The sequence below is a fragment of the Microcaecilia unicolor genome, chromosome 3 (assembly GCF_901765095.1).
Source record: "Microcaecilia unicolor chromosome 3, aMicUni1.1, whole genome shotgun sequence".
Classification (NCBI taxonomy): Eukaryota; Metazoa; Chordata; class Amphibia; order Gymnophiona; family Siphonopidae; genus Microcaecilia; species Microcaecilia unicolor.
Window position 1 is genome coordinate 34,191,299 of NC_044033.1, and position 144,179 is coordinate 34,335,477.

The following is a 144,179-nucleotide window of genomic DNA, read 5'->3' on the forward strand; positions in this document are numbered from 1 at the left end:
ATAACTACATAAGTATTGCCACACTGGGACAGACCAATGGTCCATCAAGCCCATCCTGTTCCAACAGTCATAGGAGCCGACTTTTTAAAATGATTGGAGGTGCTCAATTTTTTTTTTTTTTAGAGGTGATATTCCCCCCCTCCCCCCCTCAGTACCAGGGCCAACCCCGCCCTCGTCCATCCCTCCCTCCGAGTTCCAGAGCCCCCCGTGTTCGCCCTTCCATCCCTCCCTCCCTCCCTCCCTCCGTCCAAATTTTAAAATCCATCTTCTTACCTCGTCGGGGTGTTAAGGTGCCAGCTGCACGTAGTGAAAAGCGTGCATGCTTGCGCTTCAGCCTTCCTTCGTCTGTCTCTGAGCTCTGGTCCCACCCAAGCGGAAACAGGAAATGAGGGCGGGACCAGAGCTCAGAGACAGACGAAGGAATGCTGAAGCACGAGTATGCACGTTTTTCACTATATGCAGCTGGCGCCTTAACACCCGAGGAGGTAAGAAGATGGATTTTAAAATTTGGACAGACGGAGGGAGGGTGAACGCAGGGGGAGCTCTGGAACTCGGAGGGAGGGAGGGAGGGATGGACAGACGGGCAGGGGAGCCCTGGAACTCGGAGGGAGGGACTTTTGGAACCTCCAGTCAGCGAAATATTGGGGGTGCTCGAGCACCCACAGCACCCACGGAGTCAGCGCCTATGCCAACAGTGGTCAATCCAGGTCATAAATACCTGGCAAAATCCCAAAAAGTTCAATACATTCTATGCTGCTTATCCTAGAAATAAGCAGTGGATGTTCCCCACGTCAATTCAATAATGGTCTATGGATTTTTCCTTTAGGAAGCCATCCAGACCTTTTTAAACCCCGCCAAGCTAACCAGCTTTACCACATTCTCTGGCAACGAATTCCAGAGTTTAATTACAAGTGGATTGAAGAATATTTTCTCCAATTTGTTTTAAATTTACTACTTTGTAGCTTTATTGCATGCCCCCTAGTCCTAGTATTTTTGGAGAGTAAACAAACAATTCACTTCTACCCGTTCCATTCCACTCATTATTTTATAGACCTCTATCATATCCCCTCAGCCGTCTTTTCTTCAAGCTGAAGAGCCCTAGACACTTCAGCCTTTCCTCATAGGGAAGTCGTCCCATCCCCTTTATCATTTCGTTACCCTTCTCTGTACCTTTTCTAATTTCACTATATATCTTTTTGAGATGCCGAGACCAGAATTGAACACGATATTCGAGATGCGGTCGTACCATGCACCGATAGAAAGGCATTTTTAGTGCAGCAGTAAATGGCTGCCTCGGCATATGTTTTTGTAATGGCCACGGGCTAATTTCCCCATTAGCGTGTGGCCATTACTTCGAGAGCTCTTACTGCTACCTATCTAGGAGGCGGTAAGGGCTCCCACACTACTCCCATACTAATCAGGTAGCACGCAGTAATATGCCCGTGCCGGCTGATTAGCACAGGCGTGCCTACGCTCTGCGCATTTGGTACGCCTCCCACACTGGAAAGTAAAAAATAGTCTGCATTATCCGGTTACTAATCATTACACTCTAGCTAGATAATGTGGGTTTGCCCACTCGCTACTGTATGAAAACAAGAAGGCAATCAGTCCACTAGATCCAACGAGGAACAGAAGAAAGAAGCAGACCTTATGAAGAAAAACACTCTTTTTATTGATTGTCCACAGCTCCCAGGCCTCACAAACCAATGCCCATGGTTTTTCTTCATAAGCTCTGCTTCCTTCTTCTGCCGTTGTATCGCTCCGTGGTGCGACCGCACCTTGAGTATTGTGTTCAATTTTGGTCGCCGCATCTCAAGAAAGAACTGGAAAAGGTGCAGCGAAGGGCGACAAAAACGATAGACTAAGGAGGCTAGAGCTTTTCAGCTTGGAGAAGACGGCTGAGGGGAGACATGATAGAGTGGAGTGGAACAGGTGGATGTGAAGCATCTGTTCACGCTTTCCAAAAATACTAGGACTAGGGGGCATGCGATGAACTACAGTGTAGTAAATTTAAAACAAATCGGAGAAAATATTTCTTCACCCAACGCATAATTAACTCTGGAATTCGTTGCTGGAGAACATAGTGAAGGCGGTTAGTTTGGCAGAGTTTAAAAAGGGGTTGGACGGTTTCCTAAAGGACAAGTCCACAGACTGCTACTAAATGGACTTGGGAAAAAATCCACAATTTTGGGAATAACGTCTAAAATGTTTGTAAGATTGGGTAGCTTGCCAGGTGCCCTTGACCTGGATTGGCCGCTGTTGGGAACAGGATGCTGGGCTCGATGGACCTTTGGTCTTTTTCCAGTATGGCATTACTTATGTACTTATGTACTTTTGTTCCACTTGCTACTGTGTCCAAATAGGCAAAATACTGCAAATGCTTTAATGAGTTTAGTGGTAAGACTTTTCTCTCATGTTAACCACACGTTAGGCCTTAATGCCCTTTAGTAAAAGAGCCCCTAAGTTCACATTCGTCCTACTCACAGAAGGATAAAACAAATACAATCTTTTGCTTTTGGAAAATAATTCTCTATAATCCATAATGGTAGGACACGTAAGCATGAATCAATCTGCTGTGCCATGGGGTGGGGGGGGGGGGGGGTGGGGAATTTTGGAAACATTCTTGATTTTTGTTTATTGTTTTCCAATTTATCTCACATATTTAGTTTAATTAAAATTTTTGAATGTGCATTTGAGCTTCTTAATGCATGCAAATCATTGTAATGCACTAATTCATAGGTTAATGTACTGTAAATCAATTGTGTACAAGCAAAGAGGCCCTTTTGCTAAGCTAGGCTTCGCAGTCATTTAGCATGGGCGGACAGTGGGCGTGGAAGGCATTTGGCAGTTAACGTGCTGCATTTTCTGCACACTAACGCTCTAATTCTGTAAAAGTCACCAAACATTGCATGTGCTCAATTTGCATGCACAATTTAACTAAATGCCAAGCTAATTAGGACCAATAATTGGCTTTCTAACAAGCAATTATTGGCACTAATTAAATTGAATTTGAATTTTACACGCGATCTGAAAAAGGGGGTGCGGAAATGGGAAGGCCATCGTCGGAATGGGGGTGTTCCTAAAATTGACATTCATAGTTATAGAATAATGGGGATACACGCCTAATGTAGGCGTGTACGTTTTTCAGTTGGTGCAAATGGCTGTGCCTAAACCAGTGGCTAGCTACGTGGGGCCAGGGGGGCCTGGGCCCCCGTAGATTTGGCCCTGGACCCCCCTGCCGATGACCCTCTCGACCCCCCTCTCGCCTCCAACCCGCCGTCGCCGTCGCCTGCCTTTGCTGGCGGGGGACCCGAACCCCGCCAGCCGAGGTCCTCTTCTTCTCGCAAAAGGCTTCCTTCTGTTTCTGACGTCCTGCACGTTGTACGTGAAACAGAAGGAAGCCTTTTGCGGGAAGAAGAGGACCTCGGCTGGCAGGGGTTGGGGTCCCCCAGCAAAGGCAGGCGACGGTGGGTTGGCGGCGGGAGGGGGGGTCGAGAGGGTCGTCGGCAGGAGGGGGCAAAGTTGGTGGTGGCAGGGTTGGCGGGGTCGGCAATGGCGGGGATGGGTGTTGGCAATAGCGGGGGGGGGGGGGGGGGGGTCGGGCACCAGGGGCTAAAATGTGCCCCCTCACCTCAGGTTCTGGACCCTGGAACTTTGGTACGATTCCTGGGGGAAGTGCTATTCTATAAACTGCACCATCGCAGCTTATAGAATAGCGTTATTTTCAGTGCCGATTTTTGGGGGCGCCATATGTATCTCCCTGTTTACATAGCCATGCTATCAGCTGCTGGAACGGTAATGCTGACACAGCCCTTTCACTTACTGCCTCCAAAATTAGGAGAAGTTAAGTGATTTAATGTTAACTGAGAGCAGGTAATGTGAGTTAATGTTAATATTAATCCATGACCTGCAATAGAAAATACTGGGAACTCCCCCAATATGTGCCACATTAAATTTGCAGCTATTGGATGGTAAAGTGCTGTAGAAACTCCAAATTTTACTGCGGTTTAGTAAATAGGCCCCCAAATTCTTATATATGTGCTAATGAATGCACATGCCTAATGTTTAATATGCTAGTCGCAGGGCATAGCCAGACTTCAGCGGGAGGGGGGTCCAGAGCCCGAGGTGAAGGGGCACGTTTTAGCCCCCCCCTGACGCCGCCGACCCCCCCGCCATTGCCGACCCCCCCCCCCTGCCATTGCTGCTGCCGCCGCCACCGCCAACTTTCCTCCCCCCTGCCGACGACCCTCTCGACCCCCTCCCGCCGCCAACCCACCGTCGCCTACCTTTGCTGGTGGGGGACCCCAACCCCCGCCAGCTGAGGTCCTCTTCTTCCCACAAAAGGCTTCCTTCTGTTTCTGACGTCCTGCACATTGTAGGCGCAGGACGTCAGAAACAGAAGGAAGCCTTTTGCGGGAAGAAGAGGACCTCAGCTGGCGGGGGTTGGGGTCCCCGCCAGCAAAGGCAGGTGACGGCGGGAGGGGGGGTCGAGAGGGTCATCGGCAGGGGGGTTCAGGGCCAAATCTACGGGGGCCCAGGCCCCCCTGGCCCCACGTAGCTACGCCACTGGATAGTCGGCACTGATTTCAGCACTGATTTTTTCATAGTAACATAGTACATAGTAGATGACGGCAGAAAAAGACCTGCACGGTCCATCCAGTCTGCCCAACAAGATAAATTCATAGTGCTACTTTTGTGTATACCCTACTTTGATTTGTACTGTGCTCTTCAGGGCACAGACCGTATAAGTCTGCCCAGCACTATCCCTGCCTCCCAACCACCGGCTCTGGCACAGACCGTATAAGTTTGCCCAGCATTAGCCCCGCCTCCCAACCACCGGCTCTGGCACAGACCGTATAAGTTTGCCCAGCACTAGCCCCGCCTCCCAACCCCCTCTGGCACAGACGTATAAGTTTGCCCAGCACTAGCCCCCCCTCCCAACCACCGGCTCTGGCACAGACCGTATAAGTCTGCCCAGCACTATCCCCGCCTCCCACCACCGGCTCTGGCACAGACCGTATAAGTCTGCCCAGCACTAGCCCCGCCTCCCAACCACCGGCTCTGGCACAGACCGTATAAGTTTGCCCAGCACTAGCCCCGCCTCCCAACCACCGGCTCTGGCACAGACCGTATAAGTTTGCCCAGCACTAGCCCCGCCTCCCAACCACCGGCTCTGGCACAGACCGTATAAGTCTGCCCAGCACTATCCCCGCCTCCCACCACCGGCTCTGGCACAGATAAGTCTGCCCAGCCTAGCCCCCCCCCAACCACCGGCTCTGGCATAGACCGTATAAGTCTGCCCGCACTATCCCCCCTCCCACCACCGGCTCTGGCACAGACCGTATAAGTTTGCCCAGCACTAGCCCCGCCTCCCAACCACCTCTGGCACAGACCGTATAAGTCTGCCCAGCACTATCCCCGCCTCCCACCCCGGCTCTGGCACAGACCGTATAATCTGCCCACGCTAGCCCCGCCTCCCACCACCGGCTCTGGCACAGACCGTATAAGTGCCCCACTATCCCCGCCTCCCAACCACCGGCTCTGGCATAGACCGTAAATCTGCCCAGCGCTAGCCCCGCCTCCCAACCACCGCTCTGGCACAGACCGTATAAGTTGCCCAGCACTATCCCGCCTCCCAACCACCGGCTCTGGCACAGACCGTATAAGTCTGCCCAGCGCTATCCCTGCCTCCCAACCTCCAGTCCCGCCATATATAGAATCTCCCCCAGACCGGGTATATTCGCAAGCACATAGATTTTAGAAATGCTCACTGTCTGCCCATGGCCATGCCCACTTTTCAACAATGCACCTTAGAATTAAAGCGCACCATGTTCCAGAATACACTTAGCGAGTTGTGTGCATAAATCTTAATTCCTGCCCATTAGTGCTGATAATTGCTTGTTAACATCCAATTAACAGTGCTGATTAACTAATTAACCAATTAAGTTACATGCACTTATAGAATACACTTTGATTTCCACGCAGAAATTAAGATAGGATGTATAGAATCCTGGGGTAAGGGCTTAATGTCCTTTAGTAAAAGGCCCCTTAATCTTCTTGGAAATCATGTTGCCGTCAAGTCCTTGCATTATCTTGAAGGACCTCTGTTTTGGTTTTAATGGTTTAGTCAAATTCATTCAAAACAGTTGAGGTACTCAAAATGCTTTTTTCTAATCTGTAAATTTTGTGAACTTTGTACTGAACGCTACCTGACATCGAGATTACTCAGGCACTGAAATTATAATTTATTGAACATTTCATGACAACCTCTTAAGATTATGCTGTTATTGCCGGGATTCCAAAGAGCCTTCTACAGAGCATTTCAGATAAAAGGGCATTTGGTGATAGTGTGTTTAGCTTCCTGTTATGGATTGCTAAATAAATACATCTCTTACAAGCACATTTTCTTTGTAGGTAAGGCATTCATATAATTTTAATATCCTAAGTAATTTTTGTGTTTTATATTTAAACATAAAAACAAAACCTTATCAGTGAAACAGCAACAATAATGAGCAAACCTGAAGCCAAAGCAAATCTATCCGTGACTGGGTTAACAATTGCTGGCCATGCTTCTAGAAATGGACCCAGACTGAACATTTTCAATGCAACCCGAGAGATCATCTCCCTTTTAACATTTCATGAAAACTCAGGCTGCTATTTTTTTCTGGAGACAATGGAATTAGTTAAAAATGGGTAAAACCGAATCTAGAATACTGCCAAGTCAAGCAGGATACTTTTACCACTGCTGACATTTGATCACGATAGGGATTCTATATTTGTCCTTGATCCTGACCTAATTATTCGTCTGAATATCTTTTTGAAAGGTCATAAATTGTAATCAGGGTTGCCTATTCTTATAATTATTACTCAGTCTCATGGAACAATTTTTTCAGTATTAATACTGAAAGGTAATGAGCCAAATTCCATATATTGTGCCTGAAAAATTGGCGCCGAAAAACCATGTTATTATTCTATAAACTACGCCTAAAGTTAGACACACATTATAGAATATGTGCAAGTGCCGTTCTTGTGACTTAAATTTGGTGCACCCATTTAGGCCACGTAAAACCAGGCCTAAATACCTGCACCTAACTTAGGCACAGATCGGGTCTATTCCATAATACTAAGGCGTGTAGGTGCCTATGCATGTACAATGCGTGTCAGATTAGAACTACGTCTGGCTACCGCGTGCCCTGGGCGGTAATTCTAATTTTTATGCATGTCCGATATGCACATCAGAAAATATTTTTTATTTTCTACCGCATGGCATTAACCAGGCATAATCATAGTAACATAGTGAATGACGGCAGAGAAAGACCAGTACGGTCCATCCAGTCTGCCCAACAAGATAAACTCATATGTGCTACTTTATGTGTATACCTGACCTTGATTTGTATCTGCCATTTTCAGGGCACAGACCGTAGAAGTCTGCCCAGCACAAGCCCCGCCTCCCACCACCTGCTCTGCCACCCAATCTCCGCTAAGCTTCTGAGGATCCATTCCTTCTGAACAGGATTCCTTTATGTTTATCCCACGCATTTTTGAATTTGAATAATCGGCAGTGTATGCGCGCTGACAATTACCGCCTGGGTAATGCATGAGACCTTACTGCTGTCAATGGGTGGCGGTAAGGTATCAGGCTCAAAATGGATGTGCCAATTTTTTTTTGATGCATATCCATTTTCGCCCCCCAAAAGGCCTTTTTTGCAGGCATGCTGAAAAATGGACCTGTGTGAATCCAATACATGTGCCTACACCAGTACAGGCCATTTTTCGGCGTGCCTTAGTAAAAGGGTCCCATAGTTTTTAGGAATGCCCACAACCTGCTCATCTACGCCTATGGCCACGACCCCTTTTCAGCTGTGTGCATTAGAATTTACACGCACCATGTTATAGAATACACCTAGAAAGTCGTGCATATAAATTCTAATTAAATCCAATTGGTGCCGCTAATTGCTTGCTAAGTACCAAGTATCATCGCTGATTGGCTTGCTAATCAATTAAGTTGTGTGTGCAACTTTAGGCACCATATACAGAATTTAGGGGAATGTGAGTAGAAATGATGATAATTGAATGTTGAGCATTTGTTACCCTGTACATATGGTATACAAATTAATTGCGTCAGTCAGACACCAAAAGACCTAGAACTTAAGATACACAAATATCTTCAAACAAATCCGTCAAAGGAAGTGCATTACTATTACCACCAGAAAATGGGAAATCCAAAATGATGTACAAAGTGGCAGATCTTGATAAAATGAAATCTTGAAATTTATTAACTAACTAACTAACTAACTAAACTAACTAACTAACTAACTAACTACTAATCTATCATCTATCATATCTATCTATCTATCATCTATCTATCATAACATGGTGATTGGAAAAAAGGGAGCCCCCTACATTTTGTCAACTAATTTTGTTGTTTAACAACATAAAATTTAAGTAAAATTGGGTAATTCGTACCAAAGTAAATGTTGAGCAACATTTTGCATAATTGGCTGCCAGAACTCACTGCTTACTAACTTCTTTCTATAGCAAAAGTGCCCCTATCCATGCTTTCCTAAGGCCCTAAGAGAAGACCTTGAGGAGCTGAGCGTTTGCTGAGGGATTTTGGGACCTACTGTACCTTTTTTTCTTTTGAAGATTATCTTATGAAGACTGTACCTTTTTTTTGAAGACTATATATTACGAGGGCTGTACCTTTTGTTTTGAAGAATTATGATTTTGGTATGAAATTGCCTTGATAATAAAATACTTGGCCCTGAGTCCCAGTATCAGCAGCATTCTGTCCTGGAACCCTGAGAGCCCCACAGGCTTGCTGGCTCCACCCCAGAGGAGGAAACGGACCCCTCCCCCTTTTACACATTGCTTCACAGAAGTGATCTATGTGCATGCCAATACAGGAATTTTTTTTATTCTTTATTTACAAGCTTTTTATTATTACTGTACCACTTGGTTTCCAGTAGAAAGTTCTTGCCTCTTAATGTAACATTCTTGGGTTTAGACCTGTTAAAAAGTATAAAAGTCTTGAAAATTTAGGACCTGATATTCAGCCGTTGGCAATTTGCTGACCATCACTGGCGTTATTCCCGATACTCAATACCAGGCTATGTCCAGGCATGGGCACTGAATTTATGGTTTTGCAGGGGCCTGAACTCTTCTACAAGAAAAGAATCCATAGAAAAGCTCTCTTTCAAGTGTTTTATTGCTCTTTCAAAGTCAATCTGCAAGGCTCCCCTTTTACTGAGGGGGAATAATCATAACATCTATTATTTTGTCCAACATCCCTCTCTGAAGCCTTCCCCAGTAACAGGGCATAGCTCTGTTACCCTCCTTGCACCACCTGGAGAATACCACTTGACAAACAGGATTCACAGGATATGCAAATTAACCACTCAGAAGGCAAATCTTCTCTCAGGAGCTATACTCTTAATTACTCTGAAGGGGTAGTCTTCTTGCACCAAACACTTTAGCAAGCACTCTTGAACTGACCTAGTGATTTGGATTATTCTTCCCCATGTGCATCACTATTGTGATAAAGTCAAATCCAGGATAGTTGGGTTAAGGCAGTTTCAGTCTGAAATACAAGTCCCAGAAGGCATTGCAGGCAAGCCAGAGGGGGAGATGAAGAACCCGGACTGGACTCCTAGCTGCACTCAGGGAAGACATGGGTGTAAGCTGGCAGGTTGTGTAGAGTGGCTGCCACTAGGCGGAAAGAGAGTTAGGAAACCCTGTGTGCAGGAGCTCATCATTGGTCTCATTAGTCTAATGCTTAACTCAGCTGGTTTGGTGTGAGGAAGCTAATGGAAGGAGAATGATTGGTGGTGGTAGCTGAAGCCAGGGATTGATTAGGCAGGTGGGAAGGAGTCCCAGCAGTGGAGTTCAGTTCAGGAGAGAGAAGCAGAAGGAGAAGGAGTTGCAAGCTGAAAATCCTTGGGCAAGGAGGTCCCTAAAGTACTGGCAGTTACAGGCTGAAAATCCTTGGGCAGGGAGGTCCCTAAAGTACTGAAGCGGGCTGAAATTCCTTGGGTGAGAGGAAGTCCCAAAAGTATTGAATTCACTGTGAAGCTGATGCAGGGGAAAACCCTTGGGTAGAAGAAGTCCCTAAAATATTGAACTCTCCTGAAGGTAAAGAGGATAGAAGGTAGAAACTGCTGCTTGGTGACTGAACTGTAAGAACTGTTTGTCTTGGGAATTGAATTACTGTTTATTGTGCACTGGATAAAGAGCCCAGACTTGAGCCCGTAAGCCTGTATTGAATCCTGGTATGTGCTATGCTGCTGTTGGAACTGTGTACTAGAAACCTGCATGGAATAAAAGTCCTTAAGATTGAAGTTACTGGTGGACATCTATTTCTTCATTGTACCGGGAGCCTGTGGCTGGAGGAGATTGTTCTATCCTTGGCTGCACCAGAGAGGTACCTGGTTACACTATGCATTTGTCCACATTAAATTTCATCTGTCATCTTCTATAGATAGCACGTAAATGCAAGGTGGCATACATATGCAAAGAGGAGCACAGGCATATCTCCAAGTTACACGTGTAACTTATAGAATATTGTCAGTTATGCACATGGCATGGAACACTACGGCATGTAATTTTACCAAAAGGATGGTGGAGGAGTGGCCTAGTGGTTAGGGTGGTGGACTCTGGTCCTGGGGAACTGAGTTCAATTCCCACTTCAATTCCCACTTCTGGGCAAGTCACTTAACCCCCATCCCAGGTACAAATAAGTACCTGTATATAATATGTAAGCTGCATTGAGCCTGCCATGAGTGGGAAAGCGCGGGGTACAAATGTAACAAAAACAAACTTTAGGTGCGCCAAATACTGACTTACACTAGTATTCTCTAACAGCATCTTGGTGCTAAGTGAGCATCAATGGCGTAACTAACTGGAGGCACACAGTTATAGATTTGCCTCCTTAGTTCAGTGCCGTAGCGAGGGCTAATGGCACCCGGAGTGGGTCGCCGCTGCGCACCCCCCCCCGGGTACAGCATGGCGCCACCCCCCCCTGCGGCGCACCCCCCCGGACCGCAACCCCCCCCCGGACCGCATTCTTACCTGCGGGAGGGCGATCCGCCCGAGTGCACGTCACTCGGAGCTGCGTCGGCCCCGCTGGTTCCCTGCTCTCTCTGCCCTGGAACAGGAAGTAACCTGTTCCGGGGCAGAGAGAGCAGGGAAACAGCGGGGCGGGACCCCCCGAGCGCGTGCACCCTCCCGCCCCTCCCACCCCCCTTCCTACGCCACTGCCTTAGTTTCTGAGAAAATAAATACTTTTTCTCTGTGCACTTCTTTAATGTGGTTTACATTGTTTATAGGTTGTGAGATGATCATCAATAGATCAATGTGTAGTGTGTGAGACTTCTGGATCTGTACAAGACAGCGTATAGATATTTGATGGACCACATCAATGAGGATCTTGCACCAGTCTTTTGGGAAATATCCATAGTAAGGTCATTTGCCACAATAATATGAAGCAGGCGTTTTTGCTGAAACATGAAGAGAAACGGGAGAGAGAAAAAAAAAACATTCTACAGAAGACAAGACAGCAAAGAGCAGAGATGGCCAAGGGGATAATGATGTCACTAGAGCTTCACTTGGGTTAATAATGAAACATGGCCATGTAAGGAATTCAGGTTTAACTTTGCACCAGCCTTTCTAATTTTTTAGTTTTATTTTCAATTACTGTTCATTATTGATAACTGTGGGTATTTGTTGTTTGAATTATTTTTTATTAGGGGCCTCACGTACTAACACATGCTTGAAGTTCACAGGTTGGTACCCGGTTTTTCAAAACTTTTTCAAACTTTTTGCTCATTTACATCCCTTAGTTAAACTTAATGCAAACATTATGCATTGCCACAGCCAGAAACCTTGGGGATCCAGAATGACTGCTGGCCCAATGTGGCCACCCGTGGTAGTTCTGGATGGAGCGTGCGCTATTTGCGGCGCTCTGGAAATTTTCTTTTTTTCTGTAGTGCGGCGCTAACCTGGTGGTAATCGGGCATCACTTAAGGGTTATCTTACAGCATGGCAAATTTTGGGGGGCATTTTACCCACTGCGGTAAAAAGGACCCTAGCGCGCAGGCACAACAGTCCCCGTGCTACTGCAGGGCCCTTTTCCCCATAGCTTAGTAAAAGGACACCTTAGTGCATTCCTGGCAGTGGCAGCTTATGAGAAATTTATAAAAATATCTTCTCGCTTCACGTGACAGAATTAAAGGGCCCAAATCCGAGGCTTCCTTGGGGTGGCCTCACATCACTGGAGAGCCAGTGGATCCCATACTCCCCTCACCCCCACAGCACTGACATGGGGCATCAATGAATTAAGAAATGGTCTCCTCAGACCTCATCCCTCAGATAGGACCTCCAATCCTTGGTACCTATTCTGTCCCTCAAACCCCAATATGGGGCACCAATGAATTTGTAAAAAGTGGATCTGCATCCCCAAACTGCAGGGAATCTCTGACCCCTGGTTCTAATGTGTCCTCCCAGCCCCGGTGCTGGACATAAATATCTGTAGAACTCTTAACCCCAAGAAGCTCCACCCGGTAAATAAAATAAGCAGAGGGCCAGCCCTGCCCCTCTTCCCCATACACACTGAAATGTGGTGTTTTTGTTAGTCTCCAAGTATTTTGCGCTATATTTCACACAAAGTACACTTTTGCAAAATCATTTCACATTTTAGTGCTTGAGGCCCTTGGATTGAAAACTGGTTCCAGATTGCCTCAACGGTTTCTTCAGTGCTGGATACATCTTACTCCGAATCGGAGAAAAAGTTTCTTCACTCAACGTGTAATTAAACTCTGGAATTCGTTGCCAGAGAATGTGGTAAAGGCGGTTAGCTTAGCGGAGTTTAAAAAAGGTTTGGCCGGCTTCCTAAAGGAAAAGTCCATAGACCGTTATTAAATGAACTTGGGGAAAATCCACTATTTCTGGGATAAGCAGTATAGAATGTTTTGTACATTTTTGGGATCTTGCCAGGTATTTGTGACCTGGATTGGCCACTGTTGGAAACAAGATGCTGGGCTCGATGGACCTTTGGTCTTTCCCAGTATGGCAATGCTTATGTACTTATTTGTACTTATGTACAAGAAGGGACTTATCTTGTTTTTCTTAGAGAATGTAAGAGGAAAATCCAAAACGACAAATCCCTGCATGCTGTGAGTAAATCCAGGACTGGATCAGCCCTTATGAGAAAATCTGGAGCCAGTAGGACTATCCTTCGTTTTAACATGTATTTGAGTAATATGTATTAGCTTGATATTGAAAGACATATACGTAATAGAGAGCCCAGTGAAAATCATTAGAAACAGCCGTGGTACTATCTGCATCATCCCAGTGTGGTACTGGGGCCCAGAATGGACAGAGGCAAAATTTATCCAGCCAGTGCCCAGTGGCTGGCATTTAAATGAAGCACTAGCCATGGAGTTTGAATATTGTTTTCTCTCTCTCTCTCTCTCTGTTTTGCAGTTCTTTTTAAATTTTATACATATTAGGGGCCCTGTTACTAAAGATTTAGCACATATTGAGCTACTACTGAAAAAGATGTGAGCAAAATATCTACTATAATAAAACGCACCCTCAACGTTCTGAGGACACTGACGTCACTGCAGGCACTCACACACCGGTTCGTAACTTCATGGTGGTGAAGCCACAACACTCACCATGTCTGCATGCCCCGCCCTTGCATCACACGTGATGACGTCGAGGGCAGAACACGAAAACAAGGCAAATCAACACACGGGGAGCAGTAGGGAAACACGCGCAGCGTGTTTTCCTACTCCTCCCCTTCCAACACATCCCAGCTGCAAACAACGACGTGCCCATCACCCCGGCCCCTTTCACCACATCGCCCCGCCCCTTTCAAGGTACCGGCCCGCCCCCGGTACCACACTCTTCCCCTCATCACCTTCCCTCCCCCCTGTCACCTCCCATCCCCTTACGCCACTATCTCTGGTGGTCTAGCGGTACCTGTTCGCTTGGGCAGGAATGAAGGAACCCCCGCTTTCATGCCCGGAGCGCTGCTGCTAGCTGCCCGGCTGCATCGTCTCTGAGTCCGGCTCTCGGCGAATCAAAATGGCCGCCGAGAGTTGAAGCTGCCTCGCGAGACTTCAACTCTCGGGCCATTTTGAAACGCCGAGAGCCGGACTCCCACACGATGCAGCAAGGAAGCTAGCAGCACCGCTACAGGCAGGAAAGAGGGGCTTCTTTCTTTCCTGCCCCGACCGAACAGGTACCTCTAGACCACCAGGGAGACAAGCGTAAGGGGGGGAAGGGAGTCCGGTGCCGGCTAGGGCCCGTTTCATCAGCGACAGAAACGGGCCTTTTTTACCAGTAAATAAATATTTATGCTAAGTAAATAAATATGCTAAGAAGCCATTTTTTTAAAGTATGGTATTCTTAGCATTTAGTGCGTGTTAATTCCATTAGCACATACTAAGCTTTAGTAAAAAGACGCCATTAATTTTAAGAATTTTCCATTATATCAAGATCTTCCACAGTTAAAAAATAAAGCCACAGAACAGCCATATCTTTGACAAGTAATAAGGGGTTAAATCAGTCATTTAGAGAGCTGCATTTTGCTGGATAAAGGGACAAAATATGAGGAATCTCATGCCTGTTAAAATAAATAAATAAATTCATGGCAACATTTCATTTGCAAATGAAAGTACTGATAAAATTATACACTGGCTGGCTATATCCCTGGTGAATAAGTTGCATGTTGTAAATAACAGCAATGTAGACCATCAACCATGTCAAATAGATTTTCTCGTGTTTGGAAGATTTCTAGCTAAATGAAGAAGATCTTATGTAGCAGCCGTCATAAACCTGTCCACCATGGTATCAGCCTTTATAACATTTTATTTTGAAGCAAAAAGTTAGAACGTTTTTATTTTATATTAGAGAATTGGAAAGTTTTATCTAGAATCGCTTGTCTCGCTAACCTGTTGTTCATGATTCCTAGAGCACCCCCCCTCCAGAAAAGCCATTTTGTCTGGTGTTGATGCAGACGGTCCTGGGGTAACCATTGGCAGTCTCGGACAGCTGCTTTGTAGGATGGCCAAAGAGACTTTGTTTGAGGCTGTGAGATCTCTCATTGAGATCATCTCGCCAGAAAGCCTCCTCCCCTGTATCACTGTCGTAAGACCTGTCTTTTCAATTGAGAAGGGGTACCTACGGAATCGGGATCCAGGGGTGATTGCATTGCGACGTCCCAGGCGGGTATTTGTTTTATGGCACTTTGGACAACATCTGCATCGCAGTTTTCTCAACAGCCAGTTTAAAACTTGTTTAATGATAATTGAGATGACATTAAAAAGAGAGTAGATGCAACACACTCCCAGCAGAATGAATATACAGTTTCCAAATCGGTACAGTCCCTGATGCTGGTACACTGCGTTTTTGGCTGCTTACCAGATCTCCAAAACCAATGGTGCTGAAGGTGACAAAACAAAAGTATAAAGAATCAACGTAATTCCATCCTTCCATCGGGGTGTACATAGCTGAGGCACAACAAGAAACTATGATGGCGAAAATACCCAGGATGAGCATCACATGATAAACTGAGGGCTTCCAGCCCACCAGGCTGTCCACTTCGGAGATAGATGACCCTCTTCGAATGGTTGGAGGTAGAAGACCATTTCTTCTCAGCTGTCTCTCATGACAAGCCTTCATGATGAAAGCCAAAAGAGAGATAATGCGCTCCAAGAACAGGTTGAAAAACAGGATGGTACCAGCACACCCCAGACCATAAAAGATGAGGAACACCTTGCCAGCTACTGTTGCAGGTGTGGTCATCCCAAACCTGCAGAAGCACAGAGAAAAATAGGTTGTATTAAGCTCATTATGATGATATACCCATAGCTAGGCATGCCAGGCGCAGTAATTCCTCGTACTACTGACAATTCTCGCTTAACTCTACACAATGTAATCCATAACCAAGTTGTAACAAATTGTATTTCCATCATTTATATCATATTGTAAGCCACACTGAACCCGCAAAAGGTGGGAAAATGTGGGATACAAAGCAATATAATAAATAATTGTTAAAATTGTATCGCATTGAGGTCCTGATTTGCTATGTTTTTCCCATGGACACGGAATAGAAAAAAAAGTCCTTAATGAATGAAGTCCTAAAGATTTTAGTTAGGCAATTTCTCTGTTTATTAGTTCAAGATATATAGAAACAAGATATATCTTGTTTTATGCACTATATGAATCAATAATGTCTGTTTAGTTTCCAGTTTTGTTCATTAAGGGGTACTTTTATTAATGGCGGTGCGCTGAAAAATGGGCTGCGGTAGTGTAGCATGTGTTATGGACACGCGCAGATCCATTTTTCAGCGCACCTGTATAAAAAAAGGCCTTTTAAAAACTTTTGCCCAAATGGACATGCAGCAAAATTAAAAATTGGCGCGCGTCCATTTTGGGTCTGAGACCTCACCGCCATCCATTGACTTAGTGGTAAGGTCTCTTGCATTAACCATGTGGCAATCACCTACGCGCATCAAGTCAGCGTTACCCCGCCCGATTTTCGCCACCACCAGAAAATAAAATATATTTTCTGGCGCATGTAGCGGACGCACGTAAAAGGATGAAATTACCACACGGTCACGCGGTAGCCAGGCGGTAACTCCAAATTGACGTACGTTGGGCACACCTAGGCGCCTACGTGGCTTTGTAAAATGGCCCCTAACTTTGCTATATCGTCTCTCACAGATGGCAGCAGAGTAATGTACAATAATACCATAGATAAAATCAAGAAGTACAACACAAAACCCCACTAGAAACAGGAAAGCAAGAAGTGACAGGAGATATAATAGAGAAAAGCAAAAGAAGAATAGCATGTGGTAAATACCTATCTCACCTGCCAGCTGCGCTCAGGGGTTTCCATACTGTAATCAATGCTGAAAACCAAAGTACAGAAATGTGTTTTAAGATCAGTTCTAATTTTTTTTAGGAATATCCCCCCTAGAGAGGCAGTGGAAGGGAGCTCCAAAGGAAGGATCAAGATACAGGAATGCTGAGCACCTAGGGAATAAAGCAAAATATGGGGTCTTATTGAGGACAGCAAGAGGTTTAGGAGGGGAGAATGAAACCCTACTAAAGGAAGGGGGTTTTCAGAAACAGAAGGAAAAAAAAAAAATCTTTGGTTAAAATGATTGGGAACCAGATTATTCTCTGGCTGTACGTGATCTAGGAGAAAGCAACCATTCCAACTGACATTCTGCTCTGGCAGTAAGCTGCCTTGTGGGCAGAGTTGCCAGAAGGCGGAAAATTTACCAGCCCAATTTGTGGCCAAAAGTAGCCAAAAAACAGCCCAACAGTTTCGATGCCAAAATAGCATCATAATGATAAAAATCATCATAATCATATTATTATTATTTTCAAACTATCTTCATTTCCTTTTTCTTAAAAAGTAGACTTTAAAATTAATTTGTGTAAGCACTTAGCAGTCCAAAACAAGTAAGTCAGAATCAACACAGTTTATACCTAATTGTGCAACCAGCCTTATGTGCATGTAAGGACTGGATAAACAAATTAAAACTAAGTACAAAGCAAATGCTCTTAGGGGTATGTTTGCTAAGGTGCGTTAGCATTTCTAACTTGCCCTTAAATTTAAGGCACATTAAATGCTAATGAGCCTATACATTTCTATGGGTGCGTTGGCATTTAACGAGCATTAAAAATGCTAACGCGCCCATATCGCACCTTAGTAAACATAGGCTTCCTATATAATAAAAAGCACCTCCAACGTTCTGAAGCTGACTCTGTGGCACTGTGGCAGTGTAGGGTTCGTAAGTCTGTAATTCAGCATTTCATTGGCTCTCACTGTCCCCGCCCTCACCAATCAGACAGGACGGAACTTGGAGGAGGGAAGTGGAGTGGATTGAATCTCTAACAAACAATCATATACAGGGAGGTACGAACATCAGTGGAGGCAATGTGCACAGAACGGAAGGGAAGACAAACATTTAATCACTTTGTCACTCACTCACACACATCACACACAGTCAATCACTCTGGTATTTCTCTCTTACACTGTCTGTAAACACACTGTCACTCTCAGTCTCTCACATGGGCAACTGTATGTTGCATTCTCACGAGTAAGGAGCTCTTCTGATGTGATTGTTAAACTGATTGAAGGGCTCTGAACAAGGAAAACTTTTACCCACATTGTAACACAGTTTACACAAAAAATATTGTATATAAAGAAATCTTACACATGTAAACAACAATTACATTCAGAATACAACCGTGGAAACATTAATGGCAGGAACTCATTACATTGCTAGCGCCCGTTTCACTGCGTTAAGAAATGGGCCTTTTTAACAAGTTAATATATAAAACTTGGTAGCAGTATTGATACAGTGATGGAATATTCACACAGCAAGCAGCCTGAACCAACAGATTTTGTTTTCCACTGAACATAAGAAGGAAGCCCTTCCCTCAATTTTTCAATACCTCTGTAAAATAGTAGTAGTAAAAAAAAAAGGTAAATGCATTCTTACAATATACCACTGCATTCTACAAAATAAAAGAGCAAGTTCCCACATGCCATCTTTTTTCTTTTGATGTAGGCACGGGGAATAAAGTGTTAAATGCCTCCCAGGTTTCAACCTAATTAATGTTTTAAAAAAAATTGTACTTGTAAATAGTAAATCTGATTGTTAAGCACCTGGTTCTCATAACATGATGTCTGTTTTGGTGCCCCTTTACTAGGTGAAAACATCTCTACATGAATACAAGGAGTCCCTATAACCACGCCCTCCAAATGACACAATGATTACAATTTAGAACCAATTACTACTGTAACCAATGAAACCAATACTTCCTTTGTGTACATCCGTATGCTGCACAAGCTGGCATGTTTGAAAATATAAGAGAGATCAAATAAAAATGCTACCAACAATAAAGAACAATGGGCTAGTGCAGCTCATAGATTTGCTTGCTTTGTTTTGGGTAATGGGGAAGACGGCAGCTGCGCAGAGGGAAAGGGAGACTAACCTTAGCTTTTTGATGTCACGCTGTTTCCTGTTCTCAATCTAACCTCCTTGTTTGGCTCCTTCCCTCCATCCGTCCCTCCCTCCATCCTCACCCTCCACAGCAAGCATATTTTTTTTTACTTGCAAGCAGTCCCCCTCCCTCTTTCCCTAGGCTGGCGAGCATTTTTTACAGCTCCCCTCATGTCCCTCCACAGCCTGGACCTCCTCCTCTCCCCGCTCTGAACCAGTGGCTCTCTCGGTCCCTCCCTCCCTGCTCCAGTCAGAGCTCCCTCTTATCAAATGGCCATGTGACAGGGAGCCCTTACCACCACCCTAAATGGGCTATAAGCCACTACTGCAGTCCAGTAGGAGAAGTAGCTAGTGGTTAGTGCAGTGGAATTTGATCCTGGGGGAACTGAGTTCAATTCCCACTACAGCTCCTTGTGATTCTGAGCAAGTCACTTAACCCTCCATTGCCCCTGGTACAAAACAAGTACCTGAATATATGTAAACCGCTTTGAATGTAGTTGCAAAAACCTCAGAAAGGAGGTATATCAAGTGCCATTAACAAGATTCCATGCACAATCTCAAAGAGTAGCAACATTCCATGTAGAACCCCAAAGAATAGCAAGATTCCGGAATCCCAGGGAGTGGAAGAGTAGCCTAGTGGTTGCTACTATTTGAGATTCTACATGGAGTACTGCTAGTGGAGGAGTAGCTTAGTGGTTAGTGCAGTGGACTGTGATCCTGGGGAACTGAGTTCAATTCCCACTGCAGCTCCTTGTGACTCTGGGCAAGTCACTTATCCCTCCATTGCCCCTGGTACAAAATAAGTACCTGATATATGTTTCAATAAAATGTATTCATATCTACTACTGATCTGCTTTTCTGTTTCTCATCTTAAAGGTGGAAGATAAAGGATTTTAAAATATATATTTATATCCCACATTATCCCAAGCAAAGTTGGGTTCAATGTGGCTTACATATGAAAATACAGTGCGAATAACAGAATTCAGTTATATCATGGGAGCAAACAGATGGATATGTCTGAAACATTTAACAAAGTTAAGATTAGCATATAACCACAAGTGGGCATTTAAAAGTTCATGTTCTGAAACCATAGCCATAAGTATAAGCAGTTATTCAAAGATTATCACATACACACACCAGAACAGGCATCTATCACATTGCAAAAGTAAGCCACAACTTCTACAGAGTACATCCAAAATTTAATTTTTATTTTCTTATTTCCATCTTCCAAAATTCCAGACAGCAGATGTACAGATCAGCAGAACCCAAAGCAGTCCAAAACAAGTAAAGTCAGAAACAACACAGTTTATGCCTAATTGTTCAACCACCCTTAGGATTCATCTTTGGGTTTAAAAAGCAGAAGCATGTGCATTTAATGTCTGGATAAACAAATTAAAACAATCAAAGTTTAAAGCAAATGCCCATAATATGAAATACATGGTAGCAATAATGAAACAATGATGGAATATGCTATTCCGTTATTATACTTCCTCTGTGCACATCTGTGTACTGCACAAGCCATCATGTTTGAAAATATAAGTGGGATTAAATAAAAATGCTACCAACAATAAAGAACGACAACGTGGATGCAGCGGCTCATAGGTTTGCTTGCTTTGTTTTGAGTGTACAGCGATGACAGCTGTGCAGGGAATGGGAAACAGAGATTAACCTAATTGTCCTCAACGTTTTGATGTCACTTCGTCTCCTGTTTTAACCAACCTCCATGATGGTAACTAAGGCCGTGAAGAAGGGGAAGGAGTTTTCTGAGGAGGGGAATATCAGTGAGTATTTCCTTGGCTCAGGGAGAGAGTTGTGTGAGGTCCGTGATGTTTGGCTTCTGCTGAAACCGTGCAACCAGTTTTGTTCACAGATTCGGTTTCAGCAGAAGGCAAAGATCCTGAGTTTGGTTGGGCTGTACTCATGGCCATGCCCCCTTTGGAGTTGCATTCTATGAAATTTAGGTGCACATGTTATAGAAAAGGGCATAGGGCAGGCCCATGTCTAATTCCTAATTACTGCCAATTAAGTGTTTATTAACATCAATTACTGATTGTTAGCACCTAATTAGCTAATTCGTTTATGCACAGATCTGTGATCCATGCCCAAATTTGCACAGCCAACTTTGGGCAACCTATACAGAATCCAACGGTATGTGTATAAGTGGGAGTCATGTCCATGCTCTGCCCCTGTATCTGCCCCTTTGCAAATATGTGCGATCTAAGGTGTGCATGTATTTACAGAAGAGTGGCTAAGTGTAATATTGACATGTACACCTTGTATGTATTCTAAGCACCAAAGTGGATGGTGCTGTTCCTGCCCAGTCTCTGCCCATTCCCCACCCTGTCAGTTAATGCGTGAATTAGAGCATGCTGTCACACTGCTACATCAACTGTTAGCATGAACCAGTGCTAAGAGCGTAGAAATTCCTGCATTAACTGCTTAACACAGTCTGGCAAAAGGAGCTCATTACTAGTAAGTACTGTTAAGTTCTATTGCATAACCTCAGACCCACAATCAGTAAGGTACATTAATGCATGATGGTGTTCGGTAACATATTAGTGGCTTTTAGTAAATTGTAAAGATTAATTATATAATGGGGACCTAGTTTAATAGGGCAGGAAGGTGCCTATTTCATGAGCATTTTATAAAGACACATAGAGGGGCATAATCGAAAGAGATGCCCACGTTTTGCTGAGGACATCCTCGCAAAACGTCCCGGTGGAGGGGCGGGGGAAACCCGTATTATCGAAACAAATGGATGTCCATCTTTCGTTTCGATAATACGGTCATGGACGCCCAAATCTTGAAATTTAGGTCGTCCTTAGAGATGGTTGTCCCTAGACTTGGTCATTTCTGATTTTCGGTGATAATGGAAACCAGGGACGCCCATCTCAGAAACAACCAAATGCAAGCCATGGGAGGAGCCAGCATTCATAGTGCACTGGTCCCCCTGACATGCCAGGACACCAACTGGGCATCCTAAGGGGCACTGCAGTGGACTTCATAAATTGCTCCCAGGTACATAGCTCCTTTACCTTGTGTGCTGAGCCCCCCAAAACCCACTACCCACAACTGTACACCACTACCATAGCCCTTACGGGTGAAGAGGGTACCTAGATGTGGGTACAGTGGGTTTGTGGTGGGTTTTGGAGGGCTCACATTTAGCACCACAAAGTGTAAAAGGTAGGTGGGGATGGGCCTGGGTCCGCCTGCCTGAAGTGCACTGCACCCACTAAAACTGCTCCAGGGACATGCATACTGCTGTGATGGACCTGAGTATGACATTTGAGGCTGGCATAGAGGCTGGCAAAAAATATTTTTAAAGATGTTTTTTGAGGGTGGGAGGGGGTTAGTGACCACTGGGGGAGTAAGGGGAAGTGATCCCCGATTCTCTCCAGTGGTCATCTGGTCAGTTCGAGCACCTTTTTGTGGCTTGGTCGTAAGAAAAACAGAACCAGGTAAAGTCGTCCAAGTGCTCGTCAGGGACACCCTTTTTTTTCAATTATGGGTCGAGGACGCCCATGTGTTAGGCACGCCCAAGTCCCACCTTCGCAACGCCTCCGACACAGCCCCGGGAACTTTGGTCATCCCCGCGATGGAAACAGTGGCGTTCCTAGGGGGGGCTGACACCCGGGGTGGATCGCCGATGCGCCCCGCCCCCCGGGTTCAGCGCCCCCCCGGGTGCAGCGTGACCCCCCCCCAGTGAAAGAACACCCCCCTGGCGAAAGAAACCCCCCCCAGGTGCACGCCGCTGGGGGGGTGCCGCGTGCCTGTCCCCCTCGTTAGTTTCCATGCTCCCTCTGCCCCGTAACAGGAAGTAACCTGTTCCAGGGCAGAGGGAGCACAGAACGAACGTAGCAGACAGGCGCGTGGCACCCCCCCCAAGCGGCATGCACCCGGGGCGGACCGCACCCACCGCCTCCCCATTGGTACGCCACTGGATGGAAAGCAGTTGGGGATGCCCAAAATCGGCTTTCGATTAGGCCAATTTGGGCGACCCTGTGAGAAGGACGCCCAGCTTCCGATTTGTTTCGAAAGATGGGCGTCCTTCTCTTTCGAAAATGAGCCTGATAGGCGCTCATTTTCGAAGTATATGGGCGTCTCAGAAGGCCAAAAAGGATGTCCATGTGCTTAAAACTTCCAAATCCTGATTTTGCAAAGGCAGAAAAGGGACACTCAACAATACAGTACATCCAAATAGCAAGAGACCTTGTTGTGGGCATGTTTTGGGTGAGATTAGGGAGGGCATGAAATCTGGATATCCAAGAGCAATTACCGAAGGAGAAGAAATGGCCATGTCTAAAAAGTAGGACATCCTTATTTAGATCTGTTTCAGACGTTTCCAGGGTACTAAAATTGAGCAGCCATCCACTGGAGGAATTAAGGCATGACACTTCCTTAATCCCCCAGTGGCTGCTGTCCCCCTTTCTCACTCCCCTGAAAGTGAAACCAAAAGGGGATACCAGGCTCTATGACAGCTTCCGGTATTATGGGCATTCTTAACAAAGTAGGAAGCAAGTCTGAGGACTAGCCTTGTGGTTAGTACAGCCAAGGGACCTTCAGGAACAGCAACGTACCTATTGTACCCAGGGGCATAGCCAGACCTCGGTGGGAGGAGGGTCCAGAGTCCAAGGTGGTGGTGGGGGCACATTTTAGCCCGCCTCCCCCACCGCCGATCCCCCCAGCCGCCGACCCTCCCCCGCCACTTTCGACCCCCGCTGCTGCCAGGTACCTTTGCTGCCTTAGTCTTCTTCAGTGCCGGTCTCCTGTGCGTTCGTTGATTTGTGCTGTGAGTCCTGTATGCACTTCCCCCACCAGCAAAGGTACCTGCGGCAGCGGAAGAGGGTCGGCAGCAGCAGCAGCGGCAGGGGGGGGGGGTCAAAAGTAGAGGGGGCCAGGGCTAAATCTGTGTGGGCCCATGCCCCCGTGGCCCCACCTAGCTACTCCCCTGATTGAACCTAAATATGTAAGCCACCTGCAAGCCTGAAGGCTATTAAGTGGTGTACATTGAGGTACAGTAGGTATTTTTTTTTGTCCCTTGCTTTAAAATCCAATGCACTAACCACTAGGTTACCCTTCTGCTCTGCATGGATGTCTGTGTGGCCATTTTGAAAGAATGCTATGATACAGATGTTCATGTCCCTTGTTTTCCCCGTTCATAGTTTGTAAAATGGATGTTCATGCTGGATATATTTTTGAACAGTAAATCTTGATTTATTCCCTGTTCGAAAATACATGTGAGATTGATTTCCGTTTAGGATGTTCTGTCTTGTGTGTCATTTCAAAAATGCCCCTCTACATGTCTTTATAAAATGCTAGTATAAATTCTGCAGAAATTATGCTTAGATTGCAGATGCAGACATTATGCTTGCTGAAGAGCAGCTGAACATGTATGTATGCGTATACAAATGTGTGCTCGTGCATCTCTTACAAAATACATATGGAAATCGCAACTCTGTCCATGCTCTACGTAAACTCGGCCACTGAGCACTTGGAGAAAAGGCGACTGAGGAGTGATATAATAGAGGTCTATAAAATAGTGAGGAGTTGAACGGGTAGACATGAAGTGTCTGTTTACGCTTTCCAAAAATACTAGGACTAGGGGGCATGCGATGAAGCTACAATGTAGTAAATTTAAAAAGAATCGGAGAAAAGTTTTCTTCACTCAACGTGTAATTAAACTCTGGAATTCGTTGCTAGAGAATGTGGTAAAAGTGGTTAGCTTAGCAGAGTTTTAAAAAAGGTTTGGATGGCTTCCTAAAGGAAAAGTCCATAGACCATTATTAAATTGGACTTGGGGAAAATCCACTATTTCTGGGATAAGCAGTATAAAATGTTTTGTACTTTTTTGGGATCTTGCCAGGTATCTGTGACCTGGATTGGCCACTGTTGGAAATAGGATGCTGGGCTTGATGGACCTTTAGTCTGTCCCAGTATGGCAATACTTATGAACTTAGGCCTACTGTACAAATAAGCACTGACTTTCACCCCACATATTTTAGGAACTTTATGTGCATAAATCAGCATTTTACGCAAGAAAATCATTTATGAAATTACCCCTCCATATGTGCAAATGGCACTCACTAACCCATTAGTGCCCAATGTTCCCAGATTTGTTCCCACATATGGGAACATAATGGATTAATTTTGTCATGTTTTAGAAGACTGGCCTCTCACTGAGCAGGAACCCGCCCTAGATGTCCTGAAATGCCACTTGATAAAATCAGAAAGGAACTGCAATCACACTGTTGCGAAGAAAATACTCATTTTAATTGGAAGGTCATTTCATTTATTGAACACCCGGCTCTGTAACAGCAGATCTGTTGGTACCACACTTCTAAACAAGTACTATAACTGCACTGTGCAGCTGTTTCTAAGGATACAAATTGTCTCTGGGAAACAGCTACCAAGATTTAGTTCTCTGAATAAATATTTTCTCTCTCCAGCTAATGAAACATTAATTCTGAACATGTATTAAATCTATAGAGTTGGCATGGTCACAAAACATTTAAAAGACAATAAGATTCTTTCTTGCAAGAGGTTGTTTTTCTTAGAATGATGCAGAAAGGCTTTAATGATAATGCTTGTCATTTGTAGAATCAATACATGAATGTTGTAGTGTCTAGGAAGGCTTGCTTTGCCAGAAAAACAATAGGAAGGTTCACTGAAAATGAACAGTTTGCTTCATTGTTTACTAAAATAGAATGATATGGCCTTCTATAAAATCACTAATGAATATATAGGAACAGATTCATGATAGGAAGGATGTGTGCTTCAGCTTATAAAGGGACCCTTTTATTAAGCCACATAAGCACCTATGCGTGCCCAAGGTGTGCCAAATTTGAGTTACCACCCAGTTACCGTGTGGCCCGGGTGGTAATTTCATTTTTGATGCATGTCCACTACGCGTATCAGAAAATAATTTTTATTTTCTGGCGCATGGCACTACCGGGCGATAAAAGGAATTTGACGCGCGTAGACCCTTACCACCCAGTTAACGCATGAGACCTTACCGCTAAGTCAATGGGTGGCGGTAAGGTCTCAGACCCAAAATGGATGCGCGCCAATTTTCATTTTGCCGCACATCCATTTTCGGTCAAAATTTTTAAAAAGGCATTTTTACAGGTGCGCTGAAAAACGGATCTGTTCGCGTCCAAAACATGCGCTTACACTAGCATTGTCATGTCCCCTACCTCAATGCAAGCAGCGTCCTCGGGCTGCGCAGGGTCCTGTCAACACGCACACTTGACTGGCACAGCCTTGAGCCATGTGTGTGTAGTTCTTCTCTGGCTGCAGGCTCCTTGATTGCTTTGCTTCCATGCACCTGGCTCTGCTCTCTCTCTCTCTCTCTCTCTGCCTGGCTTCCAGGCTCCTTGATTGCTTTGCTTCCACCCACCTGGGTCTGCTCTTCCTCTGCCTGGCTTCCCTTCTCTCCTATTGGTCTTCCGGTTCCTTCTTCCCCTGCTCTTGTCCTATGGCTGTGCCCCTTCTCCCTGCTGATGTCAGACGCCAGCACTTTATCAGCTGAGCTCTCCCTAGACTCCTTGCTTCGACTTCTACTTTGGTAGGTGTTACTTGCTCAGTATTGTGCTTCTCCTCTATTTTGTTCTTCGTTGCTGACTTAGCCTGTACCTAGATTACTCTCATGTCTGCTGCCTGCCTACTGACTCTGCCTGTACCTGGATTACTCTTGTGTCTGCTGCCTGCCTCCTGACCTTGCCTGTACCTGGATTACTCTCGTGTCTGCTGCCTGCCTCCTGACCTTGCCTGTACCTGGATTACTCTCATGTCTGCTGCCTGCCTACTGACTCTGCATGTACCTGGATTACTCTTGTGTCTGCTGCCTGCCTCCTGACCTTGCCTGTATCTGGATCACTCTCTTGCCTGCTGCCTGTCTGGCCGTCACATTCATCACCCTGCTTCCTGCTCCATCTCGTAAGCCCTGCAGGCCGCCTGCACCTATGGGCTCAACCTCTGGGGAACGACAGTCAGCGCAGGTGAAACCCGGGGTTGTCCGGCCACCAAGCAGAACCTGGTCTGAGTACCAGGCTTGGCAGCGCTCTACTTGGTACAAGAACTCACAGGTCTGACAAGCACAGGCCATTCTTCAGCGCACCTTAGTAAAAGGACCCCAAAAGGATGTACTGTACCGAAGAACATTTGAGTCTTTCTGCTGTGAATACTTACACAAATACTACCCTCATCTAAAAATCAGGTTTGTTTTTAATTTGCCACAAATGATGCAGCATGTAGATTTACGACACTGTCCTGGTATTTATTCTTTCTCTCTCAGACCTCATGATAATCCATTGACCAACTGGGTGAGCTTAACTTCATGAAATGATGGGAGCACGATAATTTGGTCTGCTCATGTGTCACAGTAGGAAGGAAAATGATTATACTATTTATTTATTTATTTATTTATTACATTTGTACCCTGCGCTTTCCCAATCAAAGCAGGTTCAATGCGGCTTACATAGTAATTGGGATTACAAAATATTGATGAAGAGAAATGTCGGGTGTTATCGGAGTAATAAAAGAAATAAGAATGTAGAGATGGAAGGATGAGGGGAGTAGTAGAAGGATGAGCAAGTGAGCAATTGGAGGGTAGATGAGGTGGAAGGGGATGGGCAAGAGTGAAGGGAGTAGGAGAGGTGAGAGCAAGAGTAGGTGAGCATTGGGGACGGGTCGACGAGGCGAAAGGGGATATAGCAAGGGATCTAGAGATAAAGGCTTGGTTTAAGTTACTCGAAGTTTGTTTCAAGCAGCTGTATTACTGAAAATAGGAGTTTCATTCGGTTCTGATGCAAGAGTCATACTGGATTCTGGAGCTTTTTACAGAGGGGCCCTTTTACAGAGAAGCAGTAAGCCCAATGCGGGCATACCGCTTGCTCTTCCAGGTCCAATGCAGCCGCTGGTGGTAGTCCCACCCTGAGCGCGTGCTATTTCCGGGGGGAAAAAGAAAACCCTTGTAAATGGCTTGCGTGGTGATAACCCAGCGGTAATTGGGCTTCGCCACGTGCTGCCTTGTTACCGTCGGGTTAGTTCAGGAAAACTTATCGCCACCTCAATGGGTGACGGTAAGGGCTCCCCGCCACATGGCCATGCGGTAAGAGTTCTCTTACCATGGCCTCGTGTGTCTGGGGGCCTTTTTACCTGCTGCGCTACAAAGGGCACTGGCGCACGGGAAAAATGGTCCCCACCGCTAGTACAGGGCCCTTTTTCCCGCAGCTTGGTAAAATGACCTCAGAATGAACAAAAAGGGCATTGCAGTCCATGTGCCTTTCTTTAGCCTGCTGATTCTGTACTGCCCATGGTGAACTCTTTGCTCCTCTCAACAGAATCTTATGATTGTCTCCACCATCTTTGCCTTGACTATACCAGGCACTCCTGTTTCAGTGTTCTTGCTCCCTCGCTTTGCAATTATCTCCCTCTAGATATTAGAATTGGATCCTACTTCTACTACTACTTATCATTTCTATAGTGCTACTAGACGTACGCAGCACTGTACATTTGAACATGAAAAGCCAATCCCTGTTCAACAGAGCTTACAATCTAATTAGGACAGACAAACAGGTCAAATAAGAGATAAGAGAATTACTAAGGTGGGGATGATAAAGTAAGGATACTGAACAAGTGAGTAAGGGTAAGGGAATCCTCCTTTAAGAAATTCAAGGCCTCGTTTAAGGACTACGTCTTCACTCAGGCTTTTACCCAGGCACAATGCCCTACACCTCCCACCGTTGGTCAGTCCTGCCTTTACTGTCTGCACCTGCATGCCTTGTGTGCTATGCTCTTGATATATTCCTCTTGAGCGCCCATGTTTTTGATGTGATATATATATTCAGTGCCTCTTATTTCTTTCTCTTTGGTTGCTTGATGATACCTAACCCTCTTGAATAGAGTATTTTGTCTTGTCTTTTGTTTTCTTTAAAAGCACATAGATGGAACTTCTTAAAAGCTCACATACTACAGTACAGTGTGTTCTCGCTATTCACGCAGATATGTTCCAAAAAAATTGTGCGAACTGTGAAACTGCGAAAGTCGATACATTGTTCTTGTGGGAAATACAGGGTTAGGTTCCTACTAATCTCTGGTTTCGTGAAAAGTGAAGAGTCGCTTCTGTGAAAAATACAGGGTTAGGTTCCAGCTTGCGTTTTTTGTCAGGCAATTAAAACCCCAAAAAACTGCATACTGAACTAAATAATGTATACTGAATACAAATGATTTATTTGCAGTAACATGAGTGGAGGAGTGGCCTAGTGGTTAGGGTGGTGGACTTTGGTCCTGAGGAACTGAGTTCGATTCCCACTTCAGGCACAGGCAGCTCCTTGTGACTCTGGGCAAGTCACTTAACCCTCCATTGCCCCATGTAAGCCACATAGAGCCTGCCTTGAGTGGGAAAGCACGGGGTACAAATGTAACAAAAATAAAATAGATACTATTGGACATTCTACATGGAATGTTGCTACTATTGGACATTCTACATGGAATGTTGCTATTCCACTAGCAACATTCCATGTAGAAGGCTGCGCAGGCTTCTGTTTCTGTGAGTCTGACGTCCTGCACGTACGTGCAGGACGTCAGACTCACAGAAGCAGAAGCCTGCGTGGCCACATTGGTGATCTGCAAGGGCCGACTTCTACATGGAATGTTGCTAGTGGAATATTCCATGTAGAATCTCAAATAGTAGCAACAGCGGAGGAGTGGCCTAGTGGTTAGGGTGGTGGACTTTGGTCCTGGGGAACTGAGGAACTGAGTTCGATTACCACTTCAGACACAGGCAGCTCCTTGTGACTCTGGGCAAGTCACTTAACCCTCCATTGCCCCATGTAAGCCGCATTGAGCCTGCCATGAGTGGGAAAGCATGGGGTACAAATGTAACTAAAATAAATAAAAATAAATAAAGCAGTTACAGTACTAAAAGAAACATACTCAGAAAATAGTGCACGAAATTAAAACAGCATCATACATCAACAGGGAGGGAGAAGTTTGCACCTCCTGCACAGTAGGAAACAATGAAGACGTTGACACTGGCAGATTGACTCAGGAGAGGTTTGCGCCTCCTGCAAAGTAGGAGATGATGAAGATCGCGAAGCTGGTAGATCAACCTCTGGAGCCTGGCTCTTGCAACTCACTGACTAGAAGAACTGTGTCAGCCTTGCATGCTTGGCTTTCCTCCTCAAGTCCTTAAGCATCTCAATGTGGGGTAAATGCAGAGTTTGCAAGATGCTTAAATTTAGACTGCATTCTAGCATGAGATCACATTCCTTTATATCGCTGAACATTGTATCCAATGTTGATGCCTGCTCCGCAATTTTTGACGCTGTGAGAGGCGCAATTTTTGAAGCATTAGGTTGATCTTCCTCTTCGTCGTCATTATCGATGCCTCTGATGCCTTGTTGCGCAATCTCGTCTAAGTCTTCATTGCTGGGCTCTATTGCAGTTTCAACCAAACTTTCCTCCACATCTTCCTGTGTCATAGTAGATGACGGCAGAAAAAGACCTGCACGGTCCATCCAGTCTGCCCAACAAGATAACTCATATTTGCTGCTTTTTGTGTATACCCTACTTTGATTTGTACCTATGCTCTTCAGGGCACAGACCGTAAAAGTCTGCCCCGCACTATCCCCGCCTCCCAACCACCAGCCCCACCTCCCAACGTGTCATATCTTCAAAGCCCACTCCACTGATTCCTCATGCAAAGTGCATTATGTTTTCCACACCTTCTTTTTTCACATTTTCCGCAACACCCTCACAGACCTCAAAGTTTGTTATGCAGTCAGGCCAAGTTTTTTTCCCCCAACAATTGTTTTTTAGTAGCCTGCATTAAGTTGTCCTAGGCTATGTCAACATAGTCAATTGCGTTGTGTATCGTCACTGTCTTCTAGTAATCAAGCATGATGGTTTCACTGTCAGCATCTAAAGCTTCACAGGTTTTGCTGTAAAGCTTCCACATGCAGCGACACTTAAAATCCTTCATACTTTCCTAATCAAGGGGCTGGATGACAGAAGTAGTGTTTGGGGGCATAAAAAGGATTTCTAAGTCTGGGTGAGCATTTTCAAGAGCTTCGTGACTGTACTGGGGCATTATTCAAAATCAGAAAAACCTTGAAGGCGAACTTTGTGCAGTGAAGATAGCAATCAACTTCTGGGATGAAATAGCCGAACCAATCCCAGAATACTTTGGATGTCATCCAAGCTTTGCGGTTCTTTCTCCAATGGACTGACATGCAGTTCAGGTTCTTTCCTTTAAGAGAACAAGGATTTCGTGCTCTGTAAACCATGAGAGGCTTGCATTTGAAATCGCCCTTGGCGTTGACACACAGTAGAAAGGTGGAGCTGTCTTTGAATGATTTAAAGCCAGGGGCTTTGGCTGCCATTTTCATTATATATGTCTGTTTCCCAGTCTGTTTGTAAAAACAAGCTAGTCTCAGCAACGTTGAAGACCTGTTCCGACTCATAATCCCTTTCTTCTATCATACTTAGCAGGTATTTTTTAAATTCTTTGGCAACTTTGTTGTCAGTGCAACCTGCCTCGCTGGAAAGCTTTATGTTCTTAAGTGCAAATCACCTTTGAAAATGCACAAGCCGGCCAGAACAAGCAGAAAAGAGTTTCATCTTTTACTGGCCCTGTGTGACGTGTTTATACATTTCTCTACCTTTCATTCTCGCAATGCTATCCACTGTGATTTTGTTTGTCCACCATTTGCATATTCTACTAACTTAGCAGCTTTTTCCCGTCATTTCCGTTGACTGATCGTGAACCACAGAGGTTGTTTTAGCACTTTCTGGTGTAGCCTCACGAACAGACTGGCGAATATCCTCATCCTTTAACCGGATGTAGCGGATTGTTGATTCGTTAACATTGAACTTCTTTAACCGGGTGTATTGGATTGTTGATTCGTTAACATTGAACTTATGTCCAACAGCAGTAACAGATGTGCCAGAATGAAGCTTATCTAAAACACGTATTTTATCACTAAGGCACATCACAGATTTCTTGTGTCTATGAATGCTAGCTTGAGACTCACTTGCAGGATGCTTAGGTGCCATTTTCAGTTCTGATACATACGTTCTGATGACCACCTCCTCAGCAAACTAGTTCCACCAGTGACTCCAGTTCTGATAATAAACACCCAGCAAAGTGAAAATGAAAGAAAGAACTTGTTTTTACAATACATATGTAGGTGAATAGCCAGAAATGGTGTGAAAGATGAAAGCAAAAGAACTTGTTTTAAAATGCGCATATTCGTGAATAGCTGGGAACGCAGTGTGGAAGATGATTTGGTGGTTACATATACATGTCCGTGAATGTGCAAAACTGCAATTCTTGAGTGCGTGAATAGTGAGAACGTGCTATATCTTTTTTTTGTTAGTTCTCAGCTGAGATGCTGAAATTCTTTAGCAAATATTCATTAAAACTATATTCCATAATTTCTTAATTTAAATATCATAACCAATTATAGGGGAACGCCCAGGTATAGGTGGGGATCCTTAGAAAACAACTTCAGGCATGAGAATTTGTGTTAACTCAATTGCTTATGTAAATGCTCACACCTAATTGATGGTATTCTATAACCTACATGAGTAAATGCAAATGCTGGGCATACTCCTGACCTGGGTCCAGGCGAAAACAGAAGATAGGGCCCACAACGTCCACAAGAAAAGCAAGCACATAACAACAAGGGTGGAAGTGAGGAGAAAAATCCCAAATGACCAAAGGAAACAAGGCGTAAGAGCGTCCATAAAGTTTATTTGCCAAAGTAGACTAACCCAAAAGACCCTACACGGGCCGTGTTTCGGCACAAAGCCTTCCTCAAGGGTCCATATAGTTCAGGCGAGTCAGCAACGCAGAAAATGTGGAAACCATGAAATACTCGAGCACAGTTCACTAGACTTCATGTTGTGGACAAAAGTCTTCTCTGGCAAATAAACCTTTTTGGACGCTCTTACTCCTTGTTTCCTTTGGTCATTTGGAATTTTTCTCCTCTTCTCCACCCTTGTTTTATACCCCTGACCTGCCCATGTCCCTCCCAGGAGCTCCTCTGTGACTCATGGTGCAGTCATTTTTCAGTGTGTTATGTTTGTGAGGCACCCCCAAGGGGAGAGATTATAGATTTGGCTCAGTGGTCAATCAGGGCAAGTTGCATTTCAGATGTAGTTGTAGTAAACAAAACAAAAAAAGGGGTGGGGAAAATAGGCTCTATTCAAACAATGGGGCAGACGTATAGATTAGATAAAACAATGATTTTTATTGTGAATAGGTGACTCAACACAGTCGTATTTCGGCGCCCTAGCACCTTCCTCAGGAGTCTATAAAAACAAATATAATGACAGATATAATACATAAATACTGCATACAAAATAAATATAGCAGTGTACGTATATACTAAATGAACATCTCAAAACATATATATGAGTTAAAACCAAATGAACATATATAGATGTAAAAAACAGAGCAAAATTATAACCAATTTCAAATCCATAAAAGTAATATTAAAATAACAGTCATGCAATCTCTAAAAGTATTAAATGTGAAAAAATGGTGTAGCAGAATAAATGCATGCATCAGTAATGCAAAAACAAATGCTGTTATTTTAATATTACTTTTAATATTACTTTGTTTTTATAGACTCCTGAGGAAGGCGCTACGGCGCCGAAACACGGCTGTGTTGAGTCACCTATTCACAATGAAAATCATTGTTTTCACTAATCTATACGTCTGCCCCATTGTTTGAATAGAGCCTATTTTCCCCACCCCTTTTTTTGTTTTCGTTTTTTTGTCCTGTGGGGATCAAGTGCACCTCCACACTCCGTGTGGTTTTTCTCTGTAGTAGTAGACAATCCACCCATCTGGACAGCAGCAGTAGAGGACGGTGTTGGCAGCGGAGGATCACATTTTTGTGATAATGGCAACAACACTGGCAGAAAGGCCTGGCAATCTAGTTCCGTATCTTGTCACACAAAAAAAATCAATGAATAGTTAACAACGAAACAAATTGCGATACAGCACTGGAAGATGATTTTCCTCAAGTCAGAAGGCACTCAATGGGCTCTTCACAGTAAAACAACATTTGTGAAGTGGTTGGAACAAAGCCCTTGGGACATTTGATTGCTGATGTAGCTGCACATGAAATGAGAGTTAGAAGCTGCAAAGATGTCTTCAATATTGGGACATGGAACATATAAAGCATGTACCAGGGAAAGCTGGAAGTGGTCAAGAATGAAATGGAATGCATGCAACTGAAATGGACTGGCATCAGACACTTTGAATCTAATGATTACATGGTATACTACAAAGGAAATAAAAGACAAAGAAGAAATAGCTTGGATGTCTTTGAGCCATAATCGAATAGAGCAGGGACGTCCTAAAGAAAAACTTGGAAGTTTTCACCCGGACCTGTTTTTCTTACGACTAAGGCACAAAAAGGTGCCCGAAATGACCACATGGCCACCGGACAGAATCGGGGATGACCTCTCGTTACTCCCCCAGTGGTCACTAACCCCTTCCCACCCTCAAAAAACATCTTTCAAAATATGTTGTGCCAGCCTCAGATGTCATACTCAGGTCCATGACAGCGCATGCAAGACTCAGGAGCAGTTTTAGTGGGTTCTGCAGTGCATTTGTTTTTGTTACATTTGTACCCCGCGCTTTCCCACTCATGGCAGGCTCAATGCGGCTTACATGGGGCAATGGAGGGTTAAGTGACTTGCCCAGAGTCACAAGGAGCTGCCTGTGCCTGAAGTGGGAATCAAACTCAGTTCCTCAGTTCCCCAGGACCAAAGTCCACCACCCTAACCACTAGGCCACTCCTCCACTGTTGCTACTATTTGAGATTCTACATGGAATGTTGCTATTCCACTAGCAACATTCCATGTAGAAGTCGGCCCTTGCAGATCACCAATGTGGCCGCGCAGGCTTCTGCTTCTGTGAGTCTGACGTCCTGCACGTATGTGCAGGACGTCAGACTCACAGAAAAAGAAGCCTGCGCAGCCTTCTACATGGAATGTTGCTAGTGGAATAGCAACATTCCATGTAGAATCTCCAATAGTATCTATTTTATTTTTGTTACATTTGTACCCCGCGCTTTCCCACTCATGGCAGGCTCAATGCGGCTTACATGGGGCAATGGAGGGTTAAGTGACTTGCCCAGAGTCACAAGGAGCTGCCTGTGCCTGAAGTGGGAAGTGAACTCAGTTCCTCAGGACCAAAGTCCACCACCCTAACAACTAGGCCACTCCTCCGCTGTTGCTACTATTTGAGATTCTACATGGAATGTTAACGTTGCTATTCCACTAGCAGCATTCCATGTAGAAGTCGGCCCTTGCAGATCACCAATGTGGCCGCGCAGGCTTCTGCTTCTGTGAGTCTGACGTCCTGCACGTACGTGCAGGACGTCAAACTCACAGAAACAGAAGCCTACGCAGCCTTCTACATGGAATGTTGCTAGTGGAATAGCAACATTCCATGTAGAATCTCCAATAGTAGCAACATTCCATGTAGAATCTCCAATAGTATCTATTTTATTTTTGTTACATTTGTACCCCGCGCTTTCCCACTCATGGCAGGCTCAATGCGGCTTACATGGGGCAATTACTTCCAATGAGGATTCCAGACATGCAGTCAGATTCAAATTTTGTTCTCCAGTCGTTTTTTCGGTTCCCCAGATCCACTAATGTCTCGTTTTCATTTATCACATTTTATTTTATAATTTTATTTTCATTTTTTTTCTGGTATACCCGTTAACTCCGTTTTTCATCAACAAGATGCTTACATTCTCTTCTAGACCATTATTTCGACCCATTCTAACAAAAGATTGGATAATTACTGTATACAGACGGATAATGCTGCACCTTATAACATCAGCATAGCAGAAGTTTCTGTTCATACAGGTCAGTGGTTTCTTCAGCTGTTTTCACGGTAACAATACTCTATATAACCCACAAGTGTTAAAATTTCCTATATACTACTACTACTACTACTTAACATTTCTAAAGCGCTACTAGGGTTACACAGCGCTGTACAATTTAACATAGAAGGACAGTCCCTGCTCAACGAGCTTACAATCTAAAAGACAAGTGTACAGACAAAGTGGGGCAGTCTAGATTTCCAAAAGGTTAGGTGCCGAAGGCAGCATTGAAGAGGTGAGCTTTGAGCAAAGATTTGAATATATACAGTGCTCTCATGATTTTAATATTGACTATAGTTTTGTCAGCCTGAAGCTCATTCTTTCCGGTACATAATATTACGGCTGACTATCCTTCCCCCTTTTGTGTTTATCCCTATATGCATATTATATCAAGTTACACTACAGGTGTCAGCCACATTTTTCTTTTCTTTTTTTCTTTTCATTGATATACATTCATCAATTATTCCCTATACTGCATTTTAATGATGTGTTGATGTATTCTCTCGTTTACATTTTTTCTTCATACGTTTATTGCCAATCCCTTTGTTTCATCCATATATTTATTTATTGCATTTGTATCCCACATTTCCCCACCTATTTGCAGGCTCAATGTGGCTTACAGAGTCCTGTTATGGCTTTGTCATTCCAGGATGTCAAATACAATTAGTGATGTAAAAATATTAAATAAGGGAAAGAAGAAAAGATTTAGGCGGATAGGTATAGAAAGTAGACTTTCATAACTGGGTGGGTTGGCGAGGTGATTTAGTAACATTATGGGTTCCCTTTGTAGGTCTTGTTGAAGAGATGTGTCTTCAGAGATTTACGAAAGATGGTTATTTCGTCAATAGTTTTCAAGGTAGTAGGTAATGCATTCCACAACTGCGTGCTCATGTAAGAGAAGGTAGTTGAATGCATCAGCTTGTATTTTAGTCCTTTACAGCTGGGGAAGTGTAGATTCAGAAATTTGCGGGATGATCTTTTGGCGTTTCTGGGAGGCAGGTCCACAAGGTTTAGCATATAGGTTGGGGCGTCTGCGTGGATGATTTTATCGGTTTGGCCTCCTCCTTTTCCTTCATATATCTGTATACGATGTAATGATATCTTTTAGTGTTGTTTTCATTTGTTCAAATATCAGTATGTGTATTATTGTTACCATTTATTATACCATCTCCATTACAGCACGATAATCACAATGCTCATTTCTTCTGATGGTATCCCATACCTCACGTTATGTACCCTTATTACATTCTTCTATATCTAACACCTGAGAAAAGCACTACTATTAATAATTCCTCCCCCCTTACATGTATATTACATCAAGCCAAATTACAGTTTTCAGCTTTTTTCTCACACTGCTAGATAAAAAAATAAAGTTTTTAATTATTCACTAAATTAATCCCAATAGTGTGTTTAGATGACGTATTGATGTATATTATTTTTTTTTGTTATTTCCTTTGTTTATCTATATGTTTTTGGTACATATATTTCCTTATACGGTCTGTGCCAGAGCCGGTGGTGGGAGGCGGGGCTGGTGGTTGGGAGGCGGGGATAGTGCTGGGCAGACTTATACGGTCTGTGCCAGAGCCGGTGGTGGGAGGCGGGGCTGGTGGTTGGGAGGCGGGGATAGTGCTGGGCAGACTTATACGATTTGTGCCAGAGCCGGTGGTGGGAGGCGGGGCTGGTGGTTGGGAGGCGGGGATAGTGCTGGGCAGACTTATTTGGTCTGTGCCCTGAAGCGGACAGGTACAAATCAAAGTAGGGTATACACAAAAAGTAGCATATGTGAGTTTATCTTGTTGGGCAGACTGGATGGACCGTGCAGGTCTTTTTCTGACGTCATCTACTATGTTACTAGTATATTTGCATGCAATGTAAAGATATTTGTTAGTGCTGTTCTATTTGTTTACATATTAGTATGCACACCATTTTTATCATTTATTCAAACCATCTTTAATATTGAACCCATATGATGTGACTACGTGCATTGATTTTATGTATTTGTGTATGTCCTTATTATTCCTTTGTTGTATATTTTTGCCTTTTTTATATATATTTGAATATTTTGCTTATTTTTATTTGCCATCATTCTTTCATATATTGAAAATTTTTTTAATTGAACTCTTTCTTTTACTGTAAATTTTGTTTTTTCATTTTTATGTACATATTTTTATTGTAGACTCCTGATGCCGGCCTAACGGCCGAAACACAACGTTTGTGTCAAGTCTTTTTACCAAATAAACATTTGATTTCAAGTATACATCTCTCCAGTCTTTGGCATCCGTGGTCAACCTCCCACTTTTTTTTGTCTTATCTTTGTGTTTTCCCATGGGGCGTTTGAGTTCTCTGCTTCAGGCGGATTCTCTCCAATATATGCCTAAAATTTAAGCATCGTTTATAGAATACACCTAGCACTCATTTCCTGTGACTAATTTAGTCATGGTCGTTTCCGCCAACTAAAACCTGGTGTAAATGCTGACGCCTAAGTTACACACAGAACAGGCATATTCGATAACACTGCACATAAATTCTAGGAATGCCCATGACCTGCCCATGCCCCTCCCATGGCCACTCCCCCTTTTCAGATCTGAATCTTAGAATTTACGTGCATCACTTTATAAAATATGCTTCGAAAGTTGTGCGTGTAAATTCTAATTAAAGTCAAGTGTCCATAATTGCTTGGTAAGTGGCAATTATCGGCGCTGATTGGCTTATTAAGCCAATTAATTTGTGCTTGCAAATCAGAATTTGACCAGATTTCTGCACACAATTTAATTTGCACTATATAGAATTTGGAGGATAAGGGCTATGACATCAACCAGGGGCGTAGCTACTATGGGGCCACGGGGGCCTGGACCCCCATAGATTTGGCCTTGGCCTCCCCTGCCACCGTCAACCCGCAGTCTGCTACCTTTGCTGGCGGGGGACCCCAACCCCCGCCAGCCGAAGTCTTCTTCCTTCGTTTTGTTTCTGAGTCTGATGTCCTGCACATACAATGTGCAGGACATCAGACTCAGAAACAGAATGAAGGAAGAAGAGGACCTCGGCTGGTGGGGGTTGGGGTCCCTCACCAACAAAGGTAGGCGACGGTGACGGCGGGAGGGTGGTCGAGAGGTTCGTCGGCGGGGGGGGGGGGTCAAAGTTGTTGTTGGTGGTGCTGGGGGTGGCGGGGGTGTCGGCAATGGCGGGGGGGTGTCAGCAATGGTGGTGGGGGGGGGGAGGCGGCACCGGGGGGGGGGGGCTAAAATGTGCTCTCTCACCTCGGGCTCTGGACCCCCCCTCCCACTGAAGTCTGACTACACCCCTGACATCAACATACACAGGAATTGGTAAAAACCTAAGTGGTGCTGGCAGCAAGAAGTCTAGAATGTGGGACTGCATATTGATGGTGTGGATAACATGAAGAAGGAGTTAGCAAAGCTAGAGGAATGGTCTGGAATTTGGCAGATTAGATTTAATGCTAAAAAATGCAGGTTCATGCATTTGGGCTGCAAAAGCCCAGGAGAACAGTACCTGTGTATACAGAGTTGTGTTGTCAATATGTACTGGGACTCATGTAGAGGCGGGCAGTAGCTACCACTAAAAGAGGTTGGCCCTAAGAAGCTAGCCTAGTGGTACTGATGGCAGCAAAAAGGATTGATCCTTGGTGGCTGGCATAGTGATAGCAATGATGGTATAGGCAAAAAATTGATTGACCTACTTGTAGGAGCTAGTTTGGAGGCAACAGGGGGAGGGGGAAGGGAGAGAGGATAGGGTAAATGAGGTCAGGAGACAGAGAAGGGCAAGGCTTGGAGTTATCACTTGCCATCTTGCCAAAATGGGGTTTCTTTATCTAGTTAAATAATAAAATCAGTATCAAGTAATCGCTATAATTATTATACCTGGTGGAGGAAATTAAGGGTGATCAAGGAGCAGAATTTTTCCCCAAAAAAATCAGTTTTAAAATATATGTTATAAAAGCTGACTGTAAACCTCTGCAAAAGCTGACAGATGACTTTCTACACCATGCATGCAGAGCAGGCCATAAAAAGCTGAAGATTTCAGTGGAAATCTTTAGGTAAGTCAGCAGAGTGGGGACAGGAGGAGCTGTGGATAACCTTCAGATAGTCCCCTGTGAAATAATACAGTACATGGATGGACGCTTGTGGAGATCTTATATCCATGACCTGTAGACCTGCAGAGGGAAAGAGGGAGAAGGAATGACAGCGTGGAACAGAAATTTAAGTCTATTTTCTACTGCTCCAATTCTCTCTATATTTTTCCCTCTTTATCTATTCAGACGTGAATTTTAACAGAAATCATATTTTCCTCTGAAGGACTCTAATACCAAAGCTTTTCTAAATGCTGCTTCATGCGTTCGGCTTGGTGCAAAGCTGTAGCGTGCCACAGCTGTAACAAATAAAGCCTCTCTATTGTGTTACTAGCAAATGATCTATCAAAGAATGCTGGGAATTTTGCAAGAAAAACATATTTTAAAGAGTATTAAAAGGAATTTAATGTTCACTCAGCTAGCAGAAAGGCCTTGAATAGATATGTGACCTCTGTTCACTCTGATGTACAGCTGTAAAAGGAACCGCTGATGGATAATAACAAGTTCAGCTTAAGGGTCACTAAATATTCATGTTAGAACACCTCATCCCTTGGTTACTTAAACCAACTGCTAGGGTCTGGATGCACTCTTCTGATCCAGAGCTAGATATAAAATCATTAGTAGGTCATATATATTTGCGCTCCGCTTGGTATGAGATAATAAAACAGTTCTGCAAGTCTTCTAACACTGTGTTGTATTAGTATTACCTGCAGCAAGTGCTGGTTGCTTCCAACTGCATGTAAGAAAGCGTCTGTGTTTCCCTGGAGCACCAATTTACGTTTGCTACAAAGTAACATAGTAAATGACAGGAGATAATGACCAGCATGGTCTATCCAGTTTGCTCAGTAAAAAGGTTAGGGTTGGAAGTGCTCCTGTGCATACCTTTGTTGGTCATGCATATACCCAGAAACATCCACATTTTGGCATCTTTGTGTGTTTTTATACTTTTTTTCTTTTTGCAAAAGTATTTCTCCCCCTCTTGGAAATGAACTTTTGTATGCACGCTAAAGTTTATTTAAATGTATAAAACATGAATTATTTCAATGCAGAGACATGCAAAGCAGTTTATTGATTTGAAATGTTTTACATCATGGTACTTTAAAACATCTCATGCTGGCTTTCACAAGCAAATCTACTATAATAAAACTCACCCTCAACGTTCTGAAGACAACGTTCTGAAGTCACTCAGTCACTCACTGAAGGGTTCATGGATTCATGGTGGTGAAGCCAGAACACTGACCATGTCTCTCTGCCCCGCCCTCGCATGACGGACCAATCAGAAAAAACACCCTCAACATTCTGAAACACAAAGGACCATCACAACACCATTCCCAGGCAACACTAGGCAACGTAAGACGGACCAATCAGAGGAAACTACGTGACAATAAGGGAGGAGCATTCCCCAGCAGAATGGCTCATTATTTGTGCAGCACGGAGAGCACAGAACCACCGCTGGAACGAGAGAATATTCCTGCTGTGGGTATGTGCAAAAATAGACCAGGGGAGGGGGGGGGGGGGGAGAAATTTTTAAATGCCTAATGCCAGTACTGAAGAGTGCCAGAGGGCCTATAGCACAGACTATATTTGGAATCGCTTGACATGGAGTCAGAGGAGCCGGAAAACAACGTGCCCGTCACCATCTGGGACGTGGGCGAACAGGACAAGCTGCGGCCCAGCTGGAAGGATTACCCACGACCCAGCCAGCAGCAAAAAGCGACCAAGGAAGGGGGAGGAGTACTCCTTCCCTGCCTAGGAATCGCTGGAGACTGGCTGCCAAACTAACGAAACAACCGCACACCGACGCACCACCTCCATCATCAACAACCTGCACACACACTGCACCCTCACACACACACACACACACACACACACACACACACACACACACACACAAAATAACTCTGTGACACATACACACACAAAAAAAACCACATGCTAGCGCCCGTTTCATTGGTTTCGGAAACGGGCCTTTTTTACTAGTGAAAACATAAAAAGAAAGATAAAGAAAAAATTCTTCTATAGGTGCAGTTTGCTTTATTCTGGCCACCTTGGGAGTATATTGTTGTTCAAAAGTTTGATATTCAGCTCTAGCAAGGAGTGGCAAACTAACCCACAGGGGATTCCCATGGATTAGTACATCAGTTGCTTAGTTTGGCAATTTGTAGGAAGTACTAAAATGAAAGTAAAAATAAAAACAAAATGAAAAGGAAGGCCAACAAAATAAATTACAATATAAAAGACAAAAAAAAAAAAAGAACAACAAGGAAATTCAATGAAACCAAAACTTCTAGCTTGCATATCTCTACATATGGAAACCAAGTAGGAGGCATGATCTACCTACTCTTACAAAACTAGCTGGGTCCTCCAGTGCTGCCATCTTGAAAAATGGCTGTGCCTGGCCCCACGCAGTGCATCTTGGGATGCACCAGGCGAGGTCAGTATGCCATATAAGGCAGTCCAAGCCCATTCCCCATCCATGAGAATTAGAATACTCTGTAATCTTATTCCTGGTGGTGAACTGGGAAGGAGGAGGAGTGCAGTGCACACTCAGGGTCTGATGTAGAAAGCAGAAAGCTATATGTTAGAACCACTGACTGCATGGTTTCTAACGTGAGGTTCCGCCAAAATTTACCCTTGGATGTAGTAATCAGTGAGCGTGCCAATTACTACCACATTAAAATCACAGCAGTTGTGACGCGAGGGTGGGGCATGCACTCATGGGATCTTGCAACTACAAATTTGCATTTAGAATGTTGGGGTTGTGAATTATGTGTGGATGGGGCGTGGCTGAGGGCGGGTCTATGAGTGAGAGTGAGAGTGAGTGGTGCGGACAGCCTAGAAGACTACAGGGCTTTAGTGTTTCCCTGCCACACAGTGAGGTTCTGAACGTTGGAGGTGAGAATTATTTATATAGATGTCACTTTCTATCAGTGCATAAGTGATGATTAGCTCACATGCCGACAGGAAGGGTGACATTTAAAAAAACCTCATGTACACACAAGTGAAGCTGCCTCACCCCTCCCTCCCTCCCTCCCTCCCTCCCTCCCTCAATAAACCAAACCTACAATTTCTGGTATCTAGTGGCACCCCCCATCTAACATGACTCCCTTTCTCTTCCCCCAACTCACCCCCCCCCCCCATTCCCTGGTAGTCTAGCAGTCCCTACATATGTATGACCCCATCTTTAAAAAATTAAAACTCCTTGGTGTCTAGTGGGACCTCCAGCCACCCTCCCCCAGGTCCTACTTTAAGAGGCAGGAATGATGCCCACTCTCACTTGTTCCTGCCTCCATTGCTGCCATCTTGAAAAATGGCTGTGTTTGGCCCCACACAGTGCATCTTGGGATGCACCAGGCAAGGTCAGTATGCCATATAAGGCAGTCCAAGCCCATTCTCCTTCCATGACCCATCTAGTTCCTGCCCCCTGATACAATATGCAATTAATGCACAAATTACTGTGTGCAAGCCATCTTGCCACTGCAATAGCTGTTAACATGCTTCTGTGGTAGCAGTTAGCACATCCTAATTCACATATTAACAACTTAACTTCTCATAAAAGGACCCTAATATGTGATGCTAACAGGTCCAGTCATGGAAATTAATCATGAGTGATCAAAATGGACATGAGCTTTTGGAGCCCACATGGCTACTTCAGGTTCATGTTTAAAGTTTATTAAAAGCTTGATAAACCGCTCATGGATAAAAGCTTTCAAAGTGGTTTACAATAATTAAAATCTAGAAACAAGAAAGGAATTCCATCATAAAACAGGAAAGGAATAGAAGAACATAACATAGAGTATAAACCATAAAAGCACTTCCAAAAGTGGTGATTCAATCACCGAGATTCCACGTTTCTAAGTTTATTCCAGTCTTGCTATCTCACAAGTCAAATAAAATATCTATGCAGATTATTTTATTTATTTATTTATAACATTTGTACCCCGCACTTTCCCACTCAATAGCAGGCTCAATGCGGCTTACATAGTAAAACAGGATAATAAAGTGATATAGAATGGATGCAACTGTGAATTATAAGTAATAAGGTGGTCATTTATGTGTGGTAATGTTTTAAGTAGAGAGGTTGTCATTTATGTGTGGATATGTAAGATAGGTAAGGAAAGGAGGATGAAAGTGGTATGGGAATGGGAAGCGGGTGAGTAATGAGAGTTAACATGTAGTTATTATGGGAAAAATTGTAGGGGAGGGGTAGGAAGAAGGATATAATAGATTGTGTGGAGATGGGTAAAAAGAGGGATATGTTAAAGGAAAAATAGGGGAGTACATTCCGGTTCTGAATTCTTGGATTGGTCTTGTGGTACACATGGACTTATTATTTAATTCAGGTTATTTGTCTAGACTTGCTTGAAGAGGTAGGTTTTTAGCAACTTCCGGAAAGGTAGAAGATAAAAGAGAAAAATATTCAAAAGGGGTTCATTTTTGGTTATTGTACACACCCAAGTAACAGAGTCAGATATGGCCACAGCTAGGACCTAGTTGGTGGGGAGACCAAGACAAATGAGATGTCACTGTTTCGGCCTATGGCGGTAGGTCCTAGCCTGATAGAGTACACAGCAGTATGTTGCAGACCAAATCAAGGTCAAATGTCAAGTGGTTGTTGGCCCATGCTAGTAGGGGCATGGATGATGTCTAAGGCCAGCGGTACGCCCCCCCTCTTGTACAGAGGGGGACCAGGGACAGAGTAACAGATGATCAGCAGAGCCTACCTCAGACTTGGATGGAATGGGGAGGCAGAAGACTTCAGGAAAGAGAGTCAACGGTTGAGAAGGGGATGATGCTTTTACGGCAATCTCCTGATCAAAAAGCTGTGATGTGGGCGCCTGGGGATGCCAGTGGCAAAGGTCCTAGGCGGACCAGAAAATATGCCTCGTGACAAAGGCAGAAGTAGAGTGAGCAGTGTGACTCAAAAGGCTAGGCTACTTGCCCTAAAAGCTCTAGATAGAAAATTGATGCATATTGATAATTGTTTATTACGATAACACGTATACTTAAATGAAAAATGATCAATTCTGTAAATATGTTTACATTTATGAAGTTATAGAAATGCTGCAGCCATAATGAATTCCAATTTTTTTTTCAGATAACTTGTCAAGTGTCACGATCAGGTTCATTTTTGAAAGAGAAGGACGCCCATCTTTCGACACAAATCGCAAGATGGGTGTCCTTCTCAGAGGGTCGCCCAAATCGGCATAATCGAAAGCCGATTTTGGGCATCCTCAACTGCTTTCCGTAGCAAAGGTGGGACTTGGGTGTGCCTAACACATGGGCGTCCTCGACCCATAATGGAAAAAAAAGGGTGTCCCTGACGAACACTTGGACGACTTTACCTGGTCCTTTTTTCCTTATGACCAAGCCACAAAAAGGTGCCTGAACTGACCAGATGACCATCGGAGGGAATCGGTGATGACCTCCCCTTACTCTCCCAGTGGTCACTAACCCCCTCCCACCCTCAAAAAAATTTTTAAAATATTTTTTGCTATCCTCTATGCCAGCCTCAAATATCATACCCAGCTCCATGACAGCAGTATGCATGTCCCTGGAGCAGTTTTGGTGGGTGCAGTGCACTTCAGGCAGGCGGACCCAGGCCCACCCCCCCCCTACCTGTTACACTTGTGGTGGTAAATGTGAGCCCTCTAAAACCCACCACAAACCCACTGTACCGACATGTAGGTGCCCCCCTTCACCCATAAGAGCTACGGTAGTGGTGTACAGTTGTGGGTAGTGGGTTTTGGGGGGGCTCAGCAAACAAGGTAAGGGAGCTATGTACCTAGGAGCTTTTTCTGAAGTCCATTGCAGTGCCCCCTAGGGTGCCCGGTTGGTGTCCTGGCATGTCAAGGGGACCAGTGCACTACGAATACTGGCTCCTCCCATGACCAAAGGGCTTGCATTTGGTCGTTTCTGAGATGGGCGTTCTTAGTTTCCATTATTGCTGAAAATCAGAAATGACCAAGTCTAAGGACAACCATCTCTAAAGACGACCTAAATGTCAAGATTTGGGCGTCCCCAACCGTATTATCGAAACGAAAGATGGACGCCTATCTTGTTTCGATAATACGGGTTTCCCCGCCCCTTCGCCGGGACATCCTGTGAAGATGTCCTCAGGAAAACTTGGGCGTCCCTTTCGACTATGCCCCTCCACATGTCCTGGATGGTGTGGCATTTAAGAAGAGTGCTTAGGTGCTGCCTGCCCAGTTTGTGCATTTCCTCCTGTGCAGTGCAAAATAAAGTTGGCAGATGTAAATTCTCAAAACTGACGTAATTCATTCACTAACTAAAAATAAAATAATTTTTCCTACCTTTGTTGTCTGGTGATTTTTCTACTCATCTTGTTCCCAGTCTCTGGATCTGTTTCCCTACCTCTGTGCACTTAACTACATCCTGTTTAAGCGCTATTTCTTTTCTTTCTTCCTTTCTACTTCACTTCTTGCCCTTCATCCATCTTTAGCACTGATCTCTCAACTTTCTTTCATTTTTCTGCCTCCTTCCAAATCTACTTGTCCAGCTCTTCCCCTCTCTTCAATTCATATGCATTTCCCCTCTCTCTCTTCCCTTCTATCCATGGACAGCATGTTTCCCTCTTCCTTCCCTTCCATCCATGGGCAGCATGACCCCCTTTACTCTCCCTTCCCTTTTATCCATGTGTAGCATGTTCCTCCTCTCCTGTCTCTTCCATCCATCCATGTGCAGCATATCCCCCTCACCTCTTCCCCTATCTATATGCAGCATGTCCCCCTCTTCTTTCCCTTTTTATTCATGTGCATGTCCCCCTCCCCTCTCCCTTTCATCAAGGTGCAGCATATCCACTCCCCTCTCCCTTCTATCCATATGACAGCACGTCCCCATCTCCTCTCCCTTCACTTCCATTCGTGTGCAGCTTCTCTTCTCTCCCTTCCATCCATGGACATGTCTCTCTCTCCTCTCCTCTCCCTTTCCTTCCATCCATGGGCAGCTTCTCCCCCCCCCCCCTTGCCTTCATGCAAATGCATCCTTTCCCCTCTACCTCCCACTGATCACCACTATCACCGATCCTTTTCAACCTAATGATGACCCCACTAGCCAAGTCCTTATCCGATCAAGGCCTTAACCCTTTCACAATATACATTCCTTACAAACATGATCTGACAGAGATCACCAACGAAATTAAGCTCAGCTTGAACATTATGAACTCATGGGCAAATGCATTTCAACTAAAACTCAATACAGAAAAAGCACACTGTCTCATCCTCTCATCCTAATACAACGCGAACAATCCCACAAATATAAACACCTCAGATTATACCCTCCCCATCTCAGACAGCCTGAAAATCCTCGGCATTACAGTCGACCACAACCTTACACTAGAGAGCCATGTGAAATCTACAACAAAGAAAATGTTCCACTCAATGTGGAAACTCAAATGCGTGAAACCATTCTTCCCGAGGAAAACATTTTGCAACCTGATACAATCAATGGTTCTAAGCCATATAGACTACTGCAATGGAATTTATGCAGATTGTAAAGAACAACTCATAAAGAAACTTCAGACCGCTCAAAACACAGCAGCCAGGCTTATATTTGGAAAAACGCTATTCGAAAGGGCCAAACCCCTCCGAGAAACATTGCACTGGCTCCCAACCAAAGAACGTATTGCTTTCAAAATTTGCACCCTGGTTCATAAAGAGGCTAATTTACAAAGCACTTAGACTTACAAAGTTCCATTGTTTACTATGGAACTTTGAAAGTCTAAGTGCTTTGAAAATACGCCTCAAAATGATCTACGGCGAGGCCCTGGGATACATGACAGACCTCATCGACTTACCAATCAGAAATACAACCGGATCAACATGAACATATCTAAACCTCCACTACCCAAGCTGCAAAGGACAAATACAAATCAACTCATGCATCCAGCTTTTCCTACATAAGCACACAACTATGGAAAGCATTACCAAAAGCCGTGAAAACAATGTATAACCACCTAAACTTCCGGAAATCACTAAAAACTTACCTGTTCAAAAAGGCATACCCTACCGACCCAACTTAAATGCCTGAACCCTGCAACACTACGAAACCAAAGCACATAATGAACATAATGTAACTCTTCCTCTATACGATTCCTTAATATGTCTGTTCCACATGAACCTCATTCTACCACAACATCACTGTGTAACTGTTTATACCGGAATTGGCGAACGTCTTTACTGTACTATGTAAGCCACTTTGAGCCTGCAAATAGGTGGGAAAATGTGGGATACAAATGTAACAAATAATTATCTAAATAAATATACCCCGGGACCTGTGTATACCCCACATTTAGGGGCCCTTTTACTAAGCTGCGGTAGGCCTACTGCTCGCTAAAAGAGCACTACCCTGGGATGCGCTGAAGTATCCTGTAGTAGTGTTCCACTTAGCAAGTGCTAATCCTATGCTAGCAAATATTTTTTATTTTCCAGTGCAGTAGCGTGGGAGCCCTTCCCGCCACCTAAATAGGTGGCAGTAATGGCCTTCGGCGGTAATGGTCACTCACTAATGGGGAAACTAGCGTGCGGCCATTAAAAGAAAAAAAAGACCACTGCAGCCATTTTTCAGGCACGTTAGAAAATGGCTGGAGCGCATGGCAATTCTACGTGCTAATCATAGTGTTGGCCCCTTTCTAGAAAAAAAAAAGTAAAAATCGTGAATAACCCGCAGGTTATATATGCGAAAATAAGATATATGACCAATTTATATGCATGCCAAAAAGTAGATACAAATATTAACTCATAAATTCCCTGGGTTAATTATCAAAATAAAAGTGCACACATACTTTTCTTCTGATAATTCACCAATGCTCACACAGGGAAAAGTATGTGCACACTATTTATGTATGTATGTATGTATTCATTTATTTATTATTAGGATTTATTTACCACCTTTTTGAAGGAGTTCACTCAAGGTGGTGTACAGTAAGAATAGATCAAACATGAGCAATAGGCAAATACTGCAGTAAAAGTATTCGAAAACGATACAAAGTATGGCATGGTATACTAGCAATGTCAAAATGAACATAAAACAGTAATAAAAATTGAAAACCCAAAATCTCCATATTAATGAACTTATTGTCAGCCTGACAATATAAAAACATTTCAATAAGTATAAGCAATATTCATAAAACAAAGTACCCCCTCCCAGATCATAAAAATACTGTCAAAACCCATTCCTGACCGAGATCAAAAGTAATGCACTTAATTAAAAATTAACCCACTATCGCTTCCTGTAACAGCCTCTATTTATATCACCTCCCCCCCAAGGTAAGTATACAACTTGTATCATCCATACAGGTCTTCAAATTTGTGTTCTTTCTCTATACAATGTTTCACCAAAGTTGCCTCCAAATGTCTTCCTTTATACAGCTGTTATGTTCTGCCAATCCGGTGTGTAATTTTCTTTTAGTTTTCCTGAAGTGCACTAAATCACATGGACAGATGATAACTTAAATAACATTTGAAGTATTACAGTCAGAAAAATCATATAATGTTCTTTCCTTTGTGGTACCAGGGTAATATAAGACAATCTGTTACTACATCTGCTTGCAGAATATGCAATTTCCACACTTTGGAGCTCGTTTTTGAAGAATATGGATGTCTCAAAATGCCCAAATGGATGTCCATTTGCTTGAAACATTCAAATCTCGATGTTCTAAAGGCAGAAAAGGGACATCCAACGCTGTAGTACGTCCAAATAGCAAGGAGGCATGTTGGGGGCCCAAAATCAGGATGTTGATGGAAGGAACGTCCAAGCCTAAAAAGACCTGTTTCAGTCACATCCAGGGTACAAAAAGGTGCTCTGATTGAGCAGCTGACCACTGGAGGGATTAAGGCACAACAGCTCCTTAATCCCCCAGTGGTCAATGCTGTCCCCCTCCCTCTCCCCTGGAAGTGAGACTGAAAGGGGATACCAGGCTGTATGATAGCTTCAGGCATTATGGACATTCTCAACAAAGCAGGCAATAAGTCTGAGGAGTAGCTTAGAGGTTAGTACAATTGACTTTAAACCCCCTCCAGACAGGGCCGTCGAGAAGGGGGGGTGGGGTGGGGGGGGGGGGGAATTCCCCGGGCCCAGGCCTACAAGGGGTGCCTGGCGCCGGGGTCTCTCTCTCTCTCTTCTGGTCCTGACGGGACCCGAGTGATCGCATCCCGACAGGAGCAGGAGAGAGAAAACTCCGGCACCAGGCTCCCCTTGGGGGCTGAGGAGGACCCGGAGGAGCAGACACTGTAGGTCTTCCTCCAGTACTGCTCTTAACTCTGCTCATTGCTTGCTAAGCGGCTGCTTTTCCTCTCAGGCACGCATGACCTCTCTTCAGCTTTTATTTATTTTATTTTTTATTTGTTACATTTGTATCCCACATTTTCCCACCTATTTGTAGGCTCAATGTGGCTTACATAGTACCGGAGAGGCCTTTGCAGGCTCCGGTGTGAACAAATACAGGGTGATGTTGTGGTAAGATCAAGTTCATGTGGCACAGCCACATTAGGGAATCGGAGAATTGAAGAGTTGTGTTATGTCCATTACGTGCTTTAGTTTGGTTGTGTTGCAGAGATTAGGCATTTAAGTTGGATCGGTAGGGCATGACTTTTTAAACAGGTTGGATTTTAGTGATTTCCGGAAGTTTAGGTGGTCATACGTCGTTTTCAAGGCTTTTGGTAATGCATTCCACAGTTGTGTGCTTATGTAGGAAAAACTAGATGCATAAGTTGTTTTGTATTTAAGTCTTTTGCAGCTTGGGTAGTGCAGATTTAGATAAGATCGTGTTGATTCGGATGTATTTCTAATTGGTAAGTTGATCAAGTCTATGTAACTCGAGGCTTCTCCGTAGATGATTTTGTGAACCATGGTGCAGATTTTGAAGGCGATGCGTTCTTTGATTGGGAGCCAGTGTAGTTTTTCGCGGAGGGGTTTTGCGCCTTCAAATCGCGTTTTACCAAATATAAGCCTAGCTGTTTTGAGCGGTCTGAAGTTTCTTTATGGTTTGTTCTTTACATCCCGCATAAATTCCATTGCAGTAATCTAAGTGGCTTAGTACCATTGATTGTATCAGGTTGCAAAATGTTTCCCTTGGGAAGAATTGCTTCACTAGTTTGAGTTTCCACATTGAGTGGAACATTTTCTTTATTGTGGATGCCACTTGGCTCTCTAGTGTTAAGTTACGGTCCATTGTAACGCCGAGGATTTTCAAGCTGTCTGAGATAGGAAGGGTGTGATCAGGCGTGTTGATACTTGTGGGGATGTCCGCATTGTGTTGGGATGAGAGGATGAGGCAATAAGTTTTTTCTTTATTGAGTTTTAGTTGAAATGCATTTGCCCATGAATCCATAACGTTCAGGCCGAGCTTGATTTTGTTGGTGATTTTTGTCAGTTTGGTTTTGTAAGGAATGTATATTGTGACATCGTCTGCATATATGAAAGGGTTAAGGCCATGGCTGGATAAGGACTTGGCAAGTGGGGTCATTATTAAGTTGAATAGGATCGGTGATAGAGGTGATCCTTGTGGTACTCCACAGTCTGCTTTCCACGGTGATGATATGTTTGAATTTGATTTTATTTGATATGTTCTTGTGATTAGGAAGCCCTTGATCCAGTTAAGTATGTTTCCACCAATCCTGAAATTATCTAGTAATCTTATTAATATATTATGGTTTACCATGTCGAATGCACTAGACATGTCAAATTGGAGGAGAAGGATGTTTTTGCCTGTTGCTATTTCCTGCTTGAATTTGGCTAGAAGAGTAATACTGTTTCCGTGCTGTGGAGGGGGTGAAAGCCTGATTGTGATTCGTGTAATATTGAGAATTTGTTTATGTAATCTGTAAGTTGTTTGGTTACCATGCTTTCCATCAGTTTGACCACCAACGGGATAGATGCTACTGGATGGTAGTTAGTGATTTCGTTTGTTTTTTTCTTGGTATCTTTTGGTATTGGGGTGAGTAGGACGTTGCCATTTTCCTTAGGGAAGAGGCCTTGCTGAAGCATGTAATTTAGGTGGGATATTGTTATGCAGATGATATTCAAATCTTCTATTGGGTTCTCTCCTCTGCCACCTCCATTGCTACCCCTCAATGATTGTCTCACTCTAGTCTCCCAGTGGTTACATGACCATTTACCTTAACACAACTAAATGTGAAGCCATTCATTTCCCTAACCTGTTGTCCTCTTCTCCCTCCCTTCCCATTTTAGGTAACAACCTACTTCAGTTCTGAGACTCAATTAAAATCCTGGGGGTCCTTTTCAACCTCAAGCTTTCATTCAAATCAAAAATCAACCCTGTTATTCACAATGCGTGCTTTGCTATACAGTGCATCTGCTCCCTTCATCCTTTCCTCTCTCCTTCCTCATTGCGCACTCTCCTCACCCTAGTAATCACCCACCTAAACTACTGCAATTCTCTTTATGAAGGCCTCCCACTCTAATCTCTTAAGTACGTGCAGCTTATCCAGTCTACAGCTATAAAATTACTCCATCGTGTACACCGTTGTGATCATGTCACCCCTCTTCTTGACTCTGAACACTGGCTCCCTATCTCCTCACATATCCAATTTAAGATTCTTCTTTTTGACTTCAAAGGCCACTTCCTATTAGATCCCACCTATCTGCACAATCTTCTCATACCCTATGCCCTGTCCCGCTTCCTGTGCTCCTCTACATCCAATCTTCTTGCACTCCCATGACCACAAGTTCTTCGTCTTGATGCCACTTGTGAATCAGTCTTTAGTTACTTTGGACCTTTTCTCTGGAACTTTCTCCCGGCTTGGCTCAGCTCTACTCTGAAGAATTTCTCTGCAAATTTTTAAAAACTCCTCAAAACTCACTTGTTTACTAAGACTTTTGCCATAACCACACCCTGAACATGCTCTGTTTTGTCCCCCTTACCCCATCCTTTTCTCTCTCTTTCTTCCTCACTCTCCCCCCTATGTTGTAAACCACATAGCTGCCCTCACTGGCCACCTTGTGGTATATCATATCTCCCCTATCCCTCCTTTCCTTTAGGGTATATATATTCAGGTCTTCCAGTCTCTTCTCGTACATCTTTTGGTGCAAACTCCATATCATTTTTGTTGCCTTCCTCTGAACTGCTTCAAGTCCTTTTTACACCCTTAGCAAGATATGGCCTCCAAAACTGAACACAGTACTCCAAGTAGGGCCTCACCAAATACTTGTACAGTGGCATCAACACTTCCTTTCTTCTGCTGGTTATGACTCTCTCTATGCAGCCTAGTATCCTTCTAGCTATAGCCACCACTACTCACTCCACTACTCATCTTTCTTTCATCTGAGTAAATTCCATTCCCCACCACCCTCTGATGTCTGTCAGTCAACCAGTTTCTAATCCAGTTCACCAGCCTGTCAAGTTTATTGAAGAGCCTCCGATGAGGAACCATGTCAAAAGCTTTGCTAAAATCCAAGTAGACAACATCTAGTGTGTGTCCTTGATCCAGTTCTCTGGTCATCAGTCAAAGAAATCAACCACATTTGTTTGGTACAATTTACCTCTGGTAAAACCATGTTGCCTCGGATCTTCTAGCCTCTTGGATTCTAGGAAATTCACTATCCTTTCCTTCAGCAGCACTTTCAATATTTTCCCACTCTTTTTTGTCACCACTTTTGTGACGAGAGCCCACACCCGCTTTTCTTTAGTCCCGCGGAACCTCGCTCATGTCCAAAGATTTATTAAATCGGAAAGAACTTTTCAATAATTATGCGGTAGAATTTATTTATTTGTTACCTTTGTACCCCACATTTTTCCACCTATTTGCAGGCTCAATGTGGCTTACTTAGTGCTGTCAAGGCAATTGCCAAGTCAGTTGATAACAAATACAAGGTTATAATGTGGTCGGATGAGATAGGCATCATGAGGGTCGAAGGGAATGGAGGTTGTATGTTGTCCATTACAATCACAAGAGATCACATACTAATTTGTGTGCTATTTGTAGATATTACCTGGCAGAGCAGAGTTGGAGCTGCAATTTATGTATTTTGTAAATTACACAAGCACATGTGTAGAGCACATTCATGCAGTTATATCAGTTTTAGAGCAAGTGCAAATATGCACTGGCATCTGCATGCTACAGAGGCATATTCTGGGTGCCTATTTTATTTAAATGTCTATTTTGTCTCTATAAAATAGGCTTAAAATAGGTGCCTTTTTGGACACCACACATAGACATTCTGTTACAAAAATCATGTCCCAAGCGGCTACATTTACCCACACAAATCCAGCCACTCATATTTAAAGTGGATATATTTAATGGGATAGTAAGCTGTAACATTAACCAGGTAGCCCAGGTTGATAACTGGTGAAGTTATCAATGTGGGCTACCATGAAGATGGAGTTATTTTACCCACTAACTGGTGCTGTTTTAGCACAGGTCCCAATTTATGTAATGAGACCTAATGACTAATAACCCAGGTTAACAGTACATAAGTACATAAGTAATGCCACACTGGGAAAAGACCAAGGGTCCATCGAGCCCAGCATCATGTCCACGACAGCAGCCAATCCAGGCCAAGGGCACCTGGCAAGCTACCCAAACGTACAAACATTCTACTTCCCAAGTCCATTTAGTAGCGGTTTATGGACTTGTCCTTTAGGAAACCGTCTAACCCCTTTTTAAACTCTGCCAAGCTAACCGCCTTCACCATGTTCTCAGGCAACGAATTCCAGAGTTTAATTACGCGTTGGGTGAAGAAACCTTTTCTCCGATTTGTTTTAAATTTACTACACTGTAGTTTCATCGCATGCCCCCTAGTCCTAGTATTTTTGGAAAGCGTGAACGGACGCTTCACATCCAACTGTTCCACTCCACTCATTATTTTATATACCTCTATCATGTCTTCCCTCAGCAGTCTCTTCTCCGAGCTGAAAAGCCCTAGCCTCCTTAGTCTTTCTTCATAGGGAAGTTGTCCCATCCCCGCTATCATTTTAGTCGCCCTTTGCTGCACCTTTTCCAATTCCACTATATCTTTCTTGAGATGCGGCGACCAGAATTGAACACAATACTCAAGGTGCGGTCTCACCATGGAGCGATACAACGGCATTATAACACCCTCACACCTGTTTTCCATACCTTTCCTAATAATACCCAACATTCTATTTGCTTTCCGAGCCGCAGCAGCACACTGAGCAGAAGGTTTCAGTGTATTATCGACGACGACACCCAGATCCCTTTCTTGGTCCATAAAATAACCCATCTTAACAGTAGCCCATGAAGATAACTTACCCCTTTAGTCTTTTAGGGGTTTAAAAACATAATTCACAGTAATAAACAAGAAAAAGATAATCAAACTTGTACAGAAAAGCTGGTATACGAAAAAATGTGTCTTTTAGGTTTTGCCTCATTATGGAGCATAATAAGAAGTAAAATAATACATATTAAAAGAGTGTGTAAACGCACTAAAACATGTCAGTGGAAACAATTTAGTTAGGATTCTGTGTTAGTCTAACTCAGAGAGTCTGTGCAACTGTCAGTTTGCTGCTCTCTCTCTCTCCTTTTTAAACACTGGTGCCAGCAGCCTGTTAAGATGGAGCCTATAGGATTCCATTTCACCAAAATGCTACCCACTACCTAACACATGTAAACCCCGCTTCCTGCCAGCAGTGTCTTATCCATGCATTGAGACTCTAGAGCTCTGCCTGCCTCAGGGCAAAGTATAATTACTCCTCATTTAAAACTGGCCTGAAGAGCTCTGTACTGCTCAGTGTTTGACAGTTAGAGGCTGCCTTGTGTCATGTGCACATCCCATAGTATTACAGACTGTGGTTTGTCAGCTCTTTGTATTACCTGTAATTCAGCTCTAGCTGCGGTTTCTGTTTTCTCTGAAAGTCTGTGCCTCTTTGCTTTATTAATCGGATTGTAAACGGTTGCTTGATTTTATTACTAATTGTAAATCGTTGCTTATTTTTAATGTTATTCAACTGAAAACCATTTTATCTCAAAAATAAAAGTTGGAACAGCAAGTGATTAAACAAAACCTGTGGGGTGCTGTAAATGGAATGGGGGAGTATTTCTAAGAATGCTACCTGGAGGTTCTGGATTTTAAAATCTTAGAGCCTAAATTTCGTTTACAGAACCTCCTCCCAAACCTTCTTTTATCCCTGAGAACCAGATGTACCAGGACAGCTGACTCCTCCCCAGCAGCCTCAAAAATCCTATCTAGGTGATAGGTGAGGTCTGTCATAAGAACATAATCGTTACCATATAGGGACAGACCAAAGGTCCATCAAGCCCAGCATCCCGTTTCCAACAGTGGTCAATCCAGGTCACAAGTACCTGGCAAGATCCCAAAACAGTACAATACATTTAATGCTGCTTATCCTAGAAATAAGCAGTGGATTTTCCCAAGTCCATCTTGATAATGGCTTATGGACTTTTCTTTTAGGAAGTTATCCAAACCTTTTTTTTTAAATTCCACTAAGCTAACTGCTTTTACCAAATTCTCTGGCAACGAATTCCAGAGTTTAATTACACGTTGTGAAGAAATATTTTCTCCGATTTGTTTTAAATGTATTTCTTTGTAGCTTCACTGCATGCCCCTTGGTCCTTGTGTTTTTGGAAAGAGTAAACAAACGATTAATTTCTAACCATTCCACTCCACTCACTAGTTTATTTATTTGTTGCATTTGTATCCCACATTTTCCCACCTATTTGCAGGCTCAATGTGGCTTACAATTTCCGTCATGACTTATGCCATTTCAGAGTACAGATACAATTGGTAATATATATAGAAACATGGATGATATAATGAACAATTAGGTACAAAAGAGAAGAACGTGCAACTGGTATTACATATTGAACATGGAATACATAATAAATTAGGCAATACTATATAGGGAGAAAATAATTTAATTGTTAAGTATATGGTGGAGAATTACAGTTCCAATTATGAATCACTATTATTATTATTATTATTACATTTGTAACCCCGCGCTTTCCCACTTAAAGCAGGTTCAATGCGGCTTACATAGTAATAGGGATTACAGGGATTGCATCTGTCTAAAAACGGCTTAGCAACCCGTGAAAAAGAAAGGAAACTTTAAGAGCCAAAAAAACACTACAAAAAAATAAAAGGGAAAAGAATAAAATTAGGAGTAAGGAAAAAAAATAATTGAGAGACAAAAATACTGAAATGGGAAGGCACTATAGAACAAAGAAAATCTCGCACTGAAAGGAGAACACAATGACGTGTCCTCCCTGCTCCGTGGAAAACGAAGACTGAGGGACTCATAGGGCAGAAAGACATCAGCACATCCACAGTGGGATGCTGCTATAAAGTTCTACAATAATCTCGCTAGTCAGCGTCCGCACCAGGCTCCTTTAGATGACATCACCTAGCTTTGAGAATACAACTGGTCTGCTTGGAGTGGAGGAGTAGCCTAGTGGTTAGTGCAGTGGCCTTTGATCCTGGGGAACTGAGTTTGATTCCCACTGCAGCTCCTTGTGACTGGGCAAGTCACTTAACCCTCCATTGCCCCAGGTACAGAATAAGTACCTGAATATATGTAAACCGCTTTGAATGTAGTTGCAAAAAAAACTTCAGAAAGGCAGTATATCAAGTCCCATTTCCCTTGTCCTTGAAGGGTGATTAACTGCTAATTAGTGTCAAGGCCAATTGTAGCCTATTGCTTATTAACACCAATTATCAGCTCATTATTTAGGCACACAACTGACCTTACTCTATAATTTGTGCATGCAACTTTCCGTGCTAAGTGTAAAGTTGGGTATACAACTTTATAGAATTTGGGGGATGGTATACCCCTCTCAGTACTTAGGTTAAGCATTTTCATATGGAAAAAAAAAAACAGCACAGGTAAGGTGTAAGTAGTTATTACATAATGCATTTAAAAAGCACTCCACTTACTCAGGGGTAAGGGTCAACATCAATACTTGGAGGGAAAAAAAAGCCCTGTTGTAAACCAAGTGAAAACCATTATATATAGTTTACCCCAGTTGGGCAATGGATCCTGCTATTGGTCACAGAAAGCTACTAGATGAGAGGAATGTCTGAACTGATTCCATATGATCTATTTTAAATAAATTCACCAGTAAGTTGGTACGTAATGTTAAAGAGATGTGTCTTCAGTGCTTTACGGAAGTTACTTAGGTTTTGAATAATTTTCAGGTCAAGAGGTAAAGCATTCCACATTTGCGAACTCAAGTATGAAAAGCTGGATGCATGCATTATTTTATATTTTAGACCTTTACAGCTGGGGAAATGAAGATTTAGGAATGTGCGTGCTGATCTTATAGCATTCCTGGGTGGTAGGTCAATGAGGTCTAACATGTAAGTCGGGGCATCACCATGGATTATTTTATGCACTAGAATACTTATTTTGAAAGTTATACGTTCTTTAAGAGGAAGCCAGTGTAAGTTTTCTCTTAGGGGCTTAGCACTTTCATATTTCGTCTTTCCAAATATAAGTCTGGCTGCGGTGTTTTGGGTAGTTTGAAGTTTTTTCAATGATTTGTTTATAATGATCAGTTTATAGACCTCTGTCATATTTCCCCTCAGTCGTCTCTTCTTCAAACTGAACCGCCCTAGCTGCTTTAGCCTTTCCTCATAGGGAAGTCGTCCCATCCCCTTTATCATTTTTGTCACCCTTCTCTGTACCTTTTCTAATTCCACTATATTGATTTGAGATGCGGTGACCAGAATTGCACACCTTTGCATCAGGCAGGCACGTAATCCTCATGCCCATATATGTTCTTATGGACTTTTTTTTCAGCACAAAATGTGCTGTTAGTAACAGGCAGGAGGAGTGTGTGGGGGTGACTACTGAGGTACCCTCTACCACAATAGCCACACCCCCTACCACAGACCACAAAGTCTATGAGAAGACAGCAATGCAGTCCTTAGGACACACTGCTTGTTGAGAAAAGGGAACAAATCAGATTACTACAAAAAAAATTCTACACAGAAACTACATACTCACAAAACACATCACTTTGGTCACATATGCAAAATATGGATAGAGCCTTACCAAATACAGAAATAAATGACCACATGTTAGAGACAAACAGACATGTGTAGATGAAAAGTGAACTGGAAACCTGAAGAAACAGGACTCTGCCTGCACCATAATATTAGAGAAATAGAAACAGAAATGCATTTCCTCCTGTTCTGTGTAAAATCCAAAGATATCAGAGATGCGGCTCATTCAGATTCCCAAAGCTGGAGTATTCAAATCACTAAATCAAACTAAAAATGTGGGGGTTTTTTCTACCTTTATTGTCTGTAGCTCTTGTTTCCCACATTTGCAAGGACTGAACCATTACGTTCTGGCTGCAGACATACGTCCACATTCTCCCACGGCTCTGCAAGGATTAGCTGAAGGGCCTTCTCCTGCTATCATGGATGTGCATTTATTTGAAATGACATAGGAAATGTCAGTGACAGTTCCATTGTTATCATTTTTTTATTAGTTTTAAATATAACATCCATCCAAATTCATTACAAAATACAATATAACTTCCATTGCAGCAATATTTGGAATCAAGTACTACTAGTTAGTCATCTGAGCAAAAATAAAACTGGGTAACTGGCAAAGTACCTTGCAGCCTCTTTAGGAGTGACTTAGCGACGACCAACCAATCCTCTCGGTAAAGTTGAACTAGAATACCCTCCAACCTGAAAGTTGCAGCCACTATTACCATGAAGCTGGAGAAAGGTCGATGTCAGCCTGCGAGTTCTCATACCAAATAGAGCGCTGCCGAGCACGGAACTCGGACCAGGCTCTGACTAGCGGCCTGACAACCCCGGGTGTCACCTGCGCTGACCGCCGTTCCCCAGAGGTTGAGCCCCTAGGTGTGGGCGGCCTGCAGGGCTTACGAGAAGGAGCAGGAAGCGGGGTGATGAACGTCACAGCCAGACAGGCAACAGGCAAGAAAGTGATCCCCTTTCTTCCCTTTCTTAATTTTCCCCTCTGTCCTTGGTTTTTCCCTCCAAATTATCATTTATTTTTGTATTTCTTCCATTTTTGATTACCTGTTGTATACTTAATTCGAATTTATCACAGGGTTCTTCTTATGGAATGGAAGTTATATTGTATTTTGTAATGAATTTGGATGGATGTTATACTTAAAACTAATAAAAACTAATAAAAATGTCAGTGACAGTTCCAATGTTGTTCATGTCATTTCTAACCCAAAACAATCCTTATAAGGAAACATGATCATAAGTGGTAGTACTGTGACACTAACACTAGGGGTCGTGGCACCATTTAATGTAATTCTGGTATCTATAATCCGCTTAACCTTCAAGTTTAAGGCGGAGAACCATCACACATTATGAGCAGGTTCTTTCTCTGTCTCTAGAGGGATCACAATCTCAGTTTTAGGACCCCACTCCTGTAACAGCTACACTGGCTTCCAACAGAGTGCAAAATTCAGTTCAAGGTTTTAGTTATGACACATAAAGTTTTACATTAGCACTGGTCATTCCCTATACCCCTACCTGAACCCTAAGATCTCTGAATGATAATAGACGTGTCTTACCACCTCCTTCCCATCCAAGATGAGAATCCATAAGAAATAGTGCCTTCTATTTGTTGGCTCCGGCACTTTGGAACTCCCTGCCGCAATATAGTAGACTCGAAGGAACATATTTATTTATTTATTAGGATTTATTTACTGCCTTTTTGAAGGAAGTCACTTAACCCTCCGTTGCCCCATGTAAGCCGCATTGAACCTGCCATGAGTGGGAAAGCGCGGGGTACAAATGTAACAAAAATAAAATAGATACTATTGGAGATTCTACATGGAATGTTGCTACTATTGGACATTCTACATGGAATGTTGCTATTCCACCTGTAACATTCCATGTAGAAGCCTGCGCGGCCACATTGGTGATCTGCAAGGGCCGACTTCTACATGGAATGTTGCTAGTGGAATAGCAACATTCCATGTAGAATCTCAAATAGTAGCAACAGTGGAGGAGTGGCCGAGTGGCCTAGTGGTTAGGGTGGTGGACTTTGGTCCTGAGGAACTGAGTTCAATTCCCACTTCCGGCACAGGCAGCTCCTTGTGACTCTGGGCAAGTCACTTAACTCTCCATTTCCCCATGTAAGCCAAATTGAACCTGCCATGAGTGGGAAAATGCAGGGTACAAATGTAACAAAAATTAAAAAAAATAAATAAATTCACTCAAGGCAGCATACAGCAACCTTTCAAAGCTTATTAAAGTCCTACCTGTTTCAATTGGCTTTTGGTAGAAGCTGAGACTTTTCATAATGTTATTTGATGAAACGCGTAGACTGGTGCAGTAAAACAGGTGATTGAACAATTGGTTATGGATGGTTTTTTTGCGTGAGTGACAGTCTTCTCTCCTTTTATAGAATGGTGTTCCTGTTCTGTGGCCTGTGTTTTTTTTTTTTGCTTTTCTTCTAGTTTGTTGTGAACCCACTGTGATATATCAAGTGTAATAAATGATACTCAATTGGGCATGAGGAACTACACCAGCTTTTGGCAAACATAATTCCTTGTGCCCAAAGTTCGGCATGGGAAGCGCACTACGCTCATATTTTTTAAAGGGCACTCTGGGTCAGACCAATGGTCCATGTAGCCCAGTATCCTGCTTCCAACAGTGGCCAATCACAAGTACCTGGCAGAAACCCAACATTCCATGTTACCAATCCTGGAGCAAGAAGTGGCTTCTCCCATGTCATCTTAATGAATCCAGCCCTATGCGACTAGCACGCTCATATTACAGAATACCACTGAGTACATGCCTAGCACTTACATGCATGAATATTACAGTCACTAGTATTCTATTCTATAATCTTGGCTTGCAAATGGTGTTTACAGTTAGGCATGCAGAGAAATAAAGTTTGGGCAGAGCAGGGGTGGAGTTGCGATTTATGCTTATTAAGTCAGGAACCTTGGAATACAGTTAGATTCAACGCTTACTCTGATTCCCCAAATCCAAGCAACCTTCAAGAGCTGCTTCTACTATTTGCGACAGCTATGCTGCCTCTCTCCTTACACCGAGAAGGTAAATCTTATCCCAGTTGTGCATGCCATGGTAACATCAAGACTGGATTACTGCAATGCACTATACAATGGTCTGACTACAAAGGGCCTGCACCAGCTCCAGTTGATTCAGAATGCAGCAGCAAGACTCATAAAAGGTTGCAAGCGACGTGACCACATCACACCATTTTTGCAACCAGTACCATTTTGCACCAGTGATTCTTCTCTCTCCCCTCCATGTCCAGCAATTCTCTCATGCCTGCCCTCCCCTCCCATCAATGTCCAGCAATTCTCTCTTCCCTGCCCTCCCCTCCCATGATGTCCAGCGATTCTCCTCTCTCCCTTGCCCTCCCCTCTCCCATGTCCAATGATTCTTCTTCCCCCAGCCCATCCTCCTTCTCCACTGCCTGCTAGCGAAGCGATAGAAAGGCTGTCAGCGTCGGACTCGGCAGCACGAACGGTGCAGGCAGCCATTGAGAGGCTAGCAGCGTTGGAGCTTCCCTCTGCGAGTCCCGCCTATGCAGAAACAGGAAGTTGAAACAACATAGGCGGGACTCGCAGAGGGAAGCTCTGACGCTGCCAGCCTCTCTCAATCGCTGCCTGCACCGTTTGCGCTGCCGAGTCTGACGTAGTAGTAAGTAGGGGAGTGAAAGGAAGGGTGCAGGACTCGCCAGGGTGGAAAAAAGGTGCCGGTACGCCGTACCAGTGCGTACCGGCACAAAAAAAGCCCTGTGCCCACACCATGGTGCACTGCACTGACCAATACACTACTCCAGGGACCTGAATGCTGCTCTAATAGACCTGGCTATAACATCTGAGGCTGTTATACAGGTTTATAAATCATATTTGTATTCACATTTGGAGGTGGGGTGGGAGGGGGTCAGTCACCACTAGGAGGGTATTGGAGGGGGTCATCCCTGATTCCCTCCAGTGGTCATCTGGTCATTTAGGGCACCCTTTTGTCCCTTATTCATTATAAAAACAGGTCTAGCTCAAAACATCTTAGTTTTAGTCCTGGATACTTTTGTTTTGTTCCATTATGGTTCCAGATCCTGCCTTTAACATGCTCCTGATATGCCCCCTTGTGATTTTAACACACTTCTGACGGCCTTCATAGAAAAATGTCTAAAAATTGGTTTTGAAAATACCAGTCTGGACATTTATGTGAGAAGAGCATCCAAATGCAGATTTATGCCACTTTTTGGACGTTTTTCTCTTTTGAAAATGTACTCCTATTTGTCTTTATAAATTAGAACAAAGATAGGTGCTTTCCTGCTCCCTTAAACTAGGAATCCTGTGATACAATTACCCCATAGGACTAGATTCTAGATATCACGCCTAAAAAGTCAGCACTGAAAAAATTTACACCATAGGTGTGGTTTATAGAATACGCCTAACACCCGCCCCCGTGACTAAATTTAGTAACGGCCATTTACGCCAACTAAAACTTGGTGTAAATGCCCATTCTTAAGTTAGGCGCAGAGCGGGTTTATTCTATATCACTCCTCCCATGGCCACGCCCCCTTTTGAGATCTGCATGGTAGAATTTACACGCACCATTTTATAGAACACGCTTAGCAAGCAGTGCACGTAAATTCAAATTTTTGCCAATTAATGCCGTTAATTGCTTATTAGGGTCCAATTATCGGCGCTGATTGGCTCATTAATCAATTCAGTTATGTGAGCAATTCAGCCACACGGCCAGAATGGCACACATAGCTTTAGTCACCGTATATACAATTTGCTGAATAATGTCTGCCAGCATATTATATTGTGAACAAATGAAATACAAAATAATTATGCCAGTATACATCACATAGATGTGAAACAGGATTTTAATTAGAGAGTTATAAGCAGCAGATCTGTACAGTACCTTTCAGACTTTCACGATCTTATAGCTGTGTTAAGAATAAATAGTTCACTTTCCTAAACACTGGATACCATAATATATTATAGCATGTTAAACTGCTGGCAACGGTTCCCTTTTGTACTTATCTGAATGTAGTTCTAAAAGACAATTGTTTTTTTTCTAAATCTTGAAACCATCATGTAAAAAAAAAGCAACAACCAAACAACCAAACCAACAAGAACAGCTCTAACTGTTAGAGGGTAAGCCAGCATAAAAATGCAGCAGCCTAGGTGGAGGAGCCTGGGATATAACTCAGGGAATTTAAGGCTTGAATCTCCCTCCGGCAGGAAACAGAACTGTTCTGCCCCTTATATTCATGGAAGCAGGTTAACTTAGCGGAGTTTAAAAAAGGTTTGGACCGCTTCCTAAAGGAAAAGTCCATAGACCATTATTAAAAGGACTTGGGGAAAATCTACTATTTCTGGGATAAGCAGTATAAAATGTTTTGTACATTTTTGGGATCTTGCCGGGTATTTGTGACCTGGATTGGCCACTGTTGGAAACAGGATGCTGGCTTGATGGACCTTTGGTCTTTCCCAGTATGGCAACACTTATGTACTTATGTATTTTTTATATGTATATGTTGGACATTGTTATATCAGATTGCATTGCCTGTAACAGTTACATTGCTTGTGCCTTTAAGAAAGGCAGGAAGTGCCTTTGGACTACAAATGTTGGGTCATCCTGCAGTGCTCTGTAATAGGCTTTTCCTGAACACATGTCCCAGTTCCCTGTGCTTTGTGGGACTTTTCTTATTGGCTGGCCTTGCCCCTGTGTATCTGGGTTGGAGCCAGTGTTGCCAGGTGGGCGGTTTTACCGCCCAATTGGGCGGTTTTCCGCGACCCGCCGCGGGAAATTTTTGCCCGCGGCGGGTTGCGGTTTTTTGGGCTGTTTTTGGCCTTCAGTGCGGTTTTTTCGGCCGCGGGGGGGCGGGGTTAGTGACGTTTTTGGGTGGGGTTAATGACGTTTTGGGCGGGGTTAGTGACGTGGGAGGCGGGGCCGATGACGTAGGAGGCGGGGCCGATGACGGGGAGGCGGGGCCGATGACGTGGGAGGCGGGGCCGATGACGGGGAGGCGGGGCCGATGACGTGGGAGGCGGGGCCGATGACGGGGAGGCGGGGCCGGTGACGTGGAAGGCGGGGCCAGTGACGGCGGGGGCGGGGTTGATGACGGCGGGGGCGGGCGTGATGACGCGGGGGTGGGGGTGTCAGGGGCGGGGTTTGTGTTTGGGCGGGTTTTGGGCTGTTTTTTGGGCTCGATCGGGCTGGAAAAAAAATTTCCACCTGGCAACCCTGGTTGGAGCCTGCCCTTCTTCTCTCCTTTTGTGGTCTGAGAGTGAGACTACAGCATGGTTTTCTAAGGGCTGTAAGCTGACTTTGCTGTCCCTGTGCCATACGCCCCCTCTTTCAAGCTACTGTAAATGACTAGGTTTTTACCACTTAAAAGTATCAACAACATCTACTCATGAGCCAGTGCTGAGGCTTCCCTGGTTTGGTAGAGGACAGACTCCCAGTTCTGCAAGGCAGAGACTCTTGTGCATCACTACAAACTATAAGTCATATTTCTTTTGTTTAATTGCATTAAAGAAGTTTTGGGTTCAAGAGTTCTGAGTCTTCACAGTGATGTTCTATACTCTGGTTAACTGCATGCTAATCTCCTGAGTAGACAGAGCCTATCAGGAGACAGAGCAGAACAAGAACAATAGGGATATTAAGTTTCCTATCAGGTTCAGCAGCCTCTCAGAAGGCTGGTAGAATAGGCTGTTGAAGACAAGATAGGATTGTACCAGGCATTCCAGCAGCAAAAGATCTCACCCCCACCACCCACCCCTTAGGCGAAGTACAGAGGGCACAGTACCAGGGCCTCACCAGCAAGAAAAGGGATACCAATTAATTTAAGAAGTCAAAGTGCTAAAAGATGGCACATTTGGACCCGAAGGAAAAGGAACTCCAGGCACTGGTCATGGAACATTTTGACTCAGTAGCAAAATCAAGGATCCAGACACTGGACACAAGGCATGTGGGCATGTTTGAAGTTCAGTCTCTTTAAATGGGTTGGGCTAAGAGAAAGCACTAAGCTCTGCTAGAGGGGTTTAGGGAGATGAAAAAGAGGGAAGGGGTGGAGGAGCAAGCTGAACATTTGTAGCAGGTGGAGGTGGTTGCCAAAGCCCTCTCTATCCATATCAGAATGACATGATTTGATATCTCTTTGAGCTAGTGATGTTATTTTAAATTTGACCAGATGTTGCGCCCATAAGAACATGAGTATTGCCATACTGGGACAGACCAAAGTTCTATCAAGCCCAGTATCCTGTTTCCAGCAGCAGCTAAACCAGGTCACAAGTACCTGGCAAGATCCCAGAACAGTAAAGTAGATTTGATGCTGCATATCCTAGAAATAAGCCCAATTTTTGAAAGGTTTTGGAGATGGGAATTGAACGTCAAAGCTGGGATGTATTTTACAAAGGATCTGCATTTGGCAGAGCCTTTTCTAAAATACATGTAAGAATGTGCAGGACTGTACATCTACATCTCTCCACATCCCAAGAGAGCAGAGATTTTAAAAAGCTGCACGTGGGTGAAAAAAAACATGCTACCTCATCCTACATGTGCATCGGAGCAGCCTTTTAAAATCACTACTCCTGACTTGCATGCACACCTTAATCCCTCCCACCAGATGCTCCCACTCTCTAATCATCCCATGGTATCAACAACCCCTCCCACGACAGACCCCTTCACCTGATCTACTTGCAGAACAAGCCCCCTGATACTCCCTAAGTCCCCCTCATCCTCTGATCCCATCCTTAGCCTTATCGGGGTCCTTGGTATTTAGGGGGAGCAGAAGTGATCCCCACTAATTCCTACTCCTTCAGCTCGGGGTTTCAAGAAGGTGCCTATGACTGTGACCCCTAGTGGTCATCTCTTCTCACTTCTGCTAGGGGTTTTGCCCTTATTTGGCAGCCTGACTCCTAGCAGTAGGTCTACAAAATTACTGTTAGTGGTCACAGGTACAATTTCAAAACCAGAACTGAGGAAGCAGAAGAAAATGGGGATTGGCTTCTTCCTCCAGACACCAGGGCCCCAGCAAGGCTGGGGATAGGATTGGATGTAGGGAGCTCTTGCAGGAGGGCATGGGGGGTGGGGGTTGCTTATGACCAGTGGGGTCAGGTGTGAGTTTCTCATTGGGGGTGTTGATTCTGCATGGGGATCTCTTACAGTGGTATATCTATTCAAGGTGTATGAGTTGCATACGCACCCCCTCTCAGACAGTTTTTTCTTCATTCTTCCTCCTGTCCTCCACTGTAGAGGGCAGGAGAGAGAATGCAGATACACTGTCTCATATCTCTCACTTCCCTCCCTGGCAAAGCTCTACAATTTGCCTCCCCCCCCCCACAAATGCCTCCCCCCCTTCCATGTGTGCCTCCTTCCCCCCACATGCCTCCCCCCCTTCCATGTACGCCCCCCATGTGCCTTCAATTCACCTCTGCTACCGGCCAGTAGGAGCTACACTCATAGGCTGCCTGTGCCTGAACTTTCTCTTACTCTGGACCATCCCACCCCTTCTGATGCGACTTCCTGTTTGTGAAGGGCGGGATGGTTCAGAGTGAGAGAAAGTCCTGGTGCAGGCGCAGGCAGCCTATGAGTGCCACTATTGCTGCCCAGGCAAGGCTGGAGTGGAACTGATTTGAAGGTATGGACAGGGGAGGGGCACAGGGGCAGTGCATGGGCTGTTGGGGGGGTGGTATGTGGGGCGGGAGATGCACCCCCCTGTGAAAAAATCCTGGATACAGTGGGGGAAATAAGTATTTGATCCCTTGCTGATTTTGTAAGTTTGCCCACTGACAAAGACATGAGCAGCCCATAATTGAAGGGTAGGTTATTGGTAACAGTGAGAGATAGCACATCACAAATTAAATCCGGAAAATCACATTGTGGAAAGTATATGAATTTATTTGCATTCTGCAGAGGGAAATAAGTATTTAATCCCTCTGGCAAACAAGACCTAATACTTGGTGGCAAAACCCTTGTTGGTAAGCACAGCGGTCAGACGTCTTCTGTAGTTGATGATGAGGTTTGCACACATGTCAGGAGGAATTTTGGTCCACTCCTCTTTGCAGATCATCTCTAAATCATTAAGAGTTCTGGGCTGTCGCTTGGCAACTCGCAGCTTCAGCTCCCTCCATAAGTTTTCAATGGGATTAAGGTCTGGTGACTGGCTAGGCCACTCCATGACCCTAATGTGCTTCTTCCTGAGCCACTCCTTTGTTGCCTTGGCTGTATGTTTTGGGTCATTGTCGTGCTGGAAGACCCAGCCACGACCCATTTTTAAGGCCCTGGCGGAGGGAAGGAGGTTGTCACTCAGAATTGCACGGTACATGGCCCCATCCATTCTCCCATTGATGCGGTGAAGTAGTCCTGTGCCCTTAGCAGAGAAACACCCCCAAAACATAACATTTCCACCTCCATGCTTGACAGTGGGGACGGTGTTCTTTGGGTCATAGGCAGCATTTCTCTTCCTCCAAACACGGCGAGTTGAGTTCATGCCAAAGAGCTCAATTTTTGTCTCATCTGACCACAGCACCTTCTCCCAATCACTCTCGGCATCATCCAGGTGTTCACTGGCAAACTTCAGACGGGCCGTCACATGTGCCTTCCGGAGCAGGGGGACCTTGCGGGCACTGCAGGATTGCAATCCGTTATGTCGTAATGTGTTACCAATGGTTTTCGTGGTGACAGTGGTCCCAGCTGTCTTGAGATCATTGACAAGTTCCCCCCTTGTAGTTGTAGGCTGATTTCTAACCTTCCTCATGATCAAGGATACCCCACGAGGTGAGATTTTGCGTGGAGCCCCAGATCTTTGTCGATTGACAGTCATTTTGTACTTCTTCCATTTTCTTACTATGGCACCAACAGTTGTCTCCTTCTCGCCCAGCGTCTTACTGATGGTTTTGTAGCCCATTCCAGCCTTGTGCAGGTGTATGATCTTGTCCCTGACATCCTTAGACAGCTCCTTGCTCTTGGCCATTTTGTAGAGGTTAGAGTCTGACTGATTCACTGAGTCTGTGGACAGGTGTCTTTCATACAGGTGACCATTGCCGACAGCTGTCTGTCATGCAGGTAACGAGTTGATTTGGAGCATCTACCTGGTCTGTAGGGGCCAGATCTCTTACTGGTTGGTGGGGGATCAAATACTTATTTCCCTCTGCAGAATGCAAATAAATTCATATACTTTCCACAATGTGATTTTCCGGATTTAATTTGTGATGTGCTATCTCTCACTGTTACCAATAACCTACCCTTCAATTATGGGCTGCTCATGTCTTTGTCAGTGGGCAAACTTACAAAATCAGCAAGGGATCAAATACTTATTTCCCCCACTGTACATTACTGATGTGTTATAGGGGGTTTGTTGGTGTCAGATAGGTATTTGGGTTTGGGGGGGAATTCTGTCATGGGTTGTATAAGTTGATGGGGGATGATCAGTGATGTCAGGGGTATGATTGTGGGAGAGTCTCAGCTCTTAGGCCTTTCCCTTCAAGCAGGCGTTCATGTGTGCCTCAGCACAAGTGTAAATGCTGATATCTAAAATGTTTTACATCAACATGTGTTCTCCTTGTGAGATGAGGAGCAGACATTGACATTGTTGGCCTACACAAACCATACTCTCTCCACACTTCAAGCACACCCCATTGCTATTTACTAGATGGTGTGTTCATCCCCAAATGTAAATGGCAGCTTTCTGAAACTGCAGTTAAATATGTAGGAAATCTACAAATGTAAGGGCTGCTCTTTATAGGTATGGATCCTTCTAAAATAATGGCCAAAGTTCTGATATCACTTTTCTGTGTAATATTGAATGGTTCTGAACTGTGAATCAACAAAAGCTGTGGCTGTTTATTTATTTTTGTTACATTCAAACCCCACACTTTCCCCACTCATGGCAGGCTCAATGGGGCTATGGAGGGTTAAGTGACTTGCCCTGAGTCACAAGGAGCTGCCTGTGCCTGAAGTGGGAATCGAACTCACTTCCTCAGGACCAAGGTCGACCACCCTAACCACTAGGCCACTCCTCCAATGTTGCTACTATTTGAGATTCTACATGGAATGTTGCTATTCCACTAGCAACATTCCATGTAGAAGTCGGCCCTTGCAGATCACCAATGTGGCTGCGCAGGCTTCTGCTTCTGTGAGTCTGACATCCTGCACGTACGTGCAGGACGTCAGACTCACAGAAACAGAAGCCTGCGCAGCCTTCTACATGGAATGTTGCTAGTGGAATAGCAACATTCCATGTAGAAGTCAGCCCTTGCAGATCACCAATGTGGCTGCGCAGGCTTCTGCGAGTCTGACGTCCTGCACGTACGTGCAGGACATCAGACTCACAGAAACAGAAGCCTGCGCAGCCACATTGCTGATCTGCAAGGGCCGACTTCTACATGGAATGTTGCTAGTGGCTAGTGGAATAGCAACATTCCATGTAGAATGTCCAATAGTAGCAACATTCCATGTAGAATCTTCAATAGTATCTTTTTTTTTTTTTTTTTACATTTGTACCCCGCGCTTTCCCACTCATGGCAGGCTCAATGCGGCTTACATGGGGCAATGGAGGGTTAAGTGACTTGCCCTGAGTCACAAGGAGCTGCCTGTGCCTGAAGTGGGAATCGAACTCACTTCCTCAAGACCAAAGTCCACCACCCTAACCACTAGGCCACGTTTACTTCCGCAAGAGTCAATCATTGTTCAAGAACAGCCATTGAATCAGTTGGGATGGAGGGCGGCAGTGATAAAGCCCAGTGTGCTTTATATTATGTATTGCATTTTATAAATGAAAAACCCTGAAAAGATACTTTAGTCCTTGATGGCATCATTACTTCCATAGAGTTACTATTATATAAGGGGCCCTTTTACTAAACCACGTTAAGTGCTAACACATGTTTAATTTGGGGACACATGCTTAAAGTGGGGAAAAGGGCTTTACCTCAAAATACATTAAAGCATTTTATGGTAATTTTCCTGTCAGCACAAGCTAACTGGGAACTTTTTAAAAATTGTTTTCAGGAGGGGCCGTGTCACAGGTGGTGAATACACGTGGAAGCATTATCTAGCTAGTGCTTTCAAATTTGCCTGTATTGACTTAATACAGAAGCACTTACCCATGGCTTCTATATATAGTGCCCAGATTGAGTGCCCAAACGTGAAGACCGTCATACACCATCACAGAGTCGCGAGAGTGTATGACGGTCTTCACGTTATCACCCTTTAAGATTATTCAGTTTGTGCTGTTTTTTACCTTATATTTGAGAAGATCCATGATCTAAGTTTCCTGTACATTTATCTATCTCTAGTGGATCCGAAGCACATATGTATAGCTATTTCTAAATAGCCGGCTATAGAATGAAGGCAGTCATACACCCTTGCGACTCTGTGATGGTGTATGAAGGTCTTCACGTTATCACCCTTTAAGATTATTCAGTTTGTGCTGTTTTTTACCTTATATTTGAGAAGATCCATGATCTAAGTTTCCTGTACATTTATCTATCTCTAGTGGATCCGAAGCACATATGTATAGCTATTTCTAAATAGCCGGCTATAGAATGAAGGCCGTCATACACCCTCGCGACTCTGTGATGGTGTATGAAGGTCTTCACGTTATCACCCTTTAAGATTATTCAGTTTGTGCTGTTTTTTTACCTTATATTTGAGAAGATCCATGATCTAATTTTCCTGTATATTTATTTCCATTAGTTCATGTCTACAGATATTGACAACTAAGGATCAATGTGTAGCCCCTGACGCAGCCCTGCTGGGCGAAACACAGCCTGTGTCGGGCTTATTATATCATTTGGTTTTCATTCAATAAATTTGTGTTTATCTCCTACTGTCCAACTTTAGGGCACAGGAATTGGTACTATGTGCAATAAAGGTTCTATTGGTGTTTAGCACTGATCTTTTCTGGCACCCATTTTTGAGCACCATTTATAGAAGCTAACCCTTAGTGCCTCCTAAATAGTAGGCAGTAAGTGCAGGTCTCAGTACTAATGGATAAACTAGTGCATGACTTGCAGAAATGAAAAAACAAAAAGCCCTATTTTAGGAGTGCACTAGAAATGGGCTTAGCACACAGGAAAGTCCCGCGTTAAGAACCGCTTTTACCAAATCGCACTAGTGATTCCCATGTGGCAATGCTGACATGGGCTTTGTCGGCAATGCCACATAGGAATCACTAGTGCACTTTAGTAATAAGGACCCTAAAACAGGCTAAGCCAATTTCTTAGTGCATCTTAGTAAAACGACCCTAATAATAACACAAGAAAAATACAACATTAGCAAAGTAACGTAATATATAAATACAAGGCGTTTAAACTTCTAAACATCCATGCAGAAAAAGTCTGAATTTTACAAATACTTAAAAACAATAACATTAAAGGATATCTACTAATATTGCAAATAAAATCTCCAGCCTTTGAGAGTGGTTTGCCACAGAAACACTTGTATAGAAATCATCTTACCGATAGTTGATACCACTGTTCCAACAAAGTAGAAAGCGCCAGTGAAATCCCATCTTGGTCTGAGGGCATTCACCCTGATGCCAGCTGCCATGGCTGTTTCATAATCCTTTAGGAAAGACCTCAGTTCTACAACGCTGATATTAAAGGTGTGGCTAAAGTTTTGCAAAGTCAGTTTCCAATGATTTTGAGCAATGGTTTCGAACGGTCTTTCAATTGTTGAAAACACGGTTGCTCCAGCTATTAAATAAAGTATGATCAAGACTGCTAGGAGAAGAAATCGACCGTTATCTTCGTTCAGAGGCAACAAGCAACAGCAGCACTCCCTGGACCTCCTGCTAGACATCATCCAAATTTCAGCACCTCCGAGACATTTGACAGCAACCAATACCTCATTGGATGGAATGGCATTGGACTTTCGAATGTATCTAGTGATTAGCGACCATTATTGTTTGCCAGTTTGTCAGTTTTTCTCAATAGCAGAACGATCAAACTCATACCTCAGTATAGTTTTGGGCCCCACATATTACTGATAAGATATTGCTAGTCTTCTTTCTTCAAATGTGGTGATAACATCCAAACTGTAGGGACCTATATTTCTGGATAACACAGTCTTTCATTCTATAGCCGACTATTTAGAAATAGCTATACATATGTGCTTCGGATCCGCTAGAGATAGATTTCCTTCATTTATTCCCATGCAATGTCTTTTTTTCAGATCCTTAAATTTTAAAACCGATTTCCTCTTATCCATTTCAATGTGGCTTTATGTTTATGTTAGATACCTCAAACAGCAGGGTATGTCTCAAAATACGGCCGGTCGCTATAATGGTATACACACTATTCGTTATATCCCAACACATTTCTTCCTTGAGGTCTTTTTCCCAATTCCTTTTCATTCCCTAATAGAAATTAACAAATAAATCTTAAAACCTAGCATTGAAGTGCACTTTCATTATTTTAGGTGCGTTCTTCTAATAATGAAAAAAAAATGACTGCATTATTATGCTGATATCAGTAACTAACTATCTGCTGACGTCAGTATTGCTCATTGACTTTTTGAAACTAAATCAATGTCGTCCCTTTCCAAAATTTGACTGAAGAAAGGTTCTACAAAATAGTTGTCATTGTTTTAATTTTCATTATTCTACCAAAATAGACAAACACACACACAAACAAAAGCATTAAAAAAAACCTTGCCTTTTGCAATCTCTATGAATCTGCTTTTATTTCATTGAGAAGTGATTTTGCTCAATCATGGGCATGCTAAAAGTGTCATCACATTTTAGAGCCAAATTATTTGTTTTCAACCAACATATTCGGAAGACTGCATTCTTTAACTTAGTAAACACAAGCTTGACTTTTACCTCCTTTAATGAGCCATTCTTGATTCGGTTATGTAGAAGCTATTTCATGCCCCTTGAGTAGGTGCAGAAACAGTGTCATCAAAAGTTCACGGGGAACTGCAGTGCACATTTAAAACAAGCACAGACATGGACTGTGTGTGTTCCTCCACATCCCTGAACTGAAAACAGAAATGCAAAATTTTCATTCTTTGTTGATTTGGGAGGAAATGACTCGGGGAGATTAAATATCCGTTATAATATCCAGACTTGAAAATCCAATAGCGCAGTCTTGGCCAAACGAGAACGAGAAGTCTCCGCAGCTTTCTCTTGACTAAAGAGACTGTATTCTTCAGTATCAGGTGCCTGTCGAAGCTTGATCTCGATTCAGCACCATGGATAAGGGCACTGCAGCAGCTTTCCCCTTAACTTCCAAGGCGAAAGCTCCAATAGAGACACAGGCTGTGGAACCCACGGGAGAGGTCAGCACAGGGCCATGAAAGGAGTAAGGCTGCCGGGGCACTTTACCGAGGTCTAAACAAATAAGGCTTCCGTTTCCCCAGAGCTCTTTCTCGGATCGGTCTGATTTTCCGTTTCATTCTGCTAGGCAGGCAGTTTAACTACCGAATCTGTGGCAAGAAACGAATCCAGCAGGCGTACTGTGAAGATAAACGTACAGCGGTTTCTTTTGTTTCAAGTTTTGGCTCTGCGGGTGTAAGCTTGCATGCGTGTTAGGAAGGGCATAAAAGGAAACTGGGTATCAGTGCAAACAGTGCTGCAGTTTAATCCAAGTTCCCACCACTAGAGACAATTTCAAGGGAATCATTCTGCTCTTTACTGCCTGGAACCCTTATATGCTTGCAGCTATTCCACACCAGCAGTAGATTTGGTCAACCGTTCAAGGTATCAATTAAATCAAAAGCACCATCAAAAGGATTATTTATTCATTTATTTATTGCATTTGTATCCCACATTTCCCCACCTATTTGCAGGCTTAATGTGGCTTACATAGTTTTGTTAACATTGTCATTACAGGATAACAGATACATTTAGTATTGTGCAGAGATTAAGGAAGGGAAGAAAGCAGAAGGAAGGGAGTGATTAGGGTAATTATAGAATTATAGGCTAATTATAGAATTATTAAAGTAGCATTGCAGTGGAGGAGTGGCCTAGTGATTAGGGTGGTGGACTTTGGTCCTGAGGAACTAAGTTCGATTCTCACTTCAGGCACAGGCAGCTCCTTGTGACTCTGGACAAGTCACTTAACCATCCATTGCCCCATGTAAGCCGCATTGAGCCTGCCATGAGTGGGAAAGTGCAGGATACAAATGTAACAAAAATAAAATAGATACTATTGGAGATTCTACATGGAATGTTGCTACTATTGGGGATTCTACATGGAATGTTGCTATTCCACTAGCAACATTCCATGTAGAAGGCTGTGCAGGCTTCTGTTTCTGTGAGTCTGACATCCTGCACGCACATGCAGGACATCAGACTCACAGAAGCAGAAGCCTGCGCGGCCACATTGGTGATCTGCAAGGGCCGACTTCTACATGGAATGTTGCTAGTGGAATAGCAGAATAGCAACATTCCATGTAGAATCTACTACTACTACTACTACTTAGCATTTCTAAGTAGTAGTAGTAGTAGTAGATTCTACATGTAGAATCTCAAATAGTAGCAACAGTGGAGGAGTGGCCTAGTGGTTAGGGTGGTGGACTTTGGTCCTGAGGAACTGAGTTTGATTCCCACTTTAGGCACAGGCAGCTCCTTGTGACTGTGGGCAAGTCACTTAACCCTCCATTGCCCCATGTAAGCCGCATTGAGCCTGCCATGAGTGGGAAAGCGCAGGGTACAAATGTAACAAAAATAAATAAAATAACAGATATTGCACATTTTTAAAAGTAAACTCTCACAGTACTTTCCAGCAAAACTTCCTAATGTACTGGGATATGTTATGGCTACTCATATCAGACGGGCAGGGGGGCATTTAGTATTCTGCTAGTTTAGCATATATGTTATACAGCAAGGTTATGAAATCATTGCAGTTTGTTAGTGCTGCTTAAAAGATTATTTGTTTGGCATCAGAAACCTTTAATTTTCAAATACAGTAAAATAATTCCAACATCAGCATAAGAAAATACCAAGCAAGAAAAGACAGATTTTTAAGCATGAGTCCTGAATGATATGTGAAACCTGCCAGTACCCAGGTCTCCAAATGGAGAGTGGTGCAGGGAAGCAGATGCATACAGTATCAAAAGGCCTGGAAAAAAGGAAACATTTTCAGCTTTCCTCCTATTTCCTCCCACTTAGGAAGACGGCATGGGGGAATAATAATAATAATCATAATACAGATCTCGTAGGCAGAAGGATGAATGGCAAGCCTTGCTCCAGGACTGAAATCTATTATTAAATTGGACTTGGGGAAAATCCACTATTTCTGGGATTAGCAGTATAAAATGTTTTGTACTTTTTTGGGGGGATCTTGCCAGGTATTTGTGACCAGGATTGGCCACTGTTGGAAACAGGATGCTGGGCTTGATGGACCTTTAGTCTGTCCCAGTATGGCAACACTTATGTACTTGGGATTCTGAATGGAATCTTGCTACTCTTTGGGGTTCTACATGGAATGTTGCTACACTTTGAAATTCTGCATGGAATCTTGGTATTCTTTAGAATTCTAGAATCTTGCTACTCTTTGGGGTTCTACATGGAATGTTGCTATTCTTTGTTTTTCTGCCAGATACTTGTGACCTGGATTGGCCACTGTTGGAAACAGGATGCTGAGCTTGATGGACCTTCGGTCTGTCCCAGTATGGCAATACTTATGTACTTATGGGGTCATTTTTCTTGCCCCTACAGTCAGATGAGCGCACCACCTCTGCAATGTGCCATGACCCTGACATCAGGTGACCCCTGCACAGCAGTATTGCAGCACTTATGGTGAAGCCGTGGTGCAGATATAAGAAAGCTATAATTCCTAAAATGGGAATATGATAACTGTTAAAACCTCAAGGGGCCCTTTTACTAAGCAGTGGTGAGCACTAACGCATGCTTACCGCGCTCTAACAGGCGCTACCGTGGGGCGTGCTCAGGCACACTGCGGTAGTTCTGGGATCAGTATGCACTACCCATGCACTAAGAAATTGGTTTTATTTTTTAGTGCAAGGGGTGTGTTTGGAGGTGGAGCATAGGCGTGCCCTGCACTAATCAGGTGGTGGGGGTAAGTGCGCACTGTCCGATTAGCATGGGGTTAGCACGTGAGCTCTTATTACCTTGTAAATAGGTGGTGATAAGGACTCGTGCGCTGATGATCATGCGCTAGACGGGAAATTAACGTGTAGCCATCAATGGAGAAATAGAAATCGCGGCCGTTTTACAGTCGTGCTAAAAGTGGCCTCGGCACGTGGGAAATCCACATGCAATAAATTGCACAGGACACTTTTTAGAGCAACTTAGTAAAAGATTTGCTGCCCTGATTTGTGCTGTTTTCCTAATCTATACCCTATTGCAATGAAAAAGCGTAAGGCGCAGGGGCTAAATATGTAGGGTAGACTAGAATGTCTAACACATATGTACAACCAGGGCCCAGCAATAAAGAGCAAAAATCGGAAGCAACAAAAACTCACCAGCAGCTATTCAGGATTGGATTTAGCAGAACTGATACAATTCTCTTACTTAAATTTTCCTATCAGCAGATTTTCAGATGTCTCCCCCTTTCCAAACTTGGCAGGTGTTCTCAAAATAAAGGACACTTTCTAAAACAGTTTAAATGAAAATAATTTACAATACAGCTACAGTACCTTTTGCTTTTTATTTTTTTTAATTCATTTGAAAGTAGTTTTAAGTTGCAAATCCAACTGTCCAGTCATCTTGAATTATTTTGAAATACATCTGTGAAAAGTTCAATTAATTTATCATCCCTCAGAGATGTTCAACTTTAAAATATATAGGGGCCTTTTTACCAAAGGGCACTATACACAGAATTATCACGCCTAAAATACGGCAAAATGAAATACGCCTCGGCGTATTCTATAAAGAATGCCTAAATTATAGAATACACCTAAATTTCCATGTAGTGTATAGAATACGCCGAGCACCTATCTGTGTGACTAAATTTTGTCACGGGCAGTTACGCCAAGTGAAACTTGCTGTAAATGCTGACACCTAAATTAGGCATGGACTGGGTGTATTCTATAACCATGTGCATATATTTTAAAAATGCCCGCAACCCACCCATTCCATGCCCATGGCCACACCCCCTTTCAACTAGAATTTACACGTATCATGTTATAGAATACGCTTAGTTCGGTGCATAAATTCTAATTAATGTCCAATTAGTGTCAATAATTGATTGCTACCTAGCAATTATCAGCACTGATTGGCTTGCTAACTAATTAAATTTCACGCACGAATCCAGAATATAACTGGATTTGCACACACAACTTAAGTCACGCTATACAGAATCCGTAGGTTAATGCTTGGTTAATGTGCAGAAATAGGCTACTGTGCAACCATGTTAAGATGTGTGATAGTAGTTTGCCTGTATCTACACATTAAACCACATGTTATCGAAGCTGTCAGAATTTTTCTGTCGGGGTAATGGCATGGGCAGAGAGTGGACTTGGAAGTGTTAGCCAGTTAGTGTGTTACACATACTGCATGCTAAATGGTGGGCAACGAACCGAAAGTTGAGCATGACCACATGTAACACAGCGGCAGCCAATCTCTGTGCCGGCAACTCACTCTGCCCACTCTTTCTCTTACAGCCTGCAGCATCCCTGAGACCAATGTGATGATATCATAGGGATTCCTGGCACTGGTTGGTAGATTCTGGGGAAAAGGGCCAGAGTTAGGATTTCTGGCCGACGGTCCAGCATAAAGAGACCTGCTCCCCAGCACCGGTCCCTCTCTTTCCCCGCACTGCTGCTTTCCCACCCTCCTTCCCCATTACCAATGTTATTGCACGTTATTTTTCCATTGTATCTTGCATTGCTTAGAACAGGATCGAGCTCATTTTCAAAAAGAGAAAAACATCCAAAAAGTGGTATAAGTCTGCATTCGGACGTTTTTCTCACAAAAACGTCCAAATCAGTATTTTCGAAACCTATTTATAGACATTTTTCTCTGAAGTCCACCAGGGTTGCGTCCAAATCTCAAGGGGAGTGCCAGGGGCGTATTCAGGGCGGAACTTGCATGCCCAAATCTAGGCTTAATGTGAAACTTTGTGTGTGCAATTTATAGAGTAAGGTCAGTTGTGCACACAACTTAATTTAATAATTGGCTGTTAACTGGACTTAATAGACAATTATTGGCTTTAATCAGTGTTAATTGATGCTTCTTAGCACCAATTAGCAGTTGTGCTTGCAACTGACCTTAGGCACTATTCTAGAAGCTGTGCACAAATTCTATCATGCACAACTTCTAGGAGACATGGACATGGGAGGAGCATGAGCGGGTCAGGGGCGTGCCTAGGAGTTAGTTGCCAGTTTCTAGAATGCTAGAAGTTAAGTGTCTAACTGCCAACAGTTAGGTACACTCATTTATTCCTGCTATTGACAAGGCATGAATGCTTGTGTCTAAAGTGAAAAGCAAAAACAGGAAGAAGCCTCCATGTCAAAATGAACAATCCAATCAAAGAGGAGATGACACCAGTGACGACCAGCTGTGGACATAATTGTAAAAAGGTATTCTTTATTGAAAGCACCAGCACAGAGGACTCAACGCGGGCTGTGTTTCGAAGGATGAAGCCACCTGCATCAGGGGTCATGAGTCAGTCTCTGGTGCATAAAGTCAACAATAAATAATACACTTGTCTACACTCTGATCTCGATACGTAGTGCGGATAAAATGTGGACACCGCCACTGAAAGTTAAACAGCACTTAAGACATAAGACATAAGCATCGCCACACTGGGACAGACCAAAGGTTCATCTAGCCCAGCAACCTGTCTCCGACAGTGGTCAATCCAGGTCACAATCACCTGACAATATCCACGGAGCAAAGCATTTTGTACTGCTTGTCCCAGGAATAGTGGATTTTTCCCTATGTCCATTTAATAACAATCTATGGCCTTTTCCTTCAGGAAGCTGTCCAAACCTTTCTTAAACGCTGCTAAGCTAACCGCCTTAACCACATTCTCTGGCAATGAATTCCAGAGTCAAATTACGCGCTGAGTAAAGAAACATTTTCTCTTATTTGCTTTAAACTTATTGCACTCCAGCTTCATCGCATGCCCCCTTGTCCCTGTATTTTTGGAAAGCGTAAACAGACGCTCCATATCTATCTTTTCCACTCCACTCATTATTTTATATACCTCTATCACTCATCAGCTTTTTGTAGAGCCTGACTCGTGACCCCTGATATAGGTGGCTTCGTCCATCAAAACACGGCCCGTGTCCAGTTCTCTGTTCTGGTGCGTTCAATAAAGGATACCTTTTTACATTTAAGTCCATGGCTGGTTATCATTAGTGTCATCCTCTGCTTTGATTGGATCGTGCCTAAAGTTAGGCATGAAACTGCGAACTTACGCTAGTATTCTATAACAACCGTTCCACACAGAACTGCGATTACATAATTCATGCTTAGTGCACATCATCCCAACACTTACATTTTGCCACTCTTTCTTGAATCTATCCCTGTGTGCTCCATAAGTTATATTTTTTCCTAAGTTACAGAAATACACTGAAAATAAGATGATACCTTTTTTATTGGACATAACTTAATACATTTCTTGATTAGCTTTCGAAAGCTAATCAAGAAATGTATTAAGTTATGTCCAATAAAAAAGGTATCATCTTATTTTCTTTTCCATGTTTTATTTGGTTTGATTTCTATAGATTCTACATGGAATGTTGCTATTCCACTAGCAACATTCCATGTAGAAGTCGGCCCTTGCAGATCACCAATTTGGCCGCGCAGGCTTCTGCTTCTGTGAGTCTGACGTCCTGCACGTACGTGCAGGACGTCAGACTCACAGAAACAGAAGCCTGCGCAGCCTTCTACATGGAATGTTGCTAGTGGAAAGGCAACATTCCATGTAGAATCTCCAATAGTAGCAACATTCCATGTAGAATCTCCAATAGTATCTATTTTACTGTCATAGTAATGCTTGAATGTTTTCACTAATATACACTGTCAGCTAGCACATTTGCTTATTTCCGATCTGACGAAGAAGGGCAACCTTCGAAAGCTAATCAAGAAATGTATTAAGTTACGTCCAATAAAAAAGGTATCATCTTATTTTCTTTTCCATGTTTTATTTTGTTTGATTTCTATAGATTCTACATGGAATGTTGCTATTCCACTAGCAAAATTCCATGTAGAAGTCGGCCCTTGTAGATCACCAATGTGGCCGCGCAGGCTTCTGCTTCTGTGAGTCTGACGTCCTGCACGTACGTGCAGGACGTCAGACTCACAGAAACAGAAGCCTGCGCAGCCTTCTACATGGAATGTTGCTAGTGGAAAGGCAACATTCCATGTAGAATCTCCAATAGTAGCAACATTCCATGTAGAATCTCCAATAGTATCTATTTTACTGTCATAGTAATGCTTGAATGTTTTCACTTATATACACTGTCAGCTAGCACATTTGCTTATTTCCGATCGGACGAAGAAGGGCAACCTTCGAAAGCTAATCAAGAAATGTATTAAGTTATGTCCAATAAAAAAGGTATCATCTTATTTTCTTTTCCATGTTTTATTTTGTTTGATTTCTATTGATAACCTTAAGAGTGGACTAACACGGCTACCACACTCCTCTACTACAGAAAATAACAAAATTGGAAAACAATACAAATTCAAGCCACTAAGCTCTCAACAACATGCTTAGCTTCTTTCTTTTTAACAAAATATTTTCAAGTCAGACCCAAAATTAATCTTTTTAACAGGATTGTTCTAAAAGCAATATTTAGTCAAACCTAGTTGCTTAGCCTAATAGGTAGGCCTGCCTTTGCACGGTCTATGGGGATCAGCTGTGGTCTCTTTATTTGAACAAATGGTTTGTCTAATTATTTTTTTCTCTAAAAGGCAGATATGCCTTTTTGCAGATGTTAAGAGCTCTCAGACTGCCCCTGCAAACGTAAGGCTGCTTTTAGAATTATTTAATTACGGATCTAATACATATATCAATGCAGGCAGTACTGGGTTGTGAACCACACATGTTTTAGAAATGGCCCCCAGGGACCCTTCTAGACTACTTGATTGATTGTCTTAATAACATGCTCCTGCCTAGGGCTGTTTTATAAGTTTCCTCCTCAGAGTTCCCTTAATTCTTCCTTTTCTAGTGACCTCTCGTAGATTAGTTTATATATATCCCATCACAGCAACTTTGTCCTACATACAATAAGGTTGAAACGTACAGAGAGCAAACACTGCTGTATCATATAGATGAAATACAGTTTCAGAAGACTTTGTTGTAGAACGCATACCCAATTATTTAATTTAATTAATGAATGAATTAATTAATTAATTAATTTATTTATTATTACATTTATATCCCACATTTTCCCACCTGTTTGCAGGCTCAATGTGGCTTACAAAGTACCGTAATGGCGTTTGCCGTTTCGGTTGATAATAAATACAAGATGTTTAAACTTTCCATCTATGCTGATGATATATTGCTATATACCACACCAAATTCTCTTCCCAGTGTATTGGAAGTAATCAATTCTTTTTCTTCTCTGTCTGGTTATAAGATAAACTGGTCTAAGTCAGCTATAATGCCGCTCAATTCCTTCGTGCATAGAGCTCAGGTATCTCAATACCCATTTTCCTGGGAGCCTCACAAAATTAAGTATTTGGGAGTATGGTATTCCAAATCGGTTGATCAAAGTTTGTCCCTCATTAAGGACCAAATCTTATCTTTAACTGCTTCCATTCTAAATGTCTGGTCTCCGCTATATCTAACGTGGTGGGGGAGGGTAGAGGCTATCAGGATGGTTCTGGCTCCAAAACTAAATTACATTTTTAGTATGACTCCCCTCTCCTTTCCCAACTCATTCTACAACAAAATTGATTCCCTCCTAATTAAGTTTTTATGGAGGCAGAAGCCTCCCCGTATTGCGCTCAAGAAGCTTAAATTACCAAAAGATCTGGGAGGTCTTAATGTTCCTGATTTTAAGTACTATCACAAGGCTTTCCGGCTTGCCCAGTCTTTAAGGTGGTTCCAAAGGGAATTATCTCACCTCACGCCTCGATGGCAGAGATTTGAGGCAGCGTTGGTGCACCCGTGCCCTTTATCTCTACTCCCGTATGCAGATTTGTACCCCTATACCAGACGCATTCGGCTGTTAAAGGCCTCTGCCTCTGATATCCGTACGTTTAGGGCTGGCCTTGGAATCCGTGCTATCTCTTTGGAAGATATATCTCTCTGGTATAACTCTGGTTTTCCAGCTGGTCTCCTGCAGTCTCAAACAGCGGAATGGCAAGAAAGGGGTGTATGGCAGCTGTCGCAACTGTATATTGCTGGTACCCTGTTATCGCCTGCTACTATGTCTGCATTGTATAATGTTTCTTTGCTAGATTCCGACACATGGAAGGAAATCTCTACATGTTTTGCAACCTTTCAGGTCTCCAATTTACTTAGCTCGAACCCTTCAGAGTTTATCTCCTTTTGTCACACCATTTCATCAGGTCGTAAGAAGGCTTCTTTGCTATATAAAAAACTTCAGAATCTACATGCTGATACAGTTGCTCCATTGAGGATATCTTGGGAAGCGGAGTTTGGTTTGGATGCGTCTGAATTTGATTGGTCTACCTTCTGGCTTAACTCCATACGTCCCACGAAGTCAGCAGCAATATCTCAATCCTCATATTTCATCTTTCATAAAGCTTATTGGACTCCTGCTCGAGTGGCCAGAATCACTAAGAGTATCAACTTCAACTGCTGGTCTTGTCAGGAAAGAGATGGCTCACTGGCACATATGGTTTTCTACTGTAAAAATGTCAGAGCTTACTGGCAATTAATTTGGGCAAAAATGTGTCGTATCTTTCATTTGCCTGAGACCACTGCGATCTCGTATGAGGTTGTGATCTTACGAGCTTCTTGTCCTACTATCCCTCTTCTGGAGTCAGATAAGAAATTGTATAACATACTGCTAGCTGTTGCCTTACATTTAATTGTCTCCAATTGGAAAAATAATGTGTACCTGAATTATAATGAATGGTGGAGTTATGTATGCGTGATCAGAAAATATGAAATAATTTTGGCTCATAGACGCCGAAATATTAGGTCTGTTTTGAAGACCTGGGCTCGTTTAGACCTTTTTTGTCAGGAGCCACATAGCACGCCTTGAACTTGAACTTGTGTAACTCTGTAATTTGTCTCCAGGTATTGCCTTTTAATAACGAATTTTTTTTTTTTTTTTTTTTTTTTTTTTAAAGGGGGGTTTTGTTTGATTATGTGTTTACTTTTGCATTCTATGTAAGGCTAAATCTTTAATAAAAATATAATTTAAAAAAAAAAATAAATACAAGATTATGTTGTGGTCAAAAGAGGTAGAAGTGAATCAGAGGTTAGGGGTCGAAGGGAAGGAGGATAGAAATTATCCAGTACGATCATTGATTATGTCGTGTTGCTGAGTGTGGGGGTTTATGTTGGATCGGTGGGATATGCTTTTTTGAAGAGGTGGGTTTTTAATAATTTCCTGAAGTTTAGGTGGTCGTGTATTGTTTTCACTGCATACGGGAGTCCATTCCATAGTTGTGCGCTTATGTAGGAGAAGCTAGATGCATAAGTTGTTTTATATTTTAGCCTTTTGCAGTTTGGGTAATGTAGGTTTAGGTATGATCGTGCTGATCCGAGTTTGTTTCTAGTTGGTAGATCTATGAGGTCTGTCATGTATCCTGGGACTACGCCGTAGATGATGCAGATTTTGAAGATGATTCGTTCTTTGATTGGGAATTAGGAACTAATGCAGAGATTTCAAAATGATGAAAAAGATACCTCATTCAGGGGTCCTTTTACCAAGTTGCGGTCAAAAAGGGCCCTGTGCTTGTGGCAGGGCCGTTTTTACTATAAGTTGTGGCCCTTTCTATCGCAATGGGTAACAAAGGCTGAAAATAGTCATGGCCATGCAGGAAGATTGCTCTTACCGTGTGGCTATGTGAGGGGAGCACTTCCTGCCACCCATTGAGGTGGCGGTAAGGGCTCCCACGCTAACCTGGCGGTAACTGGGTAGCGTGTGGTGCTGTCTGATTACCGCCGGGTTAGTGCCACGCTAAAAATTACAGCCCTATTTTCCCCAGCGCTAGAAATGGCGCATGCTGGGCTGGAACTACCGCCGGCACCCGCGTTGGGCCATCGGTAGTTCTAGATTAGCATGCGGTAAGCCTGCATTTGTAAAAGGGCCCCTCACTCCTTTATTTCCTCTATGGCAGAAATTTCTGTGACTTCCATCATCCAAACCAGGATTAACGATTGCCTTTCTGCCACCTCTTTTTATTGATTTTATTGCGTCTTCAATCTCAACATACATAACTGAACTTTTCGTTTTTCATACTACTTAAAGGTCCCCAACTCATCCTTAAAAGGGATTGTGAGACTATCTCGTCCTCCTGTGGACAAATTCTTATACAAACATCCATAACAACATAGTTAATGAATAAAGAAAAAAGACTTATTTGGAATACAAACAAGGCTGCAGGTTCTCTTTATTGGTGTGATACAAAATTATACTCGAGCAGTCAATAAGAATTCAACTCAAACAATACCAAATTATAGACCTCCTGCCATACACAGTTAGGCGTCCAGAATAAACGTTAAACAAAGCCAATGAAAAACCTTTACCCCTCAAAAAGGGGTTGCATTCAGACATAAGGATTACAATTATATAACCTGGAGTAGAATAGATGAGAAGCTTTTTTGGACTAAAGTGGATATGGATCCAATTTCTCCTTCTTAGGTAGCCAACTCTGGAATGCCCTCCCAAGACCTATCAGATCAATCAGTGACTATCTATCCTTCCGGAAATCACTAAAAACCCATCTGTCCAAGCAAGCCTATCCTAATGACCCAAACTAATTCTATGAATCCTACTACCCATCACATATCCAGGAGACAACGTCAATGACCTTGACTATCTTTCCCACCAAAATTCCATATGCTTATCCTGTAATCCATCCCCCTCCTGCCTCTTCTACCCTTGCTCACACATCTCCTACTCCTTCACCCCTGTCCTTCTCTACCTACCTATCACTTTTGTTATTCTGTTATATTTAACTTTTATTTTCTTTATCAATATCCTGTAATCCCTATTACTATGTAAGCCGCATTGAACCTGCTTTGAGTGGGAAAGCGCGGGGTACAAATGTAATAATAATAATTATTATTTTAGACAATAAATTGGATAAAGGTAACTTTATCGGATTGGAATTCGGACATTTTGTTGGTCTTAGAGACTATTGCTCCACTCTATGAGAAATGTATTTATCGAGAAGTGCATCCTGTGTGGTATTCAGAAAGACTGCTTATTTTAAAAAGGAGAGATAGTGGTGTAGTACTTTTTTAGAGACTGATAGAACAAATTGGCGCAAAGCTGTTAATTCATATAAACGGCCTCATAAACAAGGAATACAATCATATTATACATCATTAATTGGAAATGAGAAATTGGATTATAAGAAACTATGTTCACATTCTTAACAAACTAATAACGCGTTCACATTTTTTGGAAGAGAATTTTCTCACTCCATCAGCAGGTGAGTTGGAAATGTTTTTAAAGACCAAAGCAGAGAAAATGAGAATTTCTCTGAAGTTAACTTGAGTGAACTCATTCGAATAAGTGAAAAATAATACTGAAGTTTTGGATGGAATACTATCTGATTGAAAGTTATCTTTTGTCAAACCGCCTCCTCTGGCTGAAATTAATCTCATACTTGAGAAAACTTTCTTTCTTCTTTTTGTGCACTAGATAATTGTCCTATTGATTTTTTGAAAAATCCTTCTCTGGTATTCTTGAAATATTTACAATTGTGCTTTACTGTTATTTTTTCTAACGATTTATTTCAGAATGAGACTGGAAAATGTTTACTTACTCCAATCTCAAATTTTAATTTGCCATTGTCAGATATAATTAACTATCATCTGATTGCATCTATTCCATTACTAATGGCAAAAGAACAAACAGAATATTTTGAATGTCATTGTATTTTTCCTAGCTCACAATCTGGCTTTGGGAATCACGTTAGTACTGAAACTGTAGTGACATCAATATTAGCTACTGCTAGGCATGAGATCAGTAGAATTATGAGATCAATAGAATTATGATCATGCAATTTGACATGTCGGCTGCATCTGACTTAGTTGACTATCAGGCTTATTTTCGATAGAGAAGGGCGCCCATCTTTCGACACAAATCAGGAGATGGGCGTCCTTCTCCCAGGGTCGCCCAAATCGGCATAATCGAAAGCCGATTTTGGGCGTCCTCAACTGCTTTCCGTCGTGGGGATGACCAAAGTTCACGGGGGCATGTCGGAAGCGTAGCAAAGGCGGGACTGGGGCGTGCCTAACACATGGGCGTCCTCGACCGATAATGGAAAAAAGAAGGGCATCCCTGATGAGCACTTGGGCGACTTTACTTGGTTCATTTTTTTTATGACCAAGCCTCAAAAAGGTGCCCAAACTAGCCAGATGACCACCGGAGGGAATCGGGGGTGACCTCCCCTTACTCCCCCCCAGTGGTCACTAACCCCCTCCCACCCTAAAAGAAAACCTTTTAAAATATTTTTTGCTAGCCTCTATGCCAGCCTCAAATGTCATACCCAGCTCCATGACAGCAGTATGCAGGTCCCTGGAGCAGTTTTAGTGGGTGCAGTGCACTTCAGGCAGGCAGACCCAGGCCCATCCCCCCTACCTGTTACACTTGTGGTGGTAAATGTGAGCCCTTCAAAACCCACCAGAAACCCACTGTACCCACATGTAGGTGCCCCCCTTCACCCCTTAGGGCTATGGTAGTGGTGTACAGTTGTGGGGAGTGGGTTTTTGGGGGGTTGGGGGGGCTCAGCACACAAGGTAAGGGATCCATGCACCTGGGAGCAATTTCTGAAGTCCACTGCAGTGCTCCCTAGGGTGCCCGGTTGGTGTCCTGGCATGTGAGGGGGACCAGTGCACTATGAATGCTGGCTCCTCCCATGACCAAATGGCTTGGATTTGGTCATTTCTGAGATGGGCATCCTCAGTTTCCATTATCGCCGAAAATCGGGGACGACCGTTTCTATGGTCGACCTAAATTTCAAGATTTGGGCATCCCCGACAGTATTATCGAAATGAAAGATGGACGCCCATATTGTTCGATAATATGGGTTTCCCCGCCCCTTCGCGAGGACGTCCTGCGAGGACGTCCTCAGGAAAACGTGGGCGCCCCTTTCGATTATGCCCCTCTATGAAATACTGCTTTCTTTATTGGATTTTTATGGCATAAGTGGACTGGCTCTTCAATGGATAAGAGGTTTTCTTTGAATGTGTCAAGTCAAAAAAATCTGATAGATACTCTTTTTCTTGAATCCCAGAATGTGGTGTTCCACAAGGTTCTCCTCTTCCCCTATCCTATTCAATGTTCTAATATCACAGTTAGCTATTACACTTAGTAAGGATGGGTTTCGAACTTACATTTATGTGGATGATGTTACAGTGATTATTACTTTTACTGATTTTTTAGCTGAGATTATTCAACAAATAGAATATGTGATTGGGCTTTTAGATGGTTGGACTTCAACATTCAGAATAAAACTAAACAATGACAAGATAAATTTGATAGTTTGGGGAAATGCATTTAAACCTTTTGAAGAAATAATTAAGGTTGCAAATGGTATAACTTTTACATTAGAAAAACAACTGAAGATATTGGGAGTCATTTTTTATGAACATTTGATATTTGAATCACATATAAATCAAGTCATTTAGTGGATTTTATACAATGAAAAAATTGGGAAGGATAAGATGTAGTTTGAATTTTAATGCTCTTCGATCTGCAGCACAAACTTTGCTTCTGTCTCAGATACATTATTGTAATGTTGTATTTGTGGGTTTATCTGATGATTTGCTGAAAAACCTTCAGACATTTCAGAATACTGCTGCTAGGCTTATTTTGTGGGTCATCTAAATTTGAATCTGCTTCTCCACTGTTGGTACAACTTCACTGGCTCCCAGTTAGGGACTGAGTTATTTTTAAATCATGTACTATGATGTTTTTTCATACTATATATATGGACTTGCCCTATAGTATCTGTTAGATCTTGTAAAACTTACTCAAAGAAATGGAGCTTTATTTGATAGACTTCCTTTATTATTACAACTGAGTCAGTGGCGTTCCTACCCTCGATGGCATCCGGGGCGGATCGCTGATGCGCCCCCCCCCCCCCAGGAAGTAACCTGTTCCGGGGCAGAAGGAGGGAGCTGCAGCGAACGAGAGAATTTAGTGAGCGTAGCAAACTGGGAGCAGACAGGCGCGCGCTGCGGCACCCCCCCCCAGCAGCGTGCACCCGGGGCGGACCGCCCCCACCGCCCCCCCTTGGTACGCCACTGAACTGAGTCCTAAACATGTTAATTACAAGACCTCATATAATGGTGTATTTTCTTTTCAATTGAACCGTTTTGGCTGTTCCACCGAGACAGAGCTTTTCCGTGGAGACAGCGTTCTTTCATCTGTGCTTTATTTAGCACCTCTACTTCCCGACTGAGTTGTGCTGAAGTTTCATATTACTCAACCCCTGAAGAAGGCAATTTTGCTGAAAAACAGACCATGTTGGGTTCTAATAAACCTTATTTTGAAGCTCCTGCTCAGCTGTTGGGTTGGTCATTTGGATTTTGCCCTCTTCCACCCCGGGTTTGGTTTGGTCTATTTTCAGTCTACCAAATTGTGGACCATTCTTCCATTAAACATTAGGAAAATAACTCAGTTTCAGTTATTTAATAAGTAATTTAATATTTTCTATCTCTGGGAATGCCCAGTTTGACTCTTTCTGTAAGCCACATGGAGCTCTAATGGGACTGTGTGGGATACAAGTGTCTAAACGTAATTTAATACCAGCTAGAGCAAGGACGGCTTGTGACCGTAGGCCTAACATTGACCACCCAGTGAATATTAAGGCCTTGTTCAAAGGACCTCCTCTGAATGTGCTCCTACCATGGTAACCTTTGCAGGAAGAGTGGGTGGGTCGGGTAGCAAGACTCCTCTGAACAGCAGGAATTATCCTGCTCCCAAAGGCACCACCTTAAAATCGCCAGCCATGCTCCACTTCCCTGAATGAAAGGAAGCCTCTGGTTGGGTTTCACTTCCCATGGCAGCCCAGTTTGAATCTCTTGCAAATCTTGAGGCTCCTTGCCCAGAGCAGCAGAGCCTTCTGGGATCCTAGCCACCCCCACCTCCACCCCACAGCCTGGGCGATCAAGGCTGCTCCAAAAGCCTGCCAGTCACCCTAAATATCTTACTATTGTCAAATCCATTGCTATACTTTTGATTCCCAAATTCTCTCTCTCTCTCTTTCTCATTCACTCACTCATTTTTAATTATTCTATTTCTCTTCTATTCCTACTTTTAAAACTCTTGTTGGACCTCACCATCTCTCATTAGTCAACCCAAAATGCTGGCTGTCCTAAGCATCCAATCCTGCCACTTAGACTTGTTCTCCCCCTTGCATATCTTCTTTGGTTCTCAAACGATTTTTTTGTAGTAAATTCAAACATATCCTTCACATCCTTATTTTAAATCTCATATCTAATATAATAAAACGCACCCTCAACGTTCTGAGGACAACGTTCTGAAGCCATGAAGCCATCTGACGTCACTCCCAGGCTGAAGGGTTCGTGGATTCGTGGTGTGAAGCCTTCAAGCCAGCCAGCCGTCTCTGCCCCGCCCTCACGTCAAACGTCATGACGTCGAGGGCGGGAAAAAAAACCAAACAAATCCGGCAGCGAAGCGTCAGGGAAGGAGGTGGCGCTCCCGACGTCTAGCCTTCCCTTCGCGGTGTTCCGCCTTCTTCTGACGTCAAGGATGACATCAAAAGAAGGCGGAACACAGCGAAGGGAAAGCTAGACGTCGGGAGCGCCGCCTCCCTCCCTGACGCTTCGCTGCCAGAACCGCCACGGAGGAAAATTTAAAAAGAAGAAAAAAAACAAAAAGGGATGCATGGATGCGACAGCATGGATTCGAAGGGGGGGGGGCATGGATGCGAAGGGGGGAGGAGAAGAGGGCGGGCCAGGCTGGGACATGGGAGAGAGAGGAGCATGGATGCGAGGGGGGGTCATGGAAGGGAGAGAGGGGACTTGCTGGAAAAGGATGAATGGAGGCTGCAGGGGACAGAGGAGCATGGATGGCATGGATTGGGAGGGCAGGGCTCAGGGAGAGAGGGGAATTGCTGGAAAGGGAAGAATGGAGGGGGCAGGGGACAGAGGAGCATGGATGGGCATGGATTGGGAGGGCAGGACTCAGGGAGAGAGGGGAATTGCTGGAAAGGGATGAATGGAGGGGGCAGGGGACAGAGCAGCATGGATGGGCATGGATTGGGAGGGCAGGGCTCAGGGAGAGAGGGGAATTGCTGGAAAGGGAAGAATGGAGGGGGCAGGGGACAGAGGAGCATGGATGGGCATGGATTGGGAGGGTAGGACTCAGGGAGAGAGGGGAATTGCTGGATAGGCATGAATGGAGGGGCAGGGGACAGAGCAGCATGGATGGGCATGGATTGGGAGGGCAGGGCTCAGGGAGAGAGGGGAATTGCTGGAAAGGGAAGAATGGAGGGGGCAGGGGACAGAGGAGCATGGATGGGCATGGATTGGGAGGGCAGGACTCAGGGAGAGAGGGGAATTGCTGGATAGGCATGAATGGAGGGGACAGGTGACAGAGGAGCATGGATGGGCATGGATTGGAAGGGCAGGACTCAGGGAGAGGGGAATTGCTGGATAGGGATGAATGGAGGGGACAGATGGGCATGGATGGATATGGATTGCAGGGCAGGGCTCAGGGAGAGAGGGGAATTGCTGGATAGGGATGAATGGAGGGGGCAGGTGACAGAGGAACATGGATGGGCATGGATTGGGAGGGCAGGGCTCAGGGAGAGAGGGGAATTGCTGGAAAGGGATGAATGGAGGGGGCAGGGGACAGAGGAGCATGGATGGGCATGGATTGGGAGGGCAGGGCTCATGGAGAGAGGGGAATTGCTGGATAGGGATGAATGGAGGGGACAGATGGGCATGGATGGATATGGATTGCAGGGCAGGCCTCAGGGAGAGAGGGGAATTGCTGGATAGGGATGAATGGAGGGGACAGGTGACAGAGGAGCATGGATGGGCATGGATTGGGAGGGCAGGGCTCAGGGAGAGAGGGGAACTGCTGGAAAAGGATGAATGGAGGGGGCAGGGGACAGATGGGCATGGATTGGGAGGGCAGGGCTCACACTCTCTCTCTCATATACAATGTCTTTCTGACTCTCACTCTCACACACTCTGTCTCACACTGTATCACATTCACTCTCTATGTGCCACACAGTCACTCACACACTCGCTTGGTCTCATACACTCACTCTCACAGAGAATCTGTGTCTCACACACACTCTCTCTCTCGCCCACAGACACACACTCTCTCTCACACTGTGTCTCACATACACACTTGCACACACTCTCATTCTCACACACACACTCACTCACAAACACACTCACACCCAGACTCACTCTCTCTCTCACACACTCACACTTTCACTCTGACTCTTAAACAGTCACTCTCACATACACTCTCCCAAACATACACACTCCGAGGAAAACCTTGCTAGCGCCCGTTTCATTTGTGTCAGAAACGGGCCTTTTTTACTAGTATATATATATTATCATCTTGTACTTCCTGTATAATTTTGTCTTTACTAAAAGATAAAGACTCTTTACTAAAAGGTAAAAATTTCTCAGTCACTGCTAAACCTCTCACGCTAACTGTTGGAGTCATGCCCAGCATCTCCTCCTATAATTAAAACAGAGACAATACACTTGTCCCCTGATATTATATGGCTACATATCCAACTTTGTCACTAGATGAACTTGAGAAAATCCAGTTCCTATTTCTAGGATAAGCAGCATAAAATCTGTTTTAGTTTTTTGGGATCTTGCCAGGTACTTGTGACCTGGATGGAAACAGGATACTAGGCTTAATGGACCTTCACTCTGTCCCAGTATGGCAATGCTTATGTTCTTATTACCCCCTTGGATAAAACAGCGAAGATGACTAAAAAGATGAAAAAATAAATAGAAAATAATTAAATCAAGTCGACACTTATAATGTGAAAACTGAAAAATATTTATTAACCATAAAAAAATATAATACAAAAATAGGGTGGTCAGGACTCGACACAGCTGTGTTTCGGCCGGTCAGGCCTGCGTCAGGAGTCTATCCACCTTATAATTGAAAGAGAAAAACGCCTAGATTTCGACCCAAATCGGGAGATAGACGTTTATCTCACAAAAACGAATAAATCGGTATAACGGAAAGCCGATTTTGGACGTTTTCAACTGCACTCCATCGCGGAAGCGTACAAAGTTGACGGGGGCGTGTCGGAGGTGGAACTGGGGCGTGGTTATCGGCCGAGGAGAGATGGGCGCTTTTCGCCAATAATGGAAAAAAAGTATGCGTTTGTAGCTAGAATTTAGGGCACTTTTCCTGGACCCTGTTTTTTCACGAATAAGGCCCCCAAAAGTGCCCTAAATGACCAGATTACCACCAGAGGGAATCGGGGTTGACCTCCCCTGACTCCCCCAGTGGTCACTAACCCCCTCCCACCACAAAAAATGATGTTTCACAACTTTTTATTTTCACCCTCAAATGTCATACCCACCTCCCTGGCAGCAGTATGCAGGTCCCTGGAGCAGTTGTTAGGGGGTGCAGTGGACTTCAGGCAGGTGGACCCAGGCCCATCCCCCCTACCTGTTACAATTGTGCTGCTTAATGCTTAGTCGTCCAACCCCCCCAAACCCACTGTACCCACATGTAGGTGCCCCCCTTCACCCCTTAGGGCTATAGTAATGGTGTAGACTTGTGGGCGGTGGGTTTTGAGGGGGATTTGGGGGGGCTCAACACACAAGGGAAGGGTGCTATGCACCTGGGAGCTCTTTTACCTTTTTTTGTTTTGTTTTTGTAAAAGTGCCCCCTAGGGTGCCCGGTTAGTGTCCTGGCATGTGAGGGGGACCAGTGCACTACGAATCCTGGCCCCTCCCACGAACAAATGCCTTGGATTTATTCGCTTTTGAGCTGGGCGCTTTCATTTTCCATTATCGCTGAAAAACAAAAACGCCCAGCTCACAAATTGTTGAATAACACATGGACGTCTATTTTTTTCCCAAAATATGGTTCGGTCCGCCCCTTCACGGACCCGTTCTCGGAGATAAACGCCCATGGAGATAGACGTTTTCGTTCGATTATGCCCCTCCACGTAAAACAAATCAAAACATATATATTGAATGATGATATTCGACAATGTGAATATCTGAACAAATATTTGATAGCAGGAACATATTTCCTACATATACAATATCAGTTGAAATAATAGTAATATAACACAGGATACAGTGAACATAATCTTAAATAAATATTATTGTATTGAACAATCTAATGTAAATAATAATTTATAATGACAGAATATCTGTGAATGTATTTAAAATGAAACATATATAGATGATTGAAAACATAATGGATAAAAAACACCGTGATTTTAATATTGCTAATGATACAATGTAACATAAAATCTCAAAGATTAATTGATCTATACACGTGTCCATATGTAAGACAAACTAAATATCATGGTCAACATGATTGAGAACATGACCATAAATGTCTTTAAAAGTATAACATTTTATATATAAAAAGTTTGTTTTTGTTTTTGGTTTTTTTTTTTTTTACAAAAAATGACTCTCACATCAAAAATATGTTAGAAACTAACCAGCTTATTTTCGAAAGAGATCGCCGGCCATCTTCCGACATAAATCAGGAGATGGCTGGTGATCTCCTGAACCTGGCCAAATCGGTATTATAGAAAGCCGATTTTGGCCGGCGCCAACTGCTTTCCGTCGCAGAGCCGGCCAAACCTCAAGGCAGGGTACAGAAGTCGGGACAGGGGTGGGGGCGTGGTTACGAGATGGCCGGCTGCCCCCTGATAATGGAAAAAAGATGGCCGGCTCTGACGTGCATTTCGCTGGCTGCACTTGGTACACTTATTTTAAGGACCAAGTGTCAAAAAAGTGCCCCAATTGACCAGATGACCACCGGAGGAAATTGGGAATCACCTCCCCTTACTCCCCCAGTGGTCACCAACCCCCTCCCGCCCCAAAAAGAAAAAATATATATTTTTTGCCAGCCTGTATGCCAGCCTCAAATGTCATACCCAGCTCCCTGACAGCAGTATGCAGGTCCCTGGAGCAGTATTTAGTGGGTGCAGTGCACTTCAGACAGGTGGACCCAGGCCCACCCCCCCCCCCCACCTGTTACACTTGTGGTGGTAAATGTTGAACCCTCTAAAAAACCCCAAAACCCACTGTACCCACATGTAGGTGCCCCCCTTCACCCCTTGGGCTATGGTAGTAGTGTAGAGTTGTGGGGAGTGGATTTTGGGGGGATTTGGGGGGCTCAGCACACAAAGTAAAGGAGATATGCACCTGGGAGCAATTTTTGAAGTCCACTGCAGTGCCCCCTAGGGTGCCCGGTTGGTGTCCTGGCATGTCAGGGGGACCAGTGCACTAGAAATGCTGGCTCCTCCCATGACCAAAAGGCTTGCATTTCGCCGGATTTGAGATGGCCGGGCCCGGTTTCCATTATGGCCGAAAACTGAAGCCAGCCATCTCTAAACCTGACCTAAATGTTGAGATTTAGCCGGCGCCAACCGTATTATCAAAATAAAAGATGGCCGGCCATCTTTTTCGAAAATAAGGTTGGCCCCGCCCCTTTACGGCGTCGGCCCCGAAGATGGCCGGCCATCTATTTGGCCGGCGCCGTTCGATTATGCCCCTCCAAATGTCTGAAATGGTCAAGATATAAGGGATCCACAAAAGTCTTAACATCAAAAGATCCAATCTCAACAAAGAAACATTTTATAAGAATATAGATTAGCATGTTTGTTAAAAGTCTTCATTCTGAGTTGGAAAAATGTATCCTCCAATGATATTGTGAGAGTACAGTCTTGATTTTGATCAAACAATATAATATACATATTTTACCTTCTCACCATATAGAGTCTCTTTCTCTATTTATACATCAGATGATTTTTTATCTGAAAGGAATTATAACATATTTGAGGTTGTAGTATATCTTTTAAAAACGTGGTATATATGATTTTGGATGGAATAAGATTCCATTAGTATTTCTGATGTTTCTGTGTTAAGCAAGTAAATGAGAAGATGTTAATTCTTGACTTACTCCTATGTAGAAAATCCTATTGATAACCTATATTGAGGCATCTGTGTAAACGACTCTCCGGTTATCTAGACATAGGAGAAAATGCGTTCTGTCACCTTTGTTTAGATGTACGGTCAATGTATCGCAATATCAATGTAGTTCCAAAAGAAATGATCAAATAATGGACATTAATCCATAATATAAAATGTAGTATCAATTTGCTTTCTTAAACTAGTCCTATATTAAACATATCTAGTATGTGGAACTATCACATAAAAGTATATATATTGTACCGTAATGAGACGTTTATAGAAATAGGGGGGAGACGGCATGAATAGTTAAACGATAAATTATAAGTGCTTAAGTGGTTGACGCTCTACGCTCTAGTCTTACCTCCCCCCCCCCCCAATAGGAATATTTTAAGAAAGCAAATTGATACTACATTTTATATGTAGTCGCAGCCATTTATGCCAATGAAAACCTGGTATAAATGCCGACACCGAAATTACGTGCGAAACAGGCATATTCTATAACACTGCGTGTAAATTCTAGGAATGCCCAAGACCCACCATGTCCCTCCCATGCCCATGTCCCCTTTTCAGATCCGCATCTTAGAATTAACATGCATCATTTTATAGAATACGTTTAGACATTTGTGAGCGTAAATTCTAATTTTATGTCAATTGGTGTCAATAATTGCTTAAGTTCAATTATTGGCGCTGATTTTATTTCCACGTTTTCCCCCCAGGGGCACAGATGTGCTGACTTCGCATTACACACAGACAGGCAGGCCTGCTTTTCTAAAATGATGCAGTAGTTAGACACATTTTCTCTTAAACATGTATTTGGCCACATATGTATCCTTTCTAAAGTGTGCCTCCACATACATAATACAGCAAATTAAAAAGCTATTTCAAAATACAAGATTCAATACCAATTCAACATTAAACATAATTCACACAGGGCCAGATTCTGTAAATGGCTTCTAAAAAATAGGCACATTCAAAAATATCACTCAGCATGATTCTATAAGCCACGTCTAAAGTTAGGTGCAGTTTATAGAATAGCTCATAGGGCTGGGGAACGCACCTACATTTAGACATGGCCATTTACGTCACTGAAAGCCTGGTGTAAATACCCATGCTTTATGTAGGTGCATTCCCCCAAATTCTACAACCATGCATGTAAGTTTAAGGAATGCCCCCAACATGCCCACGCTCCTCCATGGCCACGCCTCCTTTTCAGCTGCACGTTAGAATTTATGTGCTTCTCTTTTTAGAATATGCCTGAAAGGATGTGTGCATAAATTCCAATTAGCACTGATAATTGGTTGTTATCAGCCAGTTATCAATGCTGACTGGTCTGTTACTCACTTTAGTTGTGTCAGTAAATTGGGCGCACGCCCAATTTAATGTGTGCAACTTGCCAAACATTATATAGAATTTGGGACACAATCCAGCTTATTTTTGAAAGAGAAAGACGCCCATATTTCGACCCAAATCGGAAGATGGGCGTCTTTCTCCCGTGGGCACCCAAATTGGTATAATCGAAAGCCGATTTTGGGCGTCTTCAACTGCAATCTGTCGCGGAAACGGGCAAAGTTGACGGGGGCGTGTCAGAGGCGTGGTGAAGGCGGGACTGGGGCATGTTTATTGGCCGAGGAGAGATGGGCGCCCTCGGCCGATAATCAAAAAAAGAAAGGCGTTTTTAGCGCGAATTTGGGTCACTTTTTGGACCCTTTTTTCATGAACAAGTCCCAAAAAAGTGCCCTAAATGACCAGATGACCACCGGAGGGAATCGGGGATGACCACCCCTGACTCCCCCAGTGGTCACTAACCCCCTCCCACCAAAAAAAACAACTTTAACAACTTTTTTTTCCAGCCTGTATGCCAGCCTCAAATGCTATACCCAGCTCTATCACAGCAGTATGCAGGTCCCTGGAGCAGTTGTTAGTGGGTGCAGTGGACATCAGCCAGGTGGACCCAGGCCCATCCCCCCCTACCTGTTACACTTGTGGTGGTAAATGGGAGCGCTCCAAACCGCCCCCAAAACCCACTGTACCCACATCTAGGTGCCCCCCCTTCAGCCATAAGTGCTATGGTAATGGTGTAGAGTTGTGGGCAGTGGGTTTGAGGGGGGATTTGTGTTGGAATGTAATTGTATTTTTACATGCATTGCCTGTCACCTATTATTTCTCTGTGATTACTCTGTGACCTCTGATGTGAATTACTTAGAGAGGTCACACAGCTATGCAACTTCCTGTGGGGGTTAGATGCAGCAGACACAGCACATGGAGCACATGGAGCTCATGATCTCTCCTAACCTGAGAGGATCTATGGTGGTGTGAGCATCCATTACCATCTAAGCACATGGAAGGAGCTGATAAGACAAATGTATAGTAATATGTATATAAAAGCCTGTCTGATTATAATCTAACTACAAACTGTGAGTAAACAGATGTTTTGTTACTTCAACTTTAAAGTGACTCAGCAGTGAATTATTCAGGGGTGAATGAGAGAGAGATGAAGAAAGAAATTAACATTTCTAAAGCTGAAGCTGTGTGTACTAAAATCTGCTAATTATTTACTACAAATAATCCAACAAAAGGGTTATGGGCCCAGGCCCAGGAATTGAAAAAGAAGAGAAATATTACCAGGCAGAAAAAAAGGCCACATTTTTCTCTTAAGTTTTAAAGGAAAGATTCAGTCTGTCTCTCTCTCCCCCCACACAGCAGACAGAAGGCTAAGAAAATGGCTGAGGGAAGAAATTCACCATTTTTCTATTCTCTCAAGGTGCCTAGATTAACTGAGTTTAATTATCAGCAGTGGGAACTAAGATTCATATGTCTCCTTCAAGCAAAAGGATTAAATATATGCTTAGACCAAGACAGAACAGCTGAAAATATGGCTGAATGGGACAATGCAAACTATTATGTGAAGTGCATGCTTTTGGAAGCTCTCTCAGAGAAACAAGCCATATTAGTGGAGGGAAAAGATACACCAAAGGACATTTTATATAAACTGAGAACTATGTATGCAACTACATATGCAAAGCAGCAACCAATTTGGTTGGCAGAGTTGAATGAAACCAAATTAAGGGATAAAAGTAAATGTAATGATCACATTATGCATCTTATGTCTTCATTTCAAAAGTTAGAACTTTCTGGAATTCCCATGTGTGATGCATTGAAAAGAGCATTTCTTTTTACCTCACTATCAAAGAAGTTTGATGTTTTTAGGTCTGTAAATGAGGCCATTGAAGGGCAATCTTTTGAACAGACAACATCAAAACTAAGGCAGGAATGCATAATAAATGATTCTGAGGAGATGTGTTCTCAAAGCAAGTCAGAGAGAAATGAAACAAATTTCTTGGCAAAGAACAGAGGAAGGCGGAGCTATGGGAAAACTCCACCCAAGGGCAAGCTGATTTGCTATTCATGTGGAAAGGAGGGACATGTATCTAAATGGTGTAAGGAAACACAAAACACTCCCTCTAGCTCACCTAAGCCAATGGAACTAAAGAATTTTCAAACCAGGAAATGTATGAAGGACAAAGATAAACACAAGGGCTTTCTAATGGCAGAAAAATCTTTGACTATGGTAAATAATAATTCAAATGAAAGTACTTGGATTTTGGATTCGGGGAGCACATGCCATTTAACCAATTGTAAGGATTTCTTTCAGGAAATGTGTCCAGAGGAAGGTATTCTTAAAACTGCAAACGCAGGGACTGCTAAGATCCAAGCAAAAGGTATTGGATTCTTAAAATGCAAAGTGTCTAATGAAGTTAAAGAAGTTCCTGTAAGTGATGTCTTGTATATTCCCCAAGCAGTTTGCAATATGCTTAGTGTATCTACATTAGATAAGAAGGGATTTGTGATTCATTTTGAAAACAGTAAGTGCACAATCTCTAAAAATGATGAAGTGTATGCTGAAGCTTTTATGCATAATGATGTTTATAAGCTGAACATTTCAGGTGAAGCCTCACATATGGCGCAAGTAAGGAAGAATGATGGTAAATGTAGTCTGGAAATCTGGCACCGCCGCCTGGGACATCGTGATTCTAAGGTGATCCAGGATCTTTACAGTAAGCAACTGGCCACCGGCATTCAGATAAGTGCAGATGCTGGTAAAATGGAGAAATGCATAGACTGTGTTACTCAAAAAGGTGTGAGACCCTCATTTCCTGCATACACAGGAAATAGGAGTAATAAAGTGCTGGACTTAATACACAGTGACTTATGTGGACCGTTTAATATCCCATCATTGGGAAATAACAGATTTGTGCTAATATTCTTGGATGATTTCTCTAGATATTGTGTGGCCTATTTGCTGAAAGAAAAAAGTCAAGTCACAGACATGCTGAAGAAATACGTAGCCATGGTGAGCAATAAATTTGAAAGAAAACCAAAGGTTCTTCAGACCGACAATGGTGGTGAGTTCACTTCACAAAGCATGCGCACATTTCTAGAACAAGAAGGCATTCAGCATATCACAACAGTAGCTTATACACCAGAACAAAATTCTGTTGCAGAGAGAAAATTTAGGTCAATTGTGGAAATGACCAGATGTATGCTGTCAGATAGCAATCTCCCTAAAAGACTATGGGGGGAAGCCATTCTCACAGCAGTGTACCTACAAAACAGAATGCCAACTAAAGGCGCTGAGCGCACACCACATGAGACATGGCATGGTAGGAAGCCAAACCTGTCACACATAAGAACATTTGGAAGTACAGCATATGCTCATATACCAAAGCAAAGAAGGCATAAGCTGGATTCCACAACAGAAAGGGGCATTTTAGTTGGCTATGCTCCAGGACACAAAGGATATAGAATTTTGAATCTGAAAACTGGCATTGTTGGCATAAGACATGTTACATATTTTGATGAAAACAAAAGGGTTGATAAAGGCTGGATTATCCCAGATGAGCCTTATCATCCAGAATATGAAAATAGAACCATAATAGACATGCCAGTGTATATAAATGCCATACCAAGGCAGATGTCTGAAAGCAACTCATCTGTATCTAACGAGGAACAGACAGAGGAAGCAGACACAGAAAGGATCATTGAAGAAGACAGTACAGTTGGAGAAGGGGAATCAATTGGAGAAGAACTCTCAGATTTAGAGGATGCAGAAAGGTCGGACCAACCTGTTGTCAGACGCTCATCCAGGGAAAACAAAGGTGTTCCACCCCCAAGACTGTCTTACCTAACAAAGTCAGCAGAAGCTCAAGAGCCCTCAACATGGGATGAGATTGAGAAAATGCCAGCAGAAGAAGCTGCTGAATGGCATAAAGCTGCACAAGAAGAAATTGATGCATTGGATAAAATTAATACTTGGATTCTTACAGAATTACCTCCTGGCAAGAAAGCTATAGGATGCAAATGGGTATTCAAGTTAAAAAGGAATGCACAAGGAAAAGTGGAAAGGTATAAAGCCAGATTAGTGGCAAAGGGATATCTTCAAAAATATGGAGAAGATTTTGATGAAGTGTTTGCACCTGTAGTGAAACACACGACAATCAGAACACTTCTGAGCATTGCAGTCTCAAAAGGCATGCAAGTCAACCACATTGATGTGAAAACAGCGTTTCTTCACGGAGATATAACTGAAGACTTGTACATGGAACAGCCAACAGGTTTCATAAATACAAAACAAAGACAGCTAGTGTGTAAATTAAACAAAGGTCTTTATGGATTAAAGCAAAGTGCAGAATGTTGGAATGAAAAATTGCATGAAATATTGACAAATTTAGGATTTAAGCAAGGTGAAGCAGATAAATGTTTGTACACTAGGTGCACAAATGGACAATATGCATACATTTTAGCTTTTGTTGATGATCTGCTCATTGCAAGCAAAAGTGAGCAAGAGTACAAGGACATTGTAAAGTGTTTAAACCTCAATGTTGAGATAAAAGAACTTGGTAATGTGTCATACTATCTTGGTATAGAAATTGAGAAACAAAATGATGGTTCTTATCTTCTAAGCCAGAAGCAGAAAATAAATGAGCTTATTGAAAGTTTAGGTATGCAAGATGCCCAAGTTGTAAGCACTCCCATGATCACTGATTTTCTGAAGGATGAAACAGTAAGAGAACCTTTACCAGATAACATCCAATATAGATCAGCCATAGGTAAGCTTTTATATCTAGCTACCACATACAGGGCTGATATAGCAAATGCAGTAGGAATTTTGAGCAGAAGGGTCAGCTCACCTACCAAATCAGATTGGACTGCAGTTAAAAGGATGGTAAGGTATTTAAAGGGTACCATTGATTGTAAATTAAAGATTTCAGCCAATAGTAATCCAAAACTAATATGTTACTGTGATTCAGATTGGGCAGGGGATCATTCTGATTATAAATCCACAAGTGGATATGTGTTTATGTATGGAAATGTACAAATTTCATGGGCCAGTCATAAACAAAGTATTGTGAGTTTGTCTTCTACAGAAGCTGAATACGTGGCCGTATCGGAAGCGTGCAGAGAACTGATGTGGATTGAAAAACTTTTGCTGGATTTCGGAATAGCAGGAAAGAGACCAATCCAGATAATGGAAGATAATCAGAGCTGCATCCGACTGTCACAGAATGACAAGGTTCAGTCACGCACCAAGCACATCGCAACGAAATACCACAACGTGCGAGAGTTGGCAAAAGAAGGGGTCATCAGTCTACACTATTGTCACACCAGTGAGATGACAGCTGACATCATGACCAAACCGTTACCCAGAGAACATTTTGTGAATCTGCGTATAAAGCTTGGACTTTGTATGAATAAATAATTGCATGACAGTTATGCATGAGAAGGGGTTTGTTGGAATGTAATTGTATTTTTACATGCATTGCCTGTCACCTATTATTTCTCTGTGATTACTCTGTGACCTCTGATGTGAATTACTTAGAGAGGTCACACAGCTATGCAACTTCCTGTGGGGGTTAGATGCAGCAGACACAGCACATGGAGCACATGGAGCTCATGATCTCTCCTAACCTGAGAGGATCTATGGTGGTGTGAGCATCCATTACCATCTAAGCACATGGAAGGAGCTGATAAGACAAATGTATAGTAATATGTATATAAAAGCCTGTCTGATTATAATCTAACTACAAACTGTGAGTAAACAGATGTTTTGTTACTTCAACTTTAAAGTGACTCAGCAGTGAATTATTCAGGGGTGAATGAGAGAGAGATGAAGAAAGAAATTAACATTTCTAAAGCTGAAGCTGTGTGTACTAAAATCTGCTAATTATTTACTACAAATAATCCAACAATTTGGGGGGCTCAGCACCCAGGGGAAGGGAGCTATGGACTTGGGAGGTATTTTAATTTTTTTTTTATTGTTACAGTGCCTAGGGTGCCCGGTTGGTGTCCTGGCATGTGAGGGGGACCAGTGCACTACGAATCCTGGCCCCTCCCACGACCAAATGCCTTGGATTTGTTCGTTGTTGAGCTGGGCGCCTTCAGTTTCCATTATCGCTGAAAAACGAAACCGCCCAGCTCAAATCCGCACAAATCCGATGCATTTGCCCAGACAAACCGTATTATCGAAAAAAAGATGGATGGCCATTTTTTTCGACAATATGGTCTGTCCCGCCCCTTCACGTACCCGTTCTCAGAGACAGACGCCCATGGAGATGGGCGTTCGCGTTCGATTATGCCCCTCAATGTCCTTTCAATGCTTTCACATTTAGGTTCTATAAACATTTGGAGGGGAAGGGAGGATGATAAATTTTAAATTACCCTGAAAGCTTGCAGGACCACAGGCTCAAGCTGCAAGCTAACGCTTAAAGGAGAGCTTCTTATGGAGTTCCCTTTGAAAATTTGGAACAGCTGTAAAGCAGGTGGAGGCATAAAAATGAAATCCCCAAGCATACAGTTCCTACCCTGCCTAAGCCTAGCCTTGGCTCAGGCTCCATTGGCTAATTGTGTATATTTTTGGCTGTTGAAAGGAAGGCAGTTTTCAGAAAAGGGAATTTATCTATGTAATTGATTACTTACAGTGCATGGTCATAACTCTTTGAAAATGTCATTACAGTACACCACCTTTTGTTGCATCCTCTGCTGATGTTTAAATACATTGCAAGGAAAGCACAAGAGCTTTATAACATTTTAGTATTAAATTGTAGAAGCACAATAGCCCCAGCTGCTATTAAAATGGAGAACATTTTAATACTGGTCTTATATCAAATTAACTTTATAATAATTTTCAGTATATTCATGCAAAATGTTAAAATCTAATTTGATAATCCCTTAAGGCAGCTGTAGCAGATGTCTTGATTGAAATCACAGGGTAGAAAATAATGCACATGCATGCAAGACCATTTTTAATTTGAAGTACAGACAATTAAACTGAAGGTGGGTGAGCTCATAGTGTTCAGGCACTTACAAATGAATTGCTTGAAGTAATGATTGTATGTGTACATCCATGCTATACACACACACACTACTACTACTACTATTTAGCATTTCTATAGTGCTACAAGGCATACGCAGCGCTGCACAAACATAGAAGAAAGACAGTCCCTGCTCAAAGAGCTTACAATGTAATAGACAAAAAATAAAGTAAGCAAATCAATTAATGTGTACAGGAAGGAGGAGAGGAGGGTAGGTGGAGGCGAGTGGTTACAAGTGGTTACGAGTCAAAAGCAATGTTAAAGAGGTGGGCTTTCAGTCTAGATTTAAAGGTGGCCAAGGATGGGGCAAGACGTAGGGGCTCAGGAAGTTTATTCCAGGCGTAGGGTGCAGTGAGACAGAAGGCGCGAAGTCTGGAGTTGGCAGTAGTGGAGAAGGGAACAGATAAGAAGGATTTATCCATGGAGCGGAGTGCACGGGAAGGGGTGTAGGGAAGGACGAGTGTGGAGAGATACTGGGGAGCAGCAGAGTGAATACATTTATAGGTTAGTAGAAGAAGTTTGAACAGGATGCAAAAACGGATAGGGAGCCAGTGAAGGGTCTTGAGGAGAGGGATAGTATGAGTAAAGCGACCCTGGCGGAAGATGAGACGGGCAGCAGAGTTTTGAACCGACTGGAGAGGGGAGAGGTGACTAAGTGGGAGGCCAGCAAAAAACTGGCTATCTTATTTCGATAATACAGTTGTGGTGCCGCTTTACGGGACTGGCAATATAGATGGCCAGCGCCGTTCAATTATGCCCCTCCACGGGGCTCATTTTTGAAAGAGAAAAACGTGTAAAAAGTGACATAAAGCAGCATCTGGATGTTTTTCTCACAAAATCGTCCAAATCAGTATTTTAAAAACCTATTTCAGACGTTTTTCTATGTTGTTTGCCGTGCATCCAAATCTCAAGGGGGCATATCGGGGGGGGGGGGGGGGGGGAGTTGTTAAGGGCGGGATTTGGGCATTCCTAAGAGACATTTTTCAACCATAATGGAACAAAACTAAACTAAAACTAAGCCGGCAAAAGAATCGATTGGACGGCTAAATGACCAAGGGTAAAAGGGGCACTCAGGGAAGACAAAGCCGTAGCGGAGAGAGAGTAAATGAATTCTTTGCTTTGGTCTTCATCGAGGAAGATTTGGGAGACATACCAGTGCCAGAAATGATATTCAAAGCTGACGAGTCAGAGAAACAGAATGAAATCTCTATAAACCTGGAGGATGTAATGGTGCAATTTGACAAATTGAAGAGTAGCAAATTGCCTGGACTGAATAATATTCATCCCAGAGTATTGATAGAATTGAAAAATGAACTTGCAGAACTATTGTTAGTAATATATAATTTATCTTTAAAATCAAGCATGGTACCACAAGATTGGAGGGTGGCCAATGTAACGCTGATTTTTCAAAAAGGTTCCAGAGGTGAACTGGGAAATTACAGGCTGGTGAGCCTGATGTCTGTGCCGGGCAAAATGGTAGTGACTATTATAAAGAACAAAACTACAGAGTATATTCAAAAGCATGGATTAATGAGACAAAGCCAACATGGATTTAGTGAAGGGAAATCTTGTCTCACCTATCTATTATATTTCTTTGAAGGGGTGAACAAACATGTGGATAAAGGTGAGCCAGTTGATATTCAGCCTTATTTCCGAAAGTGTTGGGCGCCCATATTTCGACCCAAATCGGGAGATGGGCGCCCATCTCGCAAAGGCGCCCAAATCGGTATAATCGAAAGCTGATTTTGGGCGTCTTCAACTGCAATCTGTTGCGGAAACGGGAAACGTTGACAGGGGCCTGTTGGAGGCATGGTGAAGGCGGGACTGGGGTGTGTTTATCGGCTGAGGAGAGATGGGCGCCTTCAGCCGATAATTGAAAAAAGAAAGGCGTTTTTAGCGCAAATTTGGGTCATTTTTTTGGACCCTTTTTTTTCATGAACAAGTTCCAAAAAAGTGCCCTAAATGACCAGATGACCACCGGAGGGAATTGTAGATGACCACCCCTGACTCCCCCAGTGGTCACTAACCCCCTCCCACCAAAAAAAAAAAGAACTTTAAACACCTTTTTTGCCAGCCTGTATGCCAGCCTTAAATGTCATACCCAGCTCCCTGACAGCAGTATGCAGGTCCCTGGAGCAGTTGTTAGTGGGTGCAGTGGACTTCAGGCAGGTGGACCCAGGCCCATCCCCCCCTACCTGTTACACTTGTGGTGGTAAGTGGGAGCCCTCCAAACCGCCCCCAAAACCCACTGTACCCACATGTAGGTACCCCCCTTCAGCCATAAGAGCTATGGTAATGGTGTAGAGTTGTGGGCAGTGGGTTTTGGGGGGGATTTGAGGGACTCAGCACCCAAGGGATGGGAGCTATGGACTTGGGAGGTATTTACCTTTTTTTTTAATTGTTACAAGTGCCCCCTAGGGTGCCCGGTTGGTGTCCTGGCATGTGAGGGGGACCAGTGCACTACAAATCTTGGCCCCTCCCACGACCCAATGCCTTGGATTTGTTTGTTTTTGAGCTGGGCGCCTTCGGTTTCCATTATCGCTGAAAACCGATACCGCCCAGCTCAAATCCGCACAAATCCGATACATTTGCCTGGCACAAACCGTATTATCAAAAAAAAAGATGGGCGCCCATTTTTTTCAAAAATACGGTCTGTCCCGCCCCTTCACGTACCCATTCTCGGACATAGACATCTATGGAGATGGGCGTTCGTGTTCGATTATGCCCCTCATTGTGTATCTGGATTTTCAAAAGGCATTTGATAAAGTACTACATGAAAGACTCCAAAGGAAATTGGAGAGTCATGGGATAGAAGCTAGTGTTCTATTGTGGATTAAAAACTGGTTAAAAGACAGAAAACAGAGAGTAGGGTTAAATGGTCAGTATTCTCAATGGAGAAGGGTAGATAGTGGGGTTCTCCAAGGATCTGTGCTGGGAGCGCTACTTTTTAACATATTTATAAATGATCTAGAGATGGGAGTAACTAGTGAGGTAATTAAATTTGCTGAAGAGACAAAGTTATTCAAAGTTGTTAAATCATGAGAGGATTGTAAAAAATTACAAGAGGTCCTTACAAGTATGGGAGACTGGGCATCTAAATGGCAGATGACGTTTAATGTGAGCAAGTGTAAAGTGATGCATGTGGGAAAGAGGAACCCGAATTATAGCTATGTAATGCAAGGTTCAACATTAAGAATCACCAACCAGGAAAGGGATCTAAGCATCATTGTTGATGATGCATTGAAACCCTCTGCTAAGTGTGCAGTGGCGACTAAGAAAGCAAATAGAATGTTAAGTATTATTAGGAAAGGAATGGAAAACAAAAATGAGGACGTTATAATGCCTTTGTATCATTCCATGGTGCGACCACACCTCGAATATTGTGTGTAATTCTGGTCACCGCATCTCAAAAAAGATGTAGTGGAATTAGAAAACGTACAGAGAAGGGCGACAAAAATGGTAAACAAGATGGGACAACTTCCCTATGAGGAAAGGCTAAAGTGGCTAGGGCTCTTCAGCTTGGAGAAAAGATGGCTGAGGAGGAGATATGATAGAGGAGATAGAGGTCTAAAAAATAATGAGTGGGGTGGAACGAGTAGACATGAATCATTTGTTTACTCTTTCCAAAAATACTTTGACTAGGGGGCATGCAATGAAGCTACAAAGTAGTAAATTTTAAATGAATCAGAGAAAAATGTGTAATTAAACTCTGGAATTCATTGCCAGAAGATTTGGTAAATGCAGTTAGTTTAGCGGGGTTTTAAAAAAGTTCGGATAGCTTTCCTAAAATAAAAGTCTATAAGCCATTATTAAAATGGACTTGGGAAAAATCTACTGCCTATTTCTAGGACAAGCAGCATAAAATGTATTATACTGTTTTGGGATCTTGCCAGGTACTTGTAACCTGAATTGGCCACTGTTGGAAACAGGATGCTGGGCTTGATGGACCTTTGTTCTATCCCAGTATGGCGATACTCATGTACTAGATCTGTTTTTATAACAAACAAGTCACAAAAGGTGCCCTAAATGACCAGATGACCACTGGAGGGAATCAGGGATGACCCCTCTAATACCCCCCCAGTGGTCACTGACCCCCTCCCATCCCCCAAAATGTGAATAAAAATATGGCTTACCAGCATCTATGACAGCCTCAGATGTTATAGCCAGGTCTAATTAGAGCAGCATGCAGGTCCCTGGAGTAGTGTAGTGGTCGGTGCAGTGCACTATAGAGTAGGGGACTCGGGTCCCTCTCCCTGTCACACTTGTGATGGAAACTGTGACCCTTCCCAAAGTCACCAAAACCATACTGTACCCACATATAGGTGCCCTCTTCATCCATAAGGGCTATTGTATGGTATACAGTGGGGACAGTAGGTTTTAGATGTGTTTTGGAGGGCTCAGGGGACAAGATAAGGGAGCAAAGGTGAGATGCGTACCTGGGAACATTTTTATGAAGTGCATAAAAGTGCCCTCTTGGGTGTCCCATTGTTCTCCTGGGATGTCTGGGGGACCAGTTTGCTAAAAATGCTGGCTCCTCCGACATCCCAGTGGCTTGATTTTCTACGTTTTGCACTTATTCGGGGTTTTTTTTTTTTTTTTTAAATGGACCAACAAACAAAATGTCCAAAGCACAAAACCTTGTTCGAAAGAGTATTTTTGAAAAAAAAAAAAAGACATTCTGTACAAAATGTCCAAAGTCGTTCATAGACGTCATGTCGAAAATGCCCCTCTAGGTTACTAGAATTAGGGAGATTGTGTTGGACGGAAAGAGTATCTTCTGCGAATATAGGAACAAATCCCTGTGGGTGCTTCTTCCTGGGGCAACAATCGAGGCAAAACAACCCACGTGGTCTGAGCCCATTAAATATTATTATATGCTGCTTTGGTTCCAGTTTTCAGATGTACATGGTTAACATTCAAATCTGCTGTTCTTTGAGGAGGACTCCCAGTGGATCTGTCATCACTGTAAACAGCTGTTTGGATACTATAACAGCTGGAATGAGTCATTGAACCTGAATAAGCTTACACTCAGTGCTTATAAACCTGAAGTCTTGTGGTGAGCGCACAGGATGTCCTAAGGATCCGTCCATGATAAATTTAAAACTTGGGTATGTTCCTGGAATTCTCCATACCTATGGAAACAAAGAAGAGGCACTGACCACCAGTGCTTTCTATAAATTACATTTGAAACATTAGCTGAAAACATTTCTATCTTCTAATCATTTACAGCTGAATCTTCATTAATTTTATTTATTTGTTTGTTTATGTACTGGGATTTATTAACCGCCTTTATGAAGAGATTCACCCAATGCAGTGTATAGCAGGTACAGTTTAAGACAAAACTTACAATTTTGTTAACAGCATAACAATAGTAAAAGTGACCAAGTATAAACATAAATACAGTATTTTGTTTTTTGTTACATTTGTACCCTGCGCTTTCCCACTCATGGCAGGCTCAATGCGGCTTACATGGGGCAATGGTGGGTTAAGTGACTTGCCCAGTCACAAGGAGCTGCCTGTGCCTGAAGTGGGAAATGAACTCAGTTCCTCAGCTCCCCAGGACCACTAGGCCACTCTGCCACTTGAAAATAGCAAATTAAAACCTAATAATAGGACTACCATGAAACAGGATCAAAACTATACAGATTTAACAGCACTGAAATTCAAATAACAGAGCTGTAATACGATGCCAGCATAATACTAATGAAACACGTAATAAGCGTGCATTACAACATTCAACTAACATAGATATGATGCTAATGGTTTTCTGCAATACAGCTTACCATGTAGCTGAGGAGCCAAGCACAGATATATAGATAGGGACAAGATGGGTGGTACAGAGTCAGTTGGGATAAATAGATGGGTGGTTACATAGGAGCCAACTTTTCAAAATGATTGGGGGTGCTTAAGTTTTTTTTTTTACAGGTGATGCATTTCTCCCTCTCCCCCTCCCCTTCCCCTTGCCCCCTTATCCCCTTCCCCTTGCCCCCCTCTCCTCAGAGTTCCAGGCCCCCCTCCCTCCCTCCCACTCAAGTTCCAGCCCGACCTCTTCTCCCACTCCCACAACAGTCCTCCGCCTGCCCCTTGCCTTCCTGCATGCCGCCCATAACTTAAAAGTCATCTTACCGGGGTGGTTAAACTCTAGGCATGTGTTAGTTTTAAGCTGGCTCAATGATTGCAATGCCTTATATCTTGGTCTACCCATGAAGTTGATTGATAGAGATTATGCAATACTAAACACCATAAATGTTATTTTATTTAGTTAGTTATTAGGGGCTTTTTGAAGGAATTCACTTAAGGAGGTGTACAGTAAATGTATGGACTTAGCCATAGATATGGGGGGATTTTATCAGCAACTTGAGCTTCAGGAACCATATTGTATGTCATGAAACGGACACTTATAGAAGCCTAGAGGGTATTCACACAGGAAGGCAGATACTCAAGAAACTGGCTGTCCAATATTCAGCCCACAGCGGTCAGTACTTTTTAAAATGCTGACTGCCAAAGGCACAATTAGCCCCCGATTTTCAATGCCTCACCATGTTCAGGCATCAGCACTGAAGAAACAGGTCTAATTGTTTATTTATTAATTAATTAATTTATTTATTTATATATTTCTGCATTTGTACCCCACATTTTCCAATCAGGTTGTTGGTTCAATGTGGCTTACAGTTTAATACAGTTAGACAAGTAGCATTATCATTTGTAGTTAGCGTGTGTTATTGTTAGTTTTTCTGTGGTGATCAGGTTCCGTGATGTGTTGCATTGTTGATTAGTTAGTCTGTGCGGGATGTTCGAAGAAAGATTGCCCGAAGAAGTGGGCTTTCAGGTGTTTTCGGAAAGTTATGTAGTCAGTCAAGCATTTTAGAACATTCAGTATTATGTTTCAGATTTGGGGGCATATGTATGTGAAACTGGTTGAGTATGCAGATTTGTATTTCAGGCCTTGACATCTGGGGAAGTGTAGGGTGAGGTAGGTTCTTGCGTCTTCGATCGACTTTCTCATGGGTTATCCTATGAGCCACAGCACAAATCTTGAAGGATATACGTGCTTTGATGGGTAGCCAGTGAAGTTTAAGGAACGGTGGTCTTGCACTTTCGAATCTATTTGTTCCAAATATTAGTCTAGCAGCTGCATTTTGTGCTGTTTGCAGTTTCGTTAGTAGTTTTTCCTTGCATCCGGCATAAATTCCATTGCAATAGTCTGCATGGGTGAGGACCATGGTTTGGACTAGTGTACAGAATACATCTCTTGGGAAGGAGATTTTTATGCATTTCAATTCCCAAAAATGGAATATTTTCTTTGTTGTATTTGAGATTTGCTTATTGAAGGATAAATTGTGATCGATGGTGACTCCTAGGATTTTTAGTGTCAGATATTGGGAGGGATGTGCCCATGGCGTCGATATTTGGGTAGTGTTGGTTGTAGTGTGGTGATGTGATTATCAGGCAATGTGTTTTTTCTTTGTTCAGTTTGAGCTTGAATGATGATGCCCATGCTCACCGTGGACATTACTTGCTATTCTAAGCCTCAAGTTGTTTAAAAGGTCACACTTGTAAAAGACAAAAACAAAAATGAATGCATACAAAGCGCTAAGCAAACAAATAAGAGTATGAACACTGGCTATTTTTTTTATATTGGTTTGTATCATTTGATTTTGTTTACCTTTTTTTGTTTGTTTTGTAAAGTTAAATTTTAGTTTGCAATAAGGCATGCTATTTGAAAATAGTTCATGCATACTAAAAATGAAACAAAACAAAAAGAATTTTGACTAAGCATTTTTGGTTTGTTTTGAAACAACGTTTAGCAGGCCTACATAACATAAGAACATAAGAAAATATGAGTAGCCATACAGGGTCAGACCAATGATCCATCTAGCCCAGTATCCTCTTTCCAACAGTGGCCAAGCCAGGTCATAAATACCTGGCAGAAACCCAAATCGTGGCAACACTCAATGTTACCATTCCCAGGGCAAGCAGTTGCCTGTTTCAATAGCAAACTATGGACTTTTCCTCCAGGAACTTGTCCAAACATTTTAAAACCCAGATACACTAACTGCTGTTACTACATCCTGCAGCAAAGAGTTCCAGAGCTTAACTATTTATTGAGTGAAACTACTACTACTACTATTTAACATTTCTAAAGTGCTACCAGGGTTGCGCAGCGCTGTACAATTAACAAAGAAGGACAGTCCCTGCTCAAAGGAGCTTACAATCTAAAGAAACGATATTTCCGCCTATTTGTTTTAAAAGTATATCCATGTAACTTCTTCGAGTATCCCCTAGTCTTTGGATATGAGTACACCACTCCAGATTTTGTAGACCTCAATCATATCTCCCCTCATCCGTCTCTTTTCCAAGCTGAAGAGCCCTAACCTCTTTAGCCTTTCCTCATATGAGTTGAGCAGGGACTGTCTTTTCATGTTAATTTGTACAGCGCTGCATAAGTCTAGTAGTGCTATAGAAATGCTTAATAGTAGTAGTAGTAGTTTCATCCTCTTTATCATTTTGGTCTCTCTTCTTTGAAACTTTTCTAATTCCACTATATCTTTTTTGAGATATGGCAACCAGAACTGAACTCTGTACTCAAGATGAGGTCACACCATGGAGCGATACAGAGGCATTATAGTATTTTCTGTCTTAGTCATCATCCCTTTCCTAATAATTCCTAAAATCCTGTTTGCTTTTTTGGCCACCACCGCACACTGAGCAGAAGATTTCAACATATTATCTACAATGACACCTAGATCTTTTTCTTGAGTGCCGACCCCCAAGGTGGACCCTAGCATCCGGTAACTATGATTCTGATTATTCTTTCCAATGTGCATCACCTTGCATTTGTCCACATTAAATTTCATCTGCCATTTGGATGTCCATTCTTCCAATTTCCTAAGGTCTTCCTGCAATTTTTCACAGTACACATGTGTCATCTGCAAATTTAATCACCTCACTCGTCGTTCCGATTTCCATATCATTTATAAATATATTAAATAGCACCGGTCCCAGTACTGATCCCTGCGGCACTCCACTGTTCACCCTCCATTGAGAGAAATGACCATTTAAACCTACCCTTTGTTTTCTGTCCAATAACCAATTCCTAATCCACACCAGAACATTGCCTCCTATTCCATGACTCTTTAATTTTCTCAGGAGTCTCTCATGAGGAACTTTATCAAAAACTTTCCGAAAATCTAGATACACTACATCAACCTGCTCACCTTTATCCATATTCATGCCATCAAAGAAATGAAACATATTGGTGAGGCAAGACTTCCATTGACGAAACGCATGCTGACTCTTCCCCATTAAACCATATTTGCCTATGTATTCCTTAATATTATTCTTTATAAAAATGTCCACTATTTTTCCAGGCACCGACATCAGGCTTTTCGGTCTGTAATTCCCCTGATTATGTTTTTCATTTCTTTTCAGAACGAATGCATATCCCTATAAACAAGAGCTCTCCGTAAATCTCTCCTGCTTTCTGCTCATCTCATCTATCTCCTAACTAAACCTCACAAACATTTCCTAGATTTAGTCCCTTGTATAGTTTATGTGAGGAATCTTCTGACACTTCCATCTAATATTTTGGCTCAGTGGAACTTGCTTGTAATCTAATCAAGCCAGTAGTTTCAAAGCATTTGTGAAAGTGATAGAAATTTGTTGGAATTTAGTGGATTATATTATAGCACTTCTGATAAATCAACTGAGCTAATTTTTGAAAGACTGACTTATCTTTTTGCTTTTGGTCTGAAATAAGCTCTGTTTCATCATTCTAGTCTTTTATGTCTAAATTGAAAGGCTATGCCACATTTCCTTTTCCTCATTCTTTTCATGGTTTTATACTATTGGTTGATCATTAATATAGGCACATGGAAGACACCCTGGGTAAGGGTACCATAATAGGTGACTGTGGTAACATGAATGAGGGCAGGCCTTGGAGCCAGGATAGACTGGAGCCATGTAACAGCTAAGATCAGCAAAATAATAATACTTTATTAAGGGTGCTAGGCATGGGGGTTCTGTTAGCTTCACCGACAAGGGGGAAAATAATCCAACCTAATCTTTAGGTGTAAACAAAAAGTTCTCCAGCGTATCTGTTGTTGCAGTCCATGGCACGCACTGGTCTCTGATCAACAACATTCACGAGCCGGCCCCTGGCTGGATCAAGCATATAGTTCTTCAAGGTCCCTAATGGCACTTGACCTACCTGACTTTCACAGTTGCAGTTCGCATGTAGGGTGGTAGAGGCAAATGAAGTTGGGCATTGCTGCTTCCCTCTGGGCCTCCTCAACTTAGCAGTGCCCTAGGTTTTTATCCTTCCTAGTTCCTGCTTTCCTGATTCCACCCCTTCTGTGTTACTTCCTCCTTTGGCAGCACTATGGATCTTAAGGTGGTTCCGACACTGTGAGCGAGTATCCTTAAGGGGAAGTGGCAGCGTCCCATAAACTCCCTCACAATGAGTCAATAAGCAAATAAATCTCTGAGAGGTACTTACGTGGAGGGTAGTTTTATAAAGGCATTTCCGTGCGTATAGAGATGCCGCATAGTTGGTGGTAGTTCTACATCATAGGTGCCAACATTTACATGCTGATTATGAGTGTAAATGTTTAGAATTTACACATTTATCCATGTATGTCTACACATGTGCGCATAATTAACATAGTTCCTCCTAAACAATATTCTGCAAATGTGCACTTATCTTAATGTGGGAGGAGTTTGGGTAGAGCATGGGCGAGGGCTCAAACTTACATGCAAACCTTATAGAATATTAGAAGTTACACATATGTCTTCAGTAGCACGGACGTAGCTGCTATGGGCCACGGGGGCCTGGGCCCCCATAGATTTGGCCCTGGACCCCCCTGCCAGTGACCCTCTCAACCCCCCCCCCCCCCACCGCCAACCCGCCGCCTGCTACCTTTGCTGGCGGGGGACCCCAACCCCCGCCAGCCGAAGTCTTCTTCCTTCGTTTGGTTTCTCAGTCTGACGTCCTGCACATTGGGGTTGGGGTCCCCCGCCAGCAAAGATAGGCGATGGTGATGGTGGGGGGGTCGAGAGAGTCATCGGCAGGGGGGGCTCAAAGTTTTTGGAGGTGTCAGCAATGGCAGCAGGGGGGGTCGTTGTCGTTGGCGGCGGGGGGGCTAAAATGTGCCCCCTCACCTCGGCTCTGAACCCCCCTACCGCTGAAGTCTGGCTACGCCCCTGTTCAGTAGTACGGTGTTAACAATTCTATAACATCCACTAGAATCCAATATTCCTTAATTGAATATCAGGAACAATCAGCTCCAACACAAATCTTATACCTTTAAAGTGATAGGCAATGAACCTATCACCATGGAGGACGTCCGCTTAGTTTAGAGAGAACAGTGGTGCTAAGCGCTATTCTATAAACGGTTGTGCCTAAATGTAGTCACAGTTACCAGCGCTGCTACTACTACTACTACTTAACATTTCTAGAGCGCTACTAGGGTTACACTGTTCCCTCTAAGCAGAGTGTGTGTGGGGGGGGGGGGGTCCTCCTACTGCATTTCTACAAGTGGGGAGCAGTGTTTTCAATTACTAGGGACAGGCAGGTTCCCTGGAGCCCTGCAGAGCTTGCTGGTCCCTCACTATTGAACATGTGATAGTGAAACAGCACCCCCTGCTGGCAGGAGCATAAGTGGAGGACTTCCGCTTAGTTTAGAGAGAACAGTGGTGCTAAGCGCTATTCTATAAACCACGCCTAACTGTAAGTGTGGTTTATAGAACAACACTAAGCGCTATTTTTAGAATCTAGTCCCATATTCCTTGTGTAAAATTACCCCACATGTAAAACTATGCAGATGGCCAAAATGAGCATAGACATCTTCAGGGGTGGGTTTTGGATAGAGCATAGATTGAGTTGCAATTTACTCACATACTCGACTTCCAAGAAGATGTCACTGCCCACGGCTTGACTGTAAGCATGATTTCTGCAGGATTTGTGCTCTTATTGTGTAAAGATACATTGGCACCTGTGTGTTTTTATCAAATAGGCAAACTGTAAGGGTATCACCCTGTATCTCACCTTTGGTCAGTGTGTTTTTACTAGCAAAAAAGGTGCCGGTACTCAAATGCTAGGCCACCCTTCAGGGTGAGGTGATCACTGATTAAGGTTACCATATTTGTGGAGACAAAAAAGAGGATGCAAAAAATAAAAATAGTTGCTACCTTTGCTAAAGAAATATTTAATCATAACAAATGTGTAAATGGCTGTTAGTTAATAAACTTACATCAAACAGTGACTGCCTTAGAGTACAGCAGTAGATAATCTACTTTTCAAAAACTTCCGGATTTGAGTTTGACTGAGTCTGGATACCGCCTGCACAATTCCTTCGACACATTCAACCAGCAGAGAAACGGAGAGGAGATCAGTAATTCCATTCTCGCTCTCTTTAGCACCCCCTTGTGTCCAGACTGACTAATAGGCCAGAGATGGTTTCTCTCATTATGTGGGTAGGTGTGTAGGTCATAGTCACATAAAAGAAAAAGAGGACATTTTCCTAAAAATTAAAAAACCTGGAGGACATTTCTGAAGGAGTCCAAAAGGAGGACATGTCCTCTTCAAAGAGGATGTATGGTAACCCTATCACTGATGGACCCATCCCACAATAGCCAGGCCCCAGTCACAGAATCTATGACAAGGCAGAATTGGTGTGTAGAGCCTGAGCTCTTTCTTTAAAACTTGGGGTCCATGGGTCAATTTTAGCAAACAGTGGAAAAGGTGCCGGTACTCAGTACCCCCAAGTACCCCCTCAAAAAAAGCCCTGCCTTTGGTAGGCCTGAGGCCTGGTTAGTCCATGAACCATCTTTTGTGAACAAAACAACATGGATTCTGCATGACATGCTGAAGCATGGTGCTAGCTGACTTCATCGTTCGAGGACATGCTGTTTACTTGTTTTTCCCTATAGTTATTTCATGGGAAGCTGTGTAAGAGAGAGGTTCTCTGGAACACTGAGCCCTCCAGTATCTGGTGTGAACTTGTGAAAGAGAAAGTCCTGCACTGCAAGAAATAAATGAGATAACGCTTGTTGTTTACCTCGGTGGTGAGACTACTACTGATAAGGTGGTCTTTCTAGAAGTACAAGGCCCCTCATTGTGATGACCGTATGTAACCATGGTTTCTGATTGGTCCCGTTTCATCACCTGTGGACCCTGGAGGACAGTGCCAACTCTGGACTGAGAAGAGAGAGAAGAAAGACAAGGGAGAAGAGAAGATGTTTGGATGGTGTATGCATCTCTTGGAGGAGGGACTGAATAGTCAGTTGCACCTATGAACTGTATCTTTCTGTGCTAAGCTTGGCACAAGGAAGGATTCAGGAGTTGATTCATGGTTTCTGGCAGACTGAGAATCTACTGCCTGTGCTAGGCAAGGTCACATTGGACTAAGGCCAGATTGCAGAGGTTCGCTGGGGACATCTTGAGCCATGAAGAGGAACCAATTCATCACCCCATCTGAAGCTGAGGACCTCTAAGGTTGAGAGAATGGGATTTTCCTCTACAGTCAGGGGCCTTAGTTAGTGACCTGTATTTTTGCTGGCTATTTCTCAGGCACATGGTCCAACCTATAATAGCTGCTAAGTTGTGATATATCTCCAGATATCTCTTTTGTGTAATCTTTAGTATATTGTTGTGCTCAGTATATTTTTGTATCTTTCTTGCCATATTGCTTATTATTATTATTCTATAATAAATAATATATATGTTCACTTTGGCATTATTCCTTCATTGGGGGCAGCATAGCTCGGCCCTTAGGGTCACCTAGCTGCAGTTATACCTTTTGCAATATGAGTCTGGAGTGATTACTATCTGAGTGATTACCTGTCAGTATATTCACCTACACTACAAATAGGCACCTTCTTGCCTTCTCAATCTAGGCAATATGTTATAAAATTACCCTCTATTGTGCCAATTACGTGAAAACTGATTGGCTAAAAAGTCAGTGAAATTTTATTGTAAGTTAAGCATCCTCTTTTCCTGCATTTCCTCCTGCTCTCTTTTTTACATCCTTGTTTCTTTTTCACTGACTTTCTTTTTCACTGTCTCCCTCCTCCCTTTAGCTTGTTTCTCCGCTCCTCTTTCCTTTCTGCCATTAATGTTTATTTTATGTTTCTCTGTTACCTTCTACTTTTTATTTGCTTCTTTCTTTTCCAGTAGCTGCCTTTTTGGGCTGGATGGATTGTAGTGAGAAGCTGTTTCCTGCTTATTACTCTCTTGCTGGTCTTCCTGGGCTCAGGCAACAGCTGGAGCCAGCAGCACTCTATTGCTAAGCAACACATCCACATCCCCCCCCCCCCCCCCACCACCACCTTCTCTCCCTCCCTCCCTCCCTCTCTCTCTCTCTGTGATACAGTGGATACCACTGGGGACCAGGGTGCCTCTGGCAAACAAAGAAGGGCAACTAATGGATTCAGCATTCACTCCGCTATAAAAACCTGAGACAGGTTGTATAATTTAGATACTTGTACCCAGGGCTTTTTTTGAGGGGGTACTTGGGGGTACTGAGTACCGGCACGTTTTCCGTTGTCTGCTAAAATTGACCCATGGACCCAAAGTTTAAATGAAAGAGCTGAGGCTCTACCAGGGGCGTATCTGAGGTTCGGCGGTAGGGGGGCAGGGGCTAGAGTGAGGGGGCACATTATAGCCCCCCCTACCGCCGTCAGCCGCCCCCCCACCGCCGTCAGCCGCCCCCTACCGCCATCAACCCCCCCTACCGCCGTTAACACTCTCTCCCTCCCCCGCCTACCGCCGTCACCTACCCCGAGGTCCGCTTCCTCCGGCTTTTTAAAATATTGCTTCAGCTGGCGGGGGACCCCAACCCCCCGCCAGCCCAGCCGCGATCTTTAACTTTTTCATCCTCGTCGTGCAGCGCGCCGTGAAAGTTGCATGCATCTTTAGTTCCATTTGGATGGAGTCTGACGTCGCAGCACGTTGGGGTCCCCCGCCAGCTGAAGCAATATTTTAAAAAGCCGGAGGAAGCGGACCTCGGGGTAGGTGACGGCGGTAGGCGAGGGAGGGAGGGTTAACGGCGGTAGGGGGGTCCGGGGCAAAATCTGCGGGGGCCCAGGCCCCTGTGGCCCCATGCAGATACGCTCCTGGGCTCTACACACCAATTCTGCTTTGTCATACATTCTGTGACCGGTTGCAGGGGGCTTGGCTATTGTGGGATGGGTCCCTCAGTGATTACCCCACCCCTGAAGAGTGGCCTAGCATTTGAGTACCGGCACTTTTTTACTAGGAAATACGCACTGCTTGTACCCTCCTCAAGCAACTAAAAGCACCATGCCCTACATCAATGTTTCCCAAGTCCAGTCCTGGAGTACCCCCTTGCCAGTCAGGTTTTCAGGATATCCACAATAAATATGCATGAAGAGATTTGCATATAATGGAGGCAGTGTATGCCAATCAAGTTCAGGCATATTCACTGTGGACATCCTGAAAACCTGTCTGTCAAGGGGTACTCCAGGACCGGACTTGGGAAACACTGCCCTACATCCCACAACAACGTAAGGCCTAGCATATGTGCAGTTAGACTTCACTGTTATTCTGAGCACAGGGTTTGGGTTTTGGGGTTTTTTTTTAAAATATGTTTAACTGCAAAACATACAGAACAATTGACCTATATACATTCAGTATTCTATTCTAACTACTACTACTATAAATCATTTCTATAGCGCTACCAGTCATACGCAGCGCTTCACAATTGAACATGAAGAAAAGACAGTCCCTGCTCAAAAGAGCTTACAATCTAAATCAGGACAGACAGACAGGACAAATAAGGATAAGGGTAGGACAGCCAGAAAGACACATAGGAAAAGGGACTATTGAAGAGAGGAAAACAAGATAAAGGTTATGAGTAAGTGACAAGTTAGGGGTCAAAAGCAGCATCAAACAGGTAGGCCTTTAGCTGGGATTTGAAGGTGGCCAGGGATGGAGCTAGATGTAATGGCTCAGGACAGTGCCTTAGCGAGGGCTAATGACACACGGGGCGGGTCGCCGCTGCGCACCCCCCCCCGGGTGCAGCACGGCGCGACCCCCCCTCTGCGGCACACACCCCCTCCGGAGCGAACCCCCCCCGGACCGCATTCTTACCTGCGGGAGGGCCGATCCGCCCCGAGTGCACGTTACTCGGAGCTGCGTTGGCCCCGCTGGTTCCCTGCTCTCTCTGCCCCGGAACAGGAAATAACCTGTTCCGGGGCAGAGGGAGCAGGGAACCAGCGGGGCCGGCACCCCCCGAGCGCGTGCACCCGGGGCGGACCGCCCCTCCCGCCCCCCCCCCTTCCTATGCCACTGGCTCAGGAAGCCTATTCCAGGCATAAGGTGCGGCGAGACAAAAGGAACGGAGTCTGGAGTTAGCGATGGAGGAGAAGGGTGCAGTGAGGCAACAAAGCACAGGTTTTAATGGAACCATATATATAACCAAAGTGAAGACTTCAGAGTCTTGTCAGTTTCTAATGCCAGTAATTTTACAAAAGTAACCAGGAGGGAGTGACTTTCACCAGTCTGAGTACAGCATGGAGCTGCATTACCCTAATATCTCACTAACTTGTCAGTTCCTCTCTGCAGTCACCATGATTTGGATTAAAGAGGGCTTAACTCCCACTGCAGCACTTTCAGTTCTTGCAGTAGCACGAAATCCTTTTGTGCATGTGTGGTACAGCTAAGAGAGATGATCTGAAGTGGCATGGGCTTACAGCAAGGGGGCCTCAAATCCTGTCCCCTAGACCCAAATCCCAGACTGGTTTTCAGGATTTCTATCTGCATTCATTGCTTCCATTGCATGCAAATAGATCTCATACATATTCATTGAAGAAATCCTGAAAACCAGGCTGGGTTGTGGACTTCAAGGACTGGATCTGAGGACCTCTGGCTTACAGAGCAAAACTATATGCATAGGGCCTGATATTCAGCCGGTAGTGGGCTGCTCTTTTGCTGTCCGCCGATGGCATTAAACTCCAATATTCAATGTCAGGCCGTTTCTAGCAACTGTGATCGAATATTCGGGTTTATTTTGCCGCTAAGGGCCAGACTCTATATACGGCCCCTAGAAAACCCACGCGTAAAACATTTCCACCTAAGCGTATTCTATAAGCAGCACCTAGATTTAGGCGCGGTATATAGAATACACTTAGTTACAGCACCTAAAACTACGCTTCTCCATTTACACCAGCGAAAACGTGGCATAAATCCTGGTACGTACATTTAGGCACAGAGGGCCATATTCTATTATAATGCATTAAATTTCGAAACACCCATTTCCCCACTCATAACTATGCCCCTTTTTGCCTGCGTGCATTAAAATTTAGGTGCAGTGCGTTACAGAATATGCTTAGGGAGTTGTGCGCATACATTCCATTTATTGTCAATTAGCGCTCATTATTGCGTTCAAGATCTGCACGATTGTACGCAAAATCATTCACGCAGACGCCCCAATCTACATGCTAAACCTCGTGGACCTACTTCCCAGAAACGCCACAAGAACATCCCGCAAATTTCTCAATCTGCACTTCCCCAGCTGTAAAGGACTAAAATACAAGCTGATGCATGCCACCACCTTCTCTTACACGAGCACGCAGATATGGAATGCACTACCTACAGACCTGAAATCAATCGACGAAGTAACTAACTTTCGCAAATCTCTGAAGAGAAGCCATAGCTTCACTAATCCACTTCACCAACCCACCCAGCTATGAAAGTCCACCTTCTATACTTAACCCTATCACTTCCTTCTTTCTTCCCTTACTCAATCTCTGCACACTACTAATTGTATCTGATATCCTGTAATGATAATGTCATAACAAAACTATGTAAGCCACATTGAGCCTGCAAATAGGTGGGAAAATGTGGGATACAAATGCAATAAATAAATAAATAAATAAATATTGCTTATTAAGTGCTGTTAACAGCACTGATTGGCTTGTTAAGCCAATTAGGTTACACGCGTTGTTACAGAATACGCTTAGATGTCGGTGCAGATCTTTAGGTGCACTATATAAAATCCAGGGGTGAAAGGTTAAATGGTTATGGCAAAATTCAGCGCTAACCAGTTATCTTTTTAGCAGTTAGAGATAGGACAGCTATTTATGCGGTCCTATTTGACTGGTAAACTTATCCGGTTAGGCGCTAGATATTGGTGCCTAATTGGATAAGTTGCGCAATATAGTCATTTATGCGCTAGGCACTAACCGGCAATATTCAACGAAGATAACCGGTTATCTCCCTCTGAATCTTAGCAGATAGGCGGAGATATACTATTCAACCAGTCAGCGGCTGTGTCTGGCCGTTTAAATAGCTTTAAGTATTGGGGGGATAGTTACTAGGGACAACTTGTAATATGCATTCTGGCTGTGAAATAACTGTGAGCCCCATATACTACTACTACTTATCATTTCTATAGCACTACTAGACATACGCAGCGCTGTACATTTGAACATGAAGAGGCAGTCCCTGCTCAACAGAGCTTACAATCTAATTAGGACAGACAAACAGAACAAATAAGGGATAAGGACAAAGAGTAGCAAGATTCCGTGCAGAATCCTAAAGAGTAGCAAGATTCCGGAATCCCATAGTAGCAAGATTGTGTGCAGAATCCCAAAGAGTAGCAAGATTCTGGAATCCCAAGATTACTACTACTAATTATCATTTCTATAGTGCTACTAGACGTACGCAGCGCTGTACACTTGAACATGAAGAGACAGTCCCTGCTCGACAGAGCTTACAATCTAATTAGGACAGACAAAGAGGACAAACAAGGGGAAATATTGATTTGGCCACTCTGATTTACTATTATCTATGGATAATTTTTCTTTCCCTGAGACCCTAGTGATATGGAAGCATTATTCTCAGAGATTATATTTATCTAAAAAAGGTAGCTCCGTTTCATGTTGCAGCTAGGTTGGATTCTAGTGGCAGAAGACGTTAAACCAGTGTTCCTTTTTTTTTCCGAGGGTCATTTCATTTCTGGCAGCCAGGCTCCACAGAAGCTTAAAGACCTCTAATAGCTAAATGTAAAGGTTAAAACCAATAAGTGGAAGCATGCAGTACAGAAATGAAGAGGTTTCTGCATCTTTGATCTATCCAAGCAAACAAGATAAGCTCCGGATCAGAGAAGAATCTGCTAATGACTATAGTTAGAGCCATCGGTAAGATGTCTCAATCTTGCACTGGGTGACTGAATGCCACAGCAGTTCTAAAAGTCTCTAATTTACTGTCTTCTCTCCGTCCACCTCAGTTCTTCATGTTGAAGGTATTTTGGGTACCTGCAATCTGATTTTCAAAACGAAACTCCCACTGACCCCTGTCCTGAATTCCAAGATGGTGCTGTAGGAGGAGGAGGACACACTTGCAGTAGCTCTGTGGCTCCAGCGGATCTTTTTCTCTGCAGGTCTGTGGTGACAAGCCATTATAGGCAAGAGACAAGCAAAGATTCGAGGGCTTCCCCTGGCCCCTGCCTCGACCCCAGTGATGAGGCAGGCGACCCTGGAGCAATTTTGGGTCTTTGTGGGTCCACTTCTGGTGCTTTTTTTGCTTTTGCCTTTGGCGGGATCTTCAGGAGTAGTGGTAGCAGAGTTTCCCTGAGCCCTGTGTAATGCACAACACTGCCACAGCCTGGAAACAGATTCACACTGCAGCAGGGCTCGAACGTGCTGCCCCAGTCAGGGGTGGAGATCGATGAGCAGACGGGACTGCGGGCTGTGAGTGAGGCACCTTCCTCGAGTGAAGATCGATTGTTACAGTCAGCCTTGAGTGTTTTGGGGCAAGAGAATGTGGGCAAACTTTCCAGGGTTCAGAGCCTTAATTGTTCTGGTAACCAGGGTCCTCAGGGCCTGAGATAGGAGGTTATGAATCTGTCTTCATTCTTGGAGCCCTCGTTGGAAGGTGTTACCCCAAGGTCTACGATAGCGGTCACCTTTGCTTTGGAGCCGGCCCGCAACACAGTTCTGAAGCTTTCTTTAAGACATTTAGATGCTCAGTTTTTTGCATCTATAGTGAGAGTTATTCTTGATCTAGCTAGAGACACAGAGATAAGGCGCAAGGTCTTCCTGGCCCTGAGGACTGGGGCTCAGGCTGTGGGAACTAATATTGTGTTAAGATTTCCTTGTTCTTGTCTAATACCTTTTGAGAGTAAACAATTTCAATGTATTGATCCAAAACAGAACACATTTCGTCATCTAGAGAGGATGTGAATGTAGCAATGTGATTCCATATGTTCTACTGTAGGGGTGAGCTAAGACATAGGGGTTGGGAAACGTTCCTCTTTTGGATAATAATTATTATAATTCTAATTTCTTTTTCCTTTTATATCTTGGATCTGTTTTGGGTTCTTTTTTCACTTGTGGGCGATTTGATAAGCTTATATTTTCCTTATTTGTTTTGTTGTATTATGATTACTATGTTGCTGATTGAATTCCATTTTTTTGGTTCTTCATCGTAATTATTGAAATTGATTTAAAAAAAAAAAAAAAAGAAACTTCACTGGAGTCTTCCTTTGAAAATTCAGAACAAGCAAGGGCCGCAGGTACTTTTTGTCTGTTTGGTAAAGCAGGATTGGAGATTTCAAAATGAAATCCCTACACCTATTTCTTAGAATTCATGTGGCTCTACCAATGCCCCTTTTCCCAAAGTAAGCATTTTTTAAATTACATTTGTACCCTGCGCTTTCCCACTCATGACAGGCTCAATGCGGCTTACATGGGGCAATGGAGGGTTAAGTGACTTGCCCAGAGTCACAAGGAGCTGCCCTGTGCCTGAAGTGGGAATCAAACTCAGTTCCTCAGGACCAAAGTCCACCACCCTAACCACTAGGCCACTCCCCACTGTTGCTACTATTTGAGATTCTACATGGAATGTTGCTATTCCACTAGCAACATTCCATGTAGAAGTCAGCCCTTGCAGATCACCAATGTGGCCGCGCAGGCTTCTGCTTCTGTGAGTCTGACGGCAGGACGTCAGACTCACAGAAACAGAAGCCTGCGCAGCCTTCTACATGGAATGTTGCTAGTGGAATAGCAACATTCCATGTAGAATCTCCAATAGTATCTATTTTATTTTTGTTACATTTGTACCCCGCACTTTCCCACTCATGGCAGGCTCAATGCGGCTTACATGGGGCAATGGAGGGTTAAGTGACTTGCCCAGAGTCACAAGGAGCTGCCTGTGCCGGGAATCAAACTCAGTTCCTCAGTTCCCCAGGACCAAAGTCCACCACCCTTACCACTAGGCCACTCCTCCACTGTTGCTACTAATGCTACACTGTTGCTATCCATGTAGAAGTCGGCCCTTGCAGATCACCAATGTGGCCGCGCAGGCTTCTGCGAGTCTGACGTCCTGCACGTACGTGCAGGACGTCAGACTCACAGAAACAGAAGCCTGCGCAGCCTTCTACATGGAATGTTGCTAGTGGAATAGCAACATTCCAAGTAGAATCTCCAATAGTAGCAACATTCCATGTAGAATCTCCAATAGTATCTATTTTATTTTTGTTACATTTGTACCCCGCGCTTTCCCACTCATGGCAGGCTCAATGCAGCTTACATGGGGCAATGGAGGGTTAAGTGATTTGCCCAGAGTCACAAGGAGCTGCCTGTGCCTGAAGTGGGACTCAAACTCAGTTCTCCAGGACCAAAGTCCACCACCCTAACCACTAGGCCACTCCTCCACTCAATGTGTAACCTGGCTGTTGAACAGAGGACAATTTTCACTCCAGTGAATTTACCTAAGCAGCTGCTTACATTCAGCGGCAAAGCCCTTTGAAACTTGCCCTCCTGATCTTCAGGGCTCTGTACTGTATGCAAATACTTTTTTTTTACAACTAATTCCTCAGTTATATGCACTATGGCCCACTCTTTCTCAATTAAGTGTGCCATGGCAGAAAGATGGGCCTTCAGACCTGATCACCAGCACACAGGGAATTCTCTCATCACATCGCAGCGGCTTGAGAAGCTAGCAGTGACTCTGATAGTAAGGTTAGCCACAGTTAATAACAGTCTACAGAGATCTGTAACCATAAGCTGTAATGGTGAGTTTGCCAATGAAAGCTATAAACTACTAAGGAATAACAATAATGACAGCCAGCAAACAATCTGAAGAGGCCTATGGACAAGGGATAAGAAAAGGGGTAAGGATGAACTACTCCTTAGTCATTTTTTATTGCAGGTGTATTTTGTGTATGCAACCTCTTAAACAAATGTATTTTTAAACATTTATTGTATGTGGTTTTATTATTTGTTGAGTATGTATTATTTATATGCTTTTATTTTTTAATAATTTTTTTTTATTTGTTTAGAGTCCTGAGGCAGGCCCTACAAATAAAACATGGCCCATGTCGGGTCACAGCCAAGTTCATATCGATGCAATAAAATTTATTGAGCACATCTGGTTTCTCTTTGTGTTTCTGTCATCCCCGCTGTTTGCTGCTGTTGTGACTGTTTTGCGGTGCACTGTTTCTTCTGTATTTTTGCCTTAATTTCAGGATGCTACATTGCATTGGATACGTCTTATTCTGTGCTGTTAAAGCATTTTTGAATTTTAATCTCCTGTAATATTCTTTGCTGATCTTTTTTCTTAGTGATTTATACTAGATTTTGCTCCTTCCTCAGTTTCTAGATATTTATATACACCTTCCTGTTCAAGTTCATTTATGTCAGAGTCATTAGTCAGAGTAATGTTTTCAGTTTTACTCAATGTTCCTTTAAGGAAGGTTGTTTTAACAAATTTGTCAAGGCCAAAAGTCATCTTGATGACATCTGAAAGCTTTTTAAGAGAGAGTTATTTCACTAGGTGTTGACTGCTGGAACTATAGAGCTTCAAGTCATCTACAAACAGTAATTGTGAAGTTATCCCTGGTTTTCAGAGGATCTAAAGTGTAAAAAAAAATAGCATGTAGGAAACTAGAATGTTAACGGAGATTGACAGGCCAGGTATGTTATGAAATGGAGTGGAAGGCTCATATCAAATTGTAGAAGCAGGAAATTTGCCTTCTAAATTTGCTTTCTTGAACTACATGGAATGCGGGACCCGAGGCAGCATGGCTTCACTAGTGGCAGGTCGTGTCAGACGAATCTGACTGTCTTCTTCGACGATCTACGAGCAAGCCTCCTTCCGCAAATTATTGAAGACCCATCTTTTTGAAAAAATTTACGGAAAGAGCCAAAACACATAAAGTCCACACTCACTGTTCATTAATGCATCATACATCCACTTCTGAACTCTCATCCCCCGTAATCTCACATCACTCATACCTTTACTCACAGAAATATGTAAACCATATGTCTTCGTGTCTTAATATTGCCTTTTAAGCTTCCCGTTGTCTTCTTCCAATGTTTCAATGTTTTTGTTCCATTGTTATATTCCTTAACGATACTTCGATTGTCTCGCATAACTCTGCACAATGTAATCCATAACCAAGTTGTAACAAATTGTATCTCCATTATTCATATCATATTGTAAGCCACACTGAGCCCGCAAAAAGGTGGGAAAATGTGGGATACAAATGCAATAAAATAAATAAATAAATATCACCCCTGTTTCTCCTTTCTTCCAGAGTATACATGTTCAGGTCATCAAGTCTCTCCTCATACGTCTTGTAACGCAAATTCCTTACCATTCTTGTAGCTTTTCTTTGCACCGCTTCAATTCTTTTTACATCCTTCGCAAGGTACGGCCTCCAAAACTGAACACAATACTCCAGGTGGGGCCTCACCAACGACTTATACAGGGGCATCAACACCCTGTTTCTTCTGCTTGTCACACACCTCTCTCTATACAGCCTAACAACCTTCTAGCTACGGCCACCGCCTTGTCACACTGTTTCGTCACCTTCAAATCCTCAGATATTATCACACCAAGATCCCTCTCCCCGTCCGTTCCTATCAGACTCTCCCCGCCTAACACATACGTCTCCCGAGGATTTCTATTCCCTAAGTGCATCACTTTGCATTTCTTGGCATTGAATTTTAATTGCCAAACCTTAGACCATTCTTCTAGCTTCCTCAGATCCTTTTTCATGTTTTCCACTCCCTCCCGGGTGTCCAGTCTATTACAGATCTTAGTATCATCCGCAAATAGGCAAACTTTACCTTCTAACCCTTTGGCAATGTCACTCACAAATATATTGAACAGAATAGGTCCCAGCACCGATCCTTGAGGCACACCACTACTCACCTTTCCCTCCTCCGAGCGAATTCCATTCACCACCACCCTCTGGCTTCTATCCGTCAACCAGTTCCTAATCCAGTTCACCACTTCGGGTCCTATCTTCAGCCCATCCAGTGTATTTAAGAGCCTCCTGTGGGGAACCGTGTCAAAAGCTTTGCTGAAATCTAAGTAGATTACGTCCATAGCTCATCCCTGATTCAATTCTCCTGTCACCCAATCTAAGAATTCAATGAGATTCGTTTGGCACGATTTCCCTTTGGTAAAACCATGTTGTCTCGGATCTTGCAACTTATTGGCTTCCAGGAAATTCACTATCCTTTCCTTCAGCATCGCTTCCATTACTTTTCCAATAATTGAAGTGAGGCTTACCGACCTGTAGTTTCCAGCTTCTTCCCTATCACCACTTTTGTGAAGAGGGACCACCTCCGCCGTTCTCCAATCCCTCGGAACCTCTCCCGTCTGCAAGGATATATTAAACAAATCTTTAAGAGGGCTCGCCAGAACCTCTCTGAGCTCCCTCAATATCCTGGGGTGGATCCCATCCGGTCCCATGGCTTTGTCCACCTTTAGCTTTTCAAGTTGTTCATACACACTCTCTTCCGTGAACGGTGCTCTATCCACTTCAATCTCATTTGTACTTTTTGCACTCCATCGCGGTCCTTCTCCAGGATTTTCTTCTGTGAAAACCGAACAAAAGTATCTATTTAGCAAATTTGCTTTTTCTTCATCGTTATTCACATAGCGGTTCACAGTATCTTTTAGTCTCACAATTCCCTTTTTAGTCATTCTTCTTTCACTAATATACCTGAAGAAATTTTTGTCACCCCTTCTTACATTTCTAGCCATTTGTTCTTCCGCTTGCGCTTTCGCCAGACGTATCTCTCTCTTGGCTTCTTTCATTTTCATCCGGTATTCCTCCTCGTGTTCCTTTTCTTGAGTTTTTTTGTATTTCTGGAATGCCAACTCTTTAGCCTTTATTTTCTCAGCCACTTGAAGTGACAGAGTCGAGGACTGTTCCAGAATTTAAAAAGGCATGGGATAAGCATGTGGGGTCGCTTAGGAACAGGAAAAATTAGGGGTTACAAAGTATAAGTACATAAGTAATGCCATACTGGGAAAAGACCAAGGGTACATCGAGCCCAGCATCTTGTCCACGACAGCGGCCAATCCAGGCCAAGGGCACCTGGCAAGTTTCCCAAACGTACAAACATTCTATACATGTTATTCCTGGGATTTTGGATTTTTCCAAGTCCGTTTAGTAGCGGTTTATGGACTTGTCCTTTAGGAAACCGTCCAACCCTTTTTAAAACTCTGCTAAGCTAACCGCCTTCACCACATTTTCCGGCAATGAATTCCAGAGTTTAATTACACGTTGGGTGAAGAAAAATTTTCTCAGATTTGTTTTAAATTTACTACACTGTAGTTTAATCGCATGCCCCCTAGTCCTAGTATTTTTGGAAAGCGTGAACAGACGCTTCACATCCACCTGTTCCACTCCACTCATTATTTTATATACCTCTATCATGTCTCCCCTCAGCCGTCTCTTCTCCAAGCTGAATAGCCCTAGCCTCCTTAGTCTTTCTTCATAGGGAAGTCGTCCCATCCCCGCTATCATTTTAGTAGCCCTTCGCTGCACCTTTTCCAATTCCACTATATCTTTCTTGAGATGCGGCGACCAGAATTGAACACAATACTCAAGGTGTGGTCGCACCATGGAGCGATACAACGGCATTATAACATCTTCACACCTGTTTTCCATATCTTTCCTAATAATACCCAACATTCTATTCGCTTTCCTAGCCGCAGCAGCACACTGAGCAGAAGGTTTCAGCGTGTTATCGACGACGACACCCAGATCCCTTTCTTGGTCCGTAACTCCTAACGTGGAACCTTGCATGACGTAGCTATAATTCGTGTTCTTTTTTCCCACATGCATCACCTTGCACTTGCTCACATTAAACGTCATCTGCCATTTAGCCGCCCAGTCTCCCAGTCTCGTAAGGTCCTCTTGTAATTTTTCACAATCCTGTCGTGAGTTAACGACTTTGAATAACTTTGTGTCATCAGCAAATTTAATTACCTCGCTAGTTACTCCCATCTCTAAATCATTTATAAATATATTAAAAAGCAGCGGTCCTAGCACAGACCCCTGAGGAACCCCACTAACTACCCTTCTCCATTGTGAATACTGCCCATTTAACCCCACTCTCTGTTTCCTATCCTTCAACCAGTTTTTAATCCACAATAGGACATTTCCTCCTATCCCATGACCCTCCAATTTCCTCTGTAGCCTTTCATGAGGTACCTTGTCAAACGCCTTTTGAAAATCCAGATACACAATATCAACCGGCTCCCCTTTGTTTACTCCTTCAAAGAATTGAAGTAAATTGGTCAGGCAAGATTTCCCCACACAAAAGCCGTGCTGACTCGGTCTCAGTAATCCATGTCCTCGGATGTGCTCTGTAATTTTGTTTTTAATAATAGCCTCTACCATTTTCCCCGGCACCGACGTCAGACTCACCGGTTTATAATTTCCCGGATCTCCCCTGCAGCCATTTTTTAAATGGGCGTTACATTGGCCACCCTCCAATCTTCCGGTACCACACTCGATTTTAAGGATAAGTTGCATATCACTAGCAGTAGCTCCGCAAGCTCATTTTTCAGTTCTATCAGTACTCTAGGATGAATACCATCCGGTCCAGGAGATTTGCTACTCTTCAGTTTGCTGAACTGCCCCATTACGTCCTCCAGGTTTACCGTGAAGTCAGTAAGTTTCTCCGACTTGTCCGCTTGAAATACCATTTCCGACACCGGTATCCCACCCAAATCTTCCTCGGTGAAGACCGAAGCAAAGAATTCATTCAGTCTCTCCGCTACGTCTTTGTCTTCCTTGATCGCCCCTTTTACCCCTCGGTCATCCAGCGGCCCAACCGATTCTTTTGCTGGCTTCCTGCTTTTAATATACCGAAAAAAATTTTTACTATGTTTTTTTGCCTCTAATGCTATCTTTTTTTCGTAATCCCTCTTGGCCTTCTTTATCTGCGCCTTGCATTTGCTTTGACACTCCTTATGCTGCTTCTTATTATTTTCAGACGGTTCCTTCTTCCATTTTCTGAAGGCGTTTCTTTTAGCCCTAATAGCTTCCTTCACCTCACTTTTCAACCAGGCCGGCTGTCTTTTGGAGTTCCGTCTTTCTTTTCTAATTCGCGGAATATGTATGGCCTGGGCCTCCAGGATGGTATTTTTGAACAGCGTCCATGCCTGTTGTACAGTTTTTACTCTCTCAGCTGCCCCCCTAAGTTTTTTTTTTACCGTTCTTCTCATTTTATCATAGTCTCCTTTTTTAAAGTTAAACGCTAACGTATTTGACTTTCTGTGTACAGTTACTTCAAGGTCGATGTCAAAACTGATCATATTATGGTCACTGTTATCAAGCGGCCCCAGTACCATAACGTCCCTCACCAGATCATGCGCTCCACTAAGGACCAAGTCTAGAATTTTTCCTTCTCTCGTCGGCTCCTGCACCAGTTGCTCCATAAAGCTGTCCTTGATTTCATCAAGGAATTGTATCTCTGTAGCGTGTCCCGATGTTACATTTACCCAGTCTATATTTGGATAATTGAAGTCACCCATTGTTATCACTTTGCCCATTTTGTTCGCGTCTCTGATTTCTTTTATCATTTCTGTGTCTACCTGAAATGATGGGCAGACTGGATGGGTCATATGGCCTTAATCTGCCCTCATGTTTCTATGTTTCTAAAGAGCTACTGGTAATTAGAATAGCTAAAGATTTGTTAAATGCTGTAAAGCCAAAAAAAGAAAAATAGTGGCTCTGGTCCTTCTGTAGACCAATTAGCAGCACATTTTGAACTGGATAAATAATTTAGGGGCCCTTTTACTAAGCTGCGTAGGTGCCTACGCGTGCCCAACATGCATCAGTTTGGAATTACCACCCAGCTACCGCATGGCACTTGCAGTAATTTAATTTTCGACGTGCATCCGCTACGCGCGCCGGAAAATAATTTTTTATTTTCTGGCGTGTGGCAGAAACTGGGTGGTAATCGTCATTCTATGTGCGTAGATGATTACCGCCATGCGTGAGAACTTATCGCTAGTCAATGGCTGGCGGTAAGGTCTCAGACCCAAAATGGACGCGCGCCAATTTCTATTTTGCCACACGTCCATTTTTGGCGAAAATTTAAAAAGGCCTTTTTTACAGGCGCATTGAAAAATGGATCTGCACATGCCCAAAACATGCGCCTACACTAGAGCAGCCCATTTTTCGCCGGACCTTAGTAAAAGGCCTCTGAAGAAAGAATATTATGGAGGAGGTGTTAATCAGTTATGGAAGCTGTTATAATATGTAGTGCATGTGTGTGTATGAGAGGAGGGGGAATGTGAGCCAAATTTATTAGAAGACTAGTAAAAAAAGGCCCGTTTCTGACACAAATGAAACAGGCGCTAGCAAGGTTTTCCTCGGCTCCCCTGCAGCCACCCATGTCTAGCGACTCTCCTCTCTCCTCTGCCCACCCTCCTGCCACCCATGCCCAGTGACCCTCCTCTCTCCCCTGCCCCCCTGCAGCCACCCATGTCCAGCGACTCTCCTCTCTCCCCTGCCCCCCTCCTGCCACCCATGTCCAGCAACCCTCCTCTCTCCCCTGGCCCCCCTGCAGCCACCCATGTCCAGTGACCCCCTGGCCCCCCTGCAGCCACCCATGTCCAGCAACCCTCCTCTCTCCCCTGCCCCCCCCTGCATCCACCGATATCCAGTGACCCTCCTCTCTCCCCTGGCCCCCTCCAGCCACCCATGTCCAGCGACCCTCCTCTGGACATGGATCAGCTGTGAGGCATGTTCCCCCCCCCCCCCCCCGGGTTCTGAAGTTGACATCATAATGGCTACGGTGATGTCAGCCTGATCTACGGAGCCTAGCAGACCAACTCAGAATGAGCCACGGTCCCAGGCAGCAAGTCAGTACGTTGGAGGTGAGAATTATTATATAGGATATAGAATATCAAATGGAGAAGCTATAAAGGCAGACAATGTATGGGTTACATTCACTATTCCTTCTAAGCTGAGAAGGAGTCCTCCAACTGCATCCTTGCCAGTGGGGAGTGGTATTTCAATATTGTGTTTTCAATGGCTACAGACAGGCAGGTTCTCTGGGATCCTGCAGAGCTTGCCTGTCCCTCACTATTGAAAATGTGATAGTGAAACAGCGCCACCCACTGGCAGAACTCCCGCTCACCTTAGTGGGAACAGTGGTTATATTCTTCGTTTTAGATACAAAGGTAGTGTGCTCCCTTGTTCTAAAGTTTAGCTGAGAAATATGTGAATTAAATCCATGCTCCATTCTGTTATTACAACACTTGAGTGAGGAGATAGCAGTTTGGCTTACGGATTTTATCAATTTGGTATTTGTGCAAGGGTATTATCCTCCACAACCTCACATTGAGAACATATGCCAAGAATCCTTTGGGTGATATTTCAGAGGTTGCTAATTATAGGCCTGTGTCTAGTTTGGCCTTCATGGAGGCAGCAGCAGCAAAACAATTGCAGCAGCTCTTAGAGACCCATAATCATTTAGCTGAGACAGAATCAGACCAGGTCTGCATATATTATGAAGACAGTGTTGGTGGCTTTATTAGAGGATCTCCCAACTGTAATAGGAGTAACTCTGGTATATTGATGCAACCTGATCTCATGGCTCCCTTTGATCTGGTCAATCAGGATCTCTCATTACCCAATGTGATACCCGCCAGCAAGCCTTCTCCAGACTAGAGTAGCCCCCATACTCTCTGAAAGGCTTCGCTTAACACAAGACTTTCTCTACTTCAGGAAGCAGGTGAAAAGCTTGGCTCTTCACCCAGGCCTTTAATGGAAGAAGTAACTAACTTGGGGGTCCTTTTACTAAGGGGTTTTGTGCGCGCGCCGGTCCATTTTTCAGCGCACCTATAAAAAAAGGCCTTTTAAAAATTTTTGCCAAAAATGGATGTGCGGGAAAATCAAATTTGGCACGCATCCATTTTGGGTCTGAGACCTTACCGCCAGCCATTGACCTAGCGGTAAAGTCTCACACGGTAACCGGGTGGTAATGACCTACGTGCGTCAAATGCCACTTGGCACGCATCCAATATGCGTATCTGAAAATAAATTGTTCAGACGCGCATGTTGGATGCGCGCCAAAAATGAAATTACTGCAAGAGCTACATGGTAGCTGGGCGGTAACTGCATTTTGGCGCACGTTGGGCATGCGTAGATGCTTATGCAGCTTAGCTACAGACACATAAGGAGTAGCACCGGCTGCACATACTGAAGCAGAACATACCCACTCCAACTCTAGCTAAGATAATATACAAGCATCTTCGTGCCTTCATGTGTAGCTTTCTTTAAATTAGTCCCCTTATTTTCTAACTCCTGTTACTCTGTCTTATCTATCTGTATGTTCTTCCTTTGCTTATACTTGTTGCTATTAAAATGTTTTATTGTGTATTGTATTGACAGCCAGGTCCGCCGAGAGGGGTGGGCAGGGGAGACAAGATTCCCCGGGCCCAGGCCTCCAAGGGGGGCCCGGCGCCAGGGTCTCTCTCCTTCTTCTGCTCCCAGGCCGCCGGCGCTGCAGTCCCCGGTCTCACCTGCCCGTCCTCAGCTCCGTCGACAGCCCCTGTCCGTCCGCCACTGGACCCCCTGCATTAAAATCGGCAGCGCCTCACCTCCGTGTGAAAGCGGCAGGTCGCCTCCCTTCGGGCCTTTCCTCACTGTGTCCCGCCCTCGTCTGATGTAACTTCCTGTTTCTGGGAGGGCGGGGCACAGTGAGGGAGGGCCTGAAGGGAGGCAATCTGCTGCTTTCATACGGAGGTGAGGCGCTGCTGATTTGAATGCAGGGGGCCCAGTGGCGGACGGAGGGGGGCTGTCAACAGGGGCGGGCAGTTGGAGACCGAGGACTGTGGAGGCCCCGGGGGCGGCCTTGCCCCGGGCCCGGCTCATTCTCTCGGCAGCCCTGTTGACAGCAATATAGCATACTATGCCATACCTTGTATTGTTATTTGAATATTTTTACTGCTGTAACTGTCTATTGTCTATGTTTGACTTATTCGTGCTGTGTACTACCTTCAGTGAATTTCTTCAGGCAGTAAATAAATCCTAATGAATAAATAAATAAAATATTAGAAGTGGGAATTTCAGGGGCGGTATTCCATCGATTTTCTGATTTTATTGAAGCAAAAATCAGTGTGATACAGTGCCCATTGCCACACGTCAACCCTTTAGTAAAAGGGCCCCTAAGGGGCCCTTTTACTAAGTTGCGTAAGCGTCTATGCATGCCCAATGTGTGCCAAAATGGAGTTACCGCACAGCTACCGCGTGGTTCTTGTGGTAAGTTTGTTTTTGCCGTGTGTCTGAAAACTTTTCGTCTGCGTGTATCGGACACGTGTCAAGTGGCATTTTACGCGTGTAGACCATTACAGCCCGGTTACCACATGAGACCTTATCGCTAGGTCAATGGCTGGCGGTAAGGTCTCAGGCCCAAAATGGACGTGCAGCAATTTTAATTTTGCCACACATCCATTTTCAGCAAAAATTTTAAAAAGGCATTTTTTACATGTGCGCTGAAAAATGACTCTGCGCGCGCCCAAAGCCCCGCATCTACACTACCGCAGGACCCCGAAGTTAGTTAATTTAACTCAGAGACATACGGACCATTCAGATAGACTCTTTTTATTGTTGCTTTATCCCTGTCCAAAAATGCTCTGTTAGTTTACGAAGAATGGATACCTACATGCTTTAAGGAAAGCTCTGAAAACCTACCTTTTCAAACAGTCGTATGATGCTTGAGCTATGTCTTTTATTCTAATTATTTGTACATCTCTGGAAACTCTTTTAACTTTGTAAACCACATCGAACTCTACTGGATAACTGTGAGGTCTAAGCCTTATTGTATTATTGCATTATTGTACAAAAATATTTTTTTGGAAGTAGTTTCAGTGCAAGGGGTTGTGAATTTAATCCCACACAATACAAATTCGAGTAGACTTTTATTGAAGATTTTCTGGTTTTGGTCTGCTTGGTTTCTCTTTTTATTGTGGTAATTAAAATCACCCATTAATACTGTGTTGATAAATTTCTCTCTGCTCATTCTGGCCAGACAGACAATAGTGTAACTCCACTTCTCTTCTCTTTCCCTTCACACATAGAATTTCTGTCCATAAAGATTCTCTGTTGCCATCTGTTTTCTGTAGAACTTGTATTCCCTTTGACTCAATTCCCTCGTAAACATGTAGAGCTGCATTCAGTAAATAGCACTCAAAAATCCCTTACAGGACCTGTCGCCTGGAATAAGCTACCGGCAACTCTCAGGAAGCAGAAAAACTTTGCAGTGTTCAAAAAATTGTTGAAATAACATCTGTTAGCCCAGGTAGGTTTGTGAACTGCGCAGTAGCTATCGAAGGACTGTTGAATGATTGCATTGTGGAGTTTGATCTTGTTTGTGTACTATCTCCATATTCTATATATGTTGCCTTAAGTTGTGTGCACTAATTTGACCACATGGCCATAGTGCATGGACAAATCAATTGATTAACAAGCCAATTAGTGCCGATAATTGGTACTTAACAACCAATTAACAGCACTAATTGGCTTTCATTAGAATTTACACGCAAAGCTTTCTAGGTGTATTCCACAACACAGTGTGCATAAATTCTAATGTGCACAGTCAAAAAGGGGGCATGGCCTTGGGCGTGGAATGGGTGGGTTGTGGGCATTTCAAAAAAGTATGTGCACTATTATGGAATACACCCGATCTGCGCCTAGCTTAGGTACAGGTCAGGGGCGTAGCCAGACTTTGGCGGGAGGGGGGTCCAGAGCCCGAGATGAGGTGGCACATTTTAGCCCCCCCCCCAGGTGCCGCCGACACCCCCACCACCACCATTGCCGACACCCCCTGCCGCCGCCGCCACCACCACCACCACCAACAACAACTTTATTCTATCTGCCGACAACTCCCCCTCCCACCGCCAACCCTCCCCCGCCGTCGCCTACCTTTGCTAAGACGTCAGACTCAGAAACAGAATGAAGGAAGAAGAGGACCTCGGCTGGCGGGGTTTGGGGTCCCCCGCCAGCAAAGGTAGCAGACGGCGACGGCGGGTTGGCGGCAGGAGGGGGGGTCGAGAGGGTCATCGGCAGGGGGGTCCAGGGCCAAATCCATGGGGGCCCAGGCCCCCATGGCCCCACTTAGCTACGCCCCTGGTACAGGTATTTATGCCTGGCTTTAGGTGGCCTAAATGGGTGCAGCTAAATTTTAGTCACAAAAATGGCATGTGAGCACATTTTATAAACTACACCTAACTTTAGGCCTAGTTTATAGAATCACGCCAACCACACAGATTTTTGGCGCTGTTTTCTAAGATGCCCTTTATAGAATTTGGCCCTGTTTGTTTTACATGTTTTATTATTAAGTATGTTCCTTTGTACTCCGCTCTGGATATGAAAATGAAAAAATGACTTGAAAAATATCAGTACCAAGCACTATCCTTTAAAGGGTGCTCCAGGCTGAGAACAGAGCGCAGCACTGATTCTTGCCCCCTATTTTGAGTACCAGCATTTATGCCAGCTGAAATCTGGTGTAACTGCCAGCATCCAACTCATGGCATTTGGGTACATAGCTGGCACTCTTCTATAACACGGCATGCACATTTCTAGAATTCCCATGTACCTCCAATGGTCATGCCCAGTGGTGTAGCAAGGGCGGGGCGGTGGGGGCGGTCCACCCCGGGTGCACGCTGCTGGAGGGTGTAGAGAGCAGCTGCGCGCCTGTTGGTTCCGCTGGTTCCCTACTCCTTCTGCCCTGGAACAGGTTACTTCCTGTTTCTCTCCCTGCACTAACTTTCTTTGTGAAAATAATTACTATTCCCCCCCCCCCCCCCGTTTACTAAGCCGCACCTAGCGGCTGACGCTGCGGTAATGCAGACAAAGCCCATTCATTTTGAATGGGCTGTGTCAGTATTGCCACATGGCACCACTAGTGCGGCTTAATAAACGGGGGGGGGGGGGGGGCGGGATATTGTGATAAGTATGAGGCTGTCCTATCCGAGGTAGGCCACTAGAAGGCGCTAGGACCGGGGAGAGCCCTGGGAGGTCCACAGGTGTAGGAGGTTATGGGCTGGGTCCTGTGTAGCTAATTAACCACTTTATACCCCACCTGAGTTGTGAAAGGAAGAGAAGTGAGCTGGCAGCAGAAGAAGAGAGATCCCCCTGGAAGATACTGGCTAACCCAATGGACGTGGTGGACTGTGTGTCCAAAGGAGAGAAGCAGGCTGAAAATCTTGGGGTAAGAAGTCCCTAAAGCATTAGTGTTGGACTGTGTGTCAGCAGGGGTCCTTCTTTGTTAAACTGTACAGTGCTGCGTAACCCTAGTAGCGCTCTAGAAATGTTAAGTAGTAGTAGTAGTACTTATAGGAACGGTGTGTTCAAAGAAGGAAGGACTGTGTGTCCAGGACTGTGTGTCCCAGTACTGAGAGAAGCAGGCTGCAAAGCCTGGGTTTGGGAGTCCCCAAAGTATTGAAGCTAGTACTGAGCCCATGTAGCTGTGTGGGGAGGCTCAGTGTGAAGACCTATGAAAGTATAAAGAATTAAGCTAGAAGAAGTGTGCCCAGGTGCTGGAATAAAGAGTTGCCTGAGAAATATGCAGTTGGTGAGACCTGTTTAATTTGTTTAGTGGGAACCAGGTCACCCTGAGCGAGAAGGGGGATATCACAATATATATTCATGACTATGAGAGAATGACATCCTGGTTTTTATACTTAACAGGTGGCCATACTAGACTGAGTAGAGTGAAATCTAGTGTAAATACCAGCACCCAACTCATAACAAAAAATTGCTTAATTCACTGATAAAGAAATTAAGGGGCCTTTTACTAAGTCACGTAAGCACCTACGCACACCCAGCGTGCGCCAATTCTGAGTTACCGTCAGGAGTCAGGACTCAGGACTCACAGAAACAGATCAGTGAATGCGCCGGAGACCGGCGCTGAAGAAGATTTCGGCTGGTGGAGGTTGGGGACTCCCGCCAGCAAAGGTACCTGGCAGCGGCGGGAGGGGGAAGGTCGAAATTGGTGGGGCAATGTTGGTAGCGGGGGGGGGGGGGGGTCGAAAGTACAGGGGCCCAGGGCTAAATTTGTGGGGGCTCATGCCCCCGTGGCCCCACCTAGCTAAGCCCCTGGCGCAAGCGTTGTGTAGGCACCTATATTGTAGGCATGTACATGGTTAATGCGCCTACATGGTTAACATGCGTTAACAATGCTAATGTGCTTATAATGTAGCTTAGTAAACAGGGCCCCAAATCTGTTAGCGTACCTTAGCAAAAGGACCCCTTAGTCTGTATTCTAAATGAAACAAAATCTTGACTACCAAAATAAAGCAAGCGTTATCGAGACAGTATTGAGCACTTAAATAATAAAGCTTTTCAAAATTTTATTCACATACACTCACTACTGCTTCAGCTAGGCTCTTTATCTATTGAAACAACATAACTTATTTTGCAAAATCTTAGAAAAAAAAAGTCATTGTTATTCAGGGGATGTGCCATAAAGTGTCCTGGTTCCTGCAATGAATTTTTAAGACTATGTATCACATAAAATCTCAGTGGGGGTGGGGTGGGGGTGTTTAATATGTGTGACCTGCAAAGAAAATATCAGAACGTAAGCAAATATTTTCATTTTGGTTAATGCAGTGCATAAATTTAAGGCTGACATTCTCTTGTGCAAAAATTCCCTTAAGAAAAGCAAGCTTATATCTTGTGTCTCAGCTTTGATGTCACACTTGTTATCTCTGTACGCAAATATAAAGCCATTTTGATCTGAAACTCTCTCTTAGGAGTATTAATAAACCTCACTTCTAAGCTGTACTACTTCTATCGTGCCAGAGAGCCTCTTTTCAGAGTTCATAAAATGTTATCCCCCAGATTCTATCTAGTGCGACTAGAGCTTCTCATGCAAATCTAGGCGTGTTCTGATTTGTGCACGCAACTCAACTGGTTAACAAGCCAATCAGCGCTGATAATTGGATGTTAACAAGCAATTATCAGCACTAATTAACACTAATTAGAATTCATGTACACTACTCGCTAAACATGTTCTATAATGTAGTCCACATAAATTCTACCATGTGGATCCCAAAAGGGGGCGTGGCTATGGGAGGAGCATGGGCAAGTCGTGGGCATTCCTAAAATTTATGCACAGTGTTATAGAATAACCCGCTCCATGCCTAAAGTTAAGCGTGAGGCAAAAAGTACCCACAAGGGTACACTAAATTCCTACAAAAGTCAATCAGGCGTATAGGAGGAGTAGGGTGAGCTGGCTCTTTCCAAACAACGAGGGAGACGCATATAAAGTTCAGGATCTTTATTGAAAAAAACACCAAATGACTCAACACAGCTGCTGTGTTTCGGCACCAGAGCGCCTGCTTCAGGAGTCTACAAAACATGTAAAGTTTAATGTAAACATCTAATATTTAATAACAACAACAAAAGAATAAAAATATAATGAAATTATATAAATATCCAAACATAAAGGAAATTATAAATCATACATATTTAAACAGAACACACTGATGTTGAACAAAAAAATTGGGTTAATATTTTTGTATAAATATATATAAAAAGGTATAAAAATATAAAAATGTACAAGGATAATAATAATAAATAATAATAAAGTTAGGTGTGGACATTTACACTAGGTTTTCATTGGCATAATTTGCTGCACCTAAATTCTAGTCGCTTGGATGGGCTTAGGCATATTCTATAAACCACACCTAACTTTAGGCACGGTTTATAGAATAAACCTAAGCATGTTTTCGATCAACGCCAAATTTTTAGGAGTCATAAATAGAATTAGATCCTTTATGTGTAAGCAACTGATCAAGATGTGCTTTTAATCCTGTGGCACCCAGCATGATGGGAAATATTTTTGAATCTTTCTGCCACATTTTCTTGGTCTATGACTATACTTCTTGGTACTTGAGAATCTTCTCTCTCTCTCTTCACACGATATGCTGCATAATCGTTTGGCACTGATACTTTATCAATGCCATACATGTTTTTCTCCTTTTCCACTATGTCTTTATAAAGCCAGTCTTCAATTTCAAAGCTATTCGAGAACGCAAGGCAGTGTACAGCAGGTACCATTTAAAATAAAACTTACAATTTTGTTGGCAGCATAGCAATAACAAAATGATCAAATATAAGCAATAATACAATCAATAAAATATTCTTGGAGATGGTGTTATAATGTGAAAAAATGTGTTTATTCAGGTTCTCTTTGTCTAATATTACATTATGTTCAAATTTCAGAAATCATTCAGTATGACATATGCAATTATAGGGGAAATCAGGAGGGGAGCAAAATCTTTCACAATGCTCTATAGCAGTGGCGTAGCAAGGGCGGGGTGGTGGGGGCGGTCCGCCCCAGGTGCTCCGTTGCGTCTCTTCTCCTGCCACCGCCTGCCTTTTTCTTTTTTTTTTAAAATCCGTGCAGCCACGCAGGCAGCGCTTCGCGTCTGCCCTGCGTGTGCTGTGAAAGAAGTAAATCGCCAGCGCTGGCTTCGGGCCTTCCCTCGATGTCCCACCCTCTTGTGAGGTAACTTCCTATTTCCTCGAGGGCGGGACATCGAGGGAAGGCCCGACGCCAACGCTGGTGATTTACTTCTTTCACAGCACACACAGGGCAGACACGAAGCACTGCCTGCGTGGCTGCACGGATTTAAAAAAAAAAAAGAAAAAGGCAGGCGGTGGCAGGAGAAGAGGGCTCTGTGGCTCTCAATGGAGGGGGGACGGGACTGGGTCGGGGGGGAGCTCAGAAGGGAGAAGGGGATTGGAGAGGGGTGGGGGAGTTCAGAGGAGGGGTGCTCAGAGGGGAGAATGGGGAGGGGTGGGGTGTTCAGAGGGGATTGGGGAGGATGGGGGAGCTCAGAAGGGTACTCAGAGGGGAGAAGGGGATTGGTGAGGGGTGGGGGAGTTCAGAGGAGGGATGCTCAGAGGTGAGAAGGGGATTGGGGAGGGGTGGGGGAGTTCAGAAGAGGGATGCTCAGAGGTGAGAAGGGGATTGGGGAGGGTGGGGGTGCTCAGAGGTGAGAATGGGGATTGGGAAGGGGTGGGGTGGGGTGCTCAGAGGGGATTAGGGAGGGTGGGGGAGCTCAGAAGGGTACTCAGAGGTGAGAAGGGGATTGGGGAGGGGTGGGGGAGGGGTGGGGGAGTTCAGAGGAGGGAAACTCAGAGGTGAGAAGGGGATTGGGGAGGGTGGGGGTGTTCAGAGGGGATAAGGGGACTGGGGAGGGAAGTGCTTATTGGAGAAGGGGTCTGAAACTGGAACTGGGGGCTGAAAAGGGGTAGGGGCTAAAACTGTGGGGGCTGGGGGCTTTATAGGGGACAGGGAGAACTGGCTGGGGCTGAAGCTCGGGACTGGTGAGAGAAAAGGGCTGGAGTTGAAACTAGGGGCTGAAAAGGGGACAGGGAGAAGTGGCTGGGGGCTGAAGCCCAGGACTGATGGGAGAAAAGGGCTGGGGACTGGTGGGATAGTGGGGCTGAAAAGGGTGGCAGGTGGGAGATGTGGGCTTGAACTGGAACTAGGTGCAGGTGGAAAGAGGGGGCAGAGAGAGGGGACAGACCCTGGATGGAAGGGGGGGAGCGTGAGTGAGGGCAGACCCTGGATGGATGGGAGAGGGAGGGCAGACGGATCGAAGGGGCAGAGAGAAAGGGCAGATGGTGGGTGGAAGGGGGAGAGAGAAAGAGGGCAGATGGTGGATGGAAGGGGCAGAGAGAGAGGGCAGAAACTGGATGGAAGGGACATTAGAGAAGGCAGACACTGGATTTCAGAGAAAGAGCGGACAGATGCTGGATGGAAGGAAGACAGTGAAAAGAAGATGAGGAAAGCAGAAACCAGAGACAACAAACTGTAAATAAAATATATTTTTTTTATTTTTGCTTTAGGGTATAGTATTGTATCTGTGTTTATGTGTTAATAAATGTTTATAAATAGAACATATAAATAAGGTAATCATTTTATTGGACTAATTTTTAATACACTTTGACTTAACTTTCAGAGAACAAAACCCCCTTCCTCAGGTCAGGATAGGATACTATAACAGCACTATACTGTATTGACCTGAGGAAGGAGGTTTTTGGCCTCTGAAAGCTAAATGTATTAGTCCAATAAAATGGTATTTTATTTTCTATATTTGTTTTATTTCTATTTGTTAATTTGTAAAGTGGTGATCGGATTTGTTAGTTTTTTCAAATTTACATCCACTGTCTTTATATTTTGCACAGTACTAGGGGACATTTTCTGTTTCTGTGGTGTTGCATTGTATGCAGAGTCTGGCATCGGGGGTTCAGTTTAATTTTTGTTTAAATAGAAAGTTTATGATTACTTATTCTATAGAGGATTAGGGTGTATCTGTGTTTGTGGAAAAGACA

At 43.6% G+C, this 144,179-nt stretch overlaps 1 protein-coding gene across 1 annotated transcript; it reads right to left on the reverse strand.

Annotated features, from left to right (window-relative positions):
* Window positions 1–8,915: 8,915 nt before the first annotated feature.
* On the reverse strand, window positions 8,916–72,782 carry KCNK12 (potassium two pore domain channel subfamily K member 12). The gene is given in 6 exon segments (XM_030194585.1): window positions 8,916–9,009; window positions 14,955–14,982; window positions 14,985–15,062; window positions 15,065–15,407; window positions 15,409–15,814; window positions 72,418–72,782. Coding segments are annotated over 6 exon segments (1,314 nt in total).
* Window positions 72,783–144,179: the final 71,397 nt, after the last annotated feature.